This window comes from Magallana gigas, chromosome 4 (genome assembly GCF_963853765.1).
Source record: "Magallana gigas chromosome 4, xbMagGiga1.1, whole genome shotgun sequence".
Taxonomy (NCBI): Eukaryota; Metazoa; Mollusca; class Bivalvia; order Ostreida; family Ostreidae; genus Magallana; species Magallana gigas.
The window spans coordinates 14,918,077-15,048,556 of NC_088856.1; the positions used below are offsets into that span (position 1 = coordinate 14,918,077).

The 130,480-nt window shown below is 33.5% G+C and overlaps 12 protein-coding genes and 1 long non-coding RNA gene across 22 annotated transcripts; 6 read left to right on the top strand and 7 right to left on the bottom strand.

Annotated features, from left to right (window-relative positions):
• Positions 1-4,851: 4,851 nt before the first annotated feature.
• On the bottom strand, positions 4,852-8,162 carry LOC105333414 (PI-PLC X domain-containing protein 2). The gene is made up of 2 exons (XM_034451742.2): positions 8,014-8,162; positions 4,852-5,854 (listed from the first exon to the last, which is right to left on the bottom strand). Exons 1-2 carry the CDS (start codon positions 8,114-8,116, stop codon positions 5,025-5,027), a joined length of 933 nt encoding a protein of 310 aa, XP_034307633.2. The 5' UTR covers positions 8,117-8,162; the 3' UTR covers positions 4,852-5,024.
• A 3,083-nt stretch (positions 8,163-11,245) lies between these two features.
• Positions 11,246-16,750, bottom strand: LOC105339331 (PI-PLC X domain-containing protein 3). Of its 2 annotated transcripts, none has more exons than XM_066081419.1 (3): positions 16,656-16,750; positions 14,965-15,250; positions 11,246-12,698 (listed from the first exon to the last, which is right to left on the bottom strand). In XM_066081419.1, exons 2-3 carry the CDS (start codon positions 15,071-15,073, stop codon positions 11,797-11,799), a joined length of 1,011 nt encoding a protein of 336 aa, XP_065937491.1. In that variant the 5' UTR covers positions 15,074-15,250; positions 16,656-16,750; the 3' UTR covers positions 11,246-11,796. The 2 variants fall into 2 exon arrangements, with proteins under 2 accessions (XP_065937491.1, XP_034307630.2); XM_034451739.2 differs by lacking the exon at positions 16,656-16,750 and adding an exon at positions 15,844-15,969.
• A 732-nt stretch (positions 16,751-17,482) lies between these two features.
• Positions 17,483-29,520, bottom strand: LOC105339330 (eukaryotic translation initiation factor 4E type 3). The gene is made up of 7 exons (XM_066081420.1): positions 29,327-29,520; positions 28,227-28,299; positions 23,837-23,931; positions 23,544-23,604; positions 23,281-23,347; positions 22,236-22,391; positions 17,483-21,260 (listed from the first exon to the last, which is right to left on the bottom strand). Exons 1-7 carry the CDS (start codon positions 29,509-29,511, stop codon positions 21,202-21,204), a joined length of 696 nt encoding a protein of 231 aa, XP_065937492.1. The 5' UTR covers positions 29,512-29,520; the 3' UTR covers positions 17,483-21,201.
• A 1,023-nt stretch (positions 29,521-30,543) lies between these two features.
• LOC105323753 (leucine-rich repeat transmembrane protein FLRT3) lies at positions 30,544-32,620 on the bottom strand. The gene is made up of 2 exons (XM_011422838.4): positions 32,483-32,620; positions 30,544-31,938 (listed from the first exon to the last, which is right to left on the bottom strand). Exon 2 carries the CDS (start codon positions 31,926-31,928, stop codon positions 30,720-30,722), a length of 1,209 nt encoding a protein of 402 aa, XP_011421140.3. The 5' UTR covers positions 31,929-31,938; positions 32,483-32,620; the 3' UTR covers positions 30,544-30,719.
• Positions 32,621-32,825: 205 nt separating this feature from the next.
• On the top strand, positions 32,826-36,935 carry LOC105339328 (EKC/KEOPS complex subunit Tprkb). Its single transcript, XM_034451736.2, has 4 exons — positions 32,826-33,062; positions 34,152-34,274; positions 34,612-34,785; positions 35,844-36,935. The coding sequence occupies exons 1-4, from the start codon at positions 32,919-32,921 to the stop codon at positions 35,934-35,936; spliced, it is 534 nt and encodes a 177-aa protein (XP_034307627.2). The 5' UTR covers positions 32,826-32,918; the 3' UTR covers positions 35,937-36,935.
• Positions 36,936-41,965: 5,030 nt separating this feature from the next.
• LOC105339326 (kelch-like protein 36) lies at positions 41,966-50,470 on the top strand. Its single transcript, XM_066082411.1, has 3 exons — positions 41,966-42,417; positions 45,425-47,975; positions 49,229-50,470. Exons 1-3 carry the CDS (start codon positions 42,368-42,370, stop codon positions 49,712-49,714), a joined length of 3,087 nt encoding a protein of 1,028 aa, XP_065938483.1. The 5' UTR covers positions 41,966-42,367; the 3' UTR covers positions 49,715-50,470.
• Positions 50,471-53,278: 2,808 nt separating this feature from the next.
• Positions 53,279-56,798, bottom strand: LOC105339325 (NOP protein chaperone 1). Its single transcript, XM_011444817.4, has 4 exons — positions 56,655-56,798; positions 55,104-55,187; positions 54,799-54,923; positions 53,279-53,973 (listed from the first exon to the last, which is right to left on the bottom strand). The coding sequence occupies exons 1-4, from the start codon at positions 56,731-56,733 to the stop codon at positions 53,737-53,739; spliced, it is 525 nt and encodes a 174-aa protein (XP_011443119.4). The 5' UTR covers positions 56,734-56,798; the 3' UTR covers positions 53,279-53,736.
• A 95-nt stretch (positions 56,799-56,893) lies between these two features.
• LOC105339324 (solute carrier family 41 member 1) lies at positions 56,894-65,110 on the top strand. 3 transcript variants are annotated; one of them, XM_011444815.4, is made up of 10 exons: positions 56,894-57,017; positions 60,282-60,736; positions 60,856-60,963; positions 61,208-61,279; positions 61,443-61,587; positions 61,847-62,141; positions 62,385-62,458; positions 62,971-63,108; positions 63,441-63,589; positions 63,863-65,110. In XM_011444815.4, the coding sequence occupies exons 2-10, from the start codon at positions 60,314-60,316 to the stop codon at positions 64,046-64,048; spliced, it is 1,590 nt and encodes a 529-aa protein (XP_011443117.1). In that variant the 5' UTR covers positions 56,894-57,017; positions 60,282-60,313; the 3' UTR covers positions 64,049-65,110. The 3 variants fall into 3 exon arrangements, with proteins under 3 accessions (XP_011443117.1, XP_011443118.1, XP_065937496.1); XM_011444816.4 differs by having other exon boundaries at positions 56,941-57,037; XM_066081424.1 differs by lacking the exon at positions 56,894-57,017 and adding an exon at positions 59,137-59,228.
• Positions 65,111-65,501: 391 nt separating this feature from the next.
• Positions 65,502-72,781, top strand: LOC109620541 (uncharacterized). 4 transcript variants are annotated; one of them, XR_010712855.1, is made up of 9 exons: positions 65,504-66,275; positions 66,832-67,014; positions 67,544-67,630; positions 68,258-69,039; positions 69,159-69,269; positions 69,518-69,608; positions 69,958-70,056; positions 70,981-71,068; positions 71,673-71,811. XR_010712855.1 is itself a non-coding variant. In XM_066081421.1 (8 exons), exons 1-8 carry the CDS (start codon positions 65,783-65,785, stop codon positions 72,461-72,463), a joined length of 2,637 nt encoding a protein of 878 aa, XP_065937493.1. In that variant the 5' UTR covers positions 65,502-65,782; the 3' UTR covers positions 72,464-72,781. The 4 variants fall into 4 exon arrangements, 2 of the variants coding, with proteins under 2 accessions (XP_065937493.1, XP_065937495.1); XR_010712854.1 differs by having other exon boundaries at positions 65,505-66,275; positions 70,978-71,068; XM_066081421.1 differs by lacking the exon at positions 70,981-71,068 and having other exon boundaries at positions 65,502-66,275; positions 71,673-72,781.
• A 2,746-nt stretch (positions 72,782-75,527) lies between these two features.
• On the bottom strand, positions 75,528-77,892 carry LOC117688717 (nuclear apoptosis-inducing factor 1). The gene is made up of 5 exons (XM_066082413.1): positions 77,452-77,892; positions 76,697-76,868; positions 76,454-76,559; positions 76,024-76,086; positions 75,528-75,637 (listed from the first exon to the last, which is right to left on the bottom strand). Exons 1-5 carry the CDS (start codon positions 77,604-77,606, stop codon positions 75,528-75,530), a joined length of 606 nt encoding a protein of 201 aa, XP_065938485.1. The 5' UTR covers positions 77,607-77,892.
• Positions 77,893-77,906: 14 nt separating this feature from the next.
• LOC105339323 (uncharacterized) lies at positions 77,907-81,460 on the top strand. The gene is made up of 2 exons (XM_011444814.4): positions 77,907-79,067; positions 79,935-81,460. Exons 1-2 carry the CDS (start codon positions 78,998-79,000, stop codon positions 81,026-81,028), a joined length of 1,164 nt encoding a protein of 387 aa, XP_011443116.3. The 5' UTR covers positions 77,907-78,997; the 3' UTR covers positions 81,029-81,460.
• A 1,245-nt stretch (positions 81,461-82,705) lies between these two features.
• LOC105339322 (uncharacterized) lies at positions 82,706-91,801 on the top strand. Its single transcript, XR_010712857.1, has 4 exons — positions 82,706-82,966; positions 87,160-87,319; positions 90,296-90,390; positions 90,730-91,801. It is a non-coding gene; the product is annotated as an uncharacterized lncRNA (long non-coding RNA).
• Positions 91,802-91,911: 110 nt separating this feature from the next.
• Positions 91,912-114,619, bottom strand: LOC105339339 (spermine synthase). 4 transcript variants are annotated; one of them, XR_010712856.1, is made up of 13 exons: positions 113,782-114,619; positions 105,627-105,710; positions 104,948-105,071; positions 104,583-104,691; positions 102,384-102,448; positions 102,091-102,272; positions 99,063-99,217; positions 98,829-98,918; positions 97,644-97,755; positions 96,509-96,594; positions 95,834-95,891; positions 94,549-94,658; positions 92,042-92,067 (listed from the first exon to the last, which is right to left on the bottom strand). XR_010712856.1 is itself a non-coding variant. In XM_066081425.1 (12 exons), exons 1-12 carry the CDS (start codon positions 113,858-113,860, stop codon positions 92,031-92,033), a joined length of 1,233 nt encoding a protein of 410 aa, XP_065937497.1. In that variant the 5' UTR covers positions 113,861-114,619; the 3' UTR covers positions 91,912-92,030. The 4 variants fall into 4 exon arrangements, 3 of the variants coding, with proteins under 3 accessions (XP_065937497.1, XP_065937498.1, XP_065937499.1); XM_066081425.1 differs by lacking the exon at positions 95,834-95,891 and having other exon boundaries at positions 91,912-92,067; XM_066081426.1 differs by lacking the exons at positions 95,834-95,891; positions 113,782-114,619 and adding an exon at positions 108,434-108,533 and having other exon boundaries at positions 91,912-92,067.
• Between the last annotated feature and the right edge of the window lie 15,861 nt (positions 114,620-130,480).

Consider the following 130,480-nt stretch of genomic DNA (forward strand, 5'->3'; position numbering starts at 1 on the left):
TCGTATTCAACAATTTTATTTAGTTAACATGGAAACACTTTAAAAGTATGGCTCCGTATTGCCACCTTTCGTAAAACAACAAGTTATTTTCAAGATATATTTTACCCTGGAAACCCCTAATTGTTAATATTTCTCACAATATGTTTAAAACATATGCATTGAAATGATATTTCCACAGTATGCGTGTTATCTTTCAGAGTTAGAGAAAAATACGATCATGAAACATCTATTTTAATTGTTCAAACTCGGCTTCTTTTTAATTTATCGTCTTTGATCCTCTCCACAACTAATTAAGAACGTCTATTGACGTAATCGTTCAGCTATACATAATGAATGTCAATTAGCACATATGCTTTAGCTGCTAATTTCTAATAAATGAACTGACGTGTAGGCTCGATCAGGTATAAATATGGAAAATAATACTCAAAGACAACATATAATAAATCCAAGCCTAATGGATAACAACTTTGCATCATCAATGGAAAGCACAAATCAAGAAATAATTACGGACAACTTTATCGTTCCCGAAATGGAAGAAATATGGCGTCGAGCGAGCGATTCAAATGAAATCGAGGCTTTGTTTCAAATGTTGAAGAGCGAGCTTCTTACAAACGAAGGAGACAGCCAGTCGGTCGACAATAATTATGCGAATAACGGTAATTATTGATTTTTCGTTTATTTTACAGATACAATGTGACCAATGAAACTATAACAGCAATAATTCCTAATCAACTATGTTTACAAAGGCTTATTTGTACCTATTTCATTTTTTACTATTAAAATACTCTTGCTATTTAGACCCAAAGGTAGCTAAACACAGTTTCGTATAAAATCCGGGGGGGGGGGGGGGTTCTCTGGGGAAAAGCATGATGTGTAGGGATTTTCCTGGTATTTTTATGCGGTATCCATGAAAATTCGAATACATGAAAAAAGTAGGTAGAAAAATTTTAAAAATTAATTTTGTGAGACTCTAAAATAAAGGGAGGTAACTCCAAAAACATCCGGATTTTACACATGCAGAATCTTATGAATTTCTTAGCGGGTAACATAGCTCTTTAAAAAGCTGGCGAGTGTACCCTGAAAATATTATGAAATGATGCCTAAGGGCTTGTTCTTGAAAATGTACAGAAATTAAAATGGCTGATTTGGTTGCATTCTGCTTTTAGGGGGGAGCCTAAAATGAATGGGTGCACTGCATTTAGAGGCATCCTTTTGTCTATTTTCCGCATGTTTTGAGTGCCAAATAAATTCTAGCATTAAATTACATGTGCATTATTTTGAAATATTTAAAAAAATTCACGATTTTATCTTTATATTATATTGATATATAGATATATATGTAACATGTTTTTACAATTTATTTTTATAAGGGTCAGTTTTGCTTGCCCCTCATCTGAAAACGGCTTTATAACGTTACATATAAAACTGTGTTTTGCACCCAAAAAGCAAGAAAAAAATTTAGTGAATTTGGTTTTATGCTTCAAAAGAAAACACAAAATTTGATTAAATTGTATTGTATTACAATTCATCAAACTATCAACTTATTTACGAACAGATCAGCCGGCCTATCTGAATTCTAGCGAGAACAACGACCTGTTGGAGGAAATTTTTGCGGAGACACAACCCAACGAGTGTACTATTCAGAACGATGCTGCTGACGAGAGGCAAGCAATACTAATGGATTTTGACTGTAGCGTGTTCGAATGTAAATCGGAAGTTGATGACAACAGAAACTTCGTATGGTCACAAGACTCTGAAGTCCAAGCTATGGCTCATGTGTGAAAATAACCTGTTTGATGGCTTATAAACATATTTCATATACATGATAATTTGTAAACATCTACTGAATTCATTTACAGATATTAAAAATGTGTTGTGATTTATTAAAAATAAAAATAATTTCAGGATGTTTGAGTTAAGAAGACTTTTCTGTAAAAGAGACGGAGAGAAAAAGGCTGATTGCTCTAGTAGTAATTTCATTTTACTTGAAAATCATATAACTATTAGAAATTGCATGTAGGTGTTTAAACCGAGTGATAATGATTAATTAATCAACACTGTCTTACGTTCAAGGAAATAGATGAAAACTGAAATAATTATTTAACAGTTATTTTAATCGCCTACTTCTCTAAAGACAAACAAGACAGCTGTTAATTATAAGGGACGAATCGTTTTTATGTCACCCTAAATGTTAATGACAGTTTTCTCCCAGTTTTCAAAATCAAACAAAGTTGCTGCTGTGAGAAGTTCACAACAAACAGGGTTGATTAATTGATGACATATGGTACCAAAAAAACTCATAAAGTTTTTTTTAAAATACTTATACATGTAGTTGCGCGGATAACATGAACCATCATATCCTCCTTTTATTTTTTCTTTCGTTAAGCAATGAATGCTTATTTTTGGATGTCGGCGGTCCAATGACACACCAGACGGTGCAGACAAATTAGCGCGCCGCGGTATTCAATTTGTCTGCACCGCTTGGTGTGTCAAAGGACCTTCCCTATGCGTAGAGTCTATAAGACTAATTCATTGCCTATAATTTATTTTTTTCACTCTTCATTGTACATAAAAAACTGTCATTTGACCTTAAAAATTACGTAAAATTATACAAAATTCAAACGTAACGTCAGGCTATTGAAACATTTTTGACGTTAGTCTTACTATGACGTAGTTTGTTAAGCCAATCAGAAAGCGCGTTACAACCAGAATTAAATTATTTTTGAATGAAAGAAATACTTTTTATTAGCGAACTGTTTCAAATGCACGATTTAGGAATTGCTTATTTTACTAATGAGTATTGATAACTTAGATTATTATTCTTTCATGTTAAATACTGAAATCTGATTGGTTTAGACGCAGTTGATAGTCCGTTCTATTACCCTCAGCGTTAGCAACACACTTAGCAACAGGTAACACAACGAATTGTTACATGCGCGTAAATTATGCGCGTACGGTTTGCCGTAGAATTCACGTCATTTCTATATAAAAGCAATATAAAAATTCTCTAAAATTAAGACATTCAGTATAATAAAATAAATAGTGCCTGTTTGGGAGGATAACAGTTGAAATTGACACCCCTCGAAAACCATTGTCAACCTCCGCTTCGCGTCGGTTGACAATGGTTTCCTCGGGGTGCCAATTTCAACTGTTACCCTCCCAAACAGGCACTATTTATATATTATGAAACTAACATAAAATTTTTTACTGTTGTACAGAAAATTATAACCAATTCTTGCAGATTTACATGTATGATTTTTTGTATGTATTTTTCTTTTATATTATCCTTCTCTCTCTCTCTCTCTCTCTCTCTCTCTCTCTCTCTCTCTCTCTCTCTCTCTCTCTCTCTCTCTCTCTCTCTCTCTCTCTCTCTCTCTCTCTCTCTCTCCCTCCCTCTCTCTCTCTCTCTCTCTCTCTCGTTTTATGTCAATTGTAAATTATTTGCATTGGGGGAGAACCGAGCAAGTTGTCAGATATTGTGTTCAAAGTTTAATCCCACTGTGTAATATATATATATTATACAATAAAAAAATCAAACCAAGAGAAAGATTCGGCAATGATTTCTCAAAATGAAAATTTGAATCATTTGAAATTTTTTGAAATTAAGAACGTTCATAAGAATATATCTTTCCCTTTGATAGAAAATATGTTTTCTTCTATAGGTATGCAAGGTGGGTTTCATATAAGCTAAAAAGTCTTGAATTTTTAGAGAGGATTTTTATTTGTAAAAATCTGAATCACATACATTTTTAAAAACGGCGGGATTTTTCGAGCAAAAAAAAATCATTGATTAAGCTAGCTGTCTTACACTTTGACAAAATTTGTGAACAGTTTAAAAGTTTTCTTAATACATACAAACAGGTTTCGAAATTTAACGAAGGATTTTCTCCATATGTCTTCTTAATTGTTGCTACCTACACATTCCATCAAACAAATCATTAAGACGGGTCTTCAAAACTTCATCAAGGCGGTGAATTCCCAGTTTTCGTAATGACGCCGGTTCTGACATTTTCCTGGCTTGTAAAATAAAATATCAAAATCGTTCAAAAAGCCAGGAAAACGTCAGATATTTCGGACTATTTTTTGTTGGTGACCGTGGTAACGGACGGTAATTTCAAAAAAAAAATCGTGTGATTCAGTTGTCACATTGTCACTGAAACATTCGAAAAAACATTGAGTGAATTACATTGTTGACGATGGATGTCTTTGATCATCTAATTGACAACACGAATAATATGCATGCAGACATGCATGTTTATTTGTCGTAAAATGACCCACAAATTTACTTATATTTTTAAAGATATGTAACGTTCATAGTTTGTTATTTGGTAATTAATAGACCTCATGTGTAAATGATATTTGTACAAGACGGGAAATATTAAACAACGCAGATAGTCTGACATTAAATGGATAGGTGTTCGATTTGAGTAGTACTTGTGTCATTTCACGTGATTTAAACCTCGCCTAGATATCCTTATTAGCACGTTTCTCATTTACATAATTAACTATCAATTAAAAAAAAAATGCAATCATTTTATCCCCCCCCCCCAAAAAAAAAACCAAGATTTTTTTTTTTTTTAATTTAAGCACATAAAATTGTCTACCGTTTATAGAAGAAACACCCCTGTCACCTGACCTTAGTGAAGGAAGATTCAACATGTTTCTCGGAATATTTTTCAATGAAAAATTAATGCGTAAATATCTTATTCTGAATTTTCTCAGAACATACGGTATTCAGAAATTGCAGATATTGATTGATGACATACATTATTTTGAACTTTTATTACTATTATTTCAGAAACTTGCTTTTTTGAAAAACAAACAATTCTCAAAGTTATAGTCAAGTTTATTGAAGTTAACAACAGATGCATTGACAAGATAACAGATAGTACTTTTTTTTTACATATTAGTATATTTTGGATGTTTTAAGATTTTTTAAGTTAAAAGATTTCATTATAACCCATTTAGACAAAATAAATACAGAAAAAAATATACCACAAAAAAAACATTCAACAAATATAAGTTCAGTAATTTAGGTCGATTACACTTGGAATAAAATCCGCCATTTCAACAAAGTCCATCATGAAAATTCCATGCTTGCAGTTCACACTCTTTCCATTTTTCACCCACGTGACAAAAAATGGCGCCAACTTTCCGGCAAGCACTTCTTTCAAACTTTTTGCAAAATGTGAAATAATCGTTTGTGCACTTGGTGTCAGCACACCTTGCCAACAGAAAAACCGTTCTTTGGCATCGTTCTCTTTTTTGTGCTTGTCCAGAAAGGATAAAAGCTGAGGTATATCGGATGTGTTTACGTACGGTGATCCAATCGACGACCCGGGCCAAAAGAACGGGTTGTCGGAGACGATTTCATTATGATATAAAATGATGACTTGTAGCTCACTCCCCCACATCATCTCAAGTGTCAGGCATTCCATATTCAAATAGGGACACAGCTTGCTTCCAAATATCTCGGTGATAGTATGGAGTAAGGATGAATGATGTTCTGTGCCCATTTCATACAGATGATTGAAGTCCAATATCACAACCTCTTTCGGGTGATTGTCGAGGAACTTTTTAATGTCTTCTAAACATGGGATCACGTCGGCACCGTACAGACCGTGGATAAAACATACTTTGCCCGATGAACTCTCTCTGGATATGCGAATGTCAAAATATCGGATTCCGGAATTCAGTTGCTGTTCTGCAGTCAAATTTTGCGTCATTGACCAACGGTAAATGACGTCACGTCCGGGTGCACCAAACATGTGAACAACTGCGTGGATTTCTCTGGATTGGTCCGGAGCCACTTGGGAATGCGGATCAAGACTGTAGGAAAAGGAATTATGGGACCCTGTTGACAAATTAACATTTCTTTAATCCATTAATAAAACCCATTACTTACGGTACATTGATTTTCAAAAATAGTTTACATTTTTTTTAAATCCATCTATGCTTATCACAAATTAACAAAAATTAACATGAACACTGCATTGCACTTGATCATGTTAAGAAACTGTTACATAATTAAATTCCCTTTAATTTAAACAAGAGGCCCATGGGCAACATGACTCACCTTAGGAACAATAGGTATGATAAAATCAGCTTAATGGAGTCACAATACAAACTATCTGGACAATGTACAATGATACATGTAGATCATGTATAAATAAAGTCCATTTTCCCCCTGGATATTCTTATGTTTATAATCATTAGTCCCTTTTCTACCAGAATGATTTTATAGTGATATCACATGTTGAGTTTTGCAGTTCTCCAAAAGATACTTAACAATTGTTTATATATGGGATATAAACCTATATCAAACTCTGAACCTTCTTGTGAGGCCAAAGAATTGTCCTGGGGCCAAAGTCTTAACAATTATAAAGAATCATTTGGCTGATTAGTTTCTGAGAAGATTTTTAAAGATTTACTCTAAATATTCCTATGTAAACTTTGAACCCCCCCCCCCATTGTGGCCCCACCCTACTCCCGGGGGTGTCATTATTTTCACAACTTTGAATCTACACTGCCTGAGGATGCTTCCACACAAGTTTCAACTTTCCTGGCTGATTAGTTTCTGAGAAGAAGATTTTTAAATATTAACTCTATATATTCCTATGTAAAACTACGACACCCCCCACCCCCGTCCCATTGTGGCCCCGACCTTCCCCCGGGGATCATGATTTTCACAACTTTGAATCTACACTACCTGAGGATGCTTTCACACAAGTTTCAGCTTTCCTGGCTGATTAGTGTTTGAGAAGAAGATTTTTAAAGATTTACTCTATATATCCCTATATTAAACTTCAACCCCCCCCCCTTTGTGGCCCCAACCTACCCCCAGGGGTCATGATTTTCACAACTTTGAATCTACGTACACTACCTGAGGATGCTTCTATACAAATTTCAGCTTTCCTGGCTGATTAGATTCTGAGAAGAAGATTTTTAAAGATTTACTATATATATTCCTATGTAAAACTTCGACACCTAGTTGTGGCCCCACCCCACCCCCACCCCAAACTTCGACACCCCCCCCCCCCCCATTGTGGTGAACCCTACCCCCCGAGGTCACGAATTTCATAACTTTTAATCTACACTACCTGAGGATGCTTCCACACAAGTTTCAGCTTTCCTGGCTGATTAGTTTCTGAGAAGAAGATTTTTAAAGATTTACTCTATATATTCCTATGCAAAACTTCGATACCTAGTTGTGGCCCCACCCTACCCCTGGGGATCACGATTTTCACAACTTTGAATCAAGACTACCTGAGGATGCTTCCAGACAGGTTTCAGCTTTCCTGGCTGATAAGTATCTGTGATGAAGATTTTTAAAGATTTACCCTATATATTCCAATGTAAAACATCGACCCTCCATTGTGGCCCCATCCTACAATGTGATCAGAAAAGCTCACTTGAGCTTTCAGATCAGGTGAGCTAAAAAAAACTTCTCGGTGAATTTTAGGTACATGTGTTCTTTTAGTATGCTATTTCACACTTATCATATTACTTAAGATCATATTCAAGAACATTTAACACATCTGCGTCCTTCGTTCTTTAGAACGTGAAAAAACACAAAAGTGGTAAAAATAATCCATGGTATATGACCACAAAAAGCAGAAAATATAACTATATCCCAGTTACATATATTAGATCAGTGTAAAAGACACTAAAATGGATTTATAAGTAATATTGGTCTTCATCGCACATTACTTTATATAATTATATATATACCGTGTTTATAAAAAATACTAAAGGTGTATAGTATATCATAATATTTTTGTAATTTGAAATAAAAATTACCTATTATTTAAACAAAAATGGGTTCAAATTACCCGGCACAATTTCCATACAAACGGCAGTCCTTACGGTGCCTCCCTTTATATTGGTCGATACGACTACCAGTTTAAATCTTAACTAGTTCCCTTTAAATTTGATACTTCATTTCCTACCAATTAAACATGCTTATCTAAAACGATAAAGAGGTTAAAATGTACATTGATCAAGAATGCGAACCTGGAATTGCGAGCTTGTTCAAGGGCAACTTCTGCAGATGACTTGGCAGCCGACTCATCCAGTCTTTCCGGCATTGCTTCTGCCTCTTGTGTTGTTCATCCATGTTGTTTTTTCCTGTTACAGAGGCGCCGCACAGGTAAATGATTTTTACAAAAACACTTACATAATACATATATGCTTTCATGTATATTACTTATAGCTTTCACTGTTGCTTAAAATTCGGAAAGGAACGAAACGGAAAATTATATACGTACGATTCAAATCAAACCAAATAAAATTCATTTCTTTTTTTTGGATATAAAAAATCAATTAATATCAAACTCATTGCTACACGTTTAATTAATTATTATTATGCCGAAAAACGTATATATAGTGTTAGTTACATATGTTACGGGATTTATCACTGGACACAGGGACGTACTAAAGACCTGAAATACTAATGACCTGAAAGACCTGAAATATTATATATATAAATGATACTTTTCTAAGATTTTTATCAAATAAAATTACTTGTGGGGGTTTAAATCATATTTCCAGGTATAATTTTGTTTTAAAAATATCATAATGACCAGTTATTCACGCAGAAATATGAAAGACCTGAAAATTTGAATTGACCTGAAAATTTCAAATGACCTGAAATTTTATATTATTGATATAAATGATACTTTTATAAGATTAACAAAATAATTTCATTTGACATGTATTGTAACAGATTTTATTGCAACTACTGGTGAAAGATATGGCTCCGAAACATACACAAACATACACAAACATACATAAACATACATATCACAAGACAACACAAACACATATATCAAGTACAATAACTCCATTTCATAATTCAATCACATTTACTACTTTAATGAAATGGAAAATAGATCAAATTAAAATCCAATTAATTGTTCATATTTCACCATTATTATTAGGAATGATCAATATGTAAATTTATCACATATATGCAAAATTATGACTTTTACATATAAATGTCAAAAATAAGTATAGACACATTTTAGACAATTTGGACACCACATACATTTATATGTTACTGAGTCACACAAAATATATAGATCTTACCAGACATATGGTATCAGAACCTAGTAACATGCATCACTGTAAATTACTCGTGTAGGATTGTAGGAATGACTCTACAAATCAACCAAATAAATAATTTATTTCTAATAAAATAATTACTTTAATAAATAGCATTTTAACTCTTTATTTTAATTTATAATTCATTTATCTTTCACACAAGTTAATAAAGTTAATAAACTCTCTTACTTTAGGTCTAAGTCCAAGTCTGTATAAATCAATGAAATATGAAATATATGAAGACCGCTCTCAACAGTAGTCAGTGGAGAAATTAAATCAAACTCCCCAAAATCACTCTACCTTCAAAGAATTCAACCTTTCGCCTTAAGGAAGGAGTCTTCTCGTTATTAAACATGCTTCTTATAAGAAATTCATGAAATTTTAACATAGTCAAACGTATCATTTTACCAATAAATGATTCTATCAGTTTAATCAAATTTGACCTTTTTGTTTTCGCATAAAGGTCAGGTCAACGTCACTACCTTTTTCCTCAATGAAAAGGATGATATCTTTGTAGTTCAGTAGACATTTGTTTAAAATTTGAAGATTCTATTCTTCAATGAAATGATAGAATATTAGAATGTCTGTCAGCTTATACTACTAAATTGAAATAAATATTTATACTTAAATTGATATTGCTTAGCCCGCATTTCCTCTAATTTTCTGAAATTTTGAAGAAATTTTGATTATTTTTTATGCTTCTTATGATTTTTATGTATTATGAAGACTTAATATAAAGATATTAATTGACAGAAAAGCTAATATATTGACCATTTAATAAGAGAACAACTGATTTTAGTGATTTTTTTCACAAAAATCATTGTATAGAATGGGCGTTTTAAAAAGCTTATAAAAATGCGGGCTAAGCAATATCAATTTAAGTATAAATATTTATTCCAATTTAGTGAAAATCATATTTTAAAAACATATTCTGAAACCCAAGTATCATATCATTAGTTGTTAGTAAAAAAAATCCAGCATTAATGTTATTGTTTTTAAAATGCTAAAAGAGACTCATTAATCTGCAGCAATTCTGAATTGCGAAACATGTGTAATTTTCCTACGCCAATATTTCGCCAAAAAATATAGTCCTTGTTATATTCTAAACATTGATTACTTTTTCTATGCCAGGTTGTATGATAGTAAAAAAGAAAGAAAATTATACTATTTTCATTTTCCTTTCATCTTGATTTAATGAACAATTAATCAAATTTACATTTGACAAGTCGAAAACCAGAAAAGACTCCTTCCTTAAAACAAACCAACCAAAGTAAAGAATCACTAGACCATGAACAACAATCTGAATACTCTCTACTTTACATGTATGGAAACCCATAAGTGACTTTACCAAATAAATAACTTGAATAAAACTGTATGATATGGAAACATATATGACAGCATTAATAAATTTATTCAAACAACCAATAATTAAAATCACTTGCAACCTGTTCTATCACACAGACACGTATAAATTGCTGAAACATGCGTTGTGCCAAATCATCAATACCTCAAATGGAGGCCCGCGGGAAACATAGATAATCTGATAATATATACTTTTATTTTCAATTGAACTATATTAAAGGATCGATTGGTTTTGAAAAAAATAATAAATGGCTTGCCATTCAATCTAAGTTTTTTTGTTTTTTGGAGCTGTCGCCCGAAACGGGTTTCCCGATCGTAAAGCTATAATTGTTTTGCAGTTACGACATACAACACTGCTTTACTTAGATTTTAAATTAAAACCCATCTTGGTATTTAAAAAACACTTCAGGAATGATTTAATGATTATAAGGCTTTATTAAAATTCCCCATATTTCAGTTCTTTAATGTTTCTATATAAATTTCAACTTTAAATTCTCCAGGATAGCTGCGGATTTGTAGCTTTCTGGTTGAATACAAAATTGGATAGACAAACCATGCAGTCCATCTGAATTATTTTAACCAGAGAGCTGCAGACAGGATAATTATGACCATTCTTTTACCTGTTAGTAAAAAGCTTACATTTAGAGGTTTTGTAGTACGGTTCAATAATTATAACTTCACAATAAAAGCTCGTAATAACAAGATGAGCGATATGCACCAGGGTTAATCCAATGATAATGTCACAGATGCAATACAATATCTTTTTAAAAAAAAAACTTCAGTTATTTCAATTTATTTTTATTTTCATAAATCTTTTGTGCAAATTAAAACAAGCAATTGCAATTGTATGAGAGAATTTCAAACACTACCTTAATCTAATAATTTATTATAATACATCTTTCAAAGTTATCGGCCCAATAGTTGACTTGAAAATAATGTTTTCTTTCCTTCATGTTCATCATTGTGAATCTCATAAATCCTGTGTACATTAAGGGTCTCATGGCAAACGACTTGCATACGTTAAGCAAATAAACTGCATACACGGATATAAAGTGGTGGGAGGGGATCCTAAATTTCCTAAATCCACACAGCAATATTACCGAAAAAAGGCCTCGGACCAACCCAGAAAACACAATCAGCCTTCAGACTCCTCTAGATCCGCACATGTTACCTTAGTTGTTTTTAGCGTCAAACCAGCATTCGTTATACCTAACCTACAACATTTACATGCAACATTTTGAAAATTATACCGCTACTAGTAATGGTCAATGGGAAATTGTACTGGTAATGGCAAGCGGAAGTGTATGAAAGCTAGCTCGTCTAGATGATTGATTAGATTGTGACCCGCTCCTGTGGTACCGACATTTCACCGTTTGTCAGCGACACCCTTGTTGAGTTACTTCCCCTTGACGCATTTTGGTATACAAGATGCCTTACAAAGTTCGACAAGTGCATATAATCGACGATGACAATGTTAAGGTTCTCTCTGTGTTTTTCTTGTAACCACGTTGTAATTTCGGGTGTCACTTTGGTCGAAATTTCATGTTTCCTGGAACTTGACAACCGCGAGAGACACTTCCGTTTTGAATACGAGACTATTCCCCTTAAGCACTTGAAATATTTTGTTTCTGGCGCATTCTCAGAATGTTTTTCTAGTTGGAGTATGAGTTCGGCTGATGTGACAGGGGCTACTGGTGGATAATAGTTTATTGAAGTTCCGGGCCAGAAATTATCGTATTCATTGATAATTTCATGATGATATATCACAATGACCTGGTGACCCTGATTCCATAAGGAATTCAAACTGACGTCACTTCCTGTGTTAAACGGACATAGTTTGTCATCAAAGCAATGTGTAATGATAGAAAGAAGTTTCATGTGCAAAATGTCGTCCATGTTATAAAAGTTATTTATATCTAAAATGATGACTTCTTTTTCGTGCGTATCCAAAAACGATTTTATTTCTGTCATGCATGACCTCAGTTCGTCTCCATAGAGACCACACACAACTCGAAAATCGCCTGTTCTAGAACGAGCTGCGACTTGGGCTTCAAAGTAGCGTACACCGGAAGTAAGCTGTTGTGTCACCGAAAGGTCTTGAGTCCGACTCCATTGATAAATCCTTTCCCTTCCCACGCAACAGGAAATGTTTCCCAGGACTTTTACCAGCAATGAGTTGTCGGGTGAAATATCATTAAAATGTGATACGGTACAACTAAAAGAGGCATGAGAACCTGCAAAGAAAAAAACAACCCAAATCTATCAGCCATAACAAACAAAATGTAGATTATAATCGATGGATTAGATTGTATGAGTAACATGCGAAAGAAAGATTTGTATATCTGTCATGTTGTAAATTTTAAATTTACCAGGTGGCAGTAAACACAAAATTTACAACATGACATATCTATTTTTATTATACTTTCATGTTAAATACTGAAATCTGATTGGTTTAGACGCCGTTGATAATCCGTTCTATTACACTCAGCGTTAGCAACACACTTGGCAACGGGTAACAAAACGAATTGTAACATGCGCGTAAATTATGCGCGTACGGTTCGCTGTAGAATTCACGTCATTTCTATATAAACGCAGTAAAATTTTCTCTAGTATTAAGACATTCATTATGAAAAATTAAATAGTGCCTGTGTGGGAGTATAACAGTTGAAATTGACACCCCTCGAAAACCATTGTCAACCTCCGCTTCGCGTCGGTTGACAATGGTTTTCTTGGGGTGTCAATTTCAACTGTTACCCTCCCAAACAGGCATTATTTATATAAAATCAAATGTAGGATGTATTTATTTTACGCAAATCAATGACGTCCATTTACATATTTTATTAATCACATACAAATATTATTGATACGCGCTATTTTTTTTTCTTTGGTTGAAATGATATTCAGTAAGTTATTGGAATGAAACTTGCGATAGGTATTCAGTTGTCTAAACACATATGTATATAAAACTTCTTACGACATTCTAAATCTTTTGACATTATTTAAACAATAAAATGCTTTCTTTAGTGATTCATGCGGGGTATGAAGGCGGTCACATTGCAGAAAAAATACATAAGCCGCGTATTTTTTCTGCAAAGAGCGCATTTTATTGTTCAAATTTTGCATCTTATTTTAACAATTGATGAATTGATCGTAAAAAGTAAGTAAAAACAACTAAATTATTGTTAATATACACCAGTACATTACGTAAAAGATATAGCAAGTTTGAGATTTGAGTCTGGTATATCATTATGATTATCATTTCATGCAGTCCGTGATTTTTCTTAGGTCGATGAAGGTTTCAATCAATCGATAAATGGGGCGTGTAAATTTCAGTCCTGTCAGATTCTACAGAACTATATATATATATATATATGAATAATAATCAATTTCCGTAAGAAATAGCGGGAACCATACTTGGTGGATGTAAATTTAAAGTCAATATCTAATGCTTGCACAGAATGAAAAACGATGAAAACAAAGATTGAAAGCGATCAAGGAAATAAAACCGCTTTCTGCATGAACAATTTACATCGAACTGTGCATTATCTTTCTAATCTCTCTCATAAATACAATGTAAATAATTACATCCAATCTTGTTCGTTGATTCTTTGATAAAGAAGAATGTTGTTTTCCGTGAACTTTCACCATCGTGTAATTTATACTCCACCCATATATCGTTGAATTCCCATAATAGGAAGGAAACCAAATTATTATCAAATTGCTAAAACCCAAACATTTCCGCAAACACTTCCTATTTTTTAGAATGAATCGGGTACAAGGTACAAAAAAAAACAAACACCAGAGATAAGTTGATAATCGGGTTAATTTTTTTATCCATTACCTAAGTATATATCTAAACACTAGATAAACTACATTGTACTTGCCAACTATAATAATAAGTTCCACACTACTTCCCATCATAGTCTATTTTCTTTCGGTTTAATAGATCTATAAAACTATTATGTTACTACTTACCAACTTTAAAAAAGTACTAGTATTGCAAAGATCAACTCTTCTATGTCATTTGATTTAAAACCATTTTAACAAGACCTTGGACATAACTATCTGTTTCCTGCATCAAAATAAGCTTAACGTGACGCTGGTTTTGAGTGAAATATGCATTTTTTTTGGCGTTAGCTCAAAACCAGAATAAATCTTGTGGATTCCAGAGAGCCATGGCTGAGTGGCCAGCAATGAAATGGGCAGGCCTGCGTCACATTGCAGTTTGACACAACTACCCAAAGTCCAAGCTCTTGCTAAAATGATTCTGATAGTAATACTTTTATTTCTTGTGTTCACGGTCATATTAATTGTTCAGATTTAGCGTTATAAGTGTTATTTTACTTGTAGATATTGTTTATAAACATGATAAAGTTACTATTCAGAACACTTGTTCTTACCAGAAGCAACGGAAATTTCTACACCATAATTCATACGAAATAAAATAAAAGATGATCATGAAAATCTTCGTATAAGATAATTCAAATTTGGTTTCCTTACCTGGAATGGCCAGACACCTTAGCGGTATAGAGGTTAGACAGACAGGTAGCAAGCCCATCCAGTCCGCTAGATCCGATGTGTCCGACCCCAGCCGCCTGTAACTCGCCATGGAATTATTGGAGACGGCGGCGATATAAGCTGTCCTATATCATCAACCTAACTCAGGGCCCTGTGTTTGACTGGAGCGGCAGGGTGACAGTCTGCTGCAGGAAGAAATAGTAAGGACGAGTCACTGCTTTCTCGATGGCTGGCTTCCGCTCGTTTGTGTACAGCGCTAACATAGCTCCTTTAAAGTTACGAAATAGTCTATATTGTACACAGTATATTGTAGATAGTTTTAAAAAGAAAGTTTACTTAATGTATTTGCCATTCTACTTTGTTTAAAAAAATAATGTTAAAACGGAAAGTATAAACTGCGTGGTAAAACAATAAAGTTTAGTTATTTTTATTTGTTTTTAACATTCAGAGTTTCCGATTATCGAAACACTGCATTTCCCGGCGCTTAATTAATTCCCAAAATTCAGGATATGTGAAAATAATGTACCGATATTTTCAGATTATGAGAGTGTTGTTAAAAATATACATCAATCAAAAAACTGCATTGAGTAATTCGATGATTATCAAGATATTCTTGAATTCATTCAAGTACTTTACAATGGAAAAAGAATTAAGGAAGTAACAATTTTTTTTAAAAAGAACAAAGCTGTAATACCCGCTATCATTTCACACAGAACTGAACGCTTCTACCATCCAGAACGTTAATGCAAGGAAAAATATTTACAACTTTATTTGTATTATTCTTTTTAAAAAGCTGGGGAAAATTACCTTTGATATTCTGATATATTAGTGAGCTTAGCATCAATCTGATATTACACTTACATTGAGAGCGAATACTTCGTACTTGCAATCTGACAGTGGTCAATTTCACAAGCCTTTTAGGTTACTTCACCATAAAGATCTTTCGCATGGGATTACATCCAATTACAGGGAATACTAGAATAGGGAAAGTGAAGACGACTTTCAAGAACACAGAAATATCGAACGCGGCATTATATCGTTTCCCTAGGACGGAATTCCTTGATCATGTCCCCAAGTGAGCTAGTTTCTATCAATAAAGATCGCATTGTACCCCACAGTTTTAACACCTATGACAACATACATGGAACAAACTAATAATAAGAGTTTAAGTCAAATCTGAAGAAAGTGATTCGACAAGTATAAAACTATTTGATATATACTTATATATACATGTATGTTTGTAAGAAAAACGTGGATTCTCATTGTGTACATTGCGAGATAAGAAATGAATTTCATCTAAAGGACTTACATGTCAGCAGATTTTCACCAAAAAAGTTTTAGCAATGATATATCAATGCATTAAACAACACATCAGCTTATCGATAGTGTCATGTTGAAAATTTAGAATTTACTGGATTTATGGCAGTAAATTCAACATGGAGGAGGGGGGAAGCAGAGGCTTCTCCAAAATATTTTGACAACCCCCCCCCCCCCCCCGCTTCTACGTGCCTGCATGTATGTCATGTTGTAGATGGTTAAATTTACTGGGTGTGAGTAAATACAAAATTTCCGAAATGACTGTACAGTAGTCATATTCACCAATCCAGTTTTATCAAAATCAATATATATATTTCACTGAATGACTATACTTTTACTAGAGTTTTGTGTCTTACCTTACATCTGCATTCAAAGCAGTCCTCCATGAGACCTCTTCTAACGCAGTGAAATTGGATAAACCCAATTACGTTTAATATCGTCTTGAATATATTATATAGATACATTTAGCTAGGTTGATTCACGGATAAAAGGGAAATTCAATCACAACAAATCGTGATGTTCACAAGTGCACGCTGAAAACCTGTATTCATCTCTTGCACTTTTAAGTTTTAAGGGTTTTAAACGTGATATTCAAAAACAATATCAACCCGACATGTACTTTACTGATGATCGTGAAGAAAACTGGTCTAAGCTTGAATTGTGTGATTGCGTTTAGTGAAAATCTATTAATGTTGACATTACAAGAAAAAAAGAAATTATAACACACGCCCGGATCTAGAGGGGGTGGCCCTTTTTACTTCTTAAAATTCACATTTCTTAAATTTACAATCTGATTAAAATTACCTAATACATTCCTCAGAACCCCCCACCCCCACCCCGGCAAACTACAATATCCATCGGAACCCTTTCCCTCCTGGAAAAAAAATCATCTGCATTCTAAATCTGTAACGGCATTCATTTCAATGAGGGTTGTGATTGTATAAAACAAACGAATACATGTACTACATGCATTTGTAGACAGAGTGTTCATGGATCAATCATTTAGTACATAAAATGTTTGTAAAAAGGTAATGGTGTGATTTTGAGTTTTAAAATATGAAAAACTGAATCGCTCGGACACACTGCACAATAAAAATGTTATGCAGTACACTCTAAAAAATTGCAATTAATTTTGCAATTTATCAAGTGCTTTCTTTTGTAAAATGTGCCATTCAACACCATATTTAAAACAAAAACTTTAAAACTTTTATTTTTATAAATTGTTGCAACAAATACAGAAGGTAATACAAAACAAAATATTCTGCGCTACAGGAATTAACAAGAGAAGCACCAAACGTTTACATTTTTACACATTTTCACTTAGCTGACTGAAATCACATACTTAATTTACAAAAACAAAACAACTTCTTTTCATCAAAAGATATTCACCCTTATCATTGTGTATACATTTAACACTTAAAATATCCACTGATGAAAACAAAATGTGTGAAAAATGTGTCTATATTAAAACCAGGAATCCGAGTTATTGAAGACCAGAGTAAAACAGGGCAACTCTTTCATTTGTTAAAGGCACATGTCTTAATTAACAATTATTTATAATTAATCAAGTGCATTACATACATACACAAGTAAAATTTCCAAAATTAATCTATCTAATTTAACAATTTATAAAGAAAACAGTTGCCAGTAGAGTTCTCAAGTAGTAGAACAGTAATCTAGACTATAGAGGATGAAGAAATTAATTGTGAAGGAATATCACGCATGAAATGAGTAAGTGATCAATTTCTACATACATGTATAAGCACAAGTTCATTTTTTATTACAAAAACGACACCATTTCCAGTAATTTATCAGATGAGCAATTTTATAAAAAGTGCAGTGTTAAACTTGATTAAGTACTTAATTTTATAACATGGTAAAACCAAGCCCCACGGAAAATTAAATTATATGACCTATCTACAATTCCAATTTGAGATCTATTAAGACAGCTCACAAATCCCTAGCGATCTGAGCTCATGTCATCAATAAACATATTGCTACATATACACCTACATTAAGAGTAGGATCAATTTAACATCTTCAAAAACACATCAAGTTTACCAACTGAAAAACTTATAAGAAGTCAGGTAAAAACAAAACATTAAAAATATTCTTTAAAAAAATGCCATTTAAAGGGTTCAAATGATAGAACAACTCTAGCTGTTACAAATTAAATGCATATAATAATAATTCAGAAAGATTAATATGTTTTTTTGTTATAAATATTCAATTTTGCAATTCAAATATGACTGCAGTTATCCATATGTATCTCAAAACAACAAAATATGTTGAAACATTGCTTATTTTACTTAATAAAAATTTGAACAATGTACAGTCATTTGCTTTTTTTAAGGAATGAGATTATATATGAGATGTATAAAGTATCTTCAATGCAATCAATTTTTCTGTGCCATGATATGGCTTCATATAAAGGCTAAAAGCAACGATAAATCTGATCATATCAAGTAACCAATGATTGATGTTTGACATCACATCAAGATGTTTCACTCAATTTCTAGGAAGATTAAATCTAGCAAAGTAACTCACATTAATTGGTATAAACATCTTTGGAAGAAATAAGGATATATTTAAGTTTGATTCAAATATTACCTCTAAACTTAACTTACACTGCATTGGGGATAATACTTAGGTAACCTTGAAATCATTCATGTATAGGAAAAGCAAGGATCAACCAAGAACAAATCGTAAGGTACCTAGTTACAATGTGGTCTGTTAAAAGGGGCATGGTCACAATTTGGGTCAAAAATTATTTTTCTGATTTTAATGTTTACAGTGCTTCATTGAGGCATTTTTAATTCTCAACCAAAATTTTAAGTGCCATTTGAGAGTTATAAGCGAGTTACAGAGCTTGAAATTCTTTGCTATGTAAACACAGGGTTTGTTTATATTTTGAATGGTGAAGTGAGAATTCCAGTTTTAGACCTAAAATGAATGTGTTAAACATTAGAAACTGTTTATTTATGCTTAAAATGAATAAAAAGATATAGACAAATCAGCTTGAAAAAGATTTTTACTGCTATATTGAACATATGTAAACAAAAACAGGGCACGAGCCTTGTTTACCTGACAACAAATTGTGAGCCCTGTATCTTGCTAATAACTATACGAATGACTCTCAAATTTCATTTGATCATTAGAAATGCATTCCTAAAGCATTGTAAATAATAAAAACAGAAAAATAGAATTTGACCAAAATCGTGACTATGCCCCTTTAACATTTAAAAACATGTGCACAGTACAAATAAAACCATAACATTCAATATTTGCTGAAAAATACCTTTGATCATATGTACAAGAAATTGAAAAAATAAAATAAAATAAGCCTGTTCTTATGCATTTGTATTACACTTTTACCATAATATGTAGATAAAATGATAAAGGTTTTGTCAAATAAAGGGTATGATTTCAATTCCTGTATGCTATTTATTCAAAGTTTGGGAAACATTTTTTAAATGTTGATGCCTTGTTCACAATTTAAGTAAAAGTTTGATTATTTAGTTCCATCTTTTTTTAACACACAACAGAAAAAACTGTTTCTTTATTGAAACATTAAAAAATGCATTTTTTCACACTTTCAACAAAATGTGGTACATTGTATATATACTTGGATATATAGATAAATAAACCAAAATATCATTACACCATCTCAACAGGACAGTACACCAGATGGTGTTTTGTAAATACAATAACAAATGCTTTGCATCCACCAAAGTACATATACTTTTGATCAGAATTTGTTAAATTAGTGTATGCAGGGCATGACTCATACTAAAACAACAACTTAGAACAGCATACACTAACTCTAATTCTATCTACTGTGGCAAATCCAGTATTCCTCTCATCAAAAATAAAAACAAAAACCTCTGCTTCAGTGTTAAAATCTTTGATAACTAATGGATACTCTAGGGCTTGGCAATCTGAGTTACATTTTTAAGTACCCTATATTTGTGTCTGGTACATAGGATAGTACATATCTACAATATATGCATATCAGTTAATTTGATGCATACTTCAAAATTTTACATCTAAAGTATTCCAATATATGAATGCAAATACATTTTTATTTACCTCAATATTCAATAAAACTGTTCTCAATATTTGGATCTTGCAAAGTTCTAGCTGACTCATTTGACCATTTCAAAAAAGCTAAAGATCTGCCCGTTCTCTATATAAAATGAAAAGGTATACATTTGGATCCTTGCAACTTTGTTGCCAGAGTAAAACATGGATTTTCTGAGGTTTGGCAAGAGATAAGTTTCCAACATATACTAAATGCTATAATGTTTAACCTATCCCAAATTAAAGAAAAAATACATATCACTACAAACATGAATATACACTGTCAAATACACATGGAATTCATTGTACCTCAATTCTTTATCTTATACACAATTGTAACAATATAGTTCTTGTCTTTAAAATATAAACCAAGAAAATCTTAATTCAAGGCTATGAATATCTTTCTGTATCCAAACTTTTTTTTTTTTTTTTTTGCCTCATAAATATCACATGACAGATAAAGCAGGGGCAATTAAAAGCATTTTAAAACCAAACAAAAACCAAAATAAAGCTTTTAGTGTTTACAAATAAAAACACTTCATATAAAGTGGCTTATACAGTAAAACCTGCCCTTCATAACCCTTGATAACACCTTACTATTCCAATATACACTTTACCCTGCAATTATCAAACTTCAAACAATTCTCAGTCTATACACTTCTTTTTGACTTAGACAGGTTTCATTGTAAAATTCTCTCCTCCATATTTTTGCCATTTATGCTGTTTTAAGGATTTCTACTTGGGACTTTTCCACAATGTGACCTATTTTCTGGACACAAAAAATCCACAATCACAGTTTTGTTCATCTATTGTCCTGGAATATCAACGCTTGTAGGACTTGGGGAGTTTCTCAGACTCAAAAGCCTGGTGAGTGTAGAAAGCTGAAATTGTAAAAAGTTACTGCAAAATTAATGTAAAAACCGCAAGTCCCTATGAAAGAATTTATATCAAAAATATAAAAACAACTGAAGATAATGATTTGGACTTTCTGAAATTATATCACGAAAAAGTGTAAATGTTGAAACCATCCACTTGATTTTTTCGAACACCATATTCCATTTTTACCTCAGAAAAATATATAAACACTACAAAAAACAGATAACATTAATCACTTTTGCTTTCTTAAAGGAAAATATACATGCATTATAAAAATACTTTATCTTCGTTTAAAGGGGCATGGTCACGATTTTGGTCAAATTCTATTTTTATGTTTTTATTATTTACAATGCTTTGGAAATGCATTTCTAATAATCAAATAAAATTTAAGAGTCATTCGTAGAGTTATACGCAAGATACAGGGCTCACAATTCTTTGTCATGTAAACAAGGCTCCTGCCCTGTTTTTGTTTACATGGGTTCAATATACCAGTAAAAAATCTTTTTCCAGCTTATTTGTCTATCGTTTTATTTATTTTAATCATAGATAAACAGTTCCCAATGTTTAACACATTCGTTTTAGGTTTAAAACTAAAATTTTTACTTCAACGTTCAAAATGTAAACAAACGCTCTGTTTACATAGCGTAGAATTTCAAGCTCTGTAACTCGCTTATAACTCAACAAATGACGCTCAAATTTCGGTTGCCTATTAAAAATGCCTTTCTGAAGCATTGTAAATATTAAAATCTGAAAAATAATTTTTTACTAAAATCGTGACCATACCCCTTTAATATGTTGTGTTTGCAATCAAACATTTTCCAGACATCAAAGTACATGTATGAAAACATCAGCAAAATGCTATGATGCTGTTTTTCATTAGGCAATATCAAACAAAAATTGTACATGATTGTTTAATTGTTAATTGCTTAATAAATGCTGATGTTTACGGGTCTAAGTAAAATTCCAAACTTTTTCCTCACCTTTGTAAAATATGGCAGAGAAGTTGACTTCTTGGAGAAGGTCTTTGACTTTGTCTATCACAGTCGATTGTTCATGAAGGTCTGACCTTGAGTTCCAGATTTCTATGAGGTCATCTCGCTCTCGTATACTAATACTGATTCCTCCTACCTCATCTCCTACAACATAAACAATAGAGCTCTCTTTCAATCACTGATTACAGTAAAACACGGTTATAACGTACTGCCAGGGAGGGGAAATTTTGCTTCTTTATTTGTGTAATTTGTTATATCCTTCAAGTTCACAACATATTATATAGTCAAGGGGAATAAAAATCACTTCGCTATAAACGTCAATTCATTATAAGCATGTTCCCTATTGCTGTGTTTTAATGTATTGAGTTACACTATAGTGTGTTGCTCTGATCTCTTGTAGCTGCAATAATGTAGCCCTCTCCCGATTTTTTTTTTCTCCAGTAAACATCAGATATAAAAAATCGGAAAGGGCTACATTATTGCAGCTATGATCTCTTGTAACAGTTCTTCTAGTACTTGTATAAGCTGATTTTACTCTCTATGACCCAGTAGTTTCTTTACTGTATATTTCTAATTAATAATAATTAATAAATAATAGAAAATCAATTAATATCAGTGTAAAATTGGAAAAAAAACTCATCTTGGGGATTTCTAAAATCTTACTTTCATTTTTGGACTGATGTTAACTAAAATATGATAAAAACTCAGCATTTGCCATTATTTATTCTCGTGATTTGATGCAGAATGGTTGAATCGCAGAATTATAAGTACTTGCTGAAATAAGGAATCTACAGTAATTAGAAATTGCTTCAACTTTTGTTTGTTACAAAGAGAAACCACGTGATTATGCAAATATAGACAATGAAACATTTATTTTCTTTTGTGTATGTTGACATTTTCATAAATTATTGTTCGTTACTATTCCCAAAAATATAATTTTTTTTTCAAGGATAAGTATATTGATTATTGACTACTATAAATATAAATCTGATGACCAAAAAACATTGTCAACTACTAGACCATGAGTTCTCACCCTCTGCCATGCAGTCAGTCAGTTGTTCACCAATGGCTGCCAACAAGAGTTCTTTCCATACTGCAGGCTAATAAAAGGAGAGCAACAAAATATGTTAACATATATGTGTATTACGTGTAATTAAGCCATGAATAGCATGAATTATAGGGTTTGTTTTTTTCAAAATAAAAGTTAAGATCCATTTAACACCATTTTTTCATTCACTTTTTCTATGTTTACTGAAACCTTCCTGAATTATTAACTTGATCATGACTATCACTTACAGAGTCAAGTTTGGAACATTTCAGTCTCCAGCACCCTCCCTTGCAATTTGCTTTGTCTTCCCTTTATAGAAAAAAATTTTAGAATAAATTATTCATTTTTTTCTAATGTGACAGTGAAAATCTACAACTATCTGACATACATTAAACCAGGCAAAATTGTAAACTTTAATACATTGTAGTACATATATCACAAGTGCTGATCATAGCAAAATTTACTTGAAATTTAATCAAGAAAACAATTGATTCAATACTATGAAAGAGTCTTACAACCTAATCAATGTTTATGAACATACCAGACAGGTCTGCGTTCGTTCCTCATTAAGTGGTACGTGTATCGAACATTCAAGCTGCTGACTTCTGGGATATTGTTATATACACTCCAGAAACCCTGCAAAATAGAAACATTACACTCACATTATTATTGCACATTTCTGTTAAATATCGATCTGCATGGAATCTATTCTAATCATTAATGTATATAAAACAAGAGGCCCATGGGCCACATCGCTCACCTGAGGAACATTAGGTATGATAAAGTCAGCTTAATGGAGTCATAATACAAACAATCTGGACAATGTACAATAATACATGTAGATCCTGTATAAATAAAATCCATTTTTCCCCCTAGGAACTCGGATAGCCGATTGATGCCAATACTTACAAGAGCAGACTTTAATCACCGCTCCTGCACATATATAGGGACTCAACGTTACGCAAGCAGGGATGACCGCACACCTACGCAACTCAACAGGTACCAACGTTAACGCAAGCAGGGATGACCGCACACTTGCGCCAACAGCTCAGTCTAACGCAAGCAGGGAGTGCCGCACACTTGCGCTAGAAAGGGCAGAACACCAGCAGGGATGACCACACACTAGTGCTCCACCGCAACCACCACCAATACAAGCAGGTATGCCCGCACACTTGTATTAATGCGATACAGGGCAGGGATGACCACACACTCTGTATCGTAGGTTAGAAAACACGGAGATTATATAGAGCAGGAATGTCCACACACTCTATCTATCCGTACCTGTTCAAATTTAACCCCAAAAACAGTCGCTCGTCATAATGCAATAGACACTGTCCCTATATATGTGCCGGCCTAAAATAATTCATAGTATCTAAAAATTGGAAATCAAAAATAAACAAACTTATCCGGCCTAACCCAAAACTACTTATGCAGAACAACTTATATACATTGAATATTTATTATTGTATAAAAATAATCGTCACAATAATTGGTTAACAGTGGATGCATTAATTAAAATAATCAAGAATCGATAAATCAAAGGCAATAACTCAATACAGTAATACAAAAAGATTCTAATGAAAAAATAGCTGCCTGCTTCAATTTTATAGTCATATCACATGTTGGGAATGCAGTTCTCAAAAAGATCCTTTACAATTGTTTATATATGGGATATTTAGCTACATCAAACTCTGAACCTTTTTGTGAGGCCGAAGAATTGTCCTGGAGCCAAAGTCTTAACAATTATAAAAGAATCATCTTGCTGATTAGTTTCTGAGAAGAAGATTTTTAAAGATTTACTCTATATATTCCTATGTAAAACTTCAACACCCCCCCCCCCAATGTGGCCTCACCCTACCCCCAGGGATCATGATTTTCACAACTTTAAATCTACACTACCTGAGGATACTTCCACACAAGTTTCAGCTTTCCTGGCTGATTAGTTTCTGAGAAGAAGATTTTTAAAGATTTACTCTATATTTTCCTATGTAAAACTTCGACCCCCCATTGTGCCCCACCCTATACCCAGGGGTCATGATTTTCACAACTTTGAATCTACACTGCCTGAGGATGCTTCCACACAAGTTTCAGCTTTCCTGGCTGATTAGTTTCTGAGAAGAAGATTTTTAAAGATTTACTCTATATATCCCTATGTAAAATTTTAACACCCACCCCCCAATGTGGCCTCACCCTACCCCAGGGATCATGATTTTCACAACATTGAATTTACACTACCTGAGGATGCTTCCACACAAGTTTCAACTTTCCTGGCTGATTAGTTTCTGAGAAGAAGATTTTTAAAGATTTACTCTATATTTTCCTATGTAAAACTTCGACCCCCCATTGTGGCCCCACCCTATACCCAGGGTTCATGATTTTCACAACTTTGAATCTACACTACCTGAGGATGCTTCCATACAAGTGTCAGCTTTCCTGGCTGATTAGTTTCTGAGAAGAAGATTTTTAAAGATTTACTCTATATATTCCTATTTAAAACTTCGACCCCCCATTGTGGCCCCACCCTACCCCCAGGGATAATGATTTTCACAACTTTGAATCTACACTACCTGAGGATGCTTCCACACAAGTTTCAGCTTTCCTGGCTGATTAGTTTCTGAGAAGAAGATTTTTTTAAAGATTACCTCTATATTTTCCTATGTAAAACTTCGACCCCCCATTGTGGCCCCATCCTACCCCCAGGGGTCATGATTTTCACAACTTTGAATCTACACTACCTGAGGATGCTTCCATACAAGTTTCAGCTTTCCTGGCTGATTAGTTTCTGAGAAGAAGATTTTTAAAGATTTACTCTATATATTCCTATGTAAAACTTCGACCCCCCATTGTGGCCCCACCCTACCCCCGGGGGTCATGAATTTCACAACTTTGAATCTACACTACCTGAGGATGCTGCCACACAAGTTTCAGCTTTCCTGGCTTTCTGGTTCTTGAGAAGAAGATTTTTGAAAATTTCTCGAAATTTTTCATTAATTTCTAATTATCTCACCTTGAAAACGGGTGTGGCCCTTAATTTTCACAACTTTGAATCCCCTTTGCCTAAGGATGATTTGTGCCAAGTTTGGTTGAAATTGGCCAAGTAGTTCTTGAGAAGATGTTGAAAATGTGAAAAGTTTACGGACGGACGGACGGACGGACGGACGGACAGACGGACAGACAGACAGACAGACAAAAAGTGATCAGAATAGCTCACTTGAGCTTTCAGCTCAGGTGAGCTAATAAAAAAGTAAATCTGAGCCCTGAAGGCATATAAGGCCAGCGCTCATCTCTGAGACCAGTTCAAGAGAGGGGGTGCACGCGAGCGCTCACCAAAATTCCCTATACCTGCAACACAAATTTTGGCAAGCGCTTGTGAGCACTCACTCTGCTGAACACACCTTAGGTTTCTGTGGTGCTAAGTGGATGAGAGTCATTGCCTCCCCCTGGATGGGACACCAGTCCATCCCAAGTAAACCCCCAGCCTAAACCAGTACCCAATTTCAGCTGGATGGACTGAGACAAAGTCGATAAAGTGCTTTGTCTAAGGACACAACACAAACCATCAATAGACCACAGTGGGGCTTAAACTTTTGGCCATGGGCTACTGGCTTAACACCTTTGAGCATTGAGCTAAGTGTTTAATGTATCATATGAAGAAAATAAAATAAAACATAAAACAACTTAAGGTCTCTGTTTGCCAAAACATTTTAAAATACTGTTAACTCAGACACTGACATGTAAAGACTGGTTAATGATGAGAAATATTCATGATGACAAAAATGTTGCAAACTTCAAAAAAAGGTTCTCATTAGAACAATAAAAGATTAAACTTGGATTTATTTATGTTTCTGAATATAAACCCGAGTTGACATTTGCTTGGATAATATTAATTATGATAGTCATTGTATAATCTAAGTACAGATTCTGGACAATTACCAATTACTAGCATTGTTATGTTGTCTGATTCTTAGGAAAGGTTTCTCATAGTGAGACAATTTAAAATGCACACTACTATAGGATATAGCAGAATTTACATGGTATGAAATCCAGCTAGAGCAACATATCAATTACTACATTCTAGTGATGGGAAATCGGAAAATTTTCATAATCGATTATCGGAAATAATCGAAAGTGTATAATCGATTAAATAATCGAAATTTTTCAAATTATGTTTAATTGAATGAAACTCTGAACAAAAACTTGCGTCTTGCGTTGTATATACAGTAATATATACTTGTTTCAGTTGTTTGAAATTATTTAATATTTTTTCAAATAAATCAAATATGTTAATAAAATTTTTATATTATAACTGTAACATGTATGCACATACAATCTTATTTACTGCACCTGGTTAGAATAAAAGAAAACTAGGAATTGTACCTTTTATAGTGACTAGGAAGTTAGGAACAAGTTCAAATTTCGAACAATAAACATAAACAATTTAAAATATAACAAATTAATTTGAAATTCAGAGTTCAAATCCTATTTAAAAAACATTAAACCAAAACAATTTAACATTTAAAAATCGTGACTAGAAAGTTTACTACTGGCCGAGTCACATGACATACCATTTCAATGTTTCACCAATACATTTCAAGGTTTTTATTCAAGAAAATGAACAAGTCAACAATCCAAAATACTTCCACACCGTGGATTTAAAGTTTGTATTTGGACATGGAAATATTTCCTGAGTCATGTTATTGTTGGGATCTTGATAAGTGGCATTTGCCTCGTACGTGGGGCTTGCACATCGCGCTGCCATTTTGTATAAACCTATTTTCGTTTCTGATGTTTGTATTAAATTTTTTTTTTAAATAATCGATTATGAAAATCTTAATTGATCATCGACATCGGGAGACATTTAGCGACCAACTTTCGATTGTCTGTGATAATCGGCCCATCACCACTACATTCTCTTTTTTTAAAGCACTTACCTGCACGGTACTGACTGTGTAAAGCTTGCGTATACTGGCTTCATACTGAGCAGCTGAGGAGCCTGGGATAGACCTACACACACATAAGAGAAACCATTTTACTAAAATGTAATTAGAATAGCAGTCATTAAATAAATAGCAAATATTAAACAGTCATGCAGCTAGACTACCTCCCAACTAAGTAATGTGATTATCTTTGCTAGAGCCCTAGCCCAGGGTGACACAACCAGTCTTGGATGACAACAGGTCAACTCAAGAATTTCTCCTACATTCTCAGAAATATTTATTATTCTCTAGCCTCCAACAAGTTAACATTTTAGCTTTTAGAGGTATGAAAACTAAATCATGATGTGAATACAGTTGTTTACTGATGCATATGATTGTAATCATATCAAATAGATTGGCGAGACATTTCCTGTACGAGAGTTAGGAGAAGTCAATATGGAATAGGGCATGTTTATTGATGAGAACAGTCAGTAAGTGTACTTGAGAATGTCCATGGTATTCTGATGAGAAGTGTAACAAGAATCTCTTCGTCTCTTCTCTTGAAAAGAGAAGGATTAGCATATATAATCACATTTGGATTCCAAAAAGGCACAAATATGGTCATCATTTTTAACGTTGATTACTTACACAAAAAGCTATATATCTAATCTTAAGCTCATATTCACAATGCACGTCTTTGTAAATTTTCCTGAGAATACCATATTACAGAATTTTTCAAATATTGTCTTGATGTACAGTATGTGATGAGACAATGAATTTTCTACTTCTAACACTTGATGGCTTGATTTTGTACAAAAACTATTCAGAAAGAAAAGTATTCTTTTCGTCCATGTTATGATCAATTGTCAATTTCTTCCAAGTGAATGGATTAATTCAACATACTTCCACTTTCACATTCACCTTTTTTTCCGCTAAATAAGCATATTCATGCCCTATAAGTTTCCGGCACGATAACATCTCAAATATTATTCCGATTGATCTGATCTTTGCCATTTTACTTTCGATAATGAAAATTTCCTTTCAAATAAAAATATGCATTTTTTAAAAACAATGCCATTTGAAAGTAATCATTAACGATATTTAGCCATATTTACTTATCAAGCCAGAACGTCCATGGGGTGTTCAGTGGGACCCCCGACTGTTCGGAGGAGTGGATTTCGTTGATGGCTGCACGTTGGAGTTGTGGACTTCCGACAGGACGAGCCTCGGCCGATTTTACGCAGTCGACTGACTGAAGGCTCGATACCGCCATCACGTACCAAGACCGCAATCGGGTCATGTGATCAAAACAAATGACGTAGAATTATCGTTCGGAATAACCTCGGGTCAATAATTTCGCGCCATCTTTCAATAGTTTTACGGACAAGTGGGCGGATTATGTTGGGTGACACGGGGACTATTGTAAATACATACAAACGCTGTATTAGTTAACTTTTAGAGTGATCAGTAAATATTAATATTTTCAGATAAAAGTACAGTTATTGATAAATAAATATTCATGTAAAATGCAAAGCGTTTAAGCCAACGATTTCTATTGACTGATGCACTTTTGGGGCACTTACCTAATGGCCAAACTTCCGATCGAAATAAGGAATAATCATATCTTTCCCAATTATTTATTGCCTAACAGCGTACCGCGATGTGTTATAATAGAGGGTTTACAACTGATATGACTCTAAGTCATGAGTGCGAATCTCGCTGTGCCTTTTTATAATTTTTACCTTTTCCAAATATTTTAAAAACATTTTATTTGGTCAATTGACAAATATTGTAAAATTTGAAAATTCTACAACGATGAAAGGAAGCTTATTTTAATTAAAATGTACTTTTGTCCATGTGAATATCGACAGGAGTCCCATCATAGTAGTACCACCTTAAATTGAACATGTCACAAATACATATTTCATCGTAATTCATTAAACAATAGCACACCCTGTCTTTAATTAGTATTTTTTGTGTCTTAGCGAATTACATACTGTAATTTATATTAAAGTATTCTTCCCAGTTTTATTATTCAATGTGTTTCAACTAAATCTAAAAATAGTTTAGAATTCTAAACTTATATCTATTTAGAGAGCTATAAAACCTTCTTTGTTATAAATAATCACCAATATTTAATCTTAAATTTGTCTTGAGTTTACAACTCTCAATTGGAACATCTACTATATTTCATATATATTTTGGTACCTAAATTCATTTATTTATTTATTTATTTATTTATTTATCTATTTATTTATTTATTTATTTATTTATTCTTTCATCCAGTTACCTTTTTGTCTTGTTTTTTTTGTTTTTTTTTTTTTTTGTTTTAATCATACACACATGTAGAAATCTAGTAGTAACGGGTAAACAACTTTCATTCAAAGATTTCTAAGATACAAACTCAACTGTTACTGTATAATATCAATGGATTGCATGTACAATTCTCAATTTAACCACATTATGTACAAGATAATCCTATAAATTACATTAAGAATCTTGGTATATTCATTCCTCATTACACACAAAGTCTGACGGTTTCAACTCATCCCAAGCTTTCCCTGCGACTTTCGGCGGTCCACTACACACAATCAGGTGCGGATCCTGAATAACGTAAGGCGCGTGGTCCATTTTCTCTCTCAGCCACCTCAGATTGCAGTCACAGTTCCAAGGATTTGAATCAATGAACAGAGTGTTTAGTTTGGTCAGGTGACTCGTGTCTAACACCTCGGGCTTTAGGGTAGACAACTGGTTGCTTTGGAGCCACAGGGACCCCATACTCTTCAGCGGATACAGAGCACCCGGCTCTATGTGGCTGATATTGTTTAAATCTAGGTAGAGGGTGTCTACACTGGAGAGGCCTACAAAGGTATTGTTTGTCAGTGTAGATTTGATGTGGTCCTGCATGAAATCCAGTAAAGTAAGCTTGTCAAGGCCGTGGAACGCATTGTCCTCAATGGTTTCTACCTGTCCCTGCCAGAAAGCCAAGGTCTGAAGATTGACCAGGTCTTTGAAGCCAAAGGAAGGCAGGGTTTTTATCTGATTGCCCACAAAGCAGAGATGTTGGATGCATGTAGGGATATCATTGAGAATACTTTGCATTTGGTTGAACCTGAAATCAATGGAGTTGATGCTTCTACACTTCGAAAAAGCATTTGGTGGAAAACTTGCGTCGGTTAGCTTGTTGAATCCGATGTAGAGTGTTGTCATTGCAACAAGAGGGTCAAACGCCCCGGGTTGGATTTTGGATATTTTATTGTTTGAGAGGTCAAGATAAACGATCTTTGGATAAAGATTAAAGCTGTCTGATTGAATTGTTTCCAAGTTTCCTTGCATCATCCTGAAGGTGTCCATGATTTTCGGAAGGACTTTCGGAATCGTAGTGTAGTCCGTCATGGACAGATCGACATCCGTTAGACTGGGAAGGTCAAGGGCACCTGGTTCGATTGACCCTTCCTTTAAACGGGCACCCGACGCGTCCAGCGCATTCAGATTAACGAGCTTTGATAATGAACCCTTTTTGATTTCGCGGATTGGATTATCGCCGATGTACAGGATTTTGGTGTCGGTCGGAATATTATCCGGGATCTCTGATATTCCCGTTCCGTTGCAGAAAACTTGTCCCGGCGGCCTGCAGTAACAGGGGGACGGGCATGACTGCGCATCGACTGTCACAGTCCACCACACACAACAGACAATCAAGAGGAGAGTGGACATGGGTACAAATCTGAAGAATAAAAATGCGCATTTTAAAATGGATTGATAACTGATGGAAAATTTAATTAATTCGCAGACCTAGTTTTGCTCTATTCTCATGGGAGGGAACAACCGACTCCCCTCCCACTCCCTCCCTGGACCCCGAATACGAACTTGTACTAGTGAGATATCAATTTTTGATGCATCCCAGTATATCTGTATGTATATATATAGTGTACAAATGTATACATTATACATGTTATATATTAATATAATAAGGGGTTTCGAGAGAGGGGATACGGGACAATTCCAGAATCATGCATTCACTATTTTATGTCAAATTTAGAAAAATGTTTGCTGCGATAAAAAGTGGGGGGCCAGTCCACAACCCCCCCCCCCCCCTCCACACCACCCCCATCCCGATGCTACGTGCTTGTAATCATTTCAACGCCTGGCGCGGTAATTGAACGTTACAAATAAAAAAAAAGTTATGTTGCAATATTCATTGCTACTTTTTTGATACAGTCAAATACAGTCAACTTAGTAGTACAGTTAATTACATGTGTAAATCTTACCTTTGGTTTTTCTATCGTTAAATCACAAATGAATCTGTTGTATTACGTACAACTGATACCGCATGAGACATATATTGGACAGCAAAGTAAATAAATATTGATATGAAAATGTGTCGCTTCGTATCAGATTGAAGATAAGTGTACATGTATATGCATCTTTTTGGATTGATGAGTAGATTTGCCTAATCGGTTAATTTTCATGTTGTATGTAAAGTAGAATGATTGTATATTGTCTGAGAAACATCATTTTGATCAATTTTGGACCACTTTTGAATTAAAACTATCGTTCATAAATTTTACGGAAATTGTCGTGTTGTTCGTAAGTATTTCGCATTTAGCGTCATCAACTATATTCCTGCATGATATTTGAAACAACATGCTTTGATATTCTTAATTTATAAGTCTTATTTAGTCATATTGACAACTTTGAGAAATAATGGCAGCTAAAGTTATCCCATGTGGACCTTATCCAGAATGTAATATGACTTTGATGTTGTTTTCTAATGTTTTAAATGCGGCAGAAGTACGGAAATGTGTCATGGGGGGAGAATTTGAAGCAGCCCTTCTGAAAACGTCAATGGTATTACACTCTGACTTGACTAATATAATGATTTTCTTTGCTTTTCAGCCCTGAATCATTGTAATTTATCGCAAGTTCTTATCATTTTGTGAAAAAACTAATATACGGGTAATATTGCCTACTAACAACTACATGTATAGTCTCTCTACGTACATCAAAGACTTTATACTGCTTTGACACATATCAATCAAACTATACTGACTTATTCACAGCATTAAATGCACCCAATAATGAGAGAAACTGCACATTTTCAACATTACGAAAGACTCGGTCTGTCCCAGGTTCATTTCATCCAAGGCACTTTTAGCTCACCGAGATGAAGTCGGGGAGCTTATGTTATACCCCCAGCGTTGGCGTCCAGACCTGGTTAAAATTTTTGTTGCAGGTCCTGTATGGTTGATGCATCTGGACCTACTTATGGACTTGAAAGACTTGGATGCTGAATCTGGGTCTCAAATTTCAGATGCTGGAGGAGTTTATGGTTTTTGGAGCAGTGCCCTTTGATAGCCATTTCTAAGTTACTAGTGGTCTTAACTTCACCAAACTTGCATAGAGGATGCGTCTTATGATACTGATGCACCAAAGGGGGTTTAGGTTTGTAGATCTGGTAAAAGTTTTTGGAACAGATGCCCTGTGATGATTATATCTTACATGTAGTTATAGATGATCCTAACTTCACTAAACTTGCATGGATGATGTGTCTTATGATAATGATGTACCTGACAGGCTTGAATGCTGAATCTGAGCCGTAGGTTCGGGATGATGGATGAGGTTTAGTTTTTTGGAACAGGTCTCATATCTAATAGATATTAATAGAACTATTTCAAACTTGCATAGTTGATTTAACTATAATTTATGGATGGTGCATTTTATGATACTGATGCACCTGACTTGATTGAATGCTGATTCTGAACCATAGGTTTCAGATCATGAGATGCTGGAGGGGTTTAAGATTTTTAGAGCTGGTTAAGTACTGAAAAGTACATCAAGATTCATGTATTGAACATCTTGATATTGACAATTTTTTTTCGATGACTGTGTTTTTCTAATATTTATGTTTAAAATATTTGTTTATGTCATTTTTATTAGATTTTAGAACCATTCCAAGTAATTGTGGCTGCAAATAGAGCAATTCATCTACACAGAATGAAGAAGATGATGACCAAAAATGTACACTCAGAAGTCTTGTTTAGTCTCTCACCTAGCAAAAATGTGAGTTGAAAGAGTTCAACAATAAAAAAAAAGTTTTCAATATGTGAATGAATGTAAAGCTATTTTGTATGAATAGGAATTAACCAAAACTGAAAGAAAAAAAATTGAAAAAGGCTTGCCTGATAGAAAAAAAGTTATGAGCCTTAAGAGTTAATAAGGTATGCAAACACAATGTACATGTAGATTTTGTATATGTGTACTTTGGGCACACCAAAGCTCTTGAATTTTGCTAAATTCACTGAACATGAGACAGCTAGTATAAACAAAGGCTAGTGAGGAGGTAGTTTTTGTAGAATTTTAAAGCAGTTCATTCTTTATCTATGTATGTTTTGAATAGATTTCAGACTCCTTTCGAAAGTTTGGGCTTGCTGACAATGAGACGTCCATGTTTGTGGTGATTGTCAATGATACCGATGGTTCCACCTGTCAAGCAGTCATCGACCGGGTCAAAGGTCAACTCACAGATATTACTGACGTTGGAAAATATTCAGATCTACCAACAATTCAAAAAGTGAGATATCTAACTTCTTTGTATAATATGGGTGGGTTAAGTTAAGGAATAAGAAATCAATTTTTCGATTATTATGAGGTGATTAAATATGGTCGAGTGTGATCAAATCCAATAAAGCCGGAAGGAATCATTTAAATTCATGGGGGCCAATTTTCGTGATACATGACTTTTTTGCTCATTCATGGGGATGTAATTTCGTGGATGCATCGGTTACTGTTTCAGTAACAAAGATAACTCTTTCCAAAACTGTTTTTGTTGAGGATTTAAATTCGTAGGGCAGGGCTTCCCACAAATACCACGAAAATTGAGCCACCACGAATTCTAATGATTCCACAGTAATATTTAAAGAATGATTTCTCATTACTAATATTCATGTAATTTTCAGAATTTTTTTGATTAAATATTAAAGGGGAAGGAAACAAAAAATGTGTTTTACAATAAATCAATTAATTGTCCATCTACTATAATTATAAATCAAATTTATTTTCATTAAAAACCCTTAGGCTGGAACAATTAATAAATCAAGAAAAATCACTCCCTTAATTTGAATTTCCCACTAGCTGTACAGTAGTTTACTTCATAATGCAGTTATTAATTCAAATATGAAAAAAATGGATAAAACATTTGTGCCAGAAACAATGAACAATCTGTATTATCACAGGCACCTAATATTTTAAGTATTTTTTTTTTTATATAAAAAATCAATTGTTCTCTTTAACTTATATTAATTACACGTTAGGGGGTTACCATTTTACCATAGGAAAAATATAATATTATCAGGTGCCTGTGATTCTCATATAATTTATGCTAGCCAAACAACCATTAATTGATTTCACAATCTTACATCTTAAGAAAAATAATAAGAAATTTTTTACATGTAAATTTGCATAAAACTTGCTTAACACAATTTTACCCTCTAGCTTTGCATATAACGACTTAAGCTGACTGAAAATGCTTAAATTATATTAGACTTATATTGGCTTTATGAAATGATATGATTAGTTAAGCCCAAATGATACATAGATTTTTCATTGGATGATTCAAAACCTTTTTTTCAGGTATACAAAATTTCTGAGACAGAGCTGTCAGTGTGCAGTGCAGTTGATGCAGTAGTGTCCAGAATATCAAGTAAAGATATTGTCACAGTGTGACACTGATTCATTGAGCAGATGCTGGAATGAATGAACGTTACAATGGATTGAGGAGTTTTTAGACTTCAATCTTGTTTCTTCAAATATTCACAAAAGGGATCTGTATTTAGGAGCTCTGTGTCCTTAAAAATATGACTTTAATGAAGGTACTGACAACATTGAGGAAGAATAAATTTTTCACAATGGAATTAAGATTTCTCCTCAAGCTGAACATCATTTTATGAATATAATGTGTTTATCATCTAAATCATGTGTTAAGTTGTAATATTATGTCTAGAGTTGTCTGCATATTCCTGCCTTGTAATGTATAATTACAAATGTTAAGATTGTCTTGTACCTCTGTCTAGATTTCATGGAAAATAAAAAAAAAAAAACATCTATCATTCAGTATTCAATGTGGTGGTACAGTGTACTGGTATTAATAAATGCAATTTGAAAAAAATGTGATTTTATCATATTTCAATTATACATTGTTTTTTTTTTTTTTACTACCATCCTTACATACCGTTGATGGAATTTCAGTGTGTGGTAATTAAATAATGCATTTTTTGAAAAAATCAGAAAAAGTGAAAAACTCTCTAAGTATTTCAACAGTTGGCATATTAAATTGTGAAATTTTTACAAAAGTCATCGGTATGACAGAAAGCTTTATTTAGGACGACCATATTTATATTTATTGGATTTTTGTTGTGGACTTTTAATCAAAATGATAAGCATAAACCTTATAGGGTATGTAATTAAAAAATTAATGTATTTATATTTTTAGATATATATGTATATACCATGTTTTATGACAATTGCAAATTACATGTATTAGGGTGAGAACATAGTAAGTTGCAAGAACTTGTGTTCGAACCTTTTGTAAATTATATATGTACAGTAAAATATGTTCAAACCAAATATGTTTAGATAATTATAAGGGAAATTTAATTAATTTTACATAATTTGTTTTATTTGACAGTCAGAGCATCACTGAATTTATAAAGTTATATGAATTAATTTTCCTCTTTATTTTGATTTGAGAAAAATGAAGAGTCGTGCTAAATAATTTTGAATTCAACGAAAAAAATGTATGAAGCATTTTTTTTAAACGTTTTTTGATAAACAATTCGACCTTTTTCATCTCTTGAAATAGTAGAAATGAAAGGGAGTTGTACGAGTTATTTCCCCTTATACGGAGCGCTTTGAAGGAAAGGAGGATTAGAATCACGCCGGTTTTCTATATTGAGCGACCAGGCGTGTGAATTAGAGGATGCCGAGAGAAAAACCATTCTGTTGACGAAGTAAGTGTTTTTTTCTGTTTAAATGCAGTGTTGCATATGTTACAAATAATGAATCGATTGGATCTTATCATCTCAGCTTCATTGGTCTTGTCTGGCTCGAATTTCCTCGGAGCATTGTTCTTAACATATCAATACACTATGCAAGCTATGTATTGATTGCACGCTGGGTGAATGCTAATTTATCTGTTTTCTGTCACATGTGATACAACAAATAAATGCAACGGAATATGCAACTTGTGTAAAATGTGAAAACGAATGGTAAGTCATATTTTATCAGATTAAGTTTTACAAATGAGCTGTAATTACAGTTGGTAAATGGAACAAAAATAAAGCGTAAGGTATGAAAATGCCAAGAATTAAAGAAAATATTACATGCCTTTGTTTTATTTTAATTGCAAAGATTTAGAGTTGTGTTAGGAAAATTTGGATAAACGTACAATTTATGTTTTAAAATTGTTGATCATGCATGTTTGTAAATAATCTCAGCAAGAATTGCCTATAAATTAAAAGATCTGTCTCTTCTGAAAATGCCTTTTCTTGGAAGTGACATTGATACAAATTTTACATATTGATGATCGAGTCTAATTGACTTCAGTTTGTAAACTGTATCATTCATCATCAATATACAACATGTAAATACAATCATGTAACTATTGATATGCAATAGACATGTTGTTTTCCTATAATGTACAAATGCATGGTTTGATAAACAGATGTCTTCAGTTCAAATCACTGATATCAAGCTAGACTGTTATACAATCAAATGCAATGAATGACACAGTGAGTCACACACATTTAAAATAACAGCTGCTTGTTTTTCTATTCTCTTTTGAGAAGTGGACAGGCATAGCCTACATCCATGGATGTAGGCTATGCCTGTCCACTTCTCAAAAGAGAATACTTGTTTTTCCAGTGTATTTTAGTATCAATCCACACCGGGTGAATTTTAAAGTATGTTACCTCAAAAATATTTGAAGGGCCATAAAGCTTGAAGCAACAAGTGAATATTAAATAAATCACTTCCCCAAAAGTGACTAGTAATGAAACTAGTCAATATGTAAGAGTTGGAAAAAAACTCAAGTGTAAACCTCAAATCACTGAGATCACAAGTAGTTCTTTAGAAATGACCCCTCAATAAAGTAATCAAGTGTGATAGACTGGTGATGTAATAGGGAATAAAATAAAATGAGGTGGGCCATTGTGTGGGTTCCACTGAGAGTGGTATACACGCCCACACACAAAGGGGCTTTACTACCAGCCCAGAAAGATTATGAATACAGGTATATAGTACAGAATATTTGTCCAACAGGTAAACATGGTTTTGTGTATTATTAAGTTCATACAGCTTAATACAGCTGTAGTTTTTGAAAATGTTAATAGTACATTGTACATGTATTTACTCTAGAAATCATAGTTTTAAAATCACTTTGGTCTATGGAGAAAAAATAATTATTCTTTTGAAAAAACACCTGCCTTTATGTGAATTAGTCAGTTAGAAAGATCACTTTAAATTGCAAAGTGCAGCTACTAACTAACAGCTAGTATTTTTCTCATGGCCATCTTATTTTTCTTCATTCATGATTTTCCCCACATGGTCTGTTGTTGTAAAAGACTACATGGGATCACACTGACATGGTTGTAGTTCTATGACTGCGTGGCTCTTACTCATTGATGTCAGACCGGTTTGATTTTTTGATAAATCTGTTCAGGTGTGTATTCTACTGTCGTCAGGTATGTGCGGCATACGTTGTGGAGTGATAAAACTATTATACATGTGCTGCCTTCAGGTGCAATGACAACAAACTGAGGGCGTGTGCAGCTAAGTATGACTGGGATTGTCTGATGTAGGTGTGAACGAATTTTCGGCGGTGAAATTTATAATCTGCAGGGCCTGATCAGTTAAAACTCTTCTTGTTTATTCAGAATTTTCTTCTAAAGCCTGTGGGCGAACCAGGAATCTGATTAACACAGACCTTTTAAATGTCCCGAGTCAGGGCTTTTCGATATTATTTTTTTTACTACGTTTAAATTGTTCCAACAGCAACTTTCACTCTCACTGCATGAGGCCATGTGTACATATACATAGAGACAGAAGTGGGTAGAATGTAAATCATCTCTCAGTGTTTACCCAGGTAATTTCAAGTTTAATAGTCACAGAGACTTCTCTCTGATTTATGTCTATAATTGCCATGGATTGAGGTTTACATCTATTCATTGTATGTACCGGTAATCATAGTGTTTATAAAGTTGTCCTCCTGTGTTAATTTTATTAACAATGATTATTATAGTGATCCTGAACCTTTGTAATTTCAGACTACCGGTATACTACTGTACTACATGTAGACAGTACACGTATAAGCTTTTGGATTGTGAATTGACTACATTAGTTGAATGATTGGATTTTTCTAACATGTCAAAGTTTTAGGAGATCTTGCTCTTGATTCATTAATATTCATTTTGCAGTTGTTATCGAGAAATTGTCAAGCAATGACCAGATTTAGAATCTGTAGTTTTTTGTATGACATAGTGTGGCAGCAAGGCCAGCTGATCTGTTTTACACCTGACTGACAATCATGTTAGATGAGATTTTTATCATTCTGTAAGATTTCTTCCACAGACATGGTTCTGAATGAACAGGAATTAGTTTGTCCTAATTTCATAAACTTAAGCATGCGTGAAATAAAAAAACCCAAAATAATATGGGCTTCATTGCTAGATAACTCTTCTGCATTAGGGTGTAGAACTGAGCATGGTACAGTGTATATATATAAAAATTTAAGTTATTAAGTTGATATTATGATGCTTTATGCAATAACATTTAAAAAATCTGAATTGCACATTGTTCATGTACTGAAATTGAAAATCTACAGATATGAACGGTGATATCTGATAAAATGTGCTGAAAACATGCAGAATTTGGAAGATAATTTCACCTATAATGCAAAGTGCTGTGTCCCTTGAAACTGGGCCACTAAATTCTGCATGGGGTTGACTGGACCTGATTAAGCAATAACCTATAACTGTATTTGTATGGATTTTTAGGGAAGCATGATTGTCTCAAGTGATGTTACACTTTTAAATTACATATTTCTAAAAAATCTCAGGCTGAGCTATTGTTAATAAAGTAACAGTTAAATTGACATGGTTGAGCCTTACAATTTCTATATAGTGGGTGAATTTACGCTGTCGAAGGTCTCACTCCCAAGATAGGCACTTGCATTAAACGTTTTTGATCTTCATTGATGCACAGTTCCACATTGCTAATGCTGATTTGCACATTTACAACAACAAAAAATGGATTATAATTACTTATAATTATGGAAAGAGGCAAGCTAAATATTGAAATACATGCATATATGTTCCTAATGTAGTTAAATAATCTACTTAAGCCTTTATTTAAATGCCAAACATTGTCCAAACTGTGCACTGCACAGTAATACATATAAAAATTAAAAATCATAATAAAGACTTGCACAGCAAGATTCTCCTTTGTAGATTTATACAGAACTAAAATGAATAAATATTCAATGATCAGTATATTTGCAATAAACATGGATAACACATGCCTGTGCTTCTGTTATATATGCTGTGTTTTAGAATTAACCCAGCTACATGCATGTACATGTATTAATAGATAAACCATCTCTATTAGTCTGATTACTTTGATGAGGGGACCAGTCAACCAGTTTATACTGAGTGAACTTATTGGTATAAGTACACTGTATGTATGTACCATTTAATAGCTGTTAGTTGTACATGCATTATACATGTATTTGTGTATTTCAAACTTCATAATTAGGTATTTTTACACAATCTTCCTAATGTCAAGGCTATAATTGTGGTTACATTAAAGTGAGGTACATGTATTAACTACTTAGTTTTGACATTGGGAAGATGCATGATCTAGTGTATTATTCTAATGTTAAATAGTCAGATTTCTCCATTGTCGTTATAATGTTTATACATGTATTTTGAAGCATATTTTATGTTGAATTTTTACTTTTTCAGATTCTTCAAGATGCAGATTATATAAGGAGAAGAACTGAGATTTGTAAGTGTAGAGGGAGCAGTTTCTGTTTCATCATCAAACACAGCCAGGTAAATCAAGATTTCCATTTCATTCATAAATTCTGAACCTTAAAAATTGTCTCTATTAGTCCAGTTGTGTGATTTGACCATATTTAAACATGCACTTACTGACAAGGATTTATGTACTGTTACATACTGTTAAACCCCTGTTATCTGTAGATAACAAATTTTAAATTTCACTCTCACCACCATTTATTTACATTGCTGTATATATAGAAATTTTTAAACAGTATTTTTTCATCACATTTTCTGCATGATACACCTTACTAGCAATTTCATTAGCAGATTTACTGCTTTATAAATGCATGAAAATATGCAATATACAATTTTTGATATAAGAAAAAACTAAAGCAATCTTAAAAGCCATACTAGTATTTGAACAAAAGTAGCGGTACAGTAGTACATGTATTTGCAAAAACTGAAGTATATTATGTCCATTATTGTTCCCTAAGCTTTGTCATTAAATTTTCTGGCCAGCAAATTTCAATGACCTCAGTGTAATAGTTTCCAGTTTTGTCATACATGTAATAAAAAATAGTTCATGAAAAGGAAAATCCTTCTCCAACTGGGCATAAATAAAATGAATGATAATCCCTCGGAGGGGCGATGTTGTAAAAACCAGACCAAGCAAGCCACAATGTGGCTGGGGGGTGTAAAGTGACATCCAGGGTCTCCAGCAACAAGGGATGAGATTAATGTCCTGGCCAGCGAGGGACATCAGTTTCGTTATCACCAGCCCTCTGACTCAGTCTAAGGGAGCTGACTTTTTGCCCAGGGCTTTTGAAGTCTGGTGACAATTTCTTATAATCGTGACTGCTTCTGCAACATTGAGAGTACGCACTTTGAGTGGTTTTTTGGGGGGGAGGAGTTGTTTTGTTGTTGCGCAAGAGAAATCACATGACCTAAGATTCAGTGGATAATTTCCCCGTTTTTCGGCTGTTGTTGTTAGTGGTAGTGACTGCATCGGTGACATTTAGAAGCTTGATAGTTTGGCCTTGTATTAGGGAGATAAAACAAGGCTGGGAATAGTTCAGGGTGTAAACTGGTTCTCTGGGGAACATGGAGAGTGTTAATAGAGACACCATGGAAAACTCCAACGATAAAAATCTGTAAGTTGCAATTGTCCATAATCCTTAAAAGATAAATTTTTTTTCAAATTTCCTAAAAAAAAAAAAAATTACCGATAATTAGATTTGAATCAGATGATTATTGTTTAATTATTGCAGAGCCATATTATTGGAAGGTACCAGTTCTTTTTATGTTACATAATTGAAAATTTGGTTTGAATTTTCTTTAAAAAAAAGAAACAATTTTATATGTATCTTTAAGTAAAAGAACACTTTTGTTAATTCTGACAGTAGGTAAATGTACTTTTATGGGTGTTTTATCTCAATTGATGGCTAAAAAATTATTACCATTCTAATTAAATGACATTTTATATTCTAAATCAGTAGCAGATTTACAACGTTTACATTTCGGTAAAATGATATTGTAATTGACCCTTTCACGGTAACTGCGGTACTGCTCTTTTGCAGGGCAAAATGACATAGTTTGGTGAAATATGACGTAACATCAATTGTTTCAATTACGTCATTTAATTATCTACCTACTGAAACTTTGGCAAAGTACCGGTATATCAATTTGCCCTGAAAGAGAGCAGTACCGCAGTTACCGCAAAAGTGTCTATTTGATAAGATTTCATTGATATTTCAAATAAAAATGAAGCTAATTACTTTATTACACCAGTTTGGAAGGATAAATGGCAATTTTTTTAACTTTGTGTACCTGGTCAATAGCTTTATGAAGACCAGCATTTTTTTCTTCTGATGTTTAAGGAGGCTGAATGGTCAACCAATTAACCATCCGATTTAGATCTACCTAAAATTTTATGATATGATTTAATGTTTAGCTATAAACTGTTTTTCAGTAAAGAAAAATTTCATATATTTTACCTTTTAAATTTGGGTACCAGTATTTCCCTTATTTTATAAGGAGCTCTTCTTCTAAAGGAGATCAATACAGTCTAACATTGGCCATGGCTATTGAGCCCTCTTAATGAATGATTTCAATAAGTAAGTGTATAATATAATGTAGGCAACTGTTTACTGGTTTATGATATAAATTTTGTTTTCATGCAACCAATCAAAATGCATGTTACAACCATAATTAAATTAGGACTTTAAACATCATAATCTAATGTGCCTATAGCAATTATAAATGTCACATATTAAACGCGGCTATGTTAAGGCTGTCCGAAGCTAAATATATATCAAAAAATTATACCATTTTAATTATCGAAAAATACTTTAACCAAGCAAGTTTCTTTAAACTTTTATCAAGTTTCTTTAAACTTTTATTACATGAATTAACAGGGACATCCAACACTATATTTCATGTATTTTTGTGACGTCATATATTTTTCTTAAGCACGTGACGGGTGTATTCTAACACGGTAAATAATCTATAAAAATCGCATCGACGCAAGTGAATAATGACATTACATAAAAAATATTTTTATGAAAAATCCTTCGATAAGTAATGTATTTTGCAGTTCTTGCTGGGGGTTCATATAAATATTTCGTTTTTTAAAAATATTGTCAAAACATTTCGCACCGCCATCGAAATTAGGCACATTTTTACCTTTTAGGCTCGATTTACACAAAATCGGGTCAATCGGTAGGTTTCCCCCAGCAAGATTCACATTGGTACTTATTTTCTCTCCTGATTTCACGTAAAATATAGTAAGATTGTTTTTATTGTTCACTTTCGCCAAGCTGTTTTTTATATGCATATACATATCACCATTCATTAGATTACACGTAGCAGGGGGATTCTCAAAACCATTAGTTTATGAATAGTTATTTACCTATAATGAAGCTTTAAAACTGTTGATTTTTTTATAATCCATATCGGTGATATTGAATTTAGTATCACTAGTATTTACAACAGTGTCTATGTAAAGGAATGAAGCGGTTTTATTATGCACAATGAATATCACTTATTACGTTATGATATATTCCCTAAGAACGATCGAAAGGAATGCAGATCATGACGTCAAAGTTAACTATGATGTCATATCTTATGAAGAACAGACAAGTGACTTTCTACATATCGGATTATCACTGTGAAATTAATTGGGCAGCCTTAACATAGCCGCGAACTTAGTTGTTTAATTTAAAGATAGTAAACAGTATTTGATTTTTTTTTTAAACATCCAATTGCTAGAAATTTTTTAGTTTACTTTATTCAGAAATGTGTCAATGAGCAGTAGTTTAAAAGCATTGGTTAGTATACCGGTGTATAGGTGCTGGTAGTTTTCAATTTTTCATGGTGGAAAAATTTATCTGCATTGCATGGCTGATGCATTATCTTGTTCAGCAATCAATTATTTTGTTAATAACACACTTTCAATTAGACATAACAAAGGGTGGACAATACTGTCAACTGATAAGTAATACTTACATATTATATATATCTTCATGGTCAGTGGTCAGATTACGCACTCCGGGCCCTGGGGGTCCAAGGCCTGACAGAGAAGACGTGTGATATACATGGTCTCTGTCCGCCCTTCCACACCTGGGTCTACTTATCAAGTCTCTGGGGAAGGGGACAAGTGTCCGAATGTCGTAAATCAGCACATGATAGGTGTGTAATGACAACAGAGAATATAGATGATTACTGGTGGCAATACAGATTATCATCCATCAAATACACTGTTCATGCTGGAAACTTGTTATATTGAAAGGCTGAAATTAAAATCTAAGAAAAGATTTTGGGAAACTTTAATTTCTTTTTTTTCACATTTTTAACTTTTCTACATATCATATAATACATGTAATATGTAAATCATAAATTATTATGAAAATCAAAGGATATTGGAACCTCTTCACAATGAATTTTAAAACTCAAGAGAACAAAGAATTTCATTACATTTCAGTTTCGACATATGTATACATGTACATGGTTATTTGAATTATATTTTCCTTTCCACACCGTTCTTCTTTCTTCATGTTTTAACTTTACATTCCAGGCATTAAGAGATCACAATAACTAATGCTTGTTTGGGAAATAAATAAATTATTTTTGTTAACAAATGTTTTGCTTTGTGTTTTCCAGATCAAATGGAATCAATGGTAAAACCAAACCAGTAAAGACTGAAGGGAAATTCATATCACAGATCAAGAAAAATCTATCTCAGGGCAGAGACTCAGAGGGTGATCAAGGGGACAGCCTTACTGGAAAAAAACCCACAAAAAACACAGAAAAGTCAAAGACAAGTAGTGGCTCGGTGTTCAGTCGACTAAGTGAACCAACAATCAGTAGTGCCAAGAAATCGGTAAAACCTGTCGAAACCGCAAAGCCAAATTCTATCAAAGGGGGTAAAACAAGTGTAGGTAAAGATAGTCCCAAAGTGCCAGCTCCCAAAGAAAACACAGCAACCAAAAAGCAACCCCCTCCTGTTTTGGAGAAGCCAAAAAAGAGTCAAAGTAAAGAGGAAGTTGTAGAAAACAAGGAAAGCTCCAAAGATTTGGAGAACAAACCTAAACAACAGTACACCAGAGAGGAAGAGGCATTGAAAAAAGACTCCGAAAACCCCATAGTAGAAGAGGTTGAACATATTGAATATCCAGAAATCTTAGAATTTAATAAAGAATTACTTCAAGAGGAAGAAAGAAGAGCTACTCAGAAGGAAGAAACAGAGCAAAGACTTGATTCTGACAGTCTCAATGCAAATAATCCCAGTAGATTAAGGAAAATCTCTGAAGATTCAGGGGACTCCTCATCAGGCAGTTACCTGAATTTAAAGCAGAAGTTTTTTGACAACCAGGAGACCACTTTTTGCACGTTGGACATAAACAGTGAAATGGCTACTGCTGCTGTCGCTCCACAAGAAGAGGATGGGATCCTCCCAAATCCAACAGAAAGGATTGTTATATCTGAAAATAAGGTGAAATACATCAATACCAATTACAAGAAAGTCTCTGCAAAGATGTATGATTACAGATGCGACATCAAACTCAAGGTTGGAGACCAGAATTTCAAAGCTCATCGAGACGTTCTCTCTGAAGCAAGTGACTACTTCTCCGCCATGTTTTCTCACAACATGAAGGAGAAGGGACAGGATGAAATAGAATTGAAAGACATTAGCCCAAAAGGCTTTTCTGCCATGTTGGATTATTTCTATCATGGTCATGTGACCCTCGAGCCATCAAAAGTGGAGGAGGTTATTGAGGGTGCAAGGTTTTTCCATGTGGATTGGCTGTTAGAGGTTTGTTGCGAGTTTCTGATCCAACACCTTAGTTTAGACAACTACAATGCTGTGATGGAAATAACAGATAAATACTATCTTGGGGATCTGAGATGGGACATTTTTAGATTCATTGGTCAAAATATAGCAGAACTTACTCAACAGGAGAGCTTCTTTGAAAATCTTTCATTAGAACTTCTGCTGCAGTTTTTGATGGAGAATATTTATTCTGAAGCATCCGAGTTCTATCTTCTTGATGTTGTGTTGAGGTGGGTGAAAAATGATGAGAAGAATAGAAAAGAACACCTGCTCTCTCTTCTTCGACAAATCAGATTTTATACCATGGAAACTGAAGAACTGGAAGCTCTTGCTCCAGAAGTGCTGGAGTTTCCGGAAATCAGAGATATTGTTGAAGATGCCATGAATTACTCACTGAACATCATGGGGCAGTGCCTAAAATATGGAGATATGTACAAGCAGAGAGGGGCTCGACCAGTCATTACTATTTTATCCTTCACTAATGATGGGAATATCTTAGTGTACAGAGACCCATCAAAGTGTGGACTCTTTGTAGAAGAACTTGGTCCATGTGGATTGGACACTGCATCATACCAGGCCATGAGTCAAGCCAAGATCGGGAACTTTTTGTATGCTGCAGGAGGCTATGATGATATGTACTGTACAGTTGGAAGAGTCTTCATGTTTGATCCAAAATACAGAGGCTGGACTGAAGTAGCGTCAATGAATGAGCCCCGAGTTTCTTTTGCCATGTGTAACTCTGAAAACAGGCTTTTCGCTGTTGGTGGAGTGAATCACACTATGAATGAAGAGAGCAAGGAGGAGTCGGAGCAGGTTCTGGCTTCGGTAGAGATGTACAAACCAGAAGATAACACCTGGACCAACCTCCAGCCAATGCCCATTAAATCTTCAGACCAGGCTGCTGTGTTCGTCAATGGCTGTCTGTATGTAACGGGCGGCATCAGTGCTGAACCAGAGGATCCGGTGCCATTGGAATCCACATGGTGTCTGAAGGTGGATGGATCAGAAGGATGGGTCCCAAAGGCAAACATGATTAATGGCAGACAGGGTCACAGCATTACGGCTGTGGGTGGAAAGCTGTATGCTCTTGGTGGATACACAGCAAAAGAAGACCGAATCACGTTCACCGAACAGCTGAACTGTGAAGTGTTTGATCTAGAAACTGGACAATGGACAGAAATTGCCCCCACCCCTGAAGCCTTTGGGCATCTGTTACCTTACAGTGCTGCGTTGTTCGATAAAGTGTTCCTGATGGGAGGTATTGACAATAATGTTAACCTATATATCTACGATCCGGAGAGTGACACATGGGAAGAAGCCGATGTGATTGGGCCTAATGTCCAAAAACTTGCCATCCTGGATGTAGCATATCCATACACTTAATGACTTCCATTAGAAAATTAGGTTTCCAAATTCATGTATTGTAAAATGTGATTTATGATGAGCCTTTAATTATCAGAGAAGTTGTTTACATGTAAATGATTTTGTTATAGCTTGCAATGATAGCAGTCATGATTTTCAGATTTACTTAAATTGCATTTATATTGTAAATATGTGTTATTATATTAATACTTTCATGATGTATTCAGCATAACTGCAATTCAAAGAATAAGAGAGAGTTTACTTTTTGCATTTTTCTGAATATGATTTTTATGTAATGCATAAATGTGGTACAAAAGGGTTGTAATCAAAAGTTTTCCTGCCATATTCCTTTACTTTTAATCAATGACATGTGACAGTTCTATAAGTACCAGGTATAAGGTATGATTTTAAGTTTTTTTCTCAAAGTTTTCTATTGCCAGATAGTTCAAACTTCATTTATAAACTAATTCTGGTATATATGTAGATTTAAAAAATACCTACCAGTATGTGTGTATAATATTGTACAATATTTTCAAAGTTTTTTTTCCTGCATAATTACGATTGGTTGTAAATGTTTTTATGATTGATTTGTATAGATGTACTATATATTGCAATCATATTTTGTTTTGTACCCTGCTTTTATAGCACTTTCTTGCCATTTCTACTGTAGTGATTATACGAAGTGTAGACTATAATTCTTGTACTGTATCTCAGATGCTGTTCAAATGGTTTGCAAGCATATTTTTCACTTTTGCGTTAATCTCATTTCAAATTGGTGTGTAAAATATTTATATACAGAATAAGATTTTAACGTGCAAGCAGCTAACACAAAATGTTGATCAATATACTGCTTGATATTCAAGTTCTGTGCAGCGCTAGTTTTCATACTTTTTCTCAAATGACGGACACGTAGCTAGTGTTGTAATGTATTTTATTTATAGTTTGCTAGGGTTAAGCTTATGTGAATATCATAGGTGTATAGTATAAAGGAATTAAAAAAAATGTTCATGCAAATATAGGTACTAATATATATGCTACACATGAGAATTAGAATGGCTGCGATGCAATGTTTCATATATACATATGATTGGTTGATTTCAAATACATACCCGTCTTAATAAGCACCATGTTCTTTTTTCCACTTCAAAAACAGTAATCAACTGTCAAAAAGACAAATATAAATTCACAGATCAGCTTTATATCTAGTTTGAATATTAACTCTAAGCACAACTTGTATTACCAATGCATGTATAGATGGATTTGCTTGACCTTGTGCTGTGTTCGTCAATGGCTGTCTGTATGTAACGGGCGGCATCAGTGCTGAACCAGAGGATCCGGTGCCATTGGAATCCACATGGTGTCTGAAGGTGGATGGATCAGAAGGATGGGTCCCAAAGGCAAACATGATTAATGGCAGACAGGGTCACAGCATTACGGCTGTGGGTGGAAAGCTGTATGCTCTTGGTGGATACACAGCAAAAGAAGACCGAATCACGTTCACCGAACAGCTGAACTGTGAAGTGTTTGATCTAGAAACTGGACAATGGACAGAAATTGCCCCCACCCCTGAAGCCTTTGGGCATCTGTTACCTTACAGTGCTGCGTTGTTCGATAAAGTGTTCCTGATGGGAGGTATTGACAATAATGTTAACCTATATATCTACGATCCGGAGAGTGACACATGGGAAGAAGCCGATGTGATTGGGCCTAATGTCCAAAAACTTGCCATCCTGGATGTAGCATATCCATACACTTAATGACTTCCATTAGAAAATTAGGTTTCCAAATTCATGTATTGTAAAATGTGATTTATGATGAGCCTTTAATTATCAGAGAAGTTGTTTACATGTAAATGATTTTGTTATAGCTTGCAATGATAGCAGTCATGATTTTCAGATTTACTTAAATTGCATTTATATTGTAAATATGTGTTATTATATTAATACTTTCATGATGTATTCAGCATAACTGCAATTCAAAGAATAAGAGAGAGTTTACTTTTTGCATTTTTCTGAATATGATTTTTATGTAATGCATAAATGTGGTACAAAAGGGTTGTAATCAAAAGTTTTCCTGCCATATTCCTTTACTTTTAATCAATGACATGTGACAGTTCTATAAGTACCAGGTATAAGGTATGATTTTAAGTTTTTTTCTCAAAGTTTTCTATTGCCAGATAGTTCAAACTTCATTTATAAACTAATTCTGGTATATATGTAGATTTAAAAAATACCTACCAGTATGTGTGTATAATATTGTACAATATTTTCAAAGTTTTTTTTCCTGCATAATTACGATTGGTTGTAAATGTTTTTATGATTGATTTGTATAGATGTACTATATATTGCAATCATATTTTGTTTTGTACCCTGCTTTTATAGCACTTTCTTGCCATTTCTACTGTAGTGATTATACGAAGTGTAGACTATAATTCTTGTACTGTATCTCAGATGCTGTTCAAATGGTTTGCAAGCATATTTTTCACTTTTGCGTTAATCTCATTTCAAATTGGTGTGTAAAATATTTATATACAGAATAAGATTTTAACGTGCAAGCAGCTAACACAAAATGTTGATCAATATACTGCTTGATATTCAAGTTCTGTGCAGCGCTAGTTTTCATACTTTTTCTCAAATGACGGACACGTAGCTAGTGTTGTAATGTATTTTATTTATAGTTTGCTAGGGTTAAGCTTATGTGAATATCATAGGTGTATAGTATAAAGGAATTAAAAAAAATGTTCATGCAAATATAGGTACTAATATATATGCTACACATGAGAATTAGAATGGCTGCGATGCAATGTTTCATATATACATATGATTGGTTGATTTCAAATACATACCCGTCTTAATAAGCACCATGTTCTTTTTTCCACTTCAAAAACAGTAATCAACTGTCAAAAAGACAAATATAAATTCACAGATCAGCTTTATATCTAGTTTGAATATTAACTCTAAGCACAACTTGTATTACCAATGCATGTATAGATGGATTTGCTTGACCTTGTACAGTTGATTTTTTTTTTTAATGAAACCTAATATGCTCAGGTTGCAGACTTTCTAAAGGAACAAAAAATGCTTTTTTAATTATATTTCCTTACATTCCAGTGGATTTTTATTTTTAACTGAACCATTTGTTCCATCGATCATTACCATTTTGTCTTTCTAAATCCAAGTTTTTATTTGAACAGCTGATAAATTATAATGGGCATTCCATGCATTGCTTTTTAAGTTTCATGCTAATTTCTACGATATATACACTTAGAATTTATACATACATATATATTTTTTGTTACGTGTATTTTGGTATTAGATTCTTTACTTATTTGCAATAAAGCTTTTAATGATGCTTTATAAAAAAGTGGTTTTTACTTTCTTCTTGAACTTACTAAAGTGAAAGGTATTTTTTTATTCAAAGTAATAAATTATATGATAAAAGCACTGAGGCAGATATTTACTGTAATATAAATGATAAAAATTTGGAAGGTATATCCACAAATACTGACCATTGAATAAGAATTTATTACATTGTATTCTCTGCAATAGATGCAGGAGCAGATTATAAATTATTGAAAGTGGAGGGAGGGGTCTATGGACCCCCATCAGCCCCCATGGAGCCCAAAACAAACTCTTAAATTCTAAATATTTTGTAAGGAAAAAAAGTTCTGAAGGAAATGTAAGCAAGTGACCCAAAGCCACCAAGATGATAGAATTTAATTTGTAGATAACATCAAACGTGTAAATACAAAGGTTATTAATTTTCTGAGTATTTTTATATGTTCCTTAATTGATCTTTATTACTGTGATTGATCAATAATGCTCTTTGATATGACTATAAACATCATTTGAAGTGAAGGCATTAATCATCTACCAGTTGTTCTCATTGGACAGCAGGTATTTGGCACATGCAAAATGCAACTTGTGTTCTTGAAAACACCCAAAATGCCAGTATCAGTATCAATAACTGTTTATAAAAAACATCGATAATGGAATATGTGTACATCATCTTAAAAGGGAGATAACTCTCCTGAAAGCACACCAATCTGTGCCTCCAAACTGTAATTGTCCTTATTTTGTCTCTCAAGAATTGCTTGTACATGCACCCTATGGCTACCCATTTGTCAAATGTATTTATAATTATGGATGATGTCAACTCTAAGAAACAGTTTTGAATCATGTGCATCCAAAATCCGAATATCAAAAAATTTAATTGGGCTATATTATTTTTAAACAAGAGGCCAATTGGCCTTAACAGTCACCTGATTAACATAGCCCATACACAAACTTGTCAAAGAGTCTCATGTATGCATTTAGTGAAGTTTCATTCTGGGGTAGAACAATTATATTATATTGCAAAGACAACCACCTTCCTGATACGACTATGAAACCTATTATTTTAGAGAAATTAAACCTTGAAGATCACAATAGGGCACATGACCTAATACTCAAAAGATGCAAGACTCTGATAGAAAATAATTTCCCCAAATTTGTTAACTTTTTTCAAGATCGGTTTTATGCCGATATGTTTTGAATTCATAGATAATTTAAAACAACCCATACCAAAACATTCTCACAATATGCTCATGAGCAGCTCACATGAGGACTAACAAGATTTCCTCACGTGAGTTGCTCATGCGAGTCTTATGTGCAATTTAACATGCATAGGTAAAATGCTCACATGAGCAAGATTTTGCACATGAGCATGAGATTTATAATAGTTTTACTTACAGGTGTGTGGAAGTAAAGAAAATAATTGTTTAAAATTATATGCATTAACAGTATAGAGCCATATCCCCCCCCCCCCCTTACGGCCCGAAGGCCTTGCACAGGGCCATAAATTTCACAATTTAAGTAGAGGAGTTAGTTGACATCATAACCGTGCATTCAATTTTTTCTCAACATGTGTGGGAGTAAAGAAGATTTTTTTAGATTTAATTCATTTTCACTATATGGCTATACTGGTCCCGCCCTAGGGCTAAACCAAACCAAGGGGTCAAGAATTTCACAATTTTGGCAGAGGGCTTCATGGACATCATAACCATGCATTCAGTCTCACTCACATGTGTGGGAGTATAGAGATGAAGATTTTTGAAAATTTGGCTTCTTTTTGCATATTTGGACCCGCCTGTGGCTCCCCGGGGGTAGTAGAGCCATGATTTTCACAATTTAGATTCCTCTTATAAGATGCTCCACACCAAAAATGGTAACAAGTGCCTTGCAGTTTTTAAGAAGAAGTTAAAAATGTAAAATTGTTAAAGGACTACTGACAACGCATAACGACGGACAAAAACAGATAGCAATAAAAACCAATGAATTCTTTTTTATCATGTTTCAAAATTTTTATTTTGTGAAATTTTATAGAGATAAAAAATTAAAAACAAGAATCAATATAAATTTTTAACAGTGCATATACTGTTCCAATACAACCCAAGCCATACACCAATTTTTTTCTCTACAAGTTAATGTACATTTGAATTTATTTCATAAGCAGCTTGACTTTGATAATAATTTCTACATTTACTCCATTTACATTCCCTTAAAGATAAGAGCCCTCTGTTTTCATGGTTTTGTGGTACAAATTATATAATATATTTAGACTCTATCCTGGTACATGTACTTTTATTTAACAGATGTCACTTGAAAAGCTCAAAACATCTAATGTACATTAATGTAAATTTAGTACATATAACCTTGGAAAATATCTCTAAGCTGGCCTGCTGTTTGAGATAAAAACCATTAATGCCAATTTATGCAGCCAATTATGATTTTCTATAGGTTTATCCATTATCACCATTCAAATCACAAATCTCAACTTTACTGCTGTGTTCCAGTTTGCTAGAAAGTTCCACAATGTCTGGTTTGTGTTTTGTCCTTTTGTTAATTCGTAGATTATTTTCTGTCACTTTTCCCATTAAACATTCATCTGCATCAGAATTGTCAGAATCTGAGTCACTAGAATGCTCTGAATCATTGTCCTCCGAAAAATCACTACTTTGCTCTACCACAGCAATGTTCTGGAAAAGAGATTTAAATGGTGAAGAATATACCGGTGATTATGGTAGATTATGCAAACATTCAATCATTTAGTACGATCCTGATACAGCAAAATCTTGGATATAGCGAAATTTTGTGGAGTTCCTGGCAAGATTCATAAATAATCCTATTCCTTTTAATAAAATTTTACCATTGTAACGAAGTTAGTTAGACAAGTTTAATGAAAAAGCAAACCAATTTTGAGTCCTGTAGAGGTGAAAAAACTCCCCAAAACGAAATTTATATCTTTTATAGAAAATTGTAATATTATTCTAAACCATAGCTGTTTCAATCATGCCGATTAAAAAAACTACTTGAAAAATTTATTTCCATGCGAGTCCTTTAATTTTTCATCCGGTTTTTTATTAATTTTAGAAGAGGGTACTTTAGCTACGCCTTAATAATCAAAAATGATAGTCATGTGGAATAAAAACAAGGTATAAAGCAAATTCGTTATACCTATTAATATGAATTTGTTGTATAGATACAATGAACTATGAATATGGCAAAGTAAACCTATTTGTCCCTAAGACTTTGCTATAACCAGGTTATTGATGTTACGTCTGGACTTCATAAAATTTTATATTCACAATCAAGTCCAGAAAAAAAAAATAGTCAATTAGAGTTCCAATACAGGAACTGAATACAGGAGCAAGGGTCATAACTCAGTGGAAAATATTAGTATAGTAATCTATTGTGTGAATGAACTGTCTTGTGGTTAAGGTATTGGTTTCTTCAGAAGTACTTTAAATCTATTCAATTTAATAAAAACCCAATAGAAATATGACATACAAATGTTAATTTACCATTTCTATGAAGCGATCTTGGTCGTCTGATACATGCTCTATGTCGATTTCTTCAGCAGGTCTGTTTTGCAGCTCTTGATTGGCCATTTTCATCTGAGGTAAGAAACTTTTTACTTGTGACAAAACTGCAATAAAACTTCAATGATTTAATAATATTAAGAAAGTAATTTACCGGTATTATCTTGCATATTAATGCTCTTATTTTCAGAAAGCCATGCATATAAAGTGATATTAAAAAATATATATATCAAGATTTATATAAATACACCTTATCAAAAATGAAATATAAAGCAACAGGTACTGACTTGAGCTTGGAGGAAGTTTAAATGTTTTCATCTCTCTTTTGTCTGGCTTCTTTTTCAGATCCAATACACTCTCTAAATGATTGGCTGAAAATGTGAATGGTTATTTTAGTTTTGAATAACTCGGATTCAAACCCTATAAATGCTTACATTTAGAGATGGGTAAAGATATTTCTAAGATAATCAAAAAGCATTAATAATAAATTGAATTTTCTTTTATTTCCTGGCCTGTTATAAAAACCCACAACAAAACAAAAACAAAGGACTGAAGGCCTTAAGGATGCATCACATCTCTGGTTGAAATGTTAAATAAGTTTAAATCAGTTTTACAATAAATTATAATCAGCATCATTGGCTGTACATGTAATTTTTTTTCACCATATAACAGGAAACAGATTCGGAAGTAGAAGGTCTGAGGAATGAGGTTATGTTATACATGTACTTTGAAAAAAAAACAACCTTTTTGAGACCAAGAAAAAAAAAAGATTATTCACAGCTTCCTACATGTATTTGAATTTAACTTTTTTTAAATGCCCAAGTGCAAAATTCAAAGCATCAATTCCTGTTCTGAATCAAAATGTTTATTTAAGATGAAGAACTGTAAGATAACACATTTCTGAGTATCTGCGGCTGTGGTGAACATGATAAACTTTTACTTAAAAAAAATGCATGTGGACAGTCACATGACCCACATATTCTTTAGTATATTTAGGATACCATACAGGTATTTTACACCAAAAGGAGGTCAAACCATCAAGTCCTAAGCCCAACCTGCATGACAACACATAAACTTTTTAAAACAATAATTATAAATTTATTTCATTGACAAACTAAGATCAGAGACACTAGAGAAACCAAAAAACTATGTTGTTTGTTATCCTCATTTTACTTAACCTATGTTTTAAAAAGTTATGTGTTAGAGCATTCAGTGCGGAGTTAAAATTTCGTGACGTCAGCTGATGGCTATCGAGCCTCGGGACGAAATTCAAAGTCTGCATGAATTTTAGTTGATAGCATTATCAATGCGTTGGATTTAAACTTTAGGACGAAATGTATAGAGAGAAATATCACATTTGAACTCAATGTTGCACGCAAACCGGTAGGCATATCTGATTTATGTGGCAAATTGAAGCCTGAATCGATGAGGGGGTCAAAATGGCGTTGCATACCTTGTGTATTTATATATAGTAGGGGTAGAATTTTTCGATATATGACTTATTTAGCGACTGAATGATTAAAATTCAGGTGCCTGTGGTTTAAATAGAGATCAGGTCCTTTGATATCACCCTAATGTTAGTTGCAGTCCCATAAAAAATCAAAGAACTGGGCATTTTACATCAAAATCTATTCAGAGACATGCTATTAACTGAAAACAATTATGGGAGCAAAACTTGGGAGCTTCTGGTTGATTTTCAACTGTTCAATGAAGTGACATGTGCGTGTGATCAGGGCCTAGGATTGTATATTTTTTTTTTACTTCCAGTAAAATTGATCTAACACATAATCGTCAAGTACTAATGATTGAATACACATGTAAATAAATCTATATTGTACCATTTTCTGTTCTTTCCAATGCAAGGAGATCCGAGGATTTGTTTTTGTTGACACTCACGTTGTTTCTGGAGGCCGCCATCTTTGAAAATTATTTTGTTCAGTGTTACTTTGACATTTCGTATTTGATCAGAACCCGATTATAAACCACTGTAAGTTCGTTTAGTTATGAATTGAATAAAGTATTGGTTAAAATAAGCGTAGTTTATTCAGTCAATAAATCTCTTGCACCATACAGTATATATTCACTCTGTTATCTTCAGACGAAATCTCTAAGAACGAGTTCACGAAGAAGAAAAAAAATTGTTTTGACAAGTTGGCACTTTCGGAGTTTTTCAAACTATTTCAGACTTCGTTGGGTGACAAGTGAGTATATTGATCCAAAAGTATGTGTATTGCTCCTTACATGGCATGCTTGAAATACTGTTCTCAATAAAAATCTTATTGATTACGAATGAAATGAAATTTACCATTTCGAATTATCTCAGCGCCACGTTATTCATGTTTATCACTGTTGAGTATATTCGTTTACCCTAAAAATGCCTTCGACCGTTGACGCATTGACGCCGTTCCTTCTTATTTCCGTTCGCCCAGAGTCCGTTTGCTCTATATATATATTGTTTAATGTATTCAAAAGATTGAATCTTTTTTTGATGAATAAAATATTCTTGAAAGAGAAAACTGATGCTAATTCCCTGTTCATATCCATTATCCGTTACAATTTCTTCAATGTTTTTTTAACCATGAGTTGTAAAATAAATAACAAAGACGGGTATCCATAATCAGGGACGTATATATACTAACTTAGAAGAAGTAAATTTAGGACAAGGTCACAAACCAGAATAAAATTCACTTTTAGTGGGGATACAAAGTCATTGATAAATCTTAAATTATATAGCAATTAGCTATCCAGATGTATCAATTTTTTTTCACTCTCATTTTAAAGATATCAAAATCATGAAAAATTTTTCTATTACTATAACGCAACGTACATGTATACGAAGGGGCCGGTGATATGTTTTGGGATATCATCCTATTTCATAAAAGAAAGGTAGATAAAATTAAGATGCGATATTTTTTTTAAATCAACATATACTTTTACGTAGTACATTGTACACCCCCGCCTTAAGGTGGCTCGCGGGTTTACCTGCTAGCGAGAAAACCTACCTTGAAAATTTGTCCACGTGATCCATAGGTTTCAGAGTTTTATTCCTAAAATTTATTTGAGATTCGTCTGCCCGTTAATAATGTTATCGCTTTTTAAATACAGTGTCATTAATAAAATCAAGCACCGCCATTTCAATGAAATATATAGTAAAATGCACATCTTAGTCGAAAAACGCATTACAAAACTATGCTCCAAACTTTTAAACGATTCAGACGAAATTAATTATACTCAACACAATAACAGAGGAGATAATTATGAATCAATTCATAAAAAATAATCAGTATGTGTTCTCGGCCAATTTTTGGCAAAACAACTTTAAAGATTTAAAAGATTTCACAAAACTTATATTTTCATTACGACGTAAGCCCGACGTCATCATTTTCTTACGTCTGAAAACCCCAAAATTGAAATGCATTTATTGACAAAACTAGCTGATTAACACGTTTTAGAACATGTGAATACTAATTGGACATTATTGTGAATGTTACCAAATGCACAAATGCAGTTAATGTAAGGCTGTTAAGATACAGAAAGTTGCTATTTTGCTTTTATGAAACTCTGAGTCAATCAATGCAAAAAAAAATTGCCAGGCAACTACTGACATAATAAGTTTGTAATCGTATAAAATAACTATCTCAAGCCAAAAGAATGTAGAATGTTAAAATAACGGAAATGATAATTGTTAAACAAAACGTACAGTTCAATTAATTCACTTGTCTATTTTAAAACATGATTTTAAATGGAAGAGTTCCAACGCACACTCATAACTTTATAGAACAAAATGTGACAATGTATGTGACATATTTAAATTTTCAGCACTTGATATTATAAATGTTTGTATAAACAGTAATAACCTGCGTTTAAGCTTTTTGAAATATTTCCTTTTACGCTTCTAAATATCTCATTTGTCATTTTTAAAAAAAAATGTAAGAGTTTACTAAGACGGTCAACTCTTTACGTTGATTCCTATTGTGACGTCAGCAAACCCGCAAGCTACGTTAAGATGTCTTAAGGACCCGGTTTAACAATAGATTTCTTCCCATATACTCACTACGTAGCAAATAAAAAATTTATATCGCACTGTATCTTGCCTCAATTTTCATATGATTGGTCTCAAATACCTACAATGTTGCTCTTTATAATCCCATACTACCACATTAACTGTTTTTGCAACGAAACTGCTGCCACTTTTAACATCACGTTTGAAAATTTGCTGTTAATGGTCGCCATGTTCATGATAAAATCTGAGACATTCCGAGTGCGATTTCCAATGTATAAAAATGTGTTTTTCCCCCGCAGATTATTTTTAACAGAGTTAAAATTGACGCGAAGCTGATCGGCTTCGCTGCTGCTACATTGCAAGTATATGGGATGAATTCTTACTGTGACCTGAGCATAGCCTGGTCACGGTAAGTTTATTCTTTCTGTAGGTAAATAAGATAAACAAACCTGATACCAACATGGTTATTGAAAGAAAAACAAATTAAACATAAAACCATTATTCAAACAATTTATTACATATCTTAAAATTTTCAGTACCTGTTATTTTTGGTAAAAGTGATCTAAATTGAATTTGATTTTAAGGTCTTTCGATTGTCGCATGACGTCATTGTGAGCATTCCGGAATATTTTACCGTTATCGGTTATAATATTAGTGTTATATGATGCATAGTTTTGCCAATATTTCTTGATTTATTCTTGTGTTTAACACATTTTAAGCTATGTAAAGTAAAATGACACTCATGTTTATAGAGAGTAGTTTGAGTTGAAATCGCTGAACTCAATGAAAAAGTGATGAAACCGTACATAGGCAAACTTGACAGAGACTGCAATTCATAATATTTTACCTCGCAAGGTTAACATTTCTTTGCAGATTCCGATAGGATATATTATGAATTACAAATGTACCAATTTTCAGTGAGTTTGAACCATTATTTCAAAAGTGATAGACATTTTATGTTGCTAAATTGTACTTATTCATGGTTGAAAAATTGTATCAAAATGCACTGTAAATGTGATAGTTTTCATACTGGCAAGTTTAAATGGCCTTAAAATGTTAAAATACGTAAAAGAAAGGATTGCGATTAATTTCTTTAAAAAAATTGATTTATTATATAGAAATCAATAAAAAAATGTGATGTTTGATTGGAGAGCAGTCATCGCTATTAATTGCCCTGATAGTGTACCTATGTTAGCTCCTACAGCATGAACAAAACATTTGCAACATGCCAATATTTAAGTTCAATTTGAATGTTTACATAATAATCTTCAAATTTAAACAAAAAGTACACGGATTAAACCATAAAAACATCAAGGGTGGAGAAACCTTAAATTCATTGCCAGAGTAAAAAAAAACCTCACCTAAGACCTTGATCTGTAAACTATTGTATATAACCTAGTTTCAACATTTAAACAAAAAGGATTAAAGAGAAAGTTTTATAATGGTATTTTTTTTATTACAGTTGAATTTAGGTGGACAGTATGTAAACTGATAATGGCTGAGGGGAGATACAATCTGAGAAGCCGCCGAAAAATGGTTCCCAACACCCCTGACCTACTTACTCAGACCCCTCCGTCTGACCACACCCCCTCTGTACCACAACACAAGGCCAAGTCAAGTAATGTGATTGAGCTCAAAGGAATCATTCCCCAAGGCAATGGCCACTTTGGCAGGGGAGAGGGTGATGTTTACATTGGTTCGGAGGAGGAAGAGACAGTGTTTGAGCAGACCAGTCTAACCCAGCCATTGTTATCAGAGGAGTCGCCAAGTGATGGAGAAACAAGGGTTAAAGAATCTGAAGTGCAGCTAAAGGAGAAGGATGAGGGCTCTTTCAGTATTGCACTGCAAGTCTTCATTCCGTACATTATTGCTGGATTTGGAACTGTAGGGGCTGGCATGGTCCTTGATGTTGTTCAGGTAAGGAAAATAGATAATATGCACATGTTGGATATTGCATGCAGTGTTTCTTTTGTTTAAAAAATTCTGCTATTTTTGTAACCCCATATAATTGTCACACAAATTTTGCTTCATTGCAGCACACAGATGTTTTTGTGCAAGTTTCTGAGATTTTTATTTTGGTTCCTTCTTTGCTTGGATTAAAAGGAAACTTGGAGATGACATTAGCTTCCAGGCTTTCAACACAAGTAAGTCAATTTAGTTTGTAAAACTCAGAAAAAATTGTACATGTCAGATGTGAACATGATACATATTGATGGTTGAGTTGATTTTGTGTTTGATATTTCCATATATATGTACATATAACATTACATTTTTTTCCTAATAGTTAAAACAGGTGTACAACGAAAAGAGTCTCTGATTTTTCTATTCAGTTATTGTTTGCAAAATACCCAAATTTACATACATACATGAATATTTTTTTGTTTTCAGGCAAATTTAGGGAACATGGATAAAAAGTCAGAGCAGTGGAAAATGATTGGAGGAAACATGGCTCTTGTACAGGTATGTATGTGTGTGATTCTTTGATGACTGATATGTTTTGTTCGATGATAACAATGTTTTATTGACAATTGAAAACATTTAATACCATAAAGAAATACAGTACATTTAAAAATGACCTTGATTTATAGAAATGTTGATATACATGGATTGTATTCATTTTCAGTGCCAAGCTATAGTGGTGGGTTTTTTAGCTTCAGTTGTTGCCATGATAATGGGATGGATTCCAGAGGGGAAGTTTAACATCCATCATGGACTGTTGCTGTGTGCCAGCAGTGTGCTGACTGCCGCTGTAGCTAGCTTTGTTCTAGGTATGATTTGAATGTGTTTAGAATGTGGTATGACCTGGTTCACATTTAAAGAAATAAAGAGGTATAACTCTTAAAAGGTATTAAGACATGAAAAAAATAATCAAGTTTCGGAATACAGAAAAAAAATATCCCACCATTATAAGTGATGTCTTAACTTTAATAATTAGACACTTGTGAATATTATATTGACCAAGATTTTAAAAAAGATTAAAATTTCATTTCAATTGATTGCAATTTAACTTTGATATTCTCTGCACAGGTGCTTTAATGGTTTTTGTGATCTTGGTCTCAAGAAAACTCAAAATCAACCCTGATAACATAGCGACACCCATCGCAGCCAGCCTCGGGGATCTCACCACCTTGTCTCTATTGTCGGGGGTGTCCATGCTTCTATACCAGGCTATAGGTACACAGGTGTGGCTCGCCCCCACCATCATCGCTGTGTTCCTGGTGCTGACCCCACTGTGGGTCTATATATCAGTAAAAAACCACTATACCAATGATGTCATCTACTCGGGATGGACCCCTGTACTTAGTGCTATGGTTATAAGCAGGTCAGTGGGCATTCATGTACAGTTTGTTATATTAATTATTTTCATTCATGTGTTTATCATAGGTATCAATTATACACAATGTAAGAATTTCAAGACATTTTTTATAGAAAACTAATATTATATCAATAGATGGAGTTTATTTTTTATTCATTAAATAGTAAATAGATCATGTAAGTATGTGGAATTAGTATTATATAAATTATAATAAAAAGTTATTTTATTCTTTTGGTATCTTTTTTTCAGTGTAGGAGGTCTGATCCTAGATTATACAGTGGCGAACTATCATGGTATAGCTGTATTTCAGCCTGTGATAAATGGTAAGGGACGGTAATACGTGTACAAGTGTACTTTCCATGAAAATGAACATATTGTTAATAATTAAATTAACATTTAATTTACCATAAAATCCAACAATGCTTTGATTTACCATGAAGTACACATTAGCAGAATAATCAGTTTTGTACAAAGAGATATGCCCATATACATGATGAAGTCAATCATCATTGGCTGCTTGCATTATGATTTAATCTTTCAATCTAATGATCTAGCTGCAATGATGTAGGTCTTTCCTTATCTTTTTTTAATGAGGGAAAGAGCTAGATAAAAAAAAAGAGAGAGGGCTTCATTATTGCAGCTACTAATGATCTATCTACAGAGATAGACTTAACAGTACCAATGCTGAAATCAAAGATTTTATTTTTCTTTACCAAGAGATTTTAGAGCATGATTATACATGTGAAGAATAACATCTAGAATGTGTTGTGACCTTAAAAAAATTTGATGTTTTATAACCTTGGGGAATAATGCTTTCTGGTCTTCAGGAGTACAGGAGTAGGGGGTAACCTGGTAGCTGTACAGGCCAGCAGAATCACTACCTCACTGCACATGTCAGGAAGTAAGCCCGGGAGACTCCCGTCAGGTGCCCTCAAGGGCTGCCCCAACCCAGGGGGCGCATTTTGTGGGACAAGTAAGTCTTCAAACATAATAGAAGTGACTATTGATAGATATGTAATTTAATTAAGGGTTCTTGTGTTTATAAATTCTTTTTTAAGAGTTTCCGTAAATTTTAGTGTGATGATTGACGAGGTAACTTTTGTTATAAATTAAAGTTTATGCATAAGGCACGTTTATCACAGTTGCCGTTTCATATGAGTCAGTGAATTGATTTCATTTTTAGACCAAGGACCTATGATTTTTCAAAACACTATCCACACTTTAACAATATTGGTTAATTTCTCCGTAGAGATGAATAGTTCTTCTATCTGTCTTGATATACAATTGCCCATATGTGATTTGTAGCCTTGAACTCCCGGGCTGCCCGAGTTTTAATTGCCCTTGTGATCCCTGGTCACCTGATCTTCATGTACACCATCTCCTACATGAAGGCAGGACACACCAGTATTACCTGGACATTCGCTCTCTTCTACCTCACAGCCGCTCTCCTTCAGGTTAGTCTCTTTGGTAAAATTCATGATGCTTGTTACAAAAAAACCCATTTGCACCTTTGTAAATTAATATATGTTCAAGGCAAATTGAAATAAAATTCATTTGTAGAAAGCTAGCATGCACATTCAGCATTCTTTTTCACTAAAAGATTAAGAAGATTTTAGCCAATCAAAATACATGTAATTATGAATTCTGATGTTTCCTTATCCCGTGTGTGTTTGTTCAACACATACATAGGACATGCTCAACAGCCTCAAACTTCAAACATTTTGTAGGTTGTCATCCTTCTGTATGTCTGTCACTGGATGATTCACTTCATATGGAGGCTGGGGGATGATCCGGACAACGTGGCCATCCCCTACCTGACCGCCATCGGGGACCTCCTGGGCACCGCCTTCCTGGCGGTTGCCTTCCACCTGCTCTACTTAGTTGGAGACAAAGACGCCGACCTTGGGGACTAGATCTGAGCCGGAGTATAACCTTGTAGACAGGAAGATAGCTCTGTAGACAGGGAGATAACTCTAAATTTTTACTGACCTGCTCAAAAGCTCAAACAGAATAAACTACAAGGCTGGTTGTAATTTTATGTTTGAGGCTTTAAATACCCTTAAGGAAACATGGCATTTGATACCTCTGCATGATATACAAAAATACATCAACAGCTTGTACATTTTGGTGCTTGGCATAGTAATGTTTTGTGTAGTGACATAGTCAAAGACAGCAAGTTTTTGCTAAATCATGAAAAGAACTGTTGTTAATGCATGTATTTAGCCATAACAATTTATAAGAATCTAGCTGCTTGTCACTGTAGACACACAGGCCAACTGATATAAATTGTGTTATTGATGTTGATGTGTGTCTGCTGAATAATTATCATGAATTCATGTCTCCTTTTTTCCATGACATAAATATAATATTATTATGTACATGTATTACATGAACACAGAAAAAAAATACTTGTCCAAATTTGTTGCAACAATTTTGAGTTTTTGTTGGAAATTTTTTGAAATGGCATTGCTGATTGAATGAATACTCTTTAAATGTTGTCTAGTCAGTGTAGAGAGCTTGCAATAAGTGCAATAATATCACGATAGGATACTGTGGAATCATTTTTATTTGTGGTGTTCAATGTTTGTGGGTAGCCAAAATTTTCCTAGTCAGCGGAAACATAATTTCGTTGGTAGTGTAATCAGGATCATTTTGATTAATAATAAACAAGTGATTGTGTGTAAATTTGCATGGATGTAAATTCGTGGGCAAAGGTTACCCATGAAAGCCACAAACATTGGTCCTCTACGAACAATGACTCCACAGTAATATTTACTCTTCTGTATTCTGCTGGTTTACAGGTGGTTCAAAACATACAAACATGTACATGTTAACTATTGATATTTACTCCCATTATTATTTAAATATTATGAAGGGATATGAGTTATTGAGTAAACTAACTACAGTTTTTTGTATGCATTGTTAACAAAGTTTGTGAACATCTCTCAGTCACAAACATCAGTTCCCCATTTTTTTTAAATATAAGTGCTTTGCAAAAATTATTGGTAAATCTGTACACTATGGACATCTGTTTACCAAACAAAAGACATGTAAAACCATTGCTTTGAAATTTGTATATCGTTCAATTTAATGATTGATGCCTGCATTTATGATTGGAAACAGACCTAGATTTACTGCCAAACTACCGATAGTCCACCGGTATGTTCTTTTTAGTGTGAATTACTGTATGCAGGGAAATATTCGCCTCTGGTTTTTTTCTTGCTCCTTTCCCCTTGTTCCGAATTTCAATGTCTCAACTGTGTCTGGGTAAATTCAAGACTGGGCGAAGCCTTTTGCAAGTATAGAAGGCCGAAATAATACCTCGTGAAAATAACCCTGTTTAGGGTCTAAGATAGTTAATTCTTTTAACGAGGCCCGAGCTAGTTCGCGTTTTCGATCTCATTGCGCAGCTCGAATGGTTTCCGGTTGGCGTTTTGCTCTCGCTTTCGTAATATGTAGAATAGATGGAGTTTAATCTAAACGTAAATAATTACTTTCTTTTAAACATAAAATAAATTAATATTGCATATTTTTAGCAGTTTAACCTAGTTTGACACAACGAATTAATTTACGACTTCTTCAAGTTCTTGTCACTTTACGGCATTGTTTACGTTGACACCAGACGACTGTCAGACAGGCCGTCGAAGATGGTTAACAGAACGAAAAAAGGAAGGTTTTTAAAACCGACACAGGTTGCACGTTATAATCAGCAATTGAAAAATTTACACAAATCAAGTGAAGAATGTGACCAGCTCGTAAATCTTGATACTTTTGTGCCTTTATTTGATACTCAATCTACTCCTGCTGCGGGCAGCACTTTAGATGATCATTCGTATATACAGTCAACAGGTTCTTTTGATGAAATTAATGAAGCATTTTTTAGTGGAAAATTAAGAGCTTTAGACTTTACAAGACATGTGGTAGATCTGCAAGCATTGTTCAACAACATGAAATGCGTGGATTGCGCAAATGTGTCATTGAAGTTCAAGGATGCTGTGGGAGTTTTACCAGCTGGTATTTGTGGGCACTTGGTGATAAGGTGCTACAACTGTCTTCGGATTGTACAAGTTGCCATGGGAAAAACACATTCATCACCACATGGTCAACAGATATTTGATGTAAACACCAAATTAGCAACTGGTATGTATATATAATATACATGTATTTATCCTTTTTTTTAAATACCACATAAAATTTCCACAAAATAAAAAGTGAAAAAAAAATTGAATCACAATGAAAATTAAAGAAAAACTATTCAATTATTATCATCAATTAAACACACAATTAACTTATTTTCTAAAAATCAAAATAATTTAGTTTTTTATGTATGAGAGAGTCTAAGAGAGAGAGAGAGAGAGAGAGAGAGAGAGAGAGAGATCTGTATGAACAGTAGATATTTTATTTTAAAGTATGCAAAATGTGATTGTGCCTATTTTTTGTAAATTTGAAAGCTATACTGGCGTGCGACCAGTTCTCGCCGAGTATCATTTCTCGCCCGTACATTGTGATGTCATTTTATGAACACATAAAATTATAAACGAAAAATGACGTCACAATGTACTGGCGAGAAATGGTACTCGGCGAGAACTGGTCGCACGCCAGTACAATTTATGTATTAGGGATATTCACCATTAAATTTTGATGCCTTTAAATTTTCTGCTTTTACAGTTTTGCTATACACATTCTAAATTTATAGGCATGTACCATAGTGGAATTGGTCCAGTCCAACTTAACAACCTTTTCACATCAATGAACTTGCCAAACATCAGTGAGAGCCTGATAAGAAGAAGATGTGATGAAGTAGGGCATGTGCTGGAAGACTTGGCCGAGGAATCTACCAGTAAAGCTCTATGTGAAGAGGGGCATTTATCAGCCACAAGTAAGCATATTTGAACTTTTTCTAATGAACATGCATGTACATTTAGCTTTGACACTGTTGAAAGTAAGATTTTTAAATCAATTAAAGTTAACTTAGGTAAATATTACATCACAAATTACACATTAAGGCCAAAAAAAAATTATTATAGTTATATATTTTAGTTTTTTATCAATGAAAACACATTTTTGCACAAATCTATTAATGTAATGGTATATACCGCCACCCAATCCTATCGCTCACCCAAAATAAATAATTGGCCTAAAAAAAGATTCAATGCATTCTAAATGGAAACAAAAATGAAAATCTAAATGATACAACTAAAGTAAAACCTAATTAAACAAGGGAACTCTCTCTCTCTCTCTCTCTCTCTCTCTCTCTCTCTCTCTCTCTCTCCTCTCTCTCTCTCTCTCTCTCTCTCTCTCTCTCTCTCTCTCTCTCTCCAGCTTTCCTCTGTATAATTACAGTAAAAAATGGAATTGAGTCATTCTGTTGTACATTAATGTTTAACAAAATTTATCAATATTTTTAGACAGTATTGAGTCCACTGGAATAACAGCTTCTGCAGATGGTGCTTACCAGAGAAGAGGATCAGGAAGATGTTACAATAGTCTGTCAGGTAAATAACAAATGTCGATGTATTACATAAAGTTTAGTGTTATTTTTAATTCCTTTGTAATAAGACACAACATTTTATTAGAACTGACTGCTCTGCATGTACATAATGTACTGTACCCTACAGTGATCAGTTGGTCTGTCAATCTGTCCATTTATGAATCTTTGTTTGGGGCGGAACAAATCTTGCTTTTCCATAAAGGCCAAACATATTTTTTTTATCTTGTTTATGATTCAGAAAGTAATTTTTTGGCAGATCAATATATATAGATTATTACATGGCAATTTTTATATCGCATCCTATATTAGCCCGAGGTCGCTGTATATCATCTCTGATAAACTTCTATGGAATTTTTTGCGCCAGCTGTTTGTATACCAAGTTGACATTAATTGACGTCATACTCGGAGATCGAAGTTGAAGGACGCATACCGAACTCTACATCATAATAGCCGATAATTAACGGAAAGGGTTGTGATATAACATACGAAGATTGCCGGGTTTATATCACACCCCTAGGCGAATTTACTGTTTATATCGCACAGGGCGGAAAAGGGTATATTTTCTATAAGTATACGATATATTAATAATGATTATACATGCAGACTTATTAATGCTGTTTGAATATTACAGGCACTGCAACTCTAATTGGTAAAAGGACTGGCAAAATTGTGGGTTTCTCTGCTCGATACAAAAGATGCAGAAAATGTGATGTGGCGAAGGCGAAGCACAGAACCCCCAACAAGCATGCATGTAAGAAAAATTGGACTGGCACCGCGAAATCTATGGAACCTGACATGATTGTAGAAATACTTAAGGAAGTCAAAGACAAGAATAATCCTGTTGTTACACTGATTGGAGATGACGATTGCACAGCTTTCAACAGAGCAAGATGTGAAGTTAGTTCTTGCATTGAAAAGTTAAGTGACAGAAATCATGTGAAAAAGAATATTTCCAACAAACTCTATAAATTAAAATCAAAACACAAAGAGCTTTCTGTTAAAACGATTACGGCCATAATGAAGAGTTTCAGCTACATGCTAGCACAGTGCAAGGAAGACACGGACAAAATAGAAAAATCTATAGACTCTGTTGTTCTTCACCAGTTTGGTGACCATGTAAAATGTGGCGAATGGTGTAACATGAAGGAAAACCCAACTGCTAGACACAAGAATCTTCCATGGGGAGCAGATCTACAGAATGAAAAACTGAAAACTGATTTATTGACTTTGTTCAGAGATCTTGATCCCAGCAAGCTAAGCAGACTAGACTCTAGCAACTGCAATGAAAGCTTTAACAATACGTTAAGATCTAAGGCTCCAAAAGACAAGCACTACAGTGAGAGTGGAAGCTTGGCATATAGACTTTCTGCAGCTGTTTGCCAAAAGAATGAAGGCTATAGCTATGTAGCAAAGGTATTAAAACTTTGAGTGGAGCATTCTATTTTTTTTAGGACAAAAATCAATGATGATGTACATGTAATTATGAAATAATTTTCATTTTCTTGTTTTAATAATTGAGTGCTATCTTTTAGGTTCATGAGAAGCTTGGACTTAGTCCTGGGACAGCAACAACCTCGCTAGCCTCCATCAGAGACAGAGATGTTCATCGCAAAAGAGAAGTTTCAAAAACAAAAGAATTCAAGGTATATAAAAATAATATAGATGAATTTCATACAAATTTTCTTTAAGCTTACACAGCAAAAAAAACCCTCAAAATATACCATAATTATAGTATTAAACTTCATATAGGCATAGATGTATATGTACGTATGCATGCATGATCAAACCTTTTCATTAGTAAAGATATATAGAAATTGTTTATACATGTAATTAAAATCTATTCATTTGTTACTTTACAAGATGACAATTAGATTGGTTTCTTTTTGCACAGTTGCAACGTCAAAAACTAAAGAGTGAAAGGAGTGGAGAAACTAGGAGCCAAGAAGTCAGAGAGGGTGACAGCTACTCATCAAATCTTTTAGGTGATTTTACTTAGTAATTCTATAAGAGTATATCTATTTTTGATTGATCATTTAGATATTTAGCCAAAAGTATGTACGATCTTATTACCGGTATATACCACTATGCAATCAAGGTTTAAGGGAAGGTGAGGAAAACATTAGAGTTGCCAAGTTTGTCCTGTGACTTTCAAATTTTGGGTGCAGATTCCAATCTGACTCATACTTTATACACAATGTGTATTTGGTGGGCAGTATAATTTGAACAAAGTTTCTAGTTCAAATGTGATGGTGATACTAGTAGTCTTATGTGTAAGTTCCTTATCTACTATATAATTATATCAGTGATACAATTATAATACATTTATTGTAGGAGACACACCTGACCCAGATATGGAAGTAATTCCTGGACCATCAGATGTTTGTAACGCCAAAACAATTGTATACTATGATCTGGAGACAACAGGATTGAGTATGTCTACATTTGTACATTAATTTATATAGTTATTAGCTCACCTGAGCTGAAAGCTCAAGTGAGCTATTATGATCACATTTTGTCTGTCGTCCGTCTGTCTGTCTGTCCGTTTGTCCGTCCGTCTGTCTGTAAACTTTTCACATTTTCAACATCTTCTCAAGAACCACTGGGCCAATTTCAACCAAACTTGGCACAAAGCATCCTTAGCCTAAGGGGATTCAAAGTTGTGAAAATTAAGGACCACGCCCTTTTGCAAAGGGAGATAATTAGGAATTTATGAAAATTTTCGAGAAATTTTCAAAAATCTTCTTCTCATGAACCATAAGACCAGGAAAGCTGAAACTTGTGTGGAAGCATCCTCAGGTAGTGTAGATACAAAATTGTGAAAATCATGACCCCCGGGGGTAGGGTGGGCCACAATGGGGGGTCGAAATTTAACATAGGAATATATAGAGTAAATCTTTAAAAATCTTCTTCTTAGAAACTAATCAGCTAGGAAAGCTGACACTTGTGTGGAAGCATCCTCAGGTAGTGTAAATTCAAAGTATGTATTATGTATTATTGTACATTGTCCAGATAGTTTGTATTATGACTCCATTAAGCTGATTTTATCATACCTATTGTTTCTAAGGTGAGCGATGTGGCCCATGGGCCTCTTGTTATATTAACCATGATTTTATGTTTCTTAACTATATTGAACAAAGTTTTTACGTATACTTCTGTTACTCTTAAAGATAATATAGAAGCTATAGAAAAATCCAAAATGATAAATGTGAACCATTCAATCAATCAATCCGTCAATTTACAAATTATGTTCATTTGTTATTTTGTTTGATTTAGAGTTTTGCTGTTAAATGTTAGTTTGCATGATGTTTCCTTTTTGATACAATATTATCTTGTTTTTATTTTTACCAATAGCAGGTCAACATCAGGAATTCTAGGATTTCTACAATCACATCACACAGCCGACAGCTCTTTTCTTTGTAGCTAGTTCATCATTTATTTGCTGGTATATTTCTGATCAATCATAGAAATGTTTTATAGCTCGATTAAACATCTAATAATCAGACTTCAAGCATAATATATAAGAAATTTATCACATTTTTAGCTCAAAATCAATGGATATCACTTTTTTTCATGCATAAAGTTGTTGACATACCAGTATTGTAGTAAATGTGTTATGTGGCTTACAACAGTGAAATTTGTTGAACAGATCAAAGTTAAACAAAAGATGTGGAAAAACATGATAAAAAGATCTCTCATGATTTGCGATGGCATATGAATTTTATCCAACTCGCTGTGTTTTCTATCCCCTTGCCAATACTAAGGGATAGAAACACAAGAAAAGAAATAAATAGCAATGTCGAAAAGTTCACTGGAATGTAAACTTGGTTGGTCACGTGACCAAAGGAAGGACTTCTCAGAAGATCTGATTATGTACCATTGCAACCAAGTTCATATCCCAGTGAACTTTTTAATATTGCTAATTATTACTTATATTAATTTACTTTTGAGAAAGTAAAATCTTTCTGAATTATAAATATAATGGTATCCTGTTTTTATGTTTTTGGATGTATGGGTAACCATTTCTCATTCCTTCTCTTCTCTTATAGGTAGAGAAAGCTCTATTATTCAAATTTCGGCAGTCTGTGAAGACCAAAAATTCAACAAATATGTCACACCAAGCCAGGACATTTCAGAAGAGGCCAGTAGAGTGACTGGAATGAAGTTTGATGCCTCAACCAATGAGCTGCTCCATAACAATGTAGCTGTGTCACACAATCATCCACTACAAGTTCTTTTGGACTTTATTCAATTTGTTATGTTACTAGGGAAAAGCTGTGTATTAGTGGCACACAATAACAAATGTTTTGATTCTATTGTACTGTATAATCAGCTGAAATATTATAAAATATGGAACCACTTTTGTAAATATGTAGTGGGGTTTTGTGATACCTTGCCTTTTTTTAAAGTTGTGTATCCTGGTTTTGATTGTTATAAGCAAGAATATCTTGCTCAAAAAGTGTTGAATGAGTCTTATTCAGCTCATAATTCATTAGCTGATTCTGAAATGCTTCAGACCCTTGTGAAAAGTAGTGGGAAAGTTGATGTTTTACTCGCTGATTTTTTTTATAGTACAGTTCAAGTGACTAGTCATGGTGTTCAACCATCTGTAGAATCCATAGAGTATTTACAGAAGCAAAATGTCATTTCAAAAGCAACTTTGAAAAAGATCAAATGTTCGTCACTATCATACAACCATTTGAAACTTGCATTTGAAAGAAAAGGTTTTGATGGTGTGTTTTTCTTGTTTAGTGAAAAGACAAGTGATGGTAAAGCTAGAGTAAGCAGCAATTATAAAGTTGCAAAGAAGGTTGCTGAATTTTTTTCAAGTTTGCAATAAATATATATCATCATGTTGTATTTGTTAAAACATTTTGTGTTATTACATTTTATGGATATCAATCTTGTAATATGTCTGCATGTGTATTACATTAATTAAACTGTTGTCACTGTTATATCATCTCAATTCTGCCTTACTAACATGTTGTGTTTCAATGCAATCCAACCACACTATAAATAAAAATTTTCAAATGATTCAATCATTATTCTCCTACTGATTGTAAATTTTATCCATTATAAGCAATATTAGCTCTCTGCATGGGAAAAAAATCCATACACAAGATTTGGAAAAAATGGCCTCTTTAACTATGAATTGGGTTTTGAGACACCCCTCTTCATATTTCAAGAGGGAAACGCCTTTTTTTCTTTTTTCAATTTTTGATAGAGGAAAATTATTTGAATGTAATATACATATCATTGAATTTCCATCCTCCAAAGTTTGAAAAATATCACAAGAATGGCTAAAGATGACCATTCATTTTTACCTTTATATTGGATTTTGAGATGCTCCTTCTTTGTATTTTCAAGGAAAACACATTTTCTGCATCAGTTTTGAAAGAGAGCGAAATGTTCTATGTTCATATGAAGCATTGAATCTTCCATTTTATAATATTTAGCTTAGCATAAAACGTAAGTTCTGCAAAAGATGACCATTTTCACCTATACATTGGGTTTTAAGACGCCCCCTCTTTATTATTTTTAGGGAAACACCACATTATCTTCATTAATTTTGAAAGAGGAAGAACTGATGTGTGTTATATATGTAGCATTGAATATTCCACCCTCTAAAGTTTAGCATAGCGTAAAAAGTCTTACAAAAGATGACCATTTTCACCTATATATTGGGTTTTGAGATGCTCCCTCTTCATTTCTTTTAGGGAAACACCTCATTGCCTTCATCAATTTGGAAAAAAGAAAAAATGATGTGTGTTATATATGCAGCATTGAATCTTCCATCTTCTAAACTTTAGCCTAGCATAAAACGTTCTGCAAAAGATGACAATTTTCACCTATATATTGGGTTTTTGAGACGCCCCCTCTTCATTTTTTTAGGGAAACACCACATTATCTTCATCAATTTTGAAAGAGGAAGAATTGATCTGTGTTATATATGTAGCATTGAATATTCCACCCTCTAAAATTTAGCATAGCGTAAAGTCTTACAAAAGATGACCATTTTCACCTATATATTGGGTTTTGAGACGTTCCCACTTAACATTTTCAAGGGAAACACCCCTCATTTTATATTTATTTTCAAAGACGGAAGTAAAAGTGTTCATTTTGTATCAATTGTTCGATTTTCTACCCTCTAGAATTTTTTCTACATCAAAAGAAAGATACCAAATTTCCATTTTCCCTATATAATGCATACAATTTTCCAACAAAATGAATACATATTTTGAGACTCCCCCTATTCACTACAATAAGGGAAACATGGTAATTTTTTTACGTCACTTAATTGAAAGTGTGATTTAAAGTATCTACCATAGAAATAAGCAAATTCCACCCTACAGTATTTTAATTATTCAACTAGAATGGGCCTCGTTAAATTCAATTGTTTTGCATTTTTTTACGTACACTTCCAAAAAGCTGCAAACTCAAATCTTTTCAGCTATAAAAAGTAAAGTTGTCTCACGTTTAGCTTCCAATAGGGAATTCTCCATTATTTAGTTATAAAATCATGGACATACATACAATGTATAAAGGTTCACCCGTAGGAATCTTGTAGTCTTCACAAATCAGGAGCACATATCATAATGTATATTCAAATTGTGTCAAATCTTTGTTTTTGAATTAGGTTATTACAAGTATTTTTATATGTGTATTTAAAATTTTATTGTTGGCAAAAGATTAATTGTGGAGTTTTTTATCAAGAAGTAAAAAAAAAATGGATTGTTTCACTGATATTCCACTGTAGCATGCATTTTAAATTAATTTGTCCTTGCTGCAATGGATGTCATTTATTTAAAATATTTAACAAATGTGATGATTCTTAATAATATTATGATTTTAATCATATTTTATTTGTAATGATTTTAAGGATGCTTGTCCTGTGATATTTTCTGAAAGAAAGGTTGTTTGATGTTGAAAGGGATTTTTTGTGTAATTTCTGTGTCAACATATCTAGATTTGAAGAGTTTGATAAGCCAACCTATCTGTATTTTTAATGCTCAGTATGATGGTCATCAAATGACATTTTCTTGGCAAGAAACTCTATTCAGAATTAATAACTTGGGAATAATGTATCAGGATTCTATTTATCGCAATATATGTATAACAAATTTTTTGTCTCATTTTAAACCCTTGTTACTCTGGTGACACAGATGCACTAGTATGTGGTGATATTGTATTGGGAAATGGGCTCTTGTAATTTACTTGTCAGTGAAGTGTGAAGTCTGTATTATATTTTTTATTTTCATCTACAAAGACAATCCTTTGAAATCTTAATCTATTTTCTATTTTAGAAAATGAAACTGATAACACTAAAGATACATTCATTCTTAAGACATCATGTACTAAGATTCATTTTGTGAAACATTAGAATTTGACCCTCTCCTGGCATTCCACTACTTTTGGTACATTCCTCTCCTCTGTGTTTATATGGTGCTCATAGAAGGCAGTGATGTCAAGGAAAGTTGTCCCTATATACTGTAAGGTTATATTTTGCCAAAAACAATAAACTTACAAACCATTGGAAGTGTTAGTTCTTGTCATGTTGACTGATGAATGTGGTTTGATTGATCAGTCATTTGTTGTAAAACGTCCATTGCAGTAATTTCTTTTTATGATGTGTAAGTATTGCACAAAACTTCATCATATTTGGCTTCGAATTACAATGGGAGAATCGTTTTATGTTTACATTTCCATTATGTGAGATTCTATTCTGCAAAGTTAGACCATTTACTTGAAAAGTGCGACTTCAAAATGGATATTTACTGATTCTGTAAAATCTGTCGGTTAGGATTTATTTGCTTGAATTATAAAGGGACTTTCAGTACTTCAGTACTTTGATTATATAAAGCATAGTAAAAGTTACACACTAACATGTACAGTGCTGCACAAATTCAGAAAAATGTGCTAAATGAGTGCAAAAGAAAATAATGCATATGACATGTACCTGGCAAAGTGGGTGGCAGAGTTGGGACAGATGCTTCTTTCATTTCTGAGATGCTATCTAAAAAAATCATAAGAATAGAGTTGTATACAGAACATTTGATAGTAAGTACTGCAAGTTCAATAAATGAATAACCTAAGATAATTTGCAAGGAGTTTCTAAACAAAACAGCAAGTATCAAAAATAACTTATGAAATTATAGGGAGAGAGATGGAAATTACATGTCTGTGATGTTTTATAAATATACAAAGCACTTGCTTAATCAGTAATTTTCCTTTAGTAATACATGTATTCATCTCTCACAATAACAATGACTAACTATGATGAGCCAAGAAATATGATCTTTCATTTCAGGTTAAGGAACATGTTTTAAACAAGTTGACATTCCATCCATATAAAAAAAATCATATTAAAACCATTTATAATCATTATAATCATAATCATACCTGGCAAATTATCCGGCAAGTCTGCAACAGCATCTTCACATATTCCTGATACAGAATCATAATCTGAAGAAATATTATAAAATAGATATAAAATCAAACACAATACTCATATTCATAGCTATATTGTATATATAGTACATGTACTGACTTTCCTCAGAGTGAGTCTTCCCACAGGGAAGTCTAACTGTGAGAGGAGTCTCTCTGTATGACACCTGTGCATGTATAAGGTATGATGTACTGTTACTTACTGGTAATACATGTACATACAATTCTATAAAGCAATACTTGTAATTGACTAGCAGAAAATTGTTTTCAAAATGAACTTTTATCATACTTGCATGGAGTTAAATGTAAATCATATACCGTATGTATTACTCTATGAGAGTCATGCAATCTTAAATTAGTTATTAATACGAGGAATAATATTTACCTTTCTCAATTGTAATGAAAGAAGATGTTGTTGCTTTATTACACTCTAAAGTGTCAACTCCGCCTTCCACACCTTCCACAGAGCATTTAGATAATGTGCCAAGAATCTAATTCAAAATTTAAAGTGTGGCAAACATGTTTCTTGATCAACATTTTAAACTCTTAGTGTCAAATTGTTTCAGATAAGAAATACAGACAAAGACAACTACATGCATGTACAATAATCATAGCCACTGGAACTTACAAGTCTTTCCCAGGTTTTTATGTCCTCCACAGGTGCAGGACCACCTCCTGTACCTCTCATCTCTTTCAAACGTGCAGCTTCTTTTTTCTTTGTGGCACTTGAAATATCCTGCCACTTTTTCTTACAATCAACAACATCCCGTGTGATTTCTGAGATGTTGACAGAGTTTACTCTAAAAGAAATGTTGATGCTTTAAAATGTTATCTATCTATCTATCTATCTATCTATCTATCTATCTATCTATCTATCTATCTATCTATCTATCTATCTATCCATCCATCCATCCATCCATCCATCCATCCATCCATCCATCCATCCATCCAAATCATTTTATATAATTGTTTTTTATATACATGTGCACTTTTATTCACATGTTCATTTTTCTTGCATCATTTGTTCATTGTATTTTATCTATCAATTTGGTCCTTATTTTATAATCATGTAACTGCTGAATGTAGGTCTAACTCATTCGTCTAACTCATTCGTTCAAAAGATATGCAGTTTTTCTAAACACATATTTATAGAGGTTTTAGACTTTTAGCTGTTTCATATCATGAGGGAACGTATATACGTCCCTGATATCATTTAATTAGATATTTGTGTCGATAAAAACCTATTATATAATCAACATTAATTAATTTTAAAGTAAATTTAATACATAGGATTTGCTTAAATTGTTTTCATATGAAACGAAAATAAGAAAAACTTATAGTAAACAAGTAGGTCAGTGAAACAAAAGTGCGCTGTCAACTCACCGTTCGGCTATTTGTTGCCAACATTGCGTCTTTTGGCTATTGGTAAGGCCAGGGGAGAATTTTCCTCTTATAGTCTTGATGTTGGCCGAAACACCCTGAGCCAAAGCCTCCAACTCATCGGTACTCCAGTTTGGTTTGCGTTTTTGTTTGTCCATGTTGTGTTTATGTTAAATTTCCCGCTGTTATGTCGAATTTGCAGAGGATTACGTAACCGGAAGGTGTGAATGCGCAGCCGCATTGAAAACGAAAGTGTGTTGCTAAGAAAGCTTTTTGTCGTAAGTGTAATCTTAAGTGCGTTCTAGATTGAGCACTTGGGAATTCTCCTAAGTGTGTTTTTTTCACTTACGAATGGTTTCGTGAAAACGACTTAAGAAATGACTTACGGTATTCGTAAGTCAAATAATTAAGATTAAACTTACGTTTTTTTGTGAAAAGGGCTACAGGTTTGCATAATGAAATATTTCCGGAACACTTCTTATGTTTATGACAAATAAAACAAAAATAATATCATGTTCAAATAATTACGTAATTCATTGATGAATACATTGTTATTCTATAAATATGATCAATATATCAAATTCTTTATTTTTATATTAAATGTTTACACAGACTTCAAGAACTTGATTCTATAATAATATTTTGAGTCCTTGAGTGAAACGAAGAATCAATTAAAAAATTACCGCAAATCGGGAAGTAAACGCACTCTTCGTATATTTGGGCACATTCGCAGGATCTTGGAAAACACGTCTTAGTTTTCAATACAAAACCTAAAGCCCGGTATTGCATACGGGGGTCCTGGGGTGGGGGTTCGATCCACTCCTGACCCCCCCCCCCCCCCCCCCTAAATTCAAAGTTATTTAATTCACGTAATTGATAAAGCAAGCTATACAATAAGATGTCGATATGAGATATATCATTTTATGCAGTTCGCCCTTTGCTTTGCACACAGAAAATTTTTATTCCGAATGTTAACAAATCTATATGCATGAAAAGTCAGTGGGCTTCTTTTCCTAATGCAAAAGTTAACATGTTTAAGTTTTTTAAACATCTAAAACTTGAAAGTAAAAATACAAATTAATTATTATCAGTCATTTGCATGTTATACACCGGTATATATTACTGTTCATACATGTATTTGTTTTACATTAACTTTAAAACTATGCAAACTGATGTTTATGAGGAAACTGTCATGTATATTGTTATATCATGTTCGTGTTCTTTTAAAAGATAAATAAGCTTGACTCACATCCGTTCATTTATTAACATGAAACACAATAAAGGAACATAAATGACACTGCGTAAAATCTGTTATCACACGGACCCCTAAATTAAAAGGTGAAATGTCAAATGTTTCTACAATCGACACTTAAGCATTGTTATTCCCCTTCATTTGTCGCCTCTGTGCTGTTTTTGTATTACCTCTTCTGTTGGCTTTGTTGTTATGTCTCGTTTCCGCTGATTTACACGAATAGGTTTGTATCAATCAGACTTTAAAGAATTTACGTGTTGGTTTTTTCACTCTTTGTGAGGTTTTCACCACGGGAAGATGATTAGAATTCTGTACACAGCTATTGTTCTCTTATTTTATTGCAATCCTGGATCTCCTCAACAAAATGGTAAGTATATATGTAATATGGTTAATTATTAACAGTTAATATTTTTTAATGATCAAACAAATGCACACGTACGGAAAAAAAATATTTACTGAATTTATTTTTCTAACTCTAAGCTATGTGTCATTATGCTCTTAATGAGTTGTATATCAAGTACTGTGGAATCTTTAAAATTCGTGGTGGCTCAATATTCGTGGGTAGCCCTAACCCACGAATTTATATCCTCGACGAAAAAAATAAAAGAGTTGGTTATCTTACTGAAACTGAAAACAGACGCATCCAAAAAATTACATCCCCACGAATAAACAAAAAAACCCAACAATCCATGATCAATGGCCCCTATGAATTCAAATGATTCCAAAGAACTACATGTATTCCTAAATCTGCCTTGTTAAAGTAATATTTCATTGATGTCTTTCATATCAAAATGTTTTTGATTAAATTGAATATATAATTTTAACATTTTTAACTGTCTTTGTCTATGATAACATTAAGAATTAAGTTTGAAGCCTATAGCCCAATGATTTAAAATTCATAAAAAGATGAGCAACACAAAACGGGCGTGTCTTGTACATGTAGCATCACCGAAAAACGGTATCGGCTGCGCCACGTAGTAATACATCGCATGTGCTACAAGAACAAATAGTGGGTTTAAAATGTTGTTTTAAAGTGTACAAATTGGAAATAATATAGTTATAAGTAATAAGGAATCATTCTTTGAATCTTATGAGGTGATAATTTTGGTCAGAGCGTTGTCAAATCTATTTAGTTAACATTGTACAAATAAAAACAAGGTATCCAGAAACCATAACGATATACAATGTTCATGTACATGTTAATACACTAAGGAAGACTTTTTCTGTACATCAGGAGGATTGGCCCTGGAGAGACTACGAGCACGGTTTCCACGATGTACCATTACCTGTAACCCCATTCCAGGGAATACCCCAAGACAATGCATTTTACCTGGAAGATTTCAGGTGTACCGTGGAAGATTCTGCCGTGGATGTGATGTGGTCAACAGAAACTGTGCCAGCAGATTGACCCCTTCATACTGTTACAGAACCTGTCAGAATATCAGCCGAACACTCCCGAGACATTGTAGAATTCCCGGCTCCGTGGTCAACAATCGTGGAGTGATTTGCAGGCTCTGTGATCGAGTTAATCCAGCGTGCCCGGTTAGACCCGCTCGTCCAGTCATCCCTCGTTGTCCAATGAGATGCCGAGAAGTCGTGAATGGAACTCCCGGACATTGCGTCACTTACGGACGTTACGTCAACTACCAAGGACGGCCGTGTCAGATGTGCGATGTGGTCGACTTTAGCTGTGTAAGAAAAAACCTTACACTTTGCGCCGATGCATTGGAAACTTGTAAAGGAGCTCCGAAGGGAATGCCCGATTTCTGCCTTTCGCAAAATGTGACCAGCGCCGCAGGAGCTCCACCATGTTTGACGTGTCCCGTCATCAGTAATTCCACCGGATGTGTATTTCCGCCATGCCAAAGATGCACACCACTTACACAGATACCCACAGTTCCTCCCGAGTGTATCAAAGATGGCGACATTGTGCAGCTTTCTGGTTATCCGACTAAATGTAGCAAATGCCCTTATGTTGACCCTTTTTGTGCTGAGCTTGAAGTTACCGTTTGTGGAAACCAAATGGCTAATTGCGTCGGTGCCCCAATGGGGACACCCCAAAAGTGTATCGATCAATCAGTGGATTTTTTTCTTGGAAATCCTTGTCTCTCCTGTCCGGTTCTGAAAACGGAAGAGCCCGGATGCGTGAAGGAGGCCTTTAATATCTGTACGGGATTTGTGTGTCCGTCCGTCACAAGAAGGACGGTTCTGTGTTTTGACAAGGGTCCATTTTCAACAACACCTAACGCCACGTGTAACACATGCCCCATCCTACACAGGCACAAACACCCTTCATGTGCCACCATTAATTCCGTTCAGCGACACTGATGGTATCAGAATTATGACGACACAGTCCTTGTTTAGAACTTTGCTCTGATGAACGTTTTAATTATTCGCGCGTTTCAAACTGTAAAACTGCAAAATGTCACTGTTTGAGAATTTGTAAAAAACTTGGTGAAAAAATAGTTACGCTAGATAGATAATAAAATACATATATCCTCATTTTTTAAAAATCTGACAGTGTATCTATAAACCTCATTTGTGCCTCATATACAGTGTAGTTTCTTCCCCACTTCTATTGCATATAAAAAGAAACATGTTAAACGTTTTGGAAGCTTCCCGGGGACGATAAAAATAGAACAAGTTTACTGGTCAAACAGGTTCCAATGTTACTTGTAATAGCTTTTAGATTTTACGATAGAAATTAAATTGAAATCGAACCTTAGTACAAACATTGCGAATATTGTGATTTATGATATAATATCCATCGAACATAATGTAATAAAGCCCATTTATTCCAAATCTTTACGATATACATATATGTATGTTTTACTGATATTAGACCATTTGTTAGCTTTATGAATGATCAGACACTTTTATTAATGTGTCGTAATTAAAAGCCGTAATTTTCTCTGATGAAATTTCTAGTATTCAATCCCTTATACTGTGGATCATTCAATTAAAGAAAACCGCCCACTAAACCCCCCCCCCCCCCCCCATATAGAAAAGCCTAAAACAAACAAATAAACAAACAAATAAAAAGTCCCAAGTCGCGCATCTCCTCAACAAAAGTAAAATCACTAGGATAATCTTCTCTTATTCAAGACAAAGACTCACAATGAAAGGCTTGTACTTTTGGATTGGTCGCTATCAATGACCAAGCATTTTTACCCAGCAGTCCAAATAATTATGGTCCTTTTGTGTCTAATGTCCTTGTGACATGTAATGTTGAACAAATAACAGAATTTCTGAAATATAGAAATCGAATGTGTTGATTAAACACGAGCAAATCATCAATGGTTCTTCGTTCAATAGATGACTGATTTACTATATTTACGATATTATTTTACCAGAGAGAGAGAGAGAGAGAGAGAGAGAGAGAGAGAAAGAGAGAGAGAGAGAGAGAGAGAGAGAGAGAGAGAGAGAGAGAGAGGGGGGGGGATTAATGGATTTACATGTAGGCATTTGATGGTTTTAAGAAAAGGATTTAAAAATACATATGCAGATGTACAAAAATTAATGAGGAATATTGTTGAAATGTTGCACTTGCATGTCAAAATAATTGATAAAATTGATTAATAATTGTTTGATGTTAATTAATAACCAATTTATGCTCTAAAGGGTATAGTTAAAATATTTGTTTTGAAAAATCAATGAATTTTAGAAGAAAGCAAAGCACACATAGTTTTTAAAGCAAAACTCATCTTGGGCCACGCAAAAGTGGCACATCGTCGATGATTTGATTAAAAATGTAAAAGAACATGCCTTTTCTCAGCTGGCCATTTCCCATTCAGCTAGTGCTTTTCTGCAGAAAAATTGCAATACAGCTTTTTTCATCGAAAAGTAATTAACTTTTAATTAGAGCATTTCTTGGAAATGAAAACATGTCTTGATGAATATTACGTCAATTACTCGACAAACATCCCCGGACAGACAAAAAACTGAGCAAGGTCATTTAGCGAGCTGTCCCGCAGAAACACTTTAGTGAGTACGATATCGATCCGTTTCGATCAGGTGCTTGTTTTAAAGACTTGGTAACACGCACCCAACCATCTATTTACATTGATCCTAATGGATATCAATATATATCTTTTGAGAGTCTTTCTGTGATCTTATTGCTATCACAGCAGTATAATTGAAATTTGTCAACCCATCTACAATGGAGCTTTCGGCGATCTCTATTGATGGGAAACACAAAACCATGCCTTTATTTCTCTTAACGCTATGAACGCTGTCGGAGATTTGTGCGATGCTGAGGAAAATAAGGTAATGCAATTTTAATTGTTACTTATATATTTAGCATTTTTAAAGTATCTGTTTAAGATTGTTGTTTAGAATTGATAAAACGTTGAGGTGTTCATAGAAAAGATTTCGTTGCATTTTGCATGGATTCTTTATTTGATAAAAAAAAATATACAAGAAATTCAGCGGTTTGCCAAAATGAGAGTTGAAAAAGGGTCAAATACTTTATAAATTAATAAAATATAGTATTTTAACTTTCCTTTGGAAGTATACAGTTATATATATGTAATAATTATTTTCGTTTGAAGAAATACCCTTTTGAAAATGGTCGAGCGGCAACCAAACATATATAATTAAAGGTGTTTCTTTTCATATTTGAAATATCAATATTTCCTCCAATTTTGTGAACGATAAGCTGCATGCTTTGTATTTCTAGAGAAATATTTCGTATTGGTAAAAGGTTGATGCTTTGAAGATAAAAATCAACAAATTTTATTTACCTCAGTGGAAGTTCAAGAAAAAGATCACGGTTATAAAGGTTTTCGTTAATTCACGCCGCTAATATACAAAATGCACTTTTTGAATTTTAAACCAACCGTCTTCAGGTGAACAAATATATCAGTAACATTGTTCATATAGGCAATTTTAATTTTCATACCTGAATTAAGACGTACCATATGACCAGATTTCCTGGATGTTGATTTTATAGAAATGCATGCTTGTGTGCAAGCTAGTGTTAAGGCCAAGCTTCAACCGCTGTATACAGTATTTTATTTCGGGCATGAAATGCTGTGATATTGTTATACAATTTTATGTTTTCTCATGCTGCTCAATCTCGCACAGCTAGGTCTTTGCTGAGTAAAAATTGAATCACGCCCATCTAGAGATGAAACATGTCATTTAGAAAGGTAAAATTGTTTTATGAAATATAGTCTTTCACATCCCATCAACAAGTACATGCGATGTATATTTGGTAGTTATTTAGAGTGAATTAAAGGTCAGAGGTCAGACGACACGTTCCTCGAGCATCTTTTTTGTATCTCCTCGCAAAAAAGACTTCCAAAAAATATTATTTTAAAATTATTTTCGAATTGATTAAAATTTACTGATAAATGGATGTATCCCGTGGCCGAGTGGTTTGAGCCGTGGCCGTTCACTGCAGGAGCGTAGATTCTAGAGGTCGTGAGTATAAAGCCCGGCCGAGATCGAGTTCTAATATAGTGAATTTTGCTGTGTTGTATAATTTATTTATTTTTATATCAGCAATTCCAGTGTATTTTCAACAAGATTATATATTAGGAAATTGCATACGCTAGTATTTTGCAGATATGTCTGGTAAGGTATCCTAATTTTTTGCAAGAAAGCTTATATCAAAGTAGTAGTAAACAATTAACAAATTCCTGGAAAAAGTTATATAAAATTAAGGAACGTGTCGTCTGACCTTAAGTTGAATTCACAATCTCGTATCGGAATGACAATTTTTTAAATTTTGAATTTAAACGAATAGAAAAGTGGTTTTAAATTCATATATTTGACTTGCAAAGGCGTCTGACCCGGGAGGGGGGGGGGGGTTAGTGGAACTTAGCCCCCCCCCCCCCAACACACACACATTGCAAAGTCATACATAACCATGACCAAAAACCCTAATTATTTTTTGCTTTTTAAGATCTCTGATTAGTCTAGCCCCTACCCCCCCCCCCCCCCCCCCACCCACACACACTTTTAATTTGTTTCCGACCCCACTGACCTTTGCATAAATATGCATCTATATAAATAAAGATAAAATCCAATCAAGACTTATCTTTAACCTTATTGATTTTTTTTATTAATATATCAACTGTTTTACCCTTTGCCTTTGCGTATACAGTGTATTTGTAACCAATGTTATTCATATTTTGATATTGATTCCATTACTGTGATACGGTTTTTAACCGAGTTTTTATGAAAACGGGTTTCTGAAAAAGGGCTATTGCTTCATGAATCTGAAAAATCTCAATGTCATTATACCTAATAGTTTCCTTATTGTGATTCAAACGATAACCCTTTTGGAATAACAGCATCACTTATTCATTCATTTTCACAGAAAATAAGTGATAAGAATCAGGTTTAGGCGGTCTTTGAAATGGTTACTGGATGGCGCCAAATTTCCACGCTCCAGGAAGCAGTCTTTTTGAACTGACTCGTCTTTCGATTGATTTTTGATTTTTTTTTCTTTGTGTTTGGAAAGACTGGACCCATTGTCATTTACATATACATTTGCACGCACGTGCTAAAAATGTTGTTTTGTATATGATTAACATAAATATTGAAAACTGAATGTACTGTAAACGTATTATATTTAGCGTGCACGATATTTAGCGGAAAATAATTTGTCAACAAGTTAGCGTGGATTTGATTTAGCGTATTTTTGAACGTATCTATTTATCTACTTATATATGCAATATTATTTTACATTTGGCGATGTACTTAATTTAGCGCACGCCGTTTTCCGCCAAAAACGCTAAATAGAATACACAGCCAAATGCAATACGTTTACAGTAATTCATAGTTCTGTAAAACCTGTCAGGACTGACATCTACACGCCCCGTATATCGATTGGTTGAAACCTTAAAAAAAATCACGGACTGCACGAACTAATCATGGTGATATCAGACTCAGATTCCAACAGACGGTTTTATTTAACGTGCTAATGACAATAATTCTGTTTATTTAACTTATTTGTTTACAATCAATTTAAAAGAAAGATGTCAATTTAAACAATGAAATGCTTTCTTTGATTATTCACAATTATATACAAAACTCGATAACGCGGGTTGTGTATTTTTTTTCTTCAATGTCGCATCCCGCATGCTTCACCAAAAAAGCATTTTATTGATTAATTGTTGAGAATTTGCAATAACTGATAGATATATGATTTAGATTCAGACAAGCTTTATTCATCTCATATTCATAGTTGTTGAGCTTTGCTAATACGTATTTCGATATATCTAGACGTCACACATTTCCTTTCCCTCTGACACGTGAATACAACTCATGCCATATATTCCCGTCAATTTGCTAGATTTTGAAAAATATATGATATTAAGTAAATATGCAATGAAAAAATCTCAATAGAGCAACTCTGAAAGAGCATTGTGACACCCCCAGTTTAATTTGAATTAATTTGAAAAGTATTTCAAACAATCGATAATGTAATCCTAACCTTTTTTTTTTATCCTGTACTAGTTTCTCTAACTTGTATTACAATTTATTATTTTGTTGAAACACTCTCTTTGCTCTTAAAAATTTCCAACTTTCTCAAAATTCATTGCCAATTTAAAATTAATGTATTTAAGTTAAACTCGGGCAAATATTTAAGAAACCGGTATTTTCTTTCATACATAACCTAAAACATTTCATTTCTCTCTTTTTAAGTGTGATATCGATGTAATTAAAAATAAAATTTGCATCATATTTGCGAGTAAGACCTGCAAGAGTACAAAAGGATTTGGGATGGGTTGTTGTAAAAGTTTTTTTGGCACGTTTCGTTTATCGCAAGTGGAATAATTAATCAGTATTGTTGACATCAATCTAAGAAACAGGATGTGACAGGTTTCTCTGTTTTTCTTAGATACCGCTCTTCCTTGACTTTGGTTTAAGCACAGGGTGTGTTTGGAATATGCGACTGCCCTGTTTCCTGCCTTAAATTGAACCGCTAGCCGAGAATCTTTTACCTTGTGACGTCCAACAATTAAACGTGGTTAAAAATAGATTAGGTTTAATTGGTTAACGAAGCCTCTCTTAATAACAACAGGCGGCCGATCACGATAGGTTGTCGACTGAGTTCGAAAACATTACCTCGTTAATGGATAATTTATTGTTTAATTATCGCCTTGATTTCTTTTTTGCTATAAAACAACAGTTTTCCGATTTCTTTTGGATCGTGTTAACAAATGAATTCAATCTCAACCACTCACCAAAATAAGGATCTTTTATTTATTCTTATGACAATACCTATTGTAAAACTTGCGTGAGCTACGTATGAATAATAACTACAAATACCATTCTAAACACAGATATTTCGTTCAGTGCAATTTATTCGTTGAATCTTTGATCTTCAAAAGTAGTTCGAAGTTTCATATTGAAATAAATTACATTTGTAGTCATTTTCCGAAGACACTGCAATATATCTTTACAAGTAAGTAATTATCACATATTTGTTATAATTATCTGTCTAGATAGATGAAGAATGACAAACTGCAACTACACGGCAAGCAATGGCACCCTGATTAGTCTGACATGCGCAGATAACTGCTGCACCGGAAGTGGTGCCAATTACTGTTCTACAGCAACTTGTTCAAGCACTTCCACTGCAAGCGAGGACAATTTACCAGTATTGTAAGTCACTTACAAACGGTTTTCTTGGATAAACTCATTTTTCTCTTTTATAGAACGTTTGGACAATTGCAATAATATGCGTCCATATCAAACTATATCCCAACATTCTGTAAAATTCGGACCAGTTTCATGCCTACCATTTGGAACCTTTGCATTATTAAATAGGTGATAATGTTTCTGCCTAATATTAAAAACTTTCAATATTATATGATGATTAAAAGGCACAATGCAAATTTGGTGATGCACGAAAATCAACTAAATACAAATAAGGTGTGGTTAATTGGTTTTTTGATATTTACCAATAAGTAATAATTTATTAGTTTCATTAATATTACAAACATATATAATGATTGTCTTTTATTGATTTTAAAGTTTCTAAACTGCAACTGTGAGATTTTTTTAAAGCTTCAAAACTTCACTAGGATATACAATTGGACCAAAGCAGCAATAAAATCAGAGGGTCTTAATAGGAATTTAATTAATTTTAGGGGCCAGCCCTTTTTCTTGGTATTAAATAAAAGGTCACTAAAACTACACACATTTTGATCAACAAGTGTTTACAAATTCGTTATCGTTCTTGAGATATCTGAGAAAGACCATTTTAGGGGCCGACCCTTTATCTCCCTATTGGGGCCATTTGACGAAATTTTGAGGGTTGAATATTGTTGAGTACATCATTTTGAGCATCTTTTCTTCTATACTGCTTATCAAAATATGTTTCCTTTAACAGATATATATTATCAAAGATTTGAACTTCTGACCCCCCAAAAAACCCTAATTGCGTAACACATGAAAAATTCTTTATGTTCTGTGGGTACATTACAGTAAGATAAACATTTTTAATTTTATAATCTATCAAAAAATATCCCTTTGTAAAGAGCTATAGATATAATACTTTAGCCCCCTCTGGAGCCCTAGTATTAGGGGCCAGCCCTTATCTTTTGATTTTACATGAAAGCCCTTGTAAATAGTTACTTTTTTTACATTACATGTCTTAACAAAATATTTTTCAAAAAATAGACAAAGAAAACCATAAAAAATCATGACGTCTTTAAAATCTCAATTTTCGGGTCCAGGCGTGCTTCGGCGCTATTCAAGATACAAATGATTTAAGCACATGCAAAACTTCAGTCTTTTGTCTACAAACCCAGAAAATTTCAACTTTATAACTGCAATAGTTAAAGAGGCGTTCCACCGACAAAATACCCCTTTTAAATTCCTAAAATCGATGATATCTCAAAAACGGAAGGGACGTCATCAATGAAAAAAATTTGCAACAAGGTTCAGATCAATACCTATCAGATTAGAAAGTTTCATGAAAATCAAATCAGTAGTTGCTGAGAAATGGCGTGCACAAAATTTGTAAGAAAAAACAATAATAGGGAAGAAGAAACCTAAGAAAAAAAATAAGGTCTTCCGTTTCCATGGAAACGGAAGACCTTAATTAATATACATGCTTTAAGATTCAATCAATGATTTAAAAATTATTTCAAAAAATCCTTAGAGATAGTTTAATTCATATATACACATGATAAGATAACGGTCATAATTCTAGCCTTGTCAGTGTTTGTATGATGATAATAAAGGACCCTTAAAACGTTCTCCCCAGCCTTTTTTCGTTACTGACTATATAGAAATAAGTCTTTATTGATGCTATGGCAAAATGTCAGCGGAGCGTAGAGTCGATGAATATCCGCAAAGTTTTAGTTCAGCAGAACTCTTTTAAGTAACATCTGCGTCAGCAGCATAAAATCAGTTTCTTAACAGATGAACTTTTTGCCGACGGCATATTTTTGCATCTGATGATGTTCGACGTCATTTATTACAGGAACAGTCCATCATTGATCGACTGTTGATTTTTATTTGTCTTTGCACTTTAAAGAATGAATTGATGATGATCGAATGAATTATATATGTTTCAAATTGTCAGTAGATGGAGCGTTTCTCCATTCATTTCCAGTCCTAGGTTTAAATGTTGTTTCCTTTTTTACAATTATCGGAGATTCGAGGAAGCTAATATGGGAATTGGCCTTATTTTTATGTATTCAATTTAGGCTTTGAACATTGAATGTAAATTGATTTTTCCTTTGAAAACGTTTAATAGATTAGCCAGATTCATTAAAATGATTGAGGTTTTTATGATTGAATAAATTTTAATTTATAAGGAATTTAGGATTACATATAAAATCAATTTTAAGATATAAACATATTTTCATTAACAGGTGTCACAATGATTTAATGAATGTTGTAAATTTGCTTACCGACGGATAATCATAAAATGCCATAAAAAAGATTACCCTGTAATAATTTCATCTTAATGACAAGTATCTTATGACGTTTAAAGTATCTTTGAAATGAGCACAACATTGAATTCCACACATTTTTATTGCGTGCTTTTTTCAAATGTCAATAATCAAAGACTTGTCTGCTCTTCCAAAAAAAAGGTTCCATATTGAGAGTAAAATTATCTTCAGGGATTATCATGGTTGAACAAAAGCTCTAAAGATCAAATTCCATGCATATTTTCTCAGAAATAAAGATGAAATAGAAAATGGAATGTGATGTTGAATGAAATGGATCTTTGAATTTTCAAACTGGTTTTTGGGGCGTTTCCTTTACAGGAAACAATGTGCTCTAATAAAGATCTTCAAACAAAAGTCATTTTTGTGTATCCAAAAAACGTTATAGATAAATAGGAGTGAATGTCATATAGACAGATTCAGATTTAGGTTGATTAATTCTTTTCAAATGGTACAAAATTTAGAATAAATAATTTATAGATTTATATGATATCGATATATCGACTTTTGTTGCTGCTTATATTCGACGTTGAATCCTCAAAAGTAATTTGCTCATGTGATTAGTTGAATGAAATGTTTTTTTTCTTTATAATATCATAAGTTGTCATAAATTTTATTTTTGTATTAGTTTTTATGATGAGTTGCATTAAATATTAAATCATTTTTTCTTCTTCAGATTTTGGGGTATCTTAGGGGGACTGTTTGCGGTTGGAATCATTCTTATTGCTGTGACCTACATCGTTTGTCGATTCAGGTCTCCTAATAGTTGCAGTAAGTAAAACAAGTTGTGATGTTTTTTCTATAAATATAAAATTTGTTTACATATCAATATCGCAAATATTGTGTTTTCATCAATATTTTCTGAACATCATTATTCACTGATTTAGTGAATGAATCGATGCACAAAATCAAATGATCATCAAAGCAAACAAAGTGTCAAATATTTCAATGAACAGGATACTTTTCCGTGACTTAGGTATTCTCAAAACTTTGTATTTTACAAATTAAATGAAATCTGGTCACCAAAAATATCAATCAAACAACCTAACATAACTCATATTACATATGAACTATTTCTTCCTCTAAACTGTATTTTTATACAATTTTCAGTGAAAGATTATTCAGATGAAGAAATATTTGATGCAAATTCAGTGACATCACAACGACGACGGTCCTCGTTATTTGTGACAAAGTACTTTATGCGAAGAGAAAGTATTTGGAGATTAAAGACTAGAAGAAAATCGCAACTAACTGTGAAAGTGCATGGGACAAATTTAGGTCATGCAAGTACAAGCAAGTTAGACGCTCGGGTAGAAAATTTATCGAAAACAACCTTAGTGAACAATGGAGGGTTGAAATCTACAAATGGAGGGGGAGGAGGCTATAAAAATTCTCCTTCATCTCTACCAGAAGTGGTTGATTGAATTATTTTAGTGATACTGATTGGTGGTTCTGCACCTTCGTAGTATCTAACCATACATGATTCTCAAATTATTATACATAAACCATGTTGTCGTATTTAGAAATACTGTGGTTTCATCAATATTCGTTGAATACCAATTTTCGTGGATTTCGTTGTCAAGTTGATCCATGAAATTAAATGTTCAATAAAATGCAATTTCTATTAAAATTTTGTATTAATAGGGTAATTGGTCACGAATTTACATATCCTTGAAACTGTGATTTTCACTTTATCCAGGGAAATTGATACCCTTGAATATTTAAGAAACCACAGTACGTATGAAATTGTTAGAGAGAGAGAGAGAGAGAGAGAGAGAGAGAGAGAGAGAGAGAGTCTTTTGAAAGTGCAAATACTAAAGGAACAAAAAAATTGGTACACTGCAACAACGGAGCTACTCATTTTTATATATCTGTGTAACTTGTCTTTCCTTATAAGGTAACCGTAACGATCTCAAGATTAGAAGATAAGTTTACTAAAAGTGGCAGCGTATCTGTTATCTAGTTATCATAATGTAGAATTCTTTATTCTTTTCATATACATGGATATCATATCATACCTGTTAATATATTTACAAGCATTGTTAAGGAAGTTGTAACATTTAACTCTCGTGGGATTCATGGTCTCAAAAACGCGGATTATACTGAATGATATGGCCATGAGATACATTGTAACTTGTATATGAATGTCAAATATGTACAATGAAACATTTCAGTGTCAAAAGTGTTGTTTACTTACGATTTTTATCTCGGGAGCATCTTTTGATTTAAAAAAGAATTAACTAAACCGATCAAATTTAACAAACCAAATAAAACCCCAAAACGAACAGAATATATACTTTATTTTGATAGATTTCAGAATAATAAAGACATTTTAAAATTTAAATTTATAGATATATTTATATATTTTTACTGCAATGTTATTTATTCACATCACATTATGGACTCCTCCTTCAGATAATCTTTTTTGGAACTTCATAAACACAGTATCTCAAGTTTATGTAAGGAACTCAATTTAGTCTATAGCTATATTTGTCAAACTCAAGACGTTACTCAATTCAGACGCATCAATCTTTTGTCAACATCTTAAAACTTGCTGTATAAGTTATTTTCACCAAACTTTATTTCCTCCCACAATCTATACTCTGTCCCGAGTTTTTGCTTCCACCCTTTTTTTGCTTGATATTTCGATAATCATAGACACCTTTGTGCTCAAACTACGTGCATCCACTAATATGAAAAATGTCCAGATTATCTGTTTCGAAACGACCCCTCTACCGCGTCAGGTTTCAATACACATCCTAAAAAAGAAAGTCTACGGGGATTTAGCATTGCATCAGCCATTATAAAGCCCAGATGATAACGCTGAAAAATTACGCGAGGTATCCCGAATACATCCGAATGGAGAAAAGATGAAAACATTTCCCATTATAAATCTCCGTAAGAATTTTTTTTTTATATATATGTTTTTTATTTTGACATTTTCAATTCACAATTGCATATAAACCTGTCATTGGTATAATAGCTAGTGAAATTACAATTTCAAAAAAAAAATTGTCATTAGCTAGTGTTTAATATACATATAGAAATATATATGCATATAAATATACAATTAGTGAAAATTATAGGGGAGAAAGTTTAGAAGAAATTTGTTTTCGTTCCTGTGAACTTTTATGAGTGAAAAATGATAATTGTTCAATGACGATATCTTGGATATATTCCCTTACATCGATTTCAACTGTATTTCTTTCACAGGTGTGTGTATTTTTATTAAACATCATAAAAAAGCGATGGAAGCAATAAATTGGAACAGACTATAGAGTTATTGATTGATTTTCATCATTTTTTTCAAAAACATTTCAAACAAAAAAGATCAAATGCATTTTTAGGTAACCTGAGTTTAGTATTGCTATCCGTTTTCGTCCGTCGTCGTGCGTTGTGCGTCGTCCGTCGTGTGTTAACAATTTTACATTTTTAACTTCTTCTTAAAACCTACAAGTCCAATTGTTACCAATTTTGATTATGGTAAGAAGAATCTAATTGTGACATTCATGGCTCTACCACCCCCGGGGCACCACAGATGGGGCCAAATATGCAAAAAAGCCAAATTAAAAAAAAATCTTCTTCTCTTCTCCCACACATATGAGAAAAAACTGGTTGCATGGTTATGATGTCTATGAAGCCCTCTACTTAAATTTTGAAATTCATGACCCCTTGGGTCAGGGGTTCTGGCTTTAGGGTGGGGCCAATATGGCCATATAGTAAAAATGTATTGAATCTTAGAAAATCTTCTTCTCTACTCCAATATATATTTGTTAAAAACTAAAAGCATGTCATGATGTCCATGAAGCCCATTACTAAAACAGTGTCAGGGGTTGAAGCTCTAGGGTGGGACAATTTGCCGTATAGTTAAATGTATTGAATCTTAAAAAATCGTCTTCTTTACTCCCATATGTATTTGTTAAAAACTAAATGCATGATTATAATCTCCATGAAGCCCTCAACCATAATTTTGAAATCCATGGCCCCTTGATCAGGGGTTCAGGCTTTAGGGTGGGGCCAATAAGGCCATAAAGTAAAAATGTATTACATCTTAGAAAATCTTCTTCTTTACTCCCATTTATATTTGTCAAAAACTAAATGTATGATTATAATGTTCATAAAGCCTTCTACAAAAATTGTGAAATTAATGACCCCTGTGTCAGGGGTTCGGGCTCTAGGGTGGGGCCAATATGGCCATATAATAAAAATGGATTAAATCTTAAAAAATCTTCTTCTTTACTCCAACACATGTGGACAAAAAACTGAATACATGGTTATTATGTCCGCTAACTCATCAAACAAATTTGTGAAATTCATGTCCCCTGGGTCAGGGGCTCAGGACGGGGGGGGGGGGGGTCCTGGAGTATGGCTTTTGACTCTAGGGCAGGGCCAAAATGGATGTATAGGTGCTAATGCATATAACGTTTAAAAATTATTTCTTTCTCTCATACACCTGAAAGGAAAACTGAATTCATGATTTTGTAGACCAGATCTTTAAGTTTTTCACCAAACGTATAGGTTTCATAGTTCTTTTTGAACGCTTTCAGGCAGGAAGGTGGTCGTCATTACAGATTTATAATTTTTTTCTACTCCAGAATGAAAACTAATTAAATGCATATATAAGACTCCTCGACAAGTTTGTGTATGGGTTATATGCTACTCAAGTGACCATGAAGGCCAAATGCCCTCCTGTTCTTGAATACGTGCTGATCTTATACTGTCATCTTGTCATATGGTCTTTTTTTTTAATATTTGATTTATATAAAAAACATATTAAGAACTTTTCACTTCAGTAGTTTAAATTGCAAAAACGTACCATGAAATTAACTATACAACTCCTGGTTTACATCATATAAAAAAATCTTTACATTGTTTTACGTGAATTTAAGTAATTTTAGTTATGCTATTATCTTAACTATAGAAGGATACGTCTCTAGGAAAGAAGGAACGTGAACATCAGTCCTTGTAAAGTCATAGCCAAGGGTTCTAACATCCTCCTCAAATCGGTTGATGTCGTACCTTGCACTTAGACAGTCCCCCTATATTGATATAGGATTAACATATAACCAGAACAGAATGCAATATGTTGTAATATCAACATTTTTCAGTGTCTTTATCTTTGATAACACTAAGAATCGATTTTGAAATATATAGTTCTATAAATTCAAATGACGTATTCTTGGCGCGCAAGCGGGGCTTGAAAAATTTAAAATCACATAAATGTGTCAATATTCTAATATCTAATCGTACAATTGCTGAAAATCATATAAATATAAGTAATAAGGAATCATTCTATGAATATATGAGGTGATAAAAAGATGATTAAATCTATCATTAAGCCCTTTGGTCTTAATTTGATTTGACCATGCCCCGACCAAAATTATCCCTCATTATATTTCTGAAAAGGATTCCTTATTCCTTAATTCAAGGCATATTTCCAATGATCTTTAAAAATCATTGCAAGAGACTAACCATGATATGTTGCTGCTAAGCCTTTTTATAGTAACTTTTAAGGGTATACATTTTATCCAATATAATTGAAAAAATCAATCTCTTATAAATAACATTTAAAGAAAAAAATGATATTTCAAACAAGGTGACGTCATAATAGACAGTCAGTCAAGGCAAGAACATGTTGATTTTCTTACGGGCGGCGGAATATCACCAAAGACCGTGTGAAGCTGAGGATATTTTGGAAATGAACTTTGCACAAAATTGAATTCGTGAATTCTTTGTTGCTGAGAAAATTACGGCGATCAGTTTTCAATTGTATTCGTAAATTTTGGTGTGTTTTTATCATATAACAAATAACTGTTCGCGACTTATAAACAAGGTGACGACATAATAGACAGTCAGTCAAGACCAGTAAACAACGGACGCGCAATGCGACGCGTTGCTATCATAACGGATATAGGGATTTGCGATTAACTGTGAAGTAAAATCAGGTAGAACATCTGTATGTTAATATTTTTACGCTTCGCGTCGGGCAATGTTTCGTCCCTGGGGAGCTAATATAATCAATGTTGCCCTCAACCCCAGTCAATATTTGTAGAATATAAATAATCAGAACTGCATATTTTGCACTGATAACAAATGATGCTGATGGCAATAGCTTACATTCCCATTATTAGTGTCAATCATGTTAAAGAATTATAGTCACGATTTTAAAAATGTTAGATTTTATTCTTTTAATTATAATATTTTCTTTGCTTACAATGTAAATTCAAGGTTATCCTAATTTGAATTTCAGTTCTTCAGTACCAAGTAGGATCCTTGATTATTTATTATAGGATACATGTAAATAAACAAGTATGTTGTATTATTTTGATGAAACGTGATATTATGATATATATATATATATATATATATATATATATATATATATATATATATATATATATATATATATATATATATATATATATATATATACATATACATATATATATATATATATATATATATATATATTAGAATTTGTTTACAAAAAGTGATACTAATGTTATTTCTAAATTCATTATGAAAACATATAGTGTTTGTAATTGTATTTATTTAAGTATTGTATTATGTATTCATCGAATTTTAATTTTTAAAAAACCCTACACACACATACATTACACATTATAAATAAGTGGAAATTGTATTTTGTGTGTAAAATCTGATTTCAATTTTTTTAAACTTAAATAATAGATGTCAGAGTAATTCAACTTTTTAAACATTAAACATAGGAATATTAAAACTTAAGTTAAAAGTAATCTGCTCATACGATGACTATGAACAATCATAATGCGATCAAACATAATTGAATTTGAATAATGATTTACTTTGGACAAATCTTTATGTATTTAAAGTTTACTTATTTGTCACGTTCATTATTAAAAGATCTTACCCTTGCTAAATATTTTCCACCGCTTTTCAAAATCTTCATGGAAAGCTCCAACACCTTAGAACTTGTTTTAAACTGATGTTCAAAGCCTGAAAATATTGAAGAATAGTTTGCATGTTCAGTTCTAAAAAAAACAGACAAATTGTTTCCACATGGTTTCCATTTGTTTCTAATATTTTGCAAAATACAACCGGCTTTTTTCAAAGAACTATATATGATATTAGTCAAATTTGGCCCCCAAAATTCGCTATTTTTAAAATGATTCAGGTACATTAATTTGTTGTGTTATTTTATAAAAAAGTTGACATGAAATATGTTTTTCACCAATTTATTTGATTTATATGCACTCACTGGCAGTATATGACGTCATAAGTGACGCTATTTTAATAATTTAATCAAAATCAATCAAAAGTTGACATTTTTCTTATGTTTTTTCGAATGGGAAATACTGAGCGACTCTTTGAACAAGAATGAACTTTTTGTCACTTAAAACTATTGGATAGATATATCTTTGGCGAAAATATTTTGTTTGTTCAAGCAGTCGCTCAATGTTTCCTTAAAGTAAAACTACCTAAAAACAAGCCGTTTTATTCCAAAAAATGAGAAAATGGCGGGAAAAGGTAAACTTTATGATGTCATATTTTTAAATTGTGGATACTAAAATCAAAATGAAAATTATGAAAAAACTTCAAATGTATCTTTGTACAAATAAAACGAAGAATTACAGTAAAATGACAATGTTCATTTTAGGGGGCCATTTTAGGCTCAAACCATATATAGTCCTTTAATTATTCTATCTCAAAAAAAGATTGATCACGCCACCTGTCGATACAGTTATTTAGTGTTCTCGTATAATAAATACCCCATACTTAATAATTTTTAATTAGGGTTTAATTGGGTAGAAGATAATTATATTTTCTCATTACAAGAAAAATGAATAAATGCAGGTGCCTGTGGTAAAGACAGAAAGATCATCACTATTATAATAACTTTACGTCTTCAGATGTGACTGTAAAAGATGACAATTAAACATGAACTTTTAAGTCTATTGAGATTCGCACAGTTATTTCTAAATTGAAACTGGTACAATGTCTATGTATATTATTAATAATCTTAATAAATTACAGGTTTTACTCACTGTGTTTTTCGCTGTCCACAATATCTTCCGTGAGGTCGTTAATGACATAATCATATGCTGTTCCCGTATTAAGGGCCTCCTTGAGCTCAAGCACACAATCACATATTTTTATCTGTGATAATTAAAAATTCCATAAAAATAAACCCGTGAGTTTGTATGAACTCATCTTTCACCAAACTTGTCGCTTCTGGTTAAAACACACACACACACACATGCGCACGCACAGTACCCACTTACAGCAAATGCAGCAGCATCAATAAACAATTAAAAAATTAATTATAGGAAAGACCAGTACAATCTTCACTCGGAAAAAAATAATTTGCAACAAGGTAGATTGACTGTATAAAATACATGCATTCATTTTGTTTCCAGTATGTTTGTTTTTTCTCATCATTTTTCACTGTATGTGTTTGAGACACATCGCTTTCATTAGGACTATCACTTTAAATAATCAAAGTACTGAAGTACTGACGGGAGTTGATTTTATCGATTATCCTTTATTTTAAAATCAACTTATCTTGCGTGGCAATTAGTTTCTAGTCTGTATTTAAATTACGCACTTTTTTATAATATGAATTCTAATTAGACTTTTCAGACAAGAATTTAAAGAAAGCCCATGTGAATCATGTTGTGTAATATTTAAAGATAGATTTCAACTACTAGTATGTATTAGTTATGGAAACAATTCTAAAAATTGTATGGATCCAAGCACTATTGATATCGAACTCTAGTCTCGTTTAACTAAACGCTCCACTGTCTCCGTTAATATCCGACAAGCAAGAGAGCCTCCTCTCTGCTTGTCGCAGATTTACAGAGACAGCCGAGCGTCTGGTTGAACGAGACTATATTAACTCTGGCGTAGGAATACAGGAGACTACAAAAATATCTAAATTGTTCGTAGTATATTAAATTTGACTATTTTCAAAGTGTTTATAGATAAGTTTCCTTGAAAAACAATGCTTCAGCATACATTACATCGAATTTTTCTATTATATTCAAGAACTAAGACTTGTCAGCGGTGTTGATTTGTGATTAGGTCCAAACACTGATTCACTTTCGGTTTGCCAGAGTGACTGCATAGGAGAGTTGAATAAAATCAACTCCCAAAAAAATGACTGGACATGAGGTTTGTATCCGTAATATTGTGCATAGACTTCTTCTTGCGTTTCAAGAAGTTTCATATACCTTAAAGTTTGCGCCATCCAGTTTTTCGAGAGTTTTCCCACAAACACGTTTCATATGTTTATTGCAAGCTTTGATAACTTCTTCGTCTATCTACAATTAATTTACAAAATTGGCTAAATGCCGTTCACATTTTCATTGCATTCAAAATTTTGGATTTTATCTCATAACGTTTATCATGTAAATTATGCGTTACCTTTCTTTATCACATTGTAAAATTATTATTAAAAACCTTACTTCCGCCATGAGAACATAAGCGGGTGACATTTTGAGAAGCTCGTGAAGGACCCCGCCGTCTCCACCACCCAATATCAGGACGGTTTTATCCTTGAATTCATTTCTTCCAATTCCCAGTAGAGTTTCTGTGTAAACCAAGTCACTTTCACCAAGCACTAAAAGAGAGGCACGACACTTAGTTATTTTGCTAGGAAAGTTACTGTTAAAGTATAGCAATTCTTAAAACAAAAGGCCAACGGGCCACATCGCTCACCTGAGGACCAATAGGTATGATAAAATCAGCTTAATGGAGTCATAATACAAACTATCTAGACAATGTACAATGATACATGTAGATCCTGTATTAATAAAATCCATTTTTCCCTTGATATTCTTATGTTTATAATCATTAGTCCCTTTTCTAACAGGATGATTTTATAGTCATATCATATGTTGAGTATTGCAGTTCTCAAAAATATCCTTAACAATAGTTTATATATGGGATATCAACGTACATCAAAATCTAAACCTTCTCGTGAAGCCAAAGAATTGTCCTGGGGCCAAAGTCTTAACAATTATGAAGAATCATCTGGCTGATTAGTTTCTGAGAAGATTTTTAAAGATTTACCCTATATATTCCTTTCATAAACTTTGACCCCCCATTGTGGCCCCACCCTACCCCTGGGGATCATGATTTTCACAACTTTGAATCTACACTACCTGAGGATGCTTTGACACAAGTTTCAGCTTTCCTGGCTGATTAGTTTCTGAGAAGAAGATTTTTAAAGATTTACTCTGTTTATTCCTATGTAAAACATCGACCTCCCATTCTGGCCCAAACCTACCCCCAGGGGTCATGATTTTCACAACTTTGAATCTACACTACCAGAGGATGGTTCCACACAAGTGTCAGCTTTCCTGGCTAATTAGTTTCTGAGAAGAAAATTTTTAAAGATTTACTCTATGTATTCATATGTTAAACTTCGATCCCCCATTGTGGCCCCATCCTACCCCCGGGGGTCATGATTTACACTACCTGGGGATGGTTCCACACAAGTTTCAGCTTTCCTGGCTAATTAATTTCTGAGAAGAAGATTTTTAAAGATTTACTCTATATATTCATTTGTTAAACTTTTACCCCCCATTGTGGCCCAACCCTCAGGTGAGCTAAAAAGGTTAAGTTTACAATACAATAAGTTGTTAAAGTTGGTTTCTGGAAGAACAGACTTTTAAAATTTTCTTAATAAATATTGACAAATTTTTTACTTTTTTAATCTTTAGTTTTTAAGATCTGTGTACAAACATAGAATTGTGAGCAAATCTCTGTATCTTGCTTATAATTCGAAGCTTAACACTCAAATATGGTTAGTAAATAAAAATTGTAAACAATTAAACACAAGAAACATGCACTACATGACTGTATAACAAATAAAGAACACTATTTAATTTATCGAAATGAATCATATATATACATGTATATGCCTACATATTTCCGTCAGCGATATCAAACTCTATTTAAACTGAATAAACTCGAGAAAATGCCGAGCATCTCAACAAAACCTATTGCAGTAATCTACCATTACGCAAAAGATAATGCCGAATTACCGATAGAATGAATTGTATTTCATTACCCCTACATCAGATTTTGCTTAATTTGCGCAGGTAAACAGTTAACTGTTTGAATTACCGAAGTCTCTGTTTGATTTGATACATAAAAATCACGATATACAGACGATAGTTTCCAGGTTACAAAGCATAAATAATGAAAACGAAACGAAGATCAGAAAAAGCTAATACCAACGTCATGTGTGAAAACTGTCAACGCATTGAAATATTTAGCCTCAATTTACTTTTTTCGATTTACCAAAATCGGCACCAATATATTTTGCATGTTTCAAAATTTCCCTTCATACGCGAACTGTTGCACAACAAGCAAATTCATCATAGTCAGATCGACCCTTTTCGTATAATGTCATGGCTGCTTTAAACAAAGAACCTCGTTTCAGAAGTATGGAATACGAGATTTGGTAAAATGGGTATGCAAACCCGGGCCGTGGCAAAATAAAAGCCGGGGCAAATCGGCAATCGTCAATTCCAAATACGCATTATTTTGCAGCAATATTCACAGCGAATACAAATATACAAGTCCATCAAATATCCTGAAATTTTAATGAGATTGGCAGATTAATAACTGCCAATCTTTTGTTTTGCCCAGGCCAAGTCTTGCCTACCCATTTTACCGGATGCCGATCCCGAGGATATTAAACTGATTGAAACACGCCTTTCCTATATTATTATTTTTGTAATAACTCAGATTTGAAACAGTATTACCCCTTAATTTTTGCAATTTATATTTTCCTTCCCATAACGCTAATTTATGCTAAACTACGTTGAATTTGCCTCGGTGGTTCTTGAAAAGAACATTTTTAAAAATGCACCCCCCTTTTTCTACAGTTTCAAGGTTTTCTCCGCTTTGAATACAGATCGGACTTTTATTTCTGCAATTTATATTCGCCCTCCCATAAGGATGCTTTGTGCCAAATTTGGTTAAAATTGGATAAGCGGTTTTAGAGAAGTTCAAAATGTAAAAAGTTTACAGACGGACGGACGGACAGACGGACGGACGGACAGACGGACGACGGACAAAATGTGATCAGAATAGCTCACTTGAGCTTTCAGCTCAGGTGAGCTAATGACGTAAAAACATTTGCATGCGTAATTAATTAACGTTAAACCGTATTGATCTTCTGGGTATCTTAATTTATTATTTATTCTTTTGTAATTACGTTTCATGGAAATGTTGATCAATTTATAAAATACAATTATGAATTTATACATATTTATTGACATATCTACAAAAATATTGAATGTGTTTAATATTTTTATCGCTTATAAAACATTGAAAGCAAATTTTCAACACAAAACAATACCAAACAATTTACAACTGTAATGAACTGAAATATTTTAAACAAGTTTTTGAAAGTATAATGCGCTTTTGGTAAAGTATGTTTCCTGCTTTCTTTGTATAAACATTGCATTGCCTACTTACTAACTACATCATCGAGAAGCAGAACGTTTCCGAATTCTCTTGATTTTGCGATCTTGATATTCTGCCATTTACTGTCCGTTTCGAACACGATCTCTTCATAGTCCCTTTCTTGTAAACGGTTATCACCAGAATATGCGTATCTCCATGTGACATGAGGCCCTCTTCTTATTGGACATAATAGACTGTAATTTGAAAGGATAAAAAACCATTTCTAATTATATCTAAATAGAGACCTTTCCCTTCAACCCCTTCACTAACTATATTTCAATACTAAAGTGATAATACTTGCATACCTGTTACTAGCTTTAATAAACGTCCAAAGATGGTTTACAACTTTCTTTTCTACTTCTGAAATATACTAAAACCAAAATAATATGCATACAATTATTAACAGTTTACAAAGGTGTTTCGTACGGAAGCCCGTTGGTGCCACGTAGGAAAAATATTTTATCTGGCGGCCGCCAGATAATTATTTGGCGGCCGCCACTTATTATCTAGCGGCCGCCACATAATTTTCTGGCGGCTGCCACATAATTATTTGGCGGCCGCCAGATAAAACCTGGCTTCCTGATGCGCGCGCATGTTTTAATGGGAGCTTTTTAGGGAGTTGTGGATACACTCTAATTTATTAGTTTTATTAATTATTTCTGAAACTTGACATTAAATATCAATTGCAGAGCTTAAGGTTTTGAAAAACTGGTTGAGTTGAATGTATAGAAGACTTTGTTAGATAATTATGTGGCGGCCGCCAGAAAATTATGTGGCGGCCGCCAGATAAAACATTTTTTCCTATGTGGCACCAACGGGCTTCCGTAGTTTCGCAATATCTGTCGAAAAAATCATTGTTGTGTATTGTAAGTCTGTTATTTTATTTAAAAACATTGAACTTAAATTCACTTTGATTAACAAACCAAGAAATACAAATTTATCTTTTTATCTTTTTTATTACCTGTCGGTTATATGATATGAAAACGAAAAGCTGACGTGCATTTCCATAGAGCTATAATGAATGTCAAGTTCTACCAAACATTTTGTATGCCCTAGAACGTTTTACTCAAAGTGGTGTATTTTAGTCATTAAAAAAGGGTTTTTTTGCATTACACATTGAGTATGTTCATCTTATTAGCTGTAACTAAAACCAAGCATGTATTTAGTTTAAAAAATTCTGCTATCAAAATACATAAAAAATAATATTTGTTGTATTTTGATATTTAATTTATTACCATTTAATTTTAATTTTTTTCACTCAAAATTTTGCATTGGTATCCATAATTTTTTTAAACACTTTTTTTTTATAAATGAGATATAAAGGATGTTCTAAAATATCTAATACTGTTTTGAATGTCCATTACAGTTTTAAGGAAGAAATTTAGATTAAGTGGAACATACCGTATAATTATACAAGGGGTACAGTTTTATATTATATATAGGTTAAGTGCAGTTTGTGTGCTTAACATAGAAGAGCTGGGAATTTAAATATTAGCATCAAAATAGCAGAATCACCTCCTTTTGCAGGAACAAAAAATATAGTTTTTTTGACCAATTGCCATCGCACCCTGTTTTACACTTCTGTTTGGTTCCTCTTCACATTTAATTCATTTAGCAGCTCTAATAATTAAGATTTTATGGATTTATGTAATAACTTGATCATTTCATAACATTAAATGAAAGATTTCCAACCATTGGTTTACGCCATGGTAATGAGTAGCACATCAGTAAATCATCATCTGGGCTCAGCTTTAAAGGAAATGAAACTTTCTTCAATTTTGTTTCAAACCACACAACCATTCTTGATGTGTTAAGAATACATTTTTCATACTTTGATCTACTATCATTCACAGTTATGTTATTTTGTATATCATTGAACACACTTTTCGCTAACATATTGGGCAGATTCAGATGATCAGTTCAAAAACCTGGACAAAACAGAGATCTTGATTTTCCTTGAATGTTGTCCATAGTTGTCCTTAGTTCTTTTTTTCACTATATATGCCTGAATGATGAGATCTTTAATTCTTTGCTACTCTTCTACTCCAAAAAATTATGTGTCTGCAAAATCCAGTTCATCATAGAACAGATCACAATTCCAAGTGAACTAGTAGCTCGATTTTGTAGCCATTTGGTAAAGATAGGGCAACATGAGAAACTCAATACCAATTTTATGACGTATTTTCTTTTCTTTTTTTAGTAGATGTTTTCCCGTACATTACAAATGTTATAAAATTTTAGTCACTGGAGATTAGAATGAAATCTTATTAAAGAGTTTACCTTATCGGAGAAAAGTTTTATGAAGTTTTTAAATAGTATAAGAATTTATGGATCACCCTGTACATGTCCACTAAAACGTTATGGGCTGATGTAAACAAATTTGTCCATATTTCTATAAATCAAATTGTTTGGAACGTTTTTTTCCGCTTGCGTCAATTATTTCCTTGTTGAGCATTTGGATGGATAATGAAGAGGAAAACAGTCGCTGGGATACATAGCAATACCTTGTCAGAGAAGGGTTCAGACAGCGGTTTCAATTGATCAACATTGTCCACGACAAAAGTGATGTCCACAGTCAGATAGGCAAAGTGATACAAATGAATAACCACGTGACTAAAAGTATAAAAATAATTGTATGCTTGAACGCAGAATATGAAACTGGTCGCTTGTTGTATGTTACACATACACTATTTAGAATTAGACTTACAATGGGCTGTAAGATATTTAGCTTTGCTTCGTAGCAAATTTATCATAATGACTAAAAAATAAATAAATAAAACGAAACAATTGCATTACTACTGATGAAAAATCCAAAAAATCGTCGGCCGTCTTGAGTATAAATGTTCTAACCTTACTATCATCTACGAACCTTCCATTATCAGAAGTGGCCGTTATCAATTTGTCTCCCCTCTCGCCACAGTCGAACACTTCCTGAAGTTTGAATTTGCCTTCGAAACAAACGTTTGGTAGCGATTGGTACAGTTCATGGGCCTCTACAAGGAATAGACGGTATTGTGTGTTAGGTTTCATAACATTCTGACAATAACATGCATATTTTTCTGTTTTGAATGAATGGTTTCTATAGGATCACACTATTTCTTTAAAAAGTAATTATTGAATCGAACGAAGTATCCTATACTACAGATTATTAATCAATAAATAATAACTTGAATTTATTGTTACTTAACGAACATTTATCACATTTAAACACATATGAATGCAATTAAAAGTTGGAGAATAACTTTTAAGATGCATGAGTATTTATTTTCCCTTTGAAAATAAGGGAAATAAAGTATTTGTAAAACAAATGCTTATACATAAATAGTAAAAATTCCCGGTAAAAAATGTTTTTTTAAACAATGAAATTGAATTTAGAACAGTCTAAACATTTATGCCATTTTATGAAAAAAGAAATTCACACACGATAAACTTAAACCATTTAGGTTTCTCTCCATCTTCACAAAATGGCTAACAAAGATAAATGAAATTACATTCGTACTATGGAATGTTTATCATAGAGATAAACTATAGTGGCCCCTCTCTCTCACCTTTGGAATTGAATGTCTTCTGATCGAGTGTAAAACTCATCATAACTGTTGCTGTACCCATAATGAATGCTGTCTCTCTGTCAACTAAGTTAAACAGATGTATGTTATTGTAAATTACAGTAAATAAACGAAAAAAAACAATATTTTCAAATTTTATACAATATCTATGTTAACCACAACGATAGGGATGTAAAGGAACGAGAAATACAAATGGAAATTATTTGACATGATTTAAACAACCCTTTATTTATACAGCCCTATATTCATATTAAAAACTAAATAGTTTTTCCTCCACATAAGCAAACACTATTATATATTACTATCAAAATCTCATACGACAACAAAACTAAATGAAAGAAATAAAAGCAAAACATAACTTACAATTATAACTTACTTAACTGAATGGATTGGGAACGATTGAAATTACATGTTTTTTTGTTTATTCGGCAACTTTTTTTAGGTTTGTGAATCATTTTTTTTCTTCGTCTAGTACAAAAGGTATAGATTTCGGTAGATCAATTTTGCCAGCAGATTTTAATCTCTGCGAATACGTTACATAATAAAGACGGAGTCCAAGAAAAAGCAAGTTGTTCGAAGTAGATAGAGGAAAGACATTGATCGTATTAGTATGCATAAATGTTTCCAGTGAATTTGCATTGTCAATTTTTGTCATGTTATACATACTTTTTAAGGTAGGTTTATTGTCTATATTTAATCAGGTTTGTAGGTGTAAATTCATTATTTTTAACTGATGTAGAAAATCGTGGGGACATAAATCTTTTTAAGGGGGAGTAAGGTCATGTTTCAGATTTTTCTCTGATTTTAAATGATACCCTTGTAATGGGAATTTTAACACATCTATGTGTATTAACTTGTGTACACTTTTAAAACATCATTATTGTCTAGAGTATCTAATAATTTTACGCATACTTTAGGTACCATATATATTCTTTTTCTCAGGTTCATGTTACTGTTAAATACATGTTGTGATATTGTGCAACTTTCATTTTCACGTACCTGTATGTATCTTTGTTGACTGTTAACTAAAGAATTCCTATTCTGATTGACAAGTGTTATGGCATATTTAGACCGTTATGTATTGCATTTTCTCGCTTCTTTATTGTCATCGTGCTTTTCGTTTATTAATATGGCATTGTGGAATATGTGTGCACTTCCAGGTTGTTTTTTTTTCTTGATCCGCCGTTCGGATCTTTCCACCCTCCGATATTTTACAGGTGAAGAAAATAACTCATTTTAAGGTAACTAATTAAATGATAAATTTTGTGTGAATGAAAGCTATATATATATATATATATATATATATATATATATATATATATATATATATATATATATATATATATATATATATATATTTATATTTATATATATATATGATATCCGCGCCACACTCGATCAAAATCACTCAGTCGGAAACAAAACAACATCGACTTTCGATTCGAGGCATAACTCCCTTGCTTATGACATCAATATGACCAAATCGCCTTATATAACTCTGTAGTAAATACAAATATCCATGTCCGTTTGCTGTAGATAAAAAGAAAAAACTGTAAAATTACCCTAGTCGGTGGGCCTGTGTGACGTCATAAATCCACAAAATCAAGAACGATAAGCGGGGAACAATTTTTTACGGGTGCTGAGTTTTCACGGTTATTTCTCAGTAATGCAAAAGCAAAAACCAAAAAAACAAAAATAAAATTAATAAAAAATAATAATCTTACCACATGTATTTTAACGTTCATTTATACCAAATTTTGAGTCTATGAAAGAAAAAGTGTTTATCGTTTCATATGACCTTAAATGTTTCTTTTCGGGGTTTTCCTAAATTTTGGTAAATATTAATTTTATTATCACAATTAAAGGACAATTATTAGTGATAATATGTCTTTGTAATGTATGAAACTTAAATTTTTTGTTTGTTCGTCAATTGCTGATATTGATATCTGAATGAGGTGGCCATTGCTTGCTATATCGCTACATATGCATGCATTCAATTTACTTTAGATTCGCTAGTAATCTTTGCTAGTGAATATCAATAATTGCAAACAACTTGTTTTATCTGTACGTGAAAAAAATATAACCCTTTGATATGTACGTAATTTTAAGTGCAGCTGATTTAATACAAATTAAGATATACACTATTAGTTGCAGTTTTTTTTTTTACAAAAAGTAGACAACTGTATCATTTTACAAATAAAACAATGATTTTCGTGGATTTTGTTATTGAGTTGATCCACGAGTTTTAATGTTCCTTAAAGTTAAATATATTATGACATTTTGTATCAAAACGACCATATGATACTGTATTGTTCTTTAATCCACAAAATTTAATGCCAATATATAATTTAACTTTTTTGTATGTTTACTCAATCGATTTGATAAATTTAAGAATAATGGTAAAAATAATGGTAAAAAGTTAAATATATTATGACATTTTGTATCAAAACGACCATATGATACTGTATTGTTCTTTAATCCACAAAATTTAATGCCAATATATAATTTAACTTTTTTGTATGTTTACTCAATCGATTTGATAAATTTAAGAATAATGGTAAAACCATTCGAAATCCCAGTATTTTTTTACTTGCAATTTTTTAAATGAACTATAATTCATGTTAATTTATATATCAAGCGTTTTATGTGTGTATTTAAAACGATTTTGTATCATTAACAATACACGTTTATTTAATTCTACGTTATTAATATAAACTTCATGTTTATATTGAAAATAGTTTTCATTTGTATGACTTTAATCACTAAATGGAAAAATAAATGCTACTCACCAAGAGGTATAGAAAACAAAATACACAAAATTAATTACATGTACATATAAGTACGGGGGTGATAACCGCGACTTTCACAGAAGCTTTAATAAGGTTCCCGGATATGGTAATGTACTATTATGCTCATTAATCCTACTCTTATAAACCAGAAGTTATTGATTAAAATCACGGATATGTAGTGTCCGTACAGTGTCGCGTTGAACATACTCCGGTGCGAATGGCATGAACATATATATGCAATAATTAAAAACCTTTGCGTTAAATTACAGGCAAAATTGTAAATTGATATGTTTTGTTAAGTCTGTTTATCTTGGTGAATTTGAAATCCATGTATAACACTACACGTTAACATTAGTAATTGCCTTTAATATACATGTTTATGACTTAAAATAAGTAAAGCTACTCATCAATGAGGCTCAGACCTAAAAGTACAATACAGTTGAACTTAAATATCTCAAACACCGATATCTCGAATACAATGGATATGTCAAAGTGATTTGTAAGTCCTAAGTTTAAGTAATATACCCTTGATAACCCGAATACTTGGATGTTTCGAAGTTTATAACAAATCCCATCTAATTCGAGATAACAAGGTTTAGCTGCAATTATTATTATTATTGGAGTGAGTTTTACATCTCTTCTTCAAGTCTGAAGCTAGAGTTACCGAACTAAACAATCACTTTGTAGATTTTAATCGTAACGCCTTTTACAAGAGGTTCCCGGATTATATCATACGCAACAACTGTTTCTCAATTTTTCTTTAAAAATATTATTAAATAAGATCATGGACATGTATTTCGTCGTCCTTAATACGTTATCCGGTAACTAAGACAATCAGACACGGATAAGTGACAAACTACTCGTAATCAAATTACAGACCAAAACGTAATTTTAATCTTTTACTTCGTGTTATTCAAGCATTGAATCATTATTTTTTGAAAGATGTTGTCTCATAACTGCAACGGTGTGTGCATACAAATTGAATAACGCGCGCAAGCGCGTTATGAAAATTTATTTGCACACACCGTTGCAGTTATGAGACAACATCTTTCAAAAAATAATGATTCAATGCTTATATTTACGTTTTTTAACATTTTTTCCCTTTCTGCAAATATATTTATTTTTAAAAATCTCTGCCTTATTCAATGAGTAATGCGCAATTAACGGAAGAGCCATTGGAACAGTCGAATTATGCTGACAGAAATAGTCCACAGCGTTTTAAATCATTGTAACACAATTTTACTTTTCATTGTGTAATCCGATGAATTAACTTTTAGTATACTAAAACAATAATCAACTGAAGTCATTTAACTCTTAGAAAATATTCACAACAATGAAATATTAATCAGCGTAAGCATAATATCAGGTCGAAATCCGGTTTGAAGTCGCGAGGAGAGTCAGTCATGTTCTTTGAGAAATACTGAATGTATTCATACGAACCAGATTTCTGTGTTATGCATGAATATCACTCAAATCAATCAATGCAATTTAATAGGGGAAAAGAAAGTGAATGTAAATATTATCCTTTTAATATACAGGCGCATTGAAATTCTGTGAGATTCGTTATTTAATCTTTGCTAGTCGATATTAATCGTTGCAAACATCTTGTTACATATATATGTTAAGAAAATGTAGCCCCTTTGATTTTACATAATGTTGAGAGAAACGGAATAAATAACAAATTAACTCGTACACTGTTGATCGCAATTTATTCAACAAAGGGTTGTCAACTCTAATAGTACAAATAAATCTTTTTGGTGTGCTCTTACAGCTATACACGCTAAGATATTCGTCAATTATGAATGAAAGTGAGAACACGTTTTTGTTCACTTATTAAAGTACCCATATGCTCTAAATAACAGTTCTTAATTTAATCCGTTAAAAAGAGAAAAAAAAATTACGAAAGTAATGCCTACTTTACAATATCAATATATCATGTAACATCGATAGCTAACTTTAGACTAATAAAACAAAAATGGTTTGAGGGTTAACACCTTCATTATTGCTATGAGAGAGAAAGGTATTTTTTTTTTATCTTTAATACAAAGATGTAGTTGCGACGTTTAAATACGTTAAAATCCAGTGTATTTTATTTCATCTAGATTTTAATTAAGTGCTAGGTTTGTAGACGTTTATCTTCATATGTTTACATTTTCCAGTGTCTTCGCCTGTGATAACACAACGTATCGATTTTGTACTATATAACCCATAATACAAATGACGCCAAATCGAGGCGCCAGCGGGGTTTGCTTATCTATCATTTAAATATATAATGGTACGCCAGTGGCGTAGCTAGACCAGAATCGAAGTGCATGCTTAAAATGTTAGTGGGTCTAGGACGAAGCCTGGTGGGGGCCCAGGGGGCGAAGGCCCCGGAAGCTCATGAATTCTGACGATTTTTAACACTAACAATCATCGCAGAAATTGAAAGGAATGCTCACTATTTAAGCATTTTTAGGCACTTAAAATTGTTTTGGTTATAGTTTAGGCATAAAATCACAAAACTTATTAAAAGCTTATCAAAGGAAGAAAAAACTTTTGAATATCTCAATAAAGCTGTGATATTCTATTGGGGGGGATTTAAAATAATGTGCTTTATTAGGTACATGCATTGAGTACTGTTATTTAATAATTATGATACTGTAAGACCACATTGCGTGTCTATATTTGGTACTTAAGACGTCTTTGTTTAGCATTGATTCCGGATAAAGTAGGACCGGGTGACGGAAACCGTTGAAGAGATAACAAAGTATGGACCTTAATACTTGAATTTTTTTTCTTTATTTATTTTTTTACTGAGTTTCTTCCTTCCCCCCCCCCCAAATGATGTGCATGCTCAGGCATATAAGCATACATGGTAGCTACGCCACTGTACGCTGGCTTAAAATTATATAAGTAATAAGGAATCATTCTTTGAATATTATGAGATGATAATTTCGGTCGGGCTTTATTGGATTTGATCACGCCCCGACCGATATTATCACCGCATAATACTCAAAGAATGATTCCTTATAAAGATGTGGTGTTTAGTTGTTTTTTTGTCCTGAAGGAGGGACAATATGTTTCTTTATTGTTCGTGTCGTGGTATATATATATATATATACGTCATATGGCAATGTTAGATAGAATTGGCGCAATCTGATTTAGGTTATTTGATCTTATACGCTCACGAGTACAATAACAAATCAAAACAGCTGATTTTAATCACATTGGATTGGGAAATAAACAATCCCTGCACCAATATAACTAGGATACCAACATTCTTAAACATTACAATTTGGTTACTTTTTACTGTTGTTTTCATACATTTTAAAGTAAAAGAAATCACTGAAGCAGAAATACAAAAAAAATATGGAAAGAGAAATTCATGTAAATTTACGGCATTTCCAACAAAGTGTTCAATAGTCAACATTATAACATTTGGAACAATTTCGTTGGAAATCAGGATGGTAACTGCAATTATTTTAAATCTCAAAACAACTGTTATAGCTTTTAATCTATATGCAACAACATTCATAAGGTAGAATTATTTAGCCAAGGTCTCGTTAAATGGATAAAAATCTTGAAAAATATAGTAACTTGTATACATATTTATTATTTTGATTGCCCCATGGCGGGGCACCCCGTACATGGAAGGGGTAAATTAAATTAAAAGGGACTTCATTACAGGACGCTTAACGAAGGGGAAAGTTGTTTTTGTCCTTTTGATCTTTAAAATGACCCCGCAAAGAGAAACAACTTAATACACTGTTTGTAGATTGGTCTATTTTTCAGGGTGTTTTTTGTTTTTGTTTGTTTGTTTTTTTTAATTCATTGCAATTTTTTTTAATTCATTGTAATACATTTTGCTCCGAAAAAATTCTAAATATCTAAATATAGTTTGTTGCAAGTCTAATTTTAAATATTGTCATGTAAAATGTACAACAAGCATAACAAATCTTAGTTATTTTTTATACTTTTAGTCATCTGGTAAATCATCTGTATCACTTTGCCTTTCTGACTGTGGACAGCACTTTTGTCGTAGAGGATATCAATCTATTGAAACTGTGGTCCACTTGTTATAAGAGCATGGTTTGGAGTTACAATTTTCAATTTTACGCTTATAGTGTTTCAATATTAACGTATTCTAAATATTCGATCAAAAATGGTGACTTCTAGTTCTGCATCTTTACTAGTAATTGACTAGTTACCGGCTATAAAAGTTTTGATTTATTTTTATCGTATTATATTTATATCTGAATATTCTCCATTATTTTGACAGTGTAAATGACTAATTCCCAATCCTCTCTCTGTTGAGCAATTAGTATACAAAACATAGTAGGACTATTTCACCTGCTTCTTAGTACACCCCGTTTTCACTGATTAATGACAAATCATTGACCCAGCTATCGGCTACGTAATTATAACGATAAATGAATCAAATATTCAATTAATTTTTTTAATTTATTCAATGATAACTAAATGCATATCGTATAATATAAAGAAGTCTGCAAGCTATATAATACTCTATAGGTCTTATATTATTACTGCATTGAACAAATTGTCTAGGTACGAAGGTATTTAAATTTCAGCATACGTGTACAATGGCGGAAACTTCACTGTATCACAAATCCCATTTTGAGGATGATGGTTAATTTCATTCATTTTTGGCATCGTTATATACCAAATTGAATGAAACATAGTAACTTTTTAACAGGTTACAAGCTAAGAAAGTCTACTTGCTGCTACCTGCTGGAAGTTAAAGTAGGTAAATTAACAAGTTTCTCTTACATATTTATTACAAGTCCTTACATGCAATGCGGTGGATATATGACGAACTAGATACCGTATATCGGATTAACGTGTTCTATCTACCTGAACTCGTGATTCAGCCGATTACTGGTCCAGAACAGGTATTATTACTCGACGACTTACATTCCATTTTTGAATTATTATGAGGAATACCTTTAAGCATTGCGTGCACCGAAAACTAAAACTTAAAAAAATATTCAGCAAAGTGGCCATGTCCATTAAAATAGCGGTCAATCCCGACAACTGTTTGTAAAACTTCAATCATCAGAAGTGGCAGTTATCATTTTGTCTCCGCTTCCGCCACTGTTACAAATTGTCTGTAGGTCGGCATTGCCCTTGAAACAAACGTTTGGTAGCGATTTGTACGATTGATGGGCCTCTATTCAAGTATGCGGTGTTATGGTTTTAACATTCACAGTGTTTATCTTCTCTTTCTGAATGATCCCTATCAAATCAACACTTCGAGCATCTAAACAAATTCTCTCTCTCTCTCTCTCTCTCTCTCTCTCTCTCTCTCTCTCTCTCTCTCTCTCTCTCTCTCTCTCTCTCTCTCTCACCTTTAGAATTGAATGTTTCCTCATCGAGTGTAAAACTCATCAGGACAGCAGCAGTTCCCATTTTAAACATCATCTTCATTGTAAATGGCAGTAAATGACACGTATTTTTATGTATTACCTTTGCTTTTTAAAACGATATATTTGCATATCCATTGTCATTTCCCACTATAAATCCACACCGAGGAGAACATTTAATTTTCTATAATTGCCAATGCTCTTTTTATATCCGCTATATAGTTTTTTTGGTGACGTGTCATTGAGCAGGTCGGACGTGTCGATTTTTGCTCTGTGGTTTTTTGACTTTCTTCCCTGGAAATAGGCGTCTTGTCTTTGTGATGGACTTTTCCAGGAGGTTTTTCAGTGTATATAAAGTTGTGCGCTGTGCATTGTGCATTGTGAAACCTGCATAAGTGCAGTTTCATTTTGTGTAAATAAGTTTTTATATACTGTATATAAGTTCTACACTGTGAGTGTGATTATTACTCACCTGTCAACTAACACTACCTGTGTCTACCTGCGTCTACCTGTGTTCTTTGTAGCATGGCAAATACCCAGTCAGAGAATACGAGTTCATCTGACGAGGTTGACCGCACTAGTAAACCATGTAGTGTTTGCGAATTTACCTCGGGATCGAGATTGCCATAATTGTGTTGTTGAACTTTCTAGATAAACATGTATTTTTGAATTCCCAGGTGTTCTGGTGATTTATTCCCGTATTTACCAAGATATTACAGTGGCGACGAGGTGGAGCATTTTCGACTTATTTCGGATCAAGAGGACACTTGAATCATAAGCGAAATGACGAATATCGGAAAGCTTGGTGAATTTCTGGAGGGAAAGGAATCTTTCGTAAATTATGCGGAGAGGATGGAACAGTTTTTCGACGCGAACGAGGTAAAAGATGAAAAAAAAGTGGCAGTGCTTTTATCAGTGATTGGACCCGCAACCTATGGAATTCTTAAGAACTTGTTACAGCCACAACTGCCGAAAAACACTTCGTTTGAGAACATTATTGGTGCTTTGAAAAACTACTATATGCCTAAACCGTTAGTCATCTCTGAAAGATTTAAATTTAATAAAAGAAACCAGAAGGAAGGGGAAACGGTGAATGAGTACGTATGTGAACTGAAAAAACTTTCGTCAGACTGTGAATTTGGTGACTTTCTTAAGGAGGCTCTGAGGGATCGGTTGGTTTGCGGACTCAAATCAGAGGCCATACAGAAGAAGATAAGGATACTCAATCATTCGCAGGAAATAAAGAGTCGGTTCACTTCATGAATTCGAAACCTGGACAGAGAGGAAAACCGACATCAGCAGGACATAAGAAGCCAGGATATCGCGGTGGAGAGAAGCACTATTTGGATGCTGGTAAACACAGAAACTCTATTAAATGCTACAAATGTGGGAAACCTGGACACATAGCTAAACATTGTAAAGTCCAGGGAAAAGTTTATTTGAAACAAGATAAGACTACCCATTATGTACAGGACAGTGATGAGGAGGAGGATCTGTCAATTTATTCCGTACACAGCACATGCGAGGTCGACAAAGACAAGAGCTAATCAATTGGACTAAGTATCAATGGGTCAATAGTGCAATTTCAGTTAGATACAGGGAGTGCTCGTACAATCATGAATGAACACACTTATCAGAAAATGCTTACCGGCTGTAAGCTAAAGAAATCAACAATCGTGCTAAGATCGTACACGAAGGAGATCATTCCCATTCTTGGTGAATGTAGTGTGACTGTTGTATATGGAGAGCAGCATCTGACGAATATGTCTTTGCTAGTCATAAAAGGGAGTCAGTCGTGCTTGCTGGGGAGAGACTGGTTATCAAAAATTCAGATTGACTGGAAGGAAATTTTCATGGTGACGTAGGACAGAATTGAACACTTGACAAAGGAGTATGCTGATCTGTTTGAGGAGAACCAAAATCCAATCAAGCATTTCAGAGCAAGCATAAAACTGAAGGAGGAATGTTCACCAATATTTTGCAAGGCAAGACCTGTGCCTTATGCTTTGAGAGACAAAGTTGAAGGAGAGCTCAAGAAACTACAGGAGAAAGGAGTTATCTATCCAGTCAAACACAGTGAATGGGCTGCCCCCATTGTCGTTGTGCCAAAGGCGGACAAGTCCGTGCGTTTATGTGGAGATTACAAAGTGACTGTCAACCGAGTGATCAGTGAAGAGCAGTACCCCCTACCAAACACTGATGACATGTTTGCGTCCCTTGCAGGAGGTCAGAAGTTCACAAAACTGGACTTAAGACAGGCATACTCACAGGTAGAGCTGGAGAGTGACTCAGAGGAGTACCTTACGATAAACACGCATCATGGACTATTTCGCTACCGAAGACTTGCGTATGGAGTAAGCTCCGCTAGCGCCATATTTCAGGCAATCATGGACAAGATCCTGTCAGGACTACCACAAGTAGTGTGTCGAATTGATGACATTTTGATCACAGCTCCCGATGATGAAACCCATTTTAAGACTGTTAAGGAGGTATTTCATCGCTTGCGCCAGTACAACATGACACTGCGGCAGGACAAGTGCATCTTCATGGCAGATCAGGTCGTGTACATGGGATTCATGGTGGACAAACACGGGATACATCCCACAGATGAGAAGATTGCTGCAATTCGTGATGCTCCTAGACCAACAAATGTGAAAGAACTAAAGGCTTACCTGGGTTTGCTGAATTACTATGGTTCATTTCTGCAGAATCTGAGTACTGTATTGCATCCTTTACATCACCTGTTGAAAAAGGGAGAGCAGTGGACGTGGACAGATGACACTACTGGCTCTAAAAACCCCTGTCCGTATGAAAATCCCCTGTCTTCCCCTGTCACCCCCTGTGTTTTCACTGTCATCCCCTGTACATCCCCTGTGTGCCACTGTACAGAACCCCTGTATACCCTGTCATCCCCTGTGCGCCCCTGTACACAACCCCTGTGTGCCACTGTAAGCCCCTGTCACCCCCTGTACGCCACTGTCATCCCCTGTAAGCCACTGTATACCCCTGTGCATGCCCCTGACAATCCCTGTACGGTCTTTAACTGCTCGCACAGTAAATAAATAGCTTTTAATTAATTCGGATTTTTAAAAATTTGTATTTGGCATTCATGTTTTAGACGGTGCTTGTTTTTCTTTGCATTTCAAAGAGGGCAATATAACTACAAACGTGAATAATTTTAACTCAACATTGACACAAATCAAGATAATTTTATTTTTGTATACCGATAAACCGCTTATTTTATAACATGCATTTAAAAATATACCCGTGTTCTGTAGTTTGTATAAAAAAAAAAAGTAAGTAGAGGAGTGTGTAAAATATGCAATGTTCTGTGCCATGTAACCTGCCTGAGCTAAAGCGCACAATAACACAACATGATCAGCACGTGCAGATAACCACACACAGATCGAAATGTTGAAATGATCACCTATATCTTGACTGTTTTGTCCAGTGTAACAGGCACTAAGCATCAGGGGGAGTGGGCCAGGAGGGCCTGCCCCCCCCCCACTTTTTCTCGCAGCAACTAGTTGTTTTCAATTTACATATAAAAAATAGAATTATCATGGAGTCCCCCCCCACACACTTTTTGGGGAACATGTAAAAGATTAATATAAAAGATGAGTCTGCCCCCCCCCCCCCCAGCTTTAAAAAACGATGCTACGTGCCTGTGTAATGATGCATAGAAGTTCATAGTCTTTATGAAGTTCACGTAAATCGCTGGTATTTGCTTTAAGCTTTTTTTTATATATCATGAGAGAGAGAGAGAGACAGGAGAGAGAGAGAGAGAGAGAGAGAGAGAGAGAGAGAGAGAGAGAGAGAGAGAGGAGAGAGAGAGAATTGAGTTTTTGTCGGAAGGGGGATTAGACCGGTCCATTGGCAGTTTTAACTTCTCTCAGTGTGCATTTTCCAATTTAGTTATTTATATGCATTACTGTATAGATTGCCCTCATGCAAATGCCGGTAACGGGGTAACATATATTCAAACATGCATTATTTTAAACAATGTTCCGGGTTTCGGATAAGAAAAATATCTGGATTCATACATTTATTTAAATTTGATTTCATTTGAAAAATATAAAAGAGCAATATACAGTTTTAATTCATATCACTGTGCAAAATAATGTTCTGAATTTAAAGCTCTTCAATCTTTTCATGTTTGAAATTTTCAATTTCTTGTTTCTTTACTTGACAAATTGTGAAGAAAAGTTATAAGCCCTAGGGTCTTTAAACAACATATTGCATTATTGTGTACCATTACCGAGAATTCAGACCTGAGAACGTGTGTGTATATACAAGTACACGTGTGTCTGACACCTCATTGTTCCCAATCTCGCTACCGTGCACAGCAAATTGTCAAGGAGGGTTGTGTACAGTATATAGCTATTATGTAATCACTGAACGACCAGTCAGATCTTAGGAAGTGAGTGTATATATACATGTACACGTGTGTCTTTCATCTCTTTTTCCCGATCTTGCTACCGTGCACTGCAAATTGTCAAGAAGGGCTGTGTACAGTACCTATTATATAATCACTGACCGAGTGAAAAAAATGTCAACATCATCTTCTTTTAAAACTGTAGCTTCAATCAGCTAGTTGTTAATCATGTGTATTTAATTTTTTTGATCAATTGATCTGGTGTAGAATAAAACATTGATGAATTAAAAATCAATTTGACAGCTCTAAGTTAATCTAACTAATGATAGAGAATTGGTTATGAAGATTAGTTAGTATTGCGTGTTTACTTATTAGGAAATTATTTACCGGGTAAACTATGAGTAACTTTTAATTTAAGATCAATGCGATCTATCCTCATTCTCTGTCTCTCTGCCTCTGTGTCTCTCTGCCTCTGTGTGTGTATGTGTGTGTGTGTGTGTGTGTCTCTCTCTCTCTCTCTCTCTCTCTCTCTCTCTCTCTCTCTCTCTCTCTCTCTCTCTCTCTCTCTCTCTCTGTATCTTTATAATCTCCTTAGGCTACATGTATATAGAAAACACTAGTTCTACAATGACATGTATGTTGTGTATGTTATGACCAGGACCGCGGAATGATAAAGAATAGGTGAGGAAATTAGGATTGCATGTTTACTTATTATGAAATTAATTCCCGTATAAACTATACAATTCATAAATTTAATTCAAAATCAATGCAAACTCTCTCTCTCTCTCTCTCTCTCTCTCTCTCTCTCTCTCTCTTTCATGATTAATCAGGTGGGTTTTTTTTAATTTCTCAATATCTACATAACCTCCTACATGTACATGTATAGAAAACAAATTTACATGTTCTGACATTGACGGCAGACTTCACTTCACTGGCAATTAATTAACACTTAAATTTGCAGTAAGAAGAGATATGAAAATAAGATTTTAAAAATTAATGAAATTGATTATGAGAATAAATCATCAGTTGAAATTAAATTCGAAAGTCCAATAAGCCGGTCAGAAACATACTAAACAAACATACAAAAATAGTTTCTTAGGCAAACTTATATAAGCTATAGAAGCTTTTAATTATTTTTGATTTTCACGGGAAATTAATAAAGATATAACCAAGAGCTTGATAAAAAAAAAAAGAGGAAAGGTGTACTCTGTCATTACATGGCTGATTATAATTCTATATTTTGATTGATTCATTGGTTTTAGTGCGCACTGAGGGCTTTAACACCTATTATTAAAAATAATCCCCGCCCTCACCTGAGGTTTAACACCCGGTGAATCTCAAATTTTAAGTTGTTAGGATGATTATTTAAGTATCAATAAATCATCAACTAAAACATGCGATTTCTAAAATTACGATAACAGTGTGTCTTGTGATTCGGCGCTGTTGAGTGAAAAATATTGACTTAAAGCTCAAAATATAACATATGTGATTTCGGTTGCATTAAGTAAATAATATTGAAAAAAACCCAGTCAAAAGCCGTACAGTGGATGTCAGGGGCATGCACAGGGGTATACAGTGGCTTACAGGGGATGACAGTGGCGTACAGGGGGTGACAGGGGCTTACAGTGGCACACAGGGGTTGTGTACAGGGGCGCACAGGGGATGACAGGGTATACAGGGGCTCTGTACAGTGGCACACAGGGGATGTACAGGGGATGACAGTGAAAACACAGGGGGTGACAGGGGAAGACAGGGGATTTTCATACGGACAGGGGTTTTTAAAGCCAGTAGTGTGAATGTGAAAGCAGCTTTGAAGCAAGCAAGCAGATGATTACAAAGGGCAAGTTACTGGTATTCTACGACATGAAAAAACCCCTGCGGTTAGCTTGCGACTCATCAGCATATGGAGTGGGAGCTGTAGTCTCGCATTTGATGGAGGATGGCTCAGAGAGGCCAATCGCCTTTGCTTCTCGTACTTTAAGTTCCAGCGAGAGGAACTATGCTCAAGTGGAGAAAGAAGCATTGTCATTGATCTTTGGTGTGAAGGAATTCCACAAGTATCTGTACGGCAGAACTTTTACCCTCATCACAGACCACAAACCATTGGTAACTATCTTTGGACCCAAAAATGGTATACCTACCTTAGCCGCAGCCAGGATGCAGAGATGGGCACTGATTCTCTCAGGATATCAATATCAGATTGTATATCGTCCATCTCAGGAACATGGAAATTGTGATTCACTATCCAGATTGCCAGTAGAGGGGAATCTCGGTACAGAAGAATATGAGGATGTCTACTGCACAGGGCTGGACAACACAGAGCTACCCATATGTAACACAGACATTGCTCGTGCAACAAAGGTGGATCCTCTTTTAGCCCGGGTAATGAACTTACCTTGAACGGCTGGCCAAGTCAGGTTAACGATCCACAACTTCAACCTTTCTTTGAGCGCAGGAGCAGTTTGAGTATAGAACAAGGGATTATCCTTTGGGGAATCCGAGTGGTAATTCCTATGGCACTGCGTAAACGAATCATGGAGGAGCTTCATGAAGAGCACCTTGGTACAGTGCTGCTATCCTGAAAGTTGACAAGGATAGGATAAGATGCAGGATGCACGATACATGATAGAAATATGAAAGTTAAGTTCTATCCTATCCTATCCTATCCTATCCTATCCTGCATCCTGTAGCCAATCAAATTCTAGTATAAATTTCAGAGTTATTTTGCGAAACGAAAATTGGCTTAACAATGTATTTTCAATGTCAATTTAATACGTTTTACAAGTTAAACCATTTAAGAATAATTATTATATCATGAATGCGGTGCATTACTTTGATGCGCGCTAACATGTCAGCGCTACATCTTTGTCAATTCGTACCTAAGTACGGATTTACTGCGAGAATTCGATGCAACATCTGACATCGTCAGAAATAGATTTCTGTATTCACTTCATCATTTAAAGTCTGCAAAGTAATAAAAACTTGAATTTATAAACGACCAATTCGGCATTTTAAAAGATAAATATATATAGAAGAAACAGACATTGCTTCACATTTCATATAACTTCTTCGATGCCCAATATCAGGGACGCATATTTCTGTCCGATATTAACCTGAACATATGGAATTAATAAATGTTAGCTAGCTATAAATGCTTAAGAATTTATATTTAAAAAATAACTCCGAGTGGTTTAACTATAAACGATATAAACTTCCTAATTTAGGGAACTATTTATTTCCAGATCGTGTTTCATTTATCGCCGAACGAACCGCTCGAATAATGATAATTACGCTCAGATTTATGTGATAAGAAAATAATTTGATAAATATATGTGACTAAACGTTCCTCAATAAGAGCATCGAAGTTATTTATCTGGTTTTTATGCATAAATATAATAAAATCAGAAATCAAATCGCTTACCTGTTTGTTTACGTTATTGTGTCCATCCCGCGTACGATTTAATTTTACCGTAGCACAGGTAAGTAAGTTATCCCGCTCAAAAAATATTCGGTTTTAGGATTTAATTATTCATTTTGAGTACTACATTAATTGATAAAATCATTTAATTCTTAAATTTCGTTTCATTTCACTTGCATTCCTATATTTTGAAGGTATGGGATAGGATAGGATAGAATAGAGCTTATTTGCAGGATAGGATGCAGGATACAGGATATAGGATAGGATAGGATAGTTTTGTCAACTTTCACGATAGCAGCACTGTATGTGCAGGATGAAGGCTCTTGCACGAGGATATGTATAGTGGCAAAACTTGGACAGAAACATTGAGGAGACAGTGCAGGCATGTCCGTCATGTATGTCCGTCAGGATCAGTCCCCAGTCTGCCACATTACACCCATGGATTTGGGCAACCAGACCATTTCAACGCATCCATATTGATTATGCAGAGTATAAGGGACAATTTCCACTTATTATCAATGACAGACAGTTATTCAAAGTGGTTGGAAGTCATTCCAGTGAGATCAACCACCAGTGCTAACACGATTGACAAACTTCGGATGCTGTTTGCGTCAACCGGATTACCAGAGGAGATAGTGAGTGACAATGGACCACAGTTCACGTCCCATGAATTTCGGGACTTTACACGTCAAAATGGTATAAAACATACCCTCGTTCCACCGTACCACCCGCAATCCAATGGATTTGCTGAGCGAGGAGTACAGATAGTGAAGAAGACCCTGAAAAGTAAAGATGTTGAGGGAGGACAACAATCGCTAGAGCATCGATTAGCGAACTTCCTATTAAAGTATAGAGTTACTCCCCACACAACTACTGGTGTGTCACCCTCTGAGCTATTTCTGAAGAGGCAACTTAGAACGCGTCTCACACTGGTGAAGCCTGACATCGGGAAGAGTGTTGAGAAAAGCCAGCAGCGGATTAAAGACTTTCATGATCGAGGCAAAGTGAAGGTCAGACAGTTTGAAGAAGGAGACCAAGTGCAAGTGAAGACTACAATTCAGCCTGGGAAATGGAAGTGGCTACCTGGAACAGTACACAAAGTTTGTGGTCCACTTACTTACCTAGTCCAAGTCGGAAATCGCAAAAGATTTTGTCACCTTGACCACTTGCGAACGTGCAATGCTAAACTTCCACAAGCGTTGCCGCCCCTGAGCGACTTTTCCTTGAAGGAGCCGACAAGACCTACAGTGGATCTACCAGAGGAGGTGGATCTCCCGAATGCAGAACCTTCCAAGGAAGCAGGAAGTTCCCCACCATCTAGTCAAACGTCGAAGACACCGTCTACCACCAGTCGAGTGATGTCATCCAGAGCGGCGAACCAGTCAATGAACATACCCTCACCACGGCCCGTGCGTGAACGCAAACCCGTCCGTAGGCTCATTGAGGAAATCTGACTTACTTTGTGACATTTGGACGTTTCTTATGTTGAAAGTTTTGTTTGTTAATCTTTGTGTTTAAGGTTAAATCAAATCTGTTATTTTGGTGTACTTTAATCATTTATTTAAATTCAAGAAAGAATTTAGGATTTTAAAAGGGAGGAGTGTAGTGTTTGCGAATTTACCTCGGGATCGAGATTGCCATAATTGTGTTGTTGAACTTTCTAGATAAACATGTGTTTTTGAATTCCCAGGTGTTCTGGTGATTTATTCCCGTATTTACCAAGATATTACAAACCACTATACATAAAAAACAGCAATTTGAAAACCAGTCAAGGGAAACACCCCACCGATTTCGACCTTATTGATCCCATGAAAAAAGTCATCGGTGATGACATTTTGTGTGTTCAGCTAGATAGAAATTCATGGCGCTTATATTTAAAAAATGTTGAAAGTAGAGTCAACCTTTTAACACGGGGCATTAAGATCAATGGCGTCTCGTTTCAATTCTACGATTCAAATCCCTATATAACGGGCGCAAAGTCCACTGATAAAAAAAACACCTTAAAATACGGATTTGTGGCCTGCCTTTGTCAGTAGCAGACTCTGCCGTTCATGAAATGCTTGACAAACTTGGCGTCAAACCCACGTCATACAGAAACCATTAATATGACAAGCATCCTAAACGGTACTAGGTTCCTTTAGTTTAACCACTGCCTGACCAAAGAGTATTACCCAGACTCCAAACTTGTGCAGGTCTACAATGCAAGATTTTTCAATTTGGTCTGCCGAAAAAAGCATCACACCCCTTGTGCAAAAACTGCTGGAAAACCGGACACAATCGAACACGATGTACTTCTGATGCGGCGTGTAAAGTTTGCAAGCAAACCGGACATCTTCCCGGGCAAACGGACTGTCCATATTTCGAACAACAGAAACATCTTACACCTTTTTGTGGATTAGAGGATGTGTTATCAAATTTTTATCCATGTGAATTGGATATATGCGGAGTCAATCATAAATCTGCGGAACACGCATTTCAATATATAAAAGCTTTCCGTTGTGGAGACCTTGAGGCGGCTAACACCATTAAGGAGGCTGACAACGCTCTCTCGGCACTTCGGTTCGGAAAGAAGGTCATGGTGAACCAACAATGGGAATCTACAAAAGTAGAGGTCATGCAGGACATCCTTGAAAACAAATGTGTTCAGGTTCCTATGTTTCAGGAGAAGCTGCGTACCTCGAAACAATCCACGATTTTTGTGGAAGCAACATTCAATGACGAATGGGAATCAGGACTCGATCGCCAAGGTACCCTGAACACTAAACCCGAACACTGGCATGGGTCTAACAAACTCGGTCAACTTCTGAAAAAAAATCGCGAAAAAAAACTTAATGATAGCTTTACCGCGAACTGAGAAACTCGAATCGGGACCAATCAAGGCAGCTCAACATCGGGAACAGCTTCAGACAGTGACGTTTCCGGCTGCAACCCAGACTCTGATAGCAGTTCCGATGAAGGGAAATAATCTGTTTGTGATTGTTATCGGTATGTGAATTATGAACTCTATTATTCATACATGTAACAATTATATTACGAAATGGCATAATTCTAATTTTTTTGATTTAAATATTACTGGGTTTTTTTTGTCTGCAATGATGCAAAATGTCAATATAACTTCTGCCAATGTACGAGGTTTAAACACTTATGAAAAAAGAAACAAATTTTTTACATGTGTTAATCAAAGTAAAATTGATGTTTTATTATTACAGGAAACACATTTTATAGAAAAATTTAAAGAAAAATATGATACTAACTGGAATGGTAAATCGATACACGCTTTTTCATACTCAACTCACAGTAGAGGTGTCTCTATACATTTTAGAAAAGAACTAGATGTTCAAATACTTAATACACATAAATCAGAAGACGCACGAAAAGTTTTAGTAAATGTTAAATTAAATGACGAGATATTAAGTTTTGTAAGCATTTACGCACCAAATAGTGGTAATGCCAGAATACCCTTTTTTGATAGACTCAAAACTTTCATCACATGCAATATACCACAAGAAAGTAAAGTATTTTTAAGTGGAGATTTTGACTGTTGCATGGAAAAGAATAATGCTAAATCTTCGAAACGTTTGTTAGAAATTTCAAATCAGCTTGATTTTAAAGATCTTTGGCATTTTAAAAATCCGCATAAAGATGGGCGCACGTGGTGTGATTCCGAGAATACCCCCAAAAGCAGAATTGATTATATCTCTGCTAAAAATATTAACCTAAACCAGATAAAAACTTTTGTTGTAAGGCACGTACCGGGAACGCATAATGATAACACAAGAATGAGTGACCAAAGATATTAAAAAATATGTGCCAATTTCATTACATTAGAACGAGGCTGAGGCTACTGGAAATTAAATATTAATATCTCTCACTTAGAAAAAGAAGATTATAAAGAAGATATTAAAACTATCTTTATTCAGTTAGATTATTCTCTAGACGCTTCTTCTAAATGGGAATTATTCAAAGTAAAAGTTTGGGATTTCTCTATAATATATTCCAAACAGTCTAAAAACAATTTAAGATATAAGATTAAATCAACAGAAAAAGAAATATATTATATTGAAAACTTACCTAGTTCAGAAATAGACATGAATTTAAAAAGGAGATTAGAATCAGATTTAGATGCATTATATAATGAAATAGCTCAAGGAGCACAAGTTAGATTTAGAACAAAATGGATAAGTGAAGGTGAAAAAAATACAAATTTCTTTTTAGGACGAGAAAAGAAACATCAAACAAATAATACCATATACGAGTTAAACAGAGGAAATGAAACCGTTAAATCTAATTCTGATATTTTAAGGAAGGAGTCTTTATATTATCAAACATACTTCTTATAATAAGAAATGCATGAAATTTTGACACAGTCAAACGGATCATATTACTTAATGATTCTATCAGTTTAATTAAATTTGACCTTTTTGTTTTCGGATAAAGGTCAGGTCAAGGTCACTACCTTTTTCCTCAACGTAAAGAGTGATAAAAATAAGTGTAGCTCTTTATAGTTCTGAAGACATTTGTTTAAGATTTGAAGATTCAAATCTTCAATGAAATCATAGACCATGAGAGTGTCTATCAGCTTATACTACTAAATTGGAATAAATATTTATACTAAAATTGATATTGCTTAGCCCGCATTTCCTCTAATTTTCTTAAATTTTGAAGATATTTTGATTATTTTTTTATGCTTCCAATAATGAAATATTTCTAATTTTTATGTTATATGAAGACTTTATATAAAGATATAAATTGACAGAAAAGCTAATATATTGACCGTTTCATAAGAGAGAAAAACTGATTTTAGTGATTTTTTTCACAAAAATCAATGTATAGAATGGGCGCTTTAAAAAGCTTATTAAAATATTATTTGATAGGCAAATCATATTTTAAAAACATATTCTGAAACCCAAGTATCATATTATTAGTTCACATTAGTAAAAAAAATCCAACATTATTGTTATTGTTTTTAAAATGCTAAAACATACTCATTATATATATATAATCTGCAGCAATTCTGAATTGCGCAACATGTGATATTTTCCTACGCCAAAAATATAGTCCTTGTTCCATTCTAAACATTGATTACATTTTTCTATGCCAAGTTGTATGATAGTAAAAAAAGAAAGAAAAATATACTATTTTAATTTCCTTTCATCTTGATTTAATGAACAATTAATCAAATTTACGTTTGACAAGTCGAAAACCAGAAAAGACTCCTTCCTTAAAGGAAATATCACAATTGTATGAAAATCTGTATCAAACTAAAAAAAAAATGAAGACGAAAAAATATGTGATTATTTAGAAGATTTTAACTGTCCAAAATTAAAGAAGAATGAAAAAGATATACTAGATTCTAGGCCCACACTCGCAGAATGCAAAGAAGCTATAGATTATATGAAAAATAACAAATCTCCTGGGTTAGATGGATTAGCAAGTGAATTTTACAAATGTTTTTGGAAACTTATTAGTCCTTTATTTTATGATGTGCTCATGCAAATATTTGAAAGACGAGAACTGTCATTCTCACAACGTTTAGCATTAATTACTGTTCTTTTCAAAAAAGGAGAAAATAAAAATCAAAAAAATTACAGACCTCTTAGTTTGACAAACACTGACTACAAAATTATTGCGTTTATATTAGCAAAAAGGCAACAAAAAGTTATTAATAATTTAATCGGTAACGAACAGACTGCATACATCAAAGGTCGTTTTATTGGCGCCAATGCCAGAACAATTTTAAATATTTACGAGTATTGCATGGAGAATGATAAAGACGGATTATTATTGTTTTTAGATTTCGAAAAAGCATTTGATTCGGTAGAATGGACCTTTTTATTTCAAGTGCTTAAAAAATTTGATTTTGGAGATAATTTTATTTCATGGGTAAAAATACTGTATACTAATCCAATTTTTAGAATAAAAAAACAATGGCTTGATTTCAAAAACATGTGAAATGTCGCGTGGTATAAGACAGGGATGTCCTATTTCAGCTTTATTGTATTTATCTATTGCAGAAATTTTAGCTATAAAACTTTAAACTAATAATGATATAAAGGGTATACAAATTGCTAATATGAGTACAGAAATTAAAAATCTACAACATGCTGATGATGTTACCTTAGCACTTTCCTTAGACAAAGCCATTGAAACAGTAAAGTCTTTTTGTGATCATGCTATAGTTAACTTAAACAAAACACAATGTATACTTCTTGGAAAACTTAAAGATAAACATTCTAATATTGGCGAAATTAATGTCACAAACGATGCTGTAAGATGTCTAGGAATTTTTATTGGACATGATAAAGAATAATGTTTTGATTTAAACTGGAAAAAAATTACGATGATATGGAAAAACTTTTTGAATCATGGAAAAAAAGAAAACTTACTAATTTTGGAAAAACTTGTATAGTAAATTCTCTAGCTATTTCAAAACTGATTTACATAGGGTCGATTTTACCCCTCCCTAATCAAGATTTCTTGAAAAAGATCAAATGTAGCATTTTCAATTTTATTTGGGATAAAAGAGATAGAATAAAACGAGATACAATTGGCAAAATTGAGGACGGAGGCGTTGGTCTAGTAGAAATAGAACTGAAACTTAAGGCTATATAAGCATCATTGGTAAAAAGACTTGTAGATGAATCTTGCATGCTTAATAATATAATTCAAGGATATATAAAAAAAACACGGGATTAGATATAGATTATATACTATCAATGTCTGAAAGAAAAGTTGAAAAAATTGTATGTTTGTTAAATCTACCTACTGTGTATAAAGAAATGTTGTGTTGTTTTAATGAATGTAAAAGGTTAATTAATATATCTGAATTTTCAAATGTAACATTTGCACAACAACCACTGTGGAATAATACTCTGTTTGAACATAAGGGAAAATCATTATTTTTTAAAAACTGGGTAATGAGTAAAATTTTGTTTGTTAAAGATTTATTCAACAAAAATGGTGAATTCAAAACACTACAAGAACTTTCAAATGATTTAAAGAAGAAAAATAATTGGTTGTGTGAAAAAAAATATTTTTTAAGAATGTAACTAAGAAAAAATGTGAGTGTTTTGATATGAAGTGTTGTTTTTATAAAAAAAAAAACTGAAAAGAAATGTTTATAATTTTCATAAGGGAACATTTGATATATTCGATAAGAGATGTAAATTCTACTATGTAAACTTGCTTCATAAAAAATTCAAACCACCTTGCTACCAATCTGCATTTAACAATTTATTTAATATTGGTAGAGAAAATTGGAAAGATATTTATGAAAGAAAGGTTAAGAACATGTATGACAAAAGACTTAGTGAATTTAATTATAAGTTGTTAAATAATATTTTGAATTGTAATTCCTTTCAATACAAATGTAAATCAAGGTCTAATGCAAATTGTGAATTCTGTCCGTGTGAAAAGGAGGACATTAAGCACCTTTTATTTGATTGTTTATCTGTACAAAGATGGTGGCAAAAATTGAATAGTATCTTGAATTTCGATGTATGCTGGAAACACATCATTTTAGGATTCTATTTAGAAAAAAATTCAAAAACAGTATTTTTAAATACAATTATATCATATGTACCATATGTAATTTATAAATATAAAATCAAAAGTAGAATGAATGAACATTTTTAATCATGTAACACGCTTTTGAATTTTTTCAAAAGGTCTCTCTCTAAAGAAATGGACTTAATGTTGAATTTTTCAAAAACAAAAATATATATAGGTAAAATATTAGAACTTATTCGATTGTTATAATCTGTTTATTAGTTAAGATTTTTTAACTGCTTGTCCTGACCCGGGGCAATCAGATATTGTAAAGGGTTGCATATTTCTGAATAAAATATATAATTTAAAAAAAAAATTATATCCGCTATTGCCCTACATACTCTCAGAGAGCAAATTCGTAGCAATTATAATACGATTTTACTCGTATATCGGTATAAAGTGGATATTTCTAATAACAAAATAATTTGGTATTTAAATAAATTATACGATACATGTGTTTATCTTCCAACTCCCTAAAATTGGTGCATTTAAAAACTGTCTTACTTAACATTTTAAAGGAAATACTGGTATAATATCTCATTTATTCTGTTAACAAATCTATGTGGGTTAATAAATTAGTTTACAAATACAATATTTACAGTCTGATCGTTTATTTTGATGCAATATATTGACGTCAAGGTCAAATACAGAGGATCTGCAAGGGGTAAAATGCAAATGTAAGTAAAAAACAAGTTATAGCGATTATTCAGTGAACATGGCGTTATGTATAGCAACTGCTCACGCCATGTTCAATACATAACGTTGTTTATTTCTTGTAAGAATCTTACTATTCGGCGCACGAATTGGGATTCAAAAGAACAAATTAAACGAATAAAATGACCCGTATGCCTTCATATTCGAAGATATAACAAAAATGATTTTATTTATAAGTTCTTGTAATTGCAATTGACAATTTATAATTATAAATTAATAACATAACATGTTTCCAATCTTTTGTACGGCGTCTTCGCGTGGTTTGTACCTCGAATATTTTAGTTCAAATTGAACATACTTATGGCATTAACCTTGTTTATTTTTTTCAAAACTCAATTTTGTTTGTAAAACTCTTTAGAAAAAAGATGAATTTAAACCCAAAAAATTTTTTAGTTCAAATTTTTGATTATTACATATATGTACTAGTATCTTTATTTGAGTTTTGAGTATAGCAAAATCTGATTCTCATTTTATCAATCATTCTCGCATCATTTTAACGATCTTTCATCTTTAAAGGAAGCAATTCTTGAAGGAAAACAAATAACTAACATGTCATCTAAAATGTCTTACGAAAATTGGTTAATAAAAATTTTCCTAATTTATTTTGGAATATGAGATGCTTAGGAAAG

Bases quoted from the DNA above. Each gene is read 5' to 3' on its own strand.
- LOC105333414 (XM_034451742.2), bottom strand. From the start codon at position 8,116: ATGGATGAACAACACAAGAGGCAGAAGCAATGCCGGAAAGACTGGATG. The intron at 5,855-8,013 runs GTTCGCATTCTT...ATTTGTCAACAG, and splicing joins GAACAAGCTCGCAATTCCAG to GGTCCCATAATTCCTTTTCC.
- LOC105339331 (XM_066081419.1), bottom strand. From the start codon at position 15,073: ATGGCGAGTTACAGGCGGCTGGGGTCGGACACATCGGATCTAGCGGAC. The intron at 12,699-14,964 runs GTAAGGAAACCA...TTTTCTTTGCAG, and splicing joins AAGGTGTCTGGCCATTCCAG to GTTCTCATGCCTCTTTTAGT.
- LOC105339330 (XM_066081420.1), bottom strand. From the start codon at position 29,511: ATGACCCGATTGCGGTCTTGGTACGTGATGGCGGTATCGAGCCTTCAG. The intron at 23,932-28,226 runs GTAAGTGCTTTA...TCTATTTTGCAG, and splicing joins ACACAGTCAGTACCGTGCAG to GGTTTCTGGAGTGTATATAA. The intron at 23,348-23,543 runs GTAAGTGATAGT...TCCTTTTATTAG, and splicing joins AATGTTCCAAACTTGACTCT to CCTGCAGTATGGAAAGAACT.
- LOC105323753 (XM_011422838.4), bottom strand. From the start codon at position 31,928: ATGTCCACTCTCCTCTTGATTGTCTGTTGTGTGTGGTGGACTGTGACA.
- LOC105339328 (XM_034451736.2), top strand. From the start codon at position 32,919: ATGGCAGCTAAAGTTATCCCATGTGGACCTTATCCAGAATGTAATATG. The intron at 33,063-34,151 runs GTATTACACTCT...CATTTTTATTAG, and splicing joins CCCTTCTGAAAACGTCAATG to ATTTTAGAACCATTCCAAGT. The intron at 34,786-35,843 runs GTGAGATATCTA...CCTTTTTTTCAG, and splicing joins ATCTACCAACAATTCAAAAA to GTATACAAAATTTCTGAGAC.
- LOC105339326 (XM_066082411.1), top strand. From the start codon at position 42,368: ATGGAGAGTGTTAATAGAGACACCATGGAAAACTCCAACGATAAAAAT. The intron at 42,418-45,424 runs GTAAGTTGCAAT...TGTGTTTTCCAG, and splicing joins AACTCCAACGATAAAAATCT to ATCAAATGGAATCAATGGTA. The intron at 47,976-49,228 runs TAATGACTTCCA...TTTGCTTGACCT, and splicing joins ATGTAGCATATCCATACACT to TGTGCTGTGTTCGTCAATGG.
- LOC105339325 (XM_011444817.4), bottom strand. From the start codon at position 56,733: ATGGCGGCCTCCAGAAACAACGTGAGTGTCAACAAAAACAAATCCTCG. The intron at 55,188-56,654 runs GTACAATATAGA...TCACATTTTCAG, and splicing joins ATTGGAAAGAACAGAAAATG to CCAATCATTTAGAGAGTGTA. The intron at 53,974-54,798 runs GTAAATTAACAT...TCTCTTTTCCAG, and splicing joins AAGATCGCTTCATAGAAATG to AACATTGCTGTGGTAGAGCA.
- LOC105339324 (XM_011444815.4), top strand. From the start codon at position 60,314: ATGGCTGAGGGGAGATACAATCTGAGAAGCCGCCGAAAAATGGTTCCC. The intron at 61,280-61,442 runs GTATGTATGTGT...ATTCATTTTCAG, and splicing joins GAAACATGGCTCTTGTACAG to TGCCAAGCTATAGTGGTGGG. The intron at 61,588-61,846 runs GTATGATTTGAA...TTCTCTGCACAG, and splicing joins TGTAGCTAGCTTTGTTCTAG to GTGCTTTAATGGTTTTTGTG.
- LOC109620541 (XM_066081421.1), top strand. From the start codon at position 65,783: ATGGTTAACAGAACGAAAAAAGGAAGGTTTTTAAAACCGACACAGGTT. The intron at 69,040-69,158 runs GTATTAAAACTT...GCTATCTTTTAG, and splicing joins GCTATAGCTATGTAGCAAAG to GTTCATGAGAAGCTTGGACT. The intron at 70,057-71,672 runs GTATGTCTACAT...CTTCTCTTATAG, and splicing joins TCTGGAGACAACAGGATTGA to GTAGAGAAAGCTCTATTATT.
- LOC117688717 (XM_066082413.1), bottom strand. From the start codon at position 77,606: ATGGACAAACAAAAACGCAAACCAAACTGGAGTACCGATGAGTTGGAG. The intron at 76,560-76,696 runs GTAAGTTCCAGT...ATTTTGAATTAG, and splicing joins TAAAAACCTGGGAAAGACTT to ATTCTTGGCACATTATCTAA. The intron at 76,087-76,453 runs GTAAATATTATT...ATATTTCTTCAG, and splicing joins TTTCATTACAATTGAGAAAG to ATTATGATTCTGTATCAGGA.
- LOC105339323 (XM_011444814.4), top strand. From the start codon at position 78,998: ATGATTAGAATTCTGTACACAGCTATTGTTCTCTTATTTTATTGCAAT. The intron at 79,068-79,934 runs GTAAGTATATAT...TCTGTACATCAG, and splicing joins TGGATCTCCTCAACAAAATG to GAGGATTGGCCCTGGAGAGA.
- LOC105339339 (XM_066081425.1), bottom strand. From the start codon at position 113,860: ATGAAGATGATGTTTAAAATGGGAACTGCTGCTGTCCTGATGAGTTTT. The intron at 105,072-105,626 runs GTGAGAGAGAGG...TATTCCTTGTAG, and splicing joins GAAGACATTCAATTCCAAAG to AGGCCCATGAACTGTACCAA. The intron at 102,449-104,582 runs GTATTGCTATGT...TTTTGGTTTTAG, and splicing joins CTGAACCCTTCTCTGACAAG to TATATTTCAGAAGTAGAAAA.